This window comes from Cyprinodon tularosa, unplaced genomic scaffold (genome assembly GCF_016077235.1).
Source record: "Cyprinodon tularosa strain WSP-4 unplaced genomic scaffold, ASM1607723v1 ctg164, whole genome shotgun sequence".
NCBI lineage: Eukaryota > Metazoa > Chordata > Actinopteri > Cyprinodontiformes > Cyprinodontidae > Cyprinodon > Cyprinodon tularosa.
In genome coordinates, this window is record NW_024038475.1 from 21,449 (window position 1) to 165,627 (window position 144,179).

At 41.6% G+C, this 144,179-nt stretch overlaps 2 protein-coding genes across 8 annotated transcripts; both read right to left on the reverse strand.

Annotated features, from left to right (window-relative positions):
- Nucleotides 1-6,931: 6,931 nt before the first annotated feature.
- LOC119780656 (phosphodiesterase 4D interacting protein) lies at nt 6,932-116,435 on the reverse strand. 7 transcript variants are annotated; one of them, XM_038280765.1, is made up of 43 exons: nt 115,996-116,435; nt 109,549-109,601; nt 106,123-106,190; nt 69,151-69,261; nt 67,449-67,525; nt 58,420-58,543; nt 58,156-58,307; nt 57,217-57,331; nt 41,423-41,557; nt 41,230-41,349; nt 41,059-41,142; nt 40,763-40,972; nt 40,410-40,568; nt 38,230-38,325; nt 37,590-37,727; nt 37,332-37,511; nt 36,197-36,391; nt 35,869-36,123; nt 35,630-35,765; nt 33,801-33,886; nt 33,591-33,721; nt 33,229-33,466; nt 32,593-32,746; nt 32,334-32,450; nt 31,565-31,961; nt 29,960-30,195; nt 29,831-29,879; nt 21,005-21,264; nt 19,410-19,550; nt 19,140-19,310; nt 17,414-17,689; nt 17,199-17,330; nt 16,805-16,924; nt 16,531-16,720; nt 16,348-16,460; nt 12,907-13,038; nt 12,593-12,679; nt 12,333-12,505; nt 11,665-11,787; nt 11,437-11,575; nt 9,064-9,110; nt 8,166-8,258; nt 6,932-7,892 (listed from the first exon to the last, which is right to left on the reverse strand). In XM_038280765.1, exons 1-43 carry the CDS (start codon nt 116,019-116,021, stop codon nt 7,836-7,838), a joined length of 6,096 nt encoding a protein of 2,031 aa, XP_038136693.1. In that variant the 5' UTR covers nt 116,022-116,435; the 3' UTR covers nt 6,932-7,835. The 7 variants fall into 7 exon arrangements, with proteins under 7 accessions (XP_038136693.1, XP_038136692.1, XP_038136694.1 ...); XM_038280764.1 differs by having other exon boundaries at nt 41,423-41,560; nt 115,996-116,434; XM_038280766.1 differs by lacking the exon at nt 115,996-116,435 and adding an exon at nt 109,655-109,720 and having other exon boundaries at nt 41,423-41,560.
- A 15,938-nt stretch (nt 116,436-132,373) lies between these two features.
- On the reverse strand, nt 132,374-133,735 carry LOC119780649 (hydroxycarboxylic acid receptor 2-like). The gene has a single exon (XM_038280752.1). It carries the CDS (start codon nt 133,631-133,633, stop codon nt 132,668-132,670), a length of 966 nt encoding a protein of 321 aa, XP_038136680.1. The 5' UTR covers nt 133,634-133,735; the 3' UTR covers nt 132,374-132,667.
- Nucleotides 133,736-144,179: the final 10,444 nt, after the last annotated feature.

Genomic DNA, 144,179 nt, shown 5'->3' on the forward strand with positions numbered 1-144,179 from the left:
TTCTCAAATAAAATGCATAACGATATTACAGCTTTCATTGTTGTTTTTTTTCAAATTTGAAACATTGTCTAGCCTGTACGGTTAAAAAAAACAACAAACAATTATTTGAGTTGACTCGTATCGTGGTTTATTCTTGAGTATCGAAAATAATCGAATCGTTGGGTCAGGAAATTGATACTGAATGGAATCGCCATGAAGGTTGGATCTCTGCCAGGTTGCTCCTGGTCAGGAAGGCACTAAGCCTTGAGGGGCAGCAACTCACAAGGACGTGAACAGATGCACGGCTGGCTCGGAGGGAAACTAAAGAACCCAAAGAACAACTCAGAGGGATGCCGGTAAACGTCTCATCACGGTCCGTCCAAAAAAGATCCTCCACTGTTCTTCAGTTCGTATTAAATTAGGTTCTTTAACATGAAAAACTGATGAAGTTTTACATCAACAGAACCAGGTTTATGAAAAGAATCCATCTATGAGCAGCCAGAGAAGAATCTATTTAACATTCAAGGTCACGTCACCTCAGCAGCTTCATCCACTGAAGGATTTCTGACATAATTAACAGAAGCGGGCCGCACGCCGTCCAGGAGGAGAATCCCACATGTTTCCAGAACTAATCCCTCACTGGAGATATTCAACCGTAGAAATGAAGAACCTTTGGTTCCAGATTAAACCTGATACAACGTTAATAAGCGGATTAATTGGTGGTAAAAGAAAAAAAAAGAAAACCCAACATTATCTTAGAGCAGCGTCAGCTGGAAAGGTTCTGAAATAAATCTCTTCACTGCAGCCTAATCGACTCGAGCAGGCAGCAGCACTCCATCAGAACCTGCAGTGACTGAGCAGAATCTGTCCGCCTCAGACTCGGCTTCCTCTGGAGCTGCTGCAAAAAGATTCTGCACAACTTCTAAAAGCCTTCAGGTGTAGTCGAAGGGTCAAAATATTAAACATTCTCCTCAAAATCCCAAATTTTTGCATTAGAAATTAAACAAGAGATCTTCACCTAATATTTTGTTTGAATGTCATAAACCTTTTACTCTATTTAAAACACATCTAGGATATTCACCATCTACATCTAAGCAACACATTTCTGTATCAAACATCTGACTTAACCTTTAAAATAAAAAAATGTTTGATAAACAGTTAAGATGTCATTAATCCTTGTGGTTATAGATAAAAACTAACGTTTAAACTTTGGACTCTTAATTTCTCTATAATCTGCAGATGATCTAGAAACTTTGATTAAAAAAATAAGCTTTGATCTTCATTTCTTTTTGAAGCTTTCAGTTAGTTTCAGGTTATTCTAATTGAAGGATTCTGGGATTATAAATAAAAAAACTTAACTTAATTTCTCTGATTTAAGGTTTATTTTCCCTGTTAGCTTTATGAAAACATTTTGACCATTTTATGAAATTTGGATAAGAAAAATGTCTACCTTTGTTTTGTTTAAACTGTTTTGAACAAACTAACTAATCTGAGCGGAGATTTTTTAAATCTGATTGATGAAGAGAATCAAAAACTAAAGCAGATATTGACCCAGGTGGGAGTTTTTGCCCTGCACCCGGTCTGCCAGGCTCAGTTGGTGATTTTTGCCCTGCTCTCTGCCTGCCAGGCTCAGGTGGACCATCAGATAGAGCTGAGGAACATCTCACCTCCTCCTTCTGCTCCTCTCTGCTCCCCTGCTGATCCGAGCTGCTCAGCTTCCTCTTGTTTTTGTTTTCGGTCTTCTTCATTGTAAATCAGCCGGGTTTATAATCCAGGGTTCGCTTCAGGGTCTCCGAACTGCAGAATTCATGCTCATCTCTTCGGCTTCAGGCTGGACTCTCCTCGGAGCCAACATGTCCGTTCGGCAGACACATCGAACCCGGGCTGGGAGGAGCTGTAGCCGGTGTCTCCTTGAAGGCAACAGCCCCGGGAATGAACCGGTTCGGCTCACACGTGCATTCCGCCGTTTAGAACTTCATTCCCGCCATTAACCGAACCTCAGCCCCCGCAACCGTTCGAACCTGTTATCTGGTCGGTTCAGTCCGGTTGACCTCTGGTGTTTCCAGGGAAACCGAAGGAGCTGCTGACGTCTACCTGCCCAAAAGGACCGGAACCGGTCCGCTCCTACCGGGCAGCCAGCTTCAGGCCGGTTCTGCTCGGTTCGGCTGCTCGGTTCAGATGAACCCAAACTCCACGCGGGAAACCGGCAAGTCTCTCTGCATCGGTGAGGCTTGGTTCGGTTCCGTCGGTTTCCTGATTCTGACTCTGTCGGTCTGTGGGTCACAGCAGCGTCAAGCTAACAGCAGGGGAACGGAACTTCCGCTCTGGGCTCACCAAAATAAAAGACGTTCACAAATAAAAAAAATTAAAAATCTAAATTTTCAATTATTATTTTCATATCTATGGATGTAATATAGTTTAGAAGTATTTTTTTTACACCTCCCTGCTTCACTTTTAATATTGAAATATTATCAGATAACTTTTGGTGAAAAAGTTATCTGATAATACAATGGGATGCAGGAATTTCCTTTAGATGGATAATAAACTTTTATTGAAATAAAACAGTATTTTTGCAGTAGCTCTATTTTTCCAACTGGCATGATTTCTGTACAAACTGCCTAAATATTTGCCATATCTGATGTTTTGTTTTCTATTGATTTTTATTTTATAACTCAACCAGCTGCTGGGATCAAGATATTTAGGAGCAACTAAACTGTAGAGTAAACAGAAGAGAGCCTCTATCTCAGACCTTGGGGGAGTTTAAACATCTGAGATCAGAGATGAAAAACCAGATCAGAGTTTAATCTGCAGTAATGAATTTGGTTCTACCATGTGAGGAAGGAGATTTTCATCTATAGGAAGAAACATTTCCTTTAGGAAGAAGAACATCTTAAACCAGAAGGAAAAACAAACAGGAACTTCAGTGAGATAGATAGATAGATAGATAGATAGATAGATAGATAGATAGATAGATAGATAGATAGATAGATAGATAGATAGATAGATAGATAGATAGATAGACAGACAGACAGACAGACAGGCCCTTCTATGGAGCAAGTATTATCATTATTATCTATGTAACCTTTAAAAATGTGGTTTAATTATCTGAATGTGTCGGTCTAAACTCCAGAATCAGGTATTCTGTAATATTTTGGGTTTATTCAGCTTTAGAGAAAACTGATGAGGTTTAGCAGGAATGAAATACTTTTATTTTGGAGAGAATCTAATCTGCTTCCTCTCTGCTGCTCCTGTTCATGCAGACCTTAAATCTGAAGGGGGGTAAAAAATAAAATAAAATAAAAAAGCTTTAAACGGCATAACTTACTGGAAACCCAAAACAGCATTTATTAGATTTTTATCCAGCATTTATCTCACTGTGTTTTCTATCTCGGTGTTTTAACGTGTCCTGCTGATGCGCTCAGCGCGGTTTGTTGCAGACTGCTGCCCCCTGCTGGCGATTTGATATACAACCGTGAATTATTTTCACACATGGAGCAAATCCCCTTGGGTGTGTGAACTTTTGATGTTTGTTAATCTGAGGGCATGCCTGCAGCCCCTGATCCATATTTACATAACTAAGCAGGATTACTGTCAGTCACCTGTGGTCTGCTCAGAGCCATGTTTACAGACTGACCTGATCCAGGCGCAGCGGCGGGCTGGAATCTGGCAGGAATCTGAGATTAACTCAGCCACACACCCACTAACACAGTGATGGTGGGTCAGTGTTCAGCATCTATGCAGGTGGAATTGAAGTAGAGGGAACAAAGCAGCCCCTCCCTGATGAGAGGAGGTGGCATCATGATTGGGGCTCTTATCAGAACTTTAGCCCCTCTCCACCTCTGAAGCCTTAATAACTGCATATGCTGATAACATTTTTTCCAGAAATGAATGACACATTGTTTCTGGAAACAATGTGGGGTTAAGGGTCTTGCTCAGGGACCCAGAGTGGCAGTCCGTGGGAGTGGGGCTTCCACTCTAAACTCTCTGGGATCAAGCTCAATGCCCTCACCACTAGGCCGCCACTCTTTTATCCTTGCTCCATCTGATCCTCCAGCTTCTCTTGGGGGTTTTCACTTCCATTTTAAAGCTTCACAGCAATCAAACGTCCAGGCTTTGGGGTTCTTGGTGGTGTGCTGCTCACCACCCCTGAGATCTGACCTTCCAAACTCCTCTAACTGCACTTTTCAGATAGTTAACCTCATACCAGAACCTTCAATAACCAGTTTTTTGGGGTCTTTCTCTGCTGTTCTAATCAGAAGCTGTTGGTACTTATGGTCCTTAAGTATATCACTATATTCAGCATTTATAGTCAGACAGTCTTTAATATGATCCTGGAAAAATATTGGATTGGCTCTGAATCTAACTGATCATAAATCAGATTTATTGTTTTCTTATAAACTTGTGAGAAGCTCCGCCTCCAGCCTGAGGAGCTCTTTGCTCTGTGTGACTAAAGAACCTGGTTCTGATGTGAGATCTTCCCCAGAGCTGTTAGATACCGACTCAAACAGAGGAAGAGTCTAAAAGAGAATCAGAACACAAAGAGTTCTGCCCAATCAAACTGATCCATTTTATGAGAGGTTCTTCTACTGGTTTGTCCTCAGACACACCTGCTCCATTTCCTTAAAATGCTTATTTTTCTTTGTGCTCGGTTCAGTTCTGGATGGATCCAAAGCAGGAACCAGTGAATTGAGCCAGAGAAGCCAGCTGCCAACAGCAGAGTAAGTCAGAACTACTGTTAGTTGAGCCAAGAGAAAAGAAACTGTGGGATCAGAATCCAAAACAAAGTCTGAACACGTTCTTTATAAACTAAATACAGGCCCTAAAGGTAGGTTCTGTTCTGGTTAATTAATTAATAAGGTGGTTTCTGTGAGAACAAGCGAGGAAGCCAGGAGCTGGAAAAATTTCAACACCTTCTGCTTCAAATTTGAAAGAAGATATAATAAATGTAATATAAGTATTGCATCAGACGGGTTTCCTTGTGTTCCTTTAGGTCAGTTATGACTCTGGACCTCTGACCTCCTGGACTAATGCTGACAGGTCTGCTGGTTCCCCAAAGCCCTGGAATTGGTTCTGTGACCCGGTCCAGACTGACGGTTGTCAGTGACTCTGTTTCTCTAATGCCTTTCAATCAGGACACCATCTGTTGCTCTTTCAGAGTTCCAGCCTACTTCATGTTGTCAAACAGGTTCTATCTCTACGTTTCACAGGTCTGGTGGTAAACAGGTCTTAGGAAGGACAGTGAACACAACCCAAACACTGGCTGACTCAACATTTAATCAGGCTCCTGTTTAGGTCCAGGCCGCTCTGCACATAATCAGCGTTTGGAAGCTGCTCCTGTGTTTCAGGTCGTCTTCGTCTGGGTGATCTGAGACATTTTAGTTTTTAAAAAAGTGAGAAGCGAAGCACGTTTTCCAGTCTGTCCAGGTCAGACTGACAGATGATCTATAACTTCCCCTTGAGAAAGAAAAACAGCTGCGTGTAAAACGCACCGGAGCAGCAAACCAAGAGTCCACAGATTTTTTTATTGAAAATTTTTTTTCACAACATGCATAGAAATCCAGCAGGTCCAGGACAGTCTCTCCCATACAGCAACAAGAAGGTGTTTAGCCCCACTCCCACATCCAAAAGAAGGAATAGCGCTAAATTTGAGCCGATTAGCCATTACTCAGTAAAAACCGGGTCGTTTTGGACCCAACCTGCCAACATACAGGGTGTCCACTTTGGTTCAAATTATTGCTTTATAAATACCACAACCCAGCAGAGTCTGACTGCTGCATTTCAAAGTGATCCTCAAAGGAATAAAAATGTTGGCTTTGATCCAGAACCGGTTCTGTGATTCTTATTAATTTTTTTAACCAGACCAGATGTCAGGGAACACGGCTCTTATTGCACAGTGACCCATACTTTGCATATTTTAGATAAATGAGGAATTCATGCAAAAAAAAAACACAAAAGAAAATATAGAAAACTCTGATGTAAATAAAGAAGGTCAGCGTTGAAGATCTAATTCTATCCAGCTCCTACGGAGAACAACATAGATTCTTTATTTGAGACTAAACCTGAACTGAAAGACCCCTAAAAGGACTTTGTTCAAATGAAAGTGCTTGAATGAAGTGTCACCAATGTCACATCTTTCCACTGAGGGCTCCTTCACATTGGATGAACATTCTCTACACTCCAGCTGGAAATCTGTGACGACTTCCTCTGCTGTTTACCAGACGTTCTCCTGCTGTACAGATCTACGACATGCCTACAAACACAGTGGGACCACCTCTGGACCTGGAACTCTCTTAGACCTCTTCAGGAAGCAGAAACACACCACGGGGTCCGGATGGTTAGACTGAACCGTCACCAATTACATCACCTCCACACCACCACCTCTGTCTGATAAGCCGCTGCAGGGGAGGTTTAGAGGACAGCCTTCTTCCCTGTCAGCATCCTTTATCTGCACCTCAGCAGATGCTGGAGGTCAGTTCAGAAAGACAAGGAACAGTATCAGCACGGGCCTTCCCTGGGAACCCTGCCTGGGGACCTTTCCCAGTGAAAGAGTAGCATGTGAGGAAGAAAAACCTCCATCAAATCCACCTTTAATCCTTCATTGTCCAGTTGTCCAAAAGACCACTTCCAGCCAAACCCTACAAACCCTATCAAGACCTCAGAGACCCTACATAGACCACAGAGGCCCTTTCAAGGCCTCAGAGACCCTAAATAGACCCCAGAGACTCTACATAGGCCTCAGAGACCATAGCCAGACCTCAGAGACCCTAAATAGATCTCAGAGGCCGTACATAGACCTCAAGGACCCTATCGAGACATCATAGACTCTTTATAGACCCCAAAATACTCTACCAAGACCTAAGAGACCATATAAATACATTTGAGACCCTACATAGACTTCAGAGGAAACCCTAGAAATACCTAACTAAGACCTCACAAAGACCCACCACAGAGACCCTGCAAAGAACTCACATAAACTTTGAAAAGACGTCAACAGAACCCTCAAAAATGTGACAAAGACCCAGAACAAAAATTTGACTAAGACCTTGGAAAAACTTCACCAAGGCTGTATGAAGACTGTCCAGGTTCATCCAGTGTGAAGGAGCAAAACATGCTACAGATCAGCTTTTTATCCAACAATGGATTCTAGTGTTTCAGTAGAGAAAATTGTCAGATTTATACATATAAATATCTAGAAATAAAAATTCTATGTTGTAATATAAAAAAAAAATCTCTTCAAGCAAAGAAGGAAAAAAATGAGAGGGAGCAGCTAAATGTCCTTACTGGACATTTTAACAATGAATGATCTAACAGGTACTGGTGTTCTGAGTCTAACACAGAGTATGGCTTTGTTTCCACAAACTGCTGCCAATAAAAACACATTCTTCACCAAAACTAAAAACAGAGGCAGCCAGGAAGCACTTCTCAGCTTGTCTTCTTTCTTGTTTGTAATTAATGGCGGTTTTCCCTCCAGGAAACCTGCTAACGAGGACCTTTGGAGCTGCAGCTTTTGGTCGGTTCAGCAAACAGCCTCGTAATCCTGGATCAGTTTCTGGATCACAGATCCGAGTGTTCTGAGGGTCCAGCTTTGCTTCAGGTCTTACATTTTCTTAAATTAAAGCTCACATCTGGTTACATATAAGCAAGGAGGAATTCTTAACGGTAACAATAATTTACATCCATAAACCGTCATCGCTGAGGTAAAATCTAGTAGCACTCTGGTGAAGCTTGTGTTCAAAGAAGCTACATTTGTAGCATCTTCAGCTGGAGCCATGGAGTCAGGCTGCTCAGCTATAGGTAGACTGCCTGCTGGGGGTGCTGGGGCGTGGTCTGTCTCCAGGCAGCAGAGGATGAGGATGTCAGGACACGCCAATCAGCAGAGGAGGTAAGCTCGCTGAAGCCTCCTGGGTTTTCACCTGGAAGAACGAACATTGAACAGATTGCATCATCGAAAGCTGCAGAACGCAGAGAGACTGAACCTTGGTGTATGAAAACAGGCTCATAGGCCCTTCAGCTGTTAGTATCAGGTCAGATCATGAGAGCGAGGATGGTTTAGGATCAAGTTGATGAATGAGACTCAAAGCTAAAAGTTAATTTAGCAAACCAGATGTTATGAAAACACCATGCAGCCTAAAAGGAAACAGTTTCAGTTAGTCTGCAGCTCACAGATAAGCCAAGGTGGACCGTACCTCTAACAGGTGGGGGGTAGGAAAGAGGTGAAGGGGGGGGGGAGGAACAGGGACAGAAGCTCGGAGAAGGGAGGAGATCCTGAGTTTGTTCTCCTGAAGAAACTCAGCAGAAGAGGGAAAAGAAACAAGTGAGAAATCAGAATCATCTATTTCCATAGAGTTTTTGAAAGCAAACAAGGAATCCAGGTCCTCTGCACTCAACAGAGATATTCTACAAACAGATATAAAAAGAATAGAACAAAATAGAAAAGGGGAAATCATAACATTTATTATTTATACATACAGTGTTTTTTTTCAATAATTTGCTTTCCTGACTGTTAATGTTCAACCTGCAGGAAGAAACGGTCTCTGCAGCTACTGGTTTATGCACAGAGCTTCTCTAACATCAACCTGAAGTCACAGTCTAAACAGTATATGTCTAGGATGTAAGGGGTCTGCAGAGATGTTAGCTGCCATTTTCCCGACCCCAGACATAAACAAGACCTGGATGGAGGGAAGGTCGGTCCTGATGATCCTCTGCACGCTGAATTGATCGTTTTAGTTTGCGAATGCTGCTTTCAAAGGTGTGTTTTCAATATCTGAATAATTAATATACTGTCTGTATTTTTGAAAACCATTGAGGAGGTTTGCACTGTTAAAATCATTAGTAAGAATAATGAGAAGAGAAACTAGGTTTTATCTCCATGTCTGTTATCTGCTTTTCAGTCTCTGATGTGGTGGAATGTAAACACTGGCCAAAACATACGAGGAGACCTCTCCTGGGATTAAACAGGTTTAACGCTTTAAACTCCAGGAAACATTTTTGATGCTGTACGGTGAAGGTTAAAGATTAAAAAAGATTTTTAAGGAATGACAGGAAAGGAATCTGGGATAGGAAGCTTTGAACCAACCAACTCACCTGTAGGTTTCCCTTTGCTTTCTTCAGGACATCCCTTGTTCTTGATACTAGAAACAAAGAATATGTTTATTTAATTACCTCTCCCCCACATGTTGCTTGTCTACTGCTTTAGCTGGATACTATCCAGCTAATACTAATACTGTTAGTATGCAGCCAATAACTACAGTATCATAATGTCTGGGGAATACCTACTAAATCACACAAGGACTGAAATATTAGCATAACTTTGGTATTGATTATCTCATATAATGCTTCACCTCTGAAGTGACTGTTCTTTAGGTGGGAACTAGAATAGATAGAATAGAAATATGGATGCTAATGATTCAAATGTCTGGCCTAAAAAGCTGCTGGTCATCAGGAAAGTGTTTACTCGTTTAATGAAGGACAACAAATAAACAATAGCTGTTAGCTGTAGTGATTTCAAGCTTGAAAAAAGAAAAAAAACTCCCTAAAACGTGAGATGAGATTTATAATATTTTTATTGTTTTTGATGTTTTAAGATCTCTTTTGAAGCAACACATTAAGAGTTTGTGCTGTAAAACATTTTTGGTTCCATATGAATGGTCCCAGATTACTTTGCCTTGCCTCAATCCTGCTCTTTTCTCTGTTAACACAGAGAAATTGTGTATTAGCACTGATAATCCTAATCATTAGCTTCAATATGCCAGTAATTAACTGAAGTGGATCATTTATGGGCTGGACACCAGCATCATCTAGAGATGGCATTAGCTAGGCACATGATATAACCACTTAGGAAGAAGTTTAGCATGGATAGGAAAGCTAATATCATCTGATGCTAATAAACATCTTATCTTGGTTATGTTCTGTATTTAAGGGTTCCTTAAACTGAGTATGGAGGCTCTGTTTTTAATCATTAGTATGACAGTAATTAAATATGTGTGCTAATGTCCTGTTAGATTATGCTTCCTTTGCTCGTTATTAGCATAGATAGCTTTGCTATTAGCTTTGTTATGCTAGCAATCAGTGCTTTTACTGTCATTACTGGCTAATTCTTGGATATAACTTTACTTTGGATGATGGAACTATTAGGATTCCAGTTTGTGTGGGTTGTTTTTTGTGTTTTCCTCTCTCCACCACCAGGCGGTGCTCTGTCCTCGTTGGGCCTCCCTGCACACCTGCGGCTCGTTGGGTCATTACCAGAGGAGTACTTGAGCAGCGGGCTGTCACCAGTATTGGGTAATCTAGCCAAACTGAGATTAGCAGAGTCTAATCTCTGAGTCTGAACTTGTGTTTTGTCTTTGTTCTTGGGCAGGAAGACTTCCTGTGTTACTGGATAAGCCTGGACCTTCTACCCCTGGAAGGATTTACTGAGTCTCACTGAGCAAGGGGACAACCTCCACATGATCCGTTTATGTCCACCCTGGAAAACCAAGTGACAGTCCGCTCCTTTACTCCTCTGGGTCCAACGTATGTCTGCCTGTCCACTCTCCAACAAGTTCCCTCTTTTCTGGATTAAACCCCCACAAACTGGATCCAAGGATAAACCAAGAGCCCCCAAAAGTGAGTGCCTCACCAGCAATATTCAAGCCTCAGTCCATTTTCCCACTGTCCCTGAACTGATCACTGTGATCTCCGCTTCAGAGTTCCCGGTTCCGGTTTCATTCTCCATCAGTGTTTGCTATCCTACAATAAACCTGTTTGGCTTTTACCCTTGGTCACTGAGTGGTTCTTTGCATGTGGGTCAGATCAGATTAAAGACCATTATGACAAGAACATTAAATGAAGGGGTTTCAGATGTGTTTTTTTAATAGATAATAAAACAAGGCAATAATAAATTTTTAAACAAGGCTGTTTTTGTTGTTATGGGCTCTAGTTGATTTGTGTTGGAGCAGCATTCTTAACCTGTAGCCTGTTTGTCTTTAGGTTTTCTACTGGGTCTTATATAAAATCTTAAATGAAACAACGGGCCTCTAACATGGTGCACCAACAGGCTACAGCGTCAGTGCAGCTTTATTTTCACTTCTAAAGGATATCGCAGGGGTATTTTTAGAAAACAATGCTGTAAGTTGATCTAAACATCAATTCTCTTTTTAAGGAAAACAAACTGCAGATGTCCTGGGATCAGTTTTATGTTTTAGTTCCTTTAAGATTTTTGGAAATAGGTAAAACATTAAGCAGAGGGGTCATAAAAAAATACTTTCCTTCTCTAAGCTGGCAGATCATTTGGTTTTCTTTGTAAATTCAGTTCTGTATGATCTACTGTTCTTTATAATGTTTTTTTTTTTCTAATAAAGCTTTTTTTAAGACTATTTTCTATGAGAAATAAAGACAGGTGGTTTTGTGAGTTTATAGGAAAAGAATTAGAACAAAACTGATAGTAAGGGTTCTTATCAGAAACAACCAGAGACTTACGCTGGCTGACAATAAAATGCTCCATGCTATCCTTGGTGAGGTTGGAACTCTTCAGTCTCTCCATGGCGTCCTTTAGAGCCTTCTCCTGCTCTGAGAGCTTCAGACGGAGAGAGGCGACCTCGTCCTTTAGGGACTCATCCTAAATAAAAAACAGGAATGAACACAGTCTTTGTTTTGTTTGCAGTAATTTAACCGTAGGTGCATGATTTTGGAGATCTGGGCTCCTACCTGCGTGGAGTCAGACTGATCGGCTCTCCGGGACGCCTGCAGCACAGACTCAGCCTCCTGCAGGATCTGTTTCAGGGTTTTTGTGTCTGACAGCAGATTTCTGACACATCCTGGATCTAAAGGCTGGAAACCAAACAGCATAAAGGATCTTTGTTTACACATCCAGTAGGAGGCAGCAGGGTGCAATCTATCACTGCTCTTCAAATTACCAAGATATCAGTAACGTAACTACTGATGTATTTGTTTATCATTCATGAGTCCGTCTACATTTAGCTTCATTTCATTCATTCGTTGGTGACTGTTTATTCATTTGTATCCATTTATCTGCTTGTTCCAGATCGTTTATTCATTATTCATGGATTTTCCATTACCATATAATTTCTAGATAATTTACTGTATTTTTTTGTTTTCCTCTCATTTCCTGAAAAGAGTCTAACAGCAGCAGCTCAACCCTACATTTTAAACCCTTTAGACACTGAGCATTACACTGTGTTTCATTGTTTCCCTGAAATGGTCTCACAGTGAGCAAAGATCCACGTCGCTCCACCATCTGGCAAATGTCAAAACTCTGCTACAACTTGTGAGATAGAGACCAAGCTTAGTCTGTGCAGAAGTCTGGATCATTCTCCGGTCTCCTTGAAAACCAGCTGACCTCCTCGACCTCTCACCTTATGAAGCCTCTGTGAGGCGTTCAGGGAGCAGAGGGCAGCCTCCATCCGAATAACCAAGGACGCCCCTTCAACCAGCTGCTGCTGCAGGGCCGCAAAGTCTTGGACATGGCTGACGGTGGGGCGGCTAGAGAGGGAACCATCAGGAGCTTCGCTCTGCAGGCTGGAGGCAGCTGAGGGGGAAATGAGGGAGATGTTGGAGATCCAGGAAAGAAGTCTGTTCCACACCACTCTGAGGTATGCATCTGTCTGTGTCTCACCTGTTTCTCCTTCTCTCTGTATGGATCGTAGAGGAGATGAGGGATCAATGAGTCCAGTGTCTCTAACAGGCGGAGAGAGAACTTTATCTGCAGAACAAACATTCCTGTTAGAAGTTCAGAACATTTTAGAAATGTAAATAAACACAGAATGGATCTGATTCCTCTGAATGTCCATCAGAAACAGGTGGGGTCAGTTTAAACAGTGTGTGTCCAGGATGAGCGGGGTCTGCAGAGATACTTGCTGTCCTTTTTATCCAACCCTACATCTGGACACGCTCTAAACATGTTTAAATCTTAATGAAAGACAGACTGACCGCTGAAGAGTCGCCTCCTGGCTGCAGGACGGTCAGTCTGACCAATCAGCTGCTGCTCCAGCTGGATGTGAAGCTCTTTGGGGTCAAAGTTCACAGCCTGATGTCCTGGCTGAGCATCCTGAGCCACCTGATCTGCTCGGCAACACAAAGTGCAGGAAATCGGTCCCAACAAGGAAGCTGATGTTTTCCGTAAATAGATTATTTCATATGTTTTTGGAAAAAAAATCTTTAATAAAATTACCCTAAATATCAGCGGCGTAATTATCAATCTTCCATTTCTAACAGACCTTGTTTAAACCTGTTAATTTTTCAGTAAGATCAAAGCCAACTGCTGCTCCAACACCTTCTGTTAGTGACCAAAATCAGAGGGAATAACCGCAAGAAAATTCATAATAAACTATAAATAATAATAAAATCAGGCAGCTAAACCATCATTTGGAAGACAGACCCAGAATGCTGAGCTGTGGCTGATCTTTTTCTAGTTAAAGCGGGCCTATTATACTTCCTCTTAACACTTAGGATTGGTCTACGGCAAATACGGACATAAAATTTTCTTTTTTGGCTTTAAATCCCCCTTAGTTAATAAGATTTCACCCTCAGTTTCCCCTATTTGGAGCAACTTAACCCCTTGAACCCTACGGACCCACCGGCGGGTCCAGCTGCTACGTGACCTCGTAGTTTTACCAAACCCCCAGTATTGATGTAAAAAACACATTTGGCACAGTTTGGTGACATTTATGGATAAATGTGCCAAAATGGCCTCTCCGCCCAAGAAATTTCTCACTAATACCATTCTAAAATAAATATGATTCATCTGATTGAGTCCAAATTTTGTATATTTTTACACAACATTTAGATTTGAAAGTCTGTACTACTTTTTTGTGCTATAAATAATATTTTGGTAGTGTTTTGCAATGTTTATTTCAAAGAAAATTTTGGCGAGGTTCAAAAAATGCAAAATATTTAGTATTTTGTCCCTAATATTTCAGGCAGGGTCAAAGCTACAATGGTGCTGACAACAGAAAACCATTCTATGACATCTTACCTTTACAGACGTACCAAAAGTTTCTTCTTAAATCTAATAGCTTTGAGGCTATAAGTTATTTACTTTTGTGTGCTTTTGTCAGGCAGAAATTTATTTATACCCCCTTAGGGTGTAAGAGGTTAAGGATAAACTGTTTGCATGATGCTACATCCGCACATCTGGAGCCATTTAGGATGCAGTTAGCAGTTTCTGAATGGTTAGCAAGTCTTATTCCCAAAGGCTACCGTAGAGAAAATTCCAGATATTTGTTTAAAGCAAAATTCCTACAGAGTTCTTAAACTGTTCTGTTATTTCTTCAGCCTGTCATGATTTTACAAAGTGTTGGTTTGTCTGCGACGCTTCTAGGAGGCATTTTGGTTGTTTAAAAAGAAGGTAATATTAGCGCTAGCACCCCTATGGGAATTTTAATGTAAAGTAGCATCTACGCTAACAGTTACCTGCCTGTGTCTTTTCTGCTGTAGTTCAGTGTAAATAAATTAGTTGCTAACTTTTCTTCACATATTAAGCTCAGTGTTAGGAAATTTACTCGAATAATAATTATAACTTTATGTGAGATGTGATATAACAGGGAATGTGGCCAGATGGCCACCTATGCTGAGTCTGGTTCTGGTTCTGGTTCTGCTGGAGGTTTCTTCCTGTTCAAAGTCAACATTAACCAAAAATGAAGATCAAAGCCGAATGCAAAAATGAACGCAACAATAGATCATTTTTCTACTAAAATTACTTTTTCTTATCAAACTAACAATTGTCATAACAAGTTAATATCAAAGTTAATAAATGCAACCATAGAGATACACGTTCTCTAAGCCCAGCTTATTAGTTAACATTGCAGTTATGTGAGGAATTTTATGAAAGAGCACGATTGAAAAATCATTGTCATATTCAAAAATTAAAGATTTGTGTCAGAGTGTTTTATTTTAAAGAGCTAGTTCTAATAGTTCTTCATAATAACAAACCTTAAATGATTAGTTATTGCCAATAATAATAATTTCTGACTTAGAGCCGCTGGAAAGATGCAAACTTTTTCATCCTTTTTTTCTGAACCACAGTGATTTTTACTACACTAAACAAAAATAAAATGACATCTAAAAGACTTTTTCCAGCTGATATATATATATATATATATATATATATATATATATATATATGTATATATATTTGTCTCCATAACGGTGGACACCCCAAAGCTAACTGCTCCTAAACATGCATATCCTGATGTATAAACTATGTATAAACTATATACTATAGTTTTAATTGGTTTTAATTTCAGGGACAGGTTTTCATTGGACTTGTTCTGTGTTTTCTAGATCTTTTTTTTTTTGTTTCTTTTAGCTGCTTAGAGCTGAAATTTCTTAATTTCATTGGTGGATCTACTGAATCCCTCCCACCGGGTTAAATAAGAATTTAAACACTTATTAGGTTACAGTTTGATTTCATATTTCACCCAGAGGTAGAAGTACATCAAACACTGTGAATGTTTAGTAAACTAGAGGTCGTCCTGCTGAATCCTGGAGGAAAACAGAATTTAAACGATTCTGTGATCCCCCCCCCCCCTTTTCTTCCTACTGTTTATTCTTTTGTAAAGTAAATGCAGAAATTTTCTAAAGTGAGGACCTGTTTGGTGGTAAGACAGCATGTGTTTTCTCAGAAAAAGAAAGAGTTTTTGCTTTATTAAAGCCGTTGATCAAAGGCAGCAGTAATCAAAGAGGCAGATGCCATGCTGCTGCAATCATTCCCATCGTCATCATGAGAAACAACACTGGATTAAGTGTGAAATGGTGGTATATTCAGTACTTTTTATTTCTTCATGAAAATACACTTTTGAACCAGCCCTGATAAAACCGAAACCTGACCAAAACCTCAAGGCCGATAAAAACGGGTGAAAATCAAGACCTCCAATCTGACATAGGCTGAAAATGGAAAGTCCTGCATACACATGATAAATATGAAGGATTGCAGCAACTTTATTAACTTGATCTGTTCTGCTGAGTGAGTGTTGAACTAAAAAAGAAGCGGATTTTGCCTCTAGAGCAGAAAGACCAAGCCACACTTTAAGCCTGTTTTGGTATCATTGCTATTTATGCAAAGTTGAATTTTATTGCTTTTAATTGATCTAGAATGAATCTTTTTGACTGAATTGAAGAAACTTTATATCTCTATAAACTAGATCTCTCTGGACATCTTTAATTTCCTCATTCATCTGGGATGATTCACTCTGCTTTGTTTTACAATGACAAATATATTCTATAAATGTTTTAGTCAGGAAATATTTGGAAGAATCATTTTTCTTATCTGTTTGCTTTGACGTCCTAATCTGAGTAACTGGAACAGAATTCTTTATGATGTTCATAAATTCAGACTCTGATCTCCAGATGAGGACCTCTGCTGATTCCTACCTGGGTGTGTGTTTCTAGTGCACTTTGCCTCCTGCAGCTCCTTCTGCAAAGCCTGGATCAAACTGCGGCTCTGGTCCAGCTGCTGCTGTAGGACCCTGGCCTCATGCTGCAGCCTGAGGAACCAAACAGACCTTAAATTCCAGGTTTTCCACCATAAATCAAGAAAAACAGCAAACAAATCACCTGTTGATGGTTTCTTGGCTCCTCTGTCTTCCCTCTTTCAGCTGCTCCATTTCTTGGCAGCGGACTTGATCTTCTGCCTGCAGCCTCTTGCTTAGCTCCACCCACCTCTGTGTTTCTAGCTCCGCCTCTTTTAGCCTGGAGCGCTCCAGATGAAGCACCTCTTTCAGGTGCTCCGCCTCTCTGCTGCCATCTGGAGGCCGAACATGAAGAAAAGATTAAGCATTCTGCTTTAAATGTGTTTTTTTAAACTAATCCTGGCAGAGAGCATAAAGACCTCTGTTGATGAGCTTGAGTTGAGTCTGCAGACTGGCGTTCTCCTCCTTCAGGAGTCTGATCTCGCTGGAAAGTTGGCTGACTGAGTCCAGACCCTGGATGTAGATGTTGGTAGGAGCTCCTGTGGAGTAAATAATAAATCATTTCAAGACAAGTTTTGCTGAATTTTAGCTTAATGAGGCTTTTTAACTTCTTGTTGTTGATGAGGATTTTGTTCAGTACGTAGGATTAGAATGATGGAAGCATGATAAACCAACAAGGAACCATCAACAGACCATCAATAATCCAATGACTTTTACAGAACCTCAAACTTCTAAAGAACCTCTCATTTCTAAACAACCTCTAACTTCTAAGAACCAGAAGCAGGTTTGGGTATTTGGGCTCAAACAGAACACCTTTCTCCATGGCGGTCTGTGCCAGTTTTTCCTCCAGCTGCTGCCGTAGTCGGTCGTTGGTCTGGATGGAGTCCTCCAGTCTCTGTCTCAGACTCCTGATTTCCCTCAGATGTTCCTTCATCAGGTCTGAACCTTCAGTAAAAACACAACAAGAACTAAATCATCTGACCTTCATCCAGCAGAGAAACACTCCAAAGAGGGGAAAAAAGCTGCACCTGTGTGGCTGTTGCCTGACTGGTAACCCGAGGACCCAGACGACAGGTCCGCTCCAACCCTGGCGGGCCTGCTTCCATAGGACATTTCCCACAATGCACTTCTCTCTAGCAGACTGGCCCCAGCATTCATGGCCATGCTGGCGCCCAGGCTACTGCTGCTGAACGGAGAAGGCTGCAGTTCTTGGTAAGAGAGCGGCAGGGGGTTGGAGGGCTCTGCAGGATGCTGCTGGGCCAATGGGAAGCCATGAAGAGATCTGGACTGAGGAGTGGAATACCCTGCAGAGACGTAGAACCCATGAATAATGAGAGAACAAATCTGTAAACTGTTAGAAAGTGTTACCGTGTTAGCACAACCAAAACAGAGCTGAACCGCAAAGAAAACAAAGATCTATGGCAGAGCGCGATGCTCCACTCCACTCTCTCTGCTGGCCGATGGACTGCAAACCAAACGTCCTTCACATTCACCCTCAGCATTGGCGCTCCACAGGGCTGAGTGCTGAGCGCACTCATCCACACAAACTCATATCAAAACCCAACTGTGGCATTTTTGAATAAAAGAAGTTACATAAAAAAGGAGAAAGGAAAATGCCAAAAAAAAAAGCAGAAACAGATTTGAGGAAAACTAGGGGAACCGCTCACAATGAAAACAAGTGAAATCCATCAGAGTCAAGATGGAGAGGCAGCAGCTTAGAGTCTGAGAGCTAGCCCTCCGCTGTGTTAGCAGAGGTTCCTCAGAAGCTGCCGATGAGCTTCTCTGAACTCACCATAGAGAGCCGCCTAAAGCATCACATGCTGGCCTGCATGGATGATTGATGCTTTGAGCCAAAGCTGCAACCTAAAATACTGATTTCCAGAATGGTGAAATAATATCTAAAACCATCTGATATCGCAGCACTGATTTCTGGGGTTGGTAAGGAGCTGCTCAGTCATACTGTTAAAATAATTTAATACACATTGCTTATAAATTGTTTTAATCTCATTTAAATGTCTTTGATTAGACATGATTATCTGATTTTAGAGTGGAAGTCTAATCTTAGAATCATGAAATTAACTTTTATATTAACAGCCCTCTTTCTAACTTTAATAGCAGACTTAAACAACAAAATAAAAGTTGTTTCTTACAGTTCAGCTTTTAGTTTTAGTTTATTATTTATTTCTCCTGAGGCGGATCAGAAAACAAGCTTTTTTTTCTTGCATTCTGTCAGGGGATGGGTAATTAACTGTATCTGAAATATTCATAACAAAATGTCATTTTCAAATCACAGAGGCACTTAACTTGGTCACATTACATTTAACGGGAGTAAGACACTAAATTTCTCACTGCAGCTCTTTAGGTGGCGGTGATACATCTAAAGTGGGTTTCTCTCTTCACAGGAAGGTAGAGAAAGTTGCAGCTAGTATGCAGATCCATGCATGCAGTATAAGTAAGCACTTTTTCACTCAGTTACAGTAAAATCGTGCAACAATGAACTCTGGACAAGCAAGCTTTCAAGGTCATAAAAAACTGAAACCCTGAAATGAAAGTTCTGTGACCTTTTGGTTAGGAAAATCTAAATAAAATCGTGATATTGGTAAAAAATAATCGCAATTTTGATTTCTGGCAAAATCGTTATGCTGTAATTTTGAGTTAGTCTTTTGTATTATTTCTGAGTCAGTAAACAGGTTTAGTTTGTTAGATTTCTCCCTCGTTCCACACAGTCGTGCACACCGAGTCAGAGGGACCCACTCTGATTGGTTCCCAGCTGCTTCTGCAACATCTGGAGCTCCTGGCGGACCTCAGCCAGAGAGAAGCCCGCCCCTCCGCCCCTCTGAGGCTGCAGCTTCATCGGAGGAGCATGGAGAGGGGAGGGGATGCGCTGCTTCAGGAGGGAGGAAGAAGGGAGAGGGTGACAGGGAGCTGGGAGGAAAACAGTGTGAGGAAGACTCATGAGAGGAACAGGATGAAGGAGAGGGTGAGGAGACTAGAGAACAGGTTGCAATTTTAGCTCCGTCTCACCTGAGCGACTCTGCAGGTCTGCAGGTTTGTGTGGTGAGCCGGTCAGATGCATGCTGGGACAGCTGAGGCAGGACTGGGCGCCATGGGAGGAGATGGATGAAGGGACAGACAGGCGGCGTGGCAGGGCGCCGTCCTTAGAGGCTAAAACAGAACAGGGATGGCCGTCAAATGAAGACAAAGTGATAAATACAGGCTGCATGTCTGCTTTCTGAAGCAAAACATCGACTTTCAGGAACCATCTCAGTCCTTTCAACAAAAGCGCTCTGAGTTGTTCTTGAAGAGATGTGGTTCTCCTCGGTTCTGTCCCTGACCCGGACCTGACTGCTTTCAGTACGACTCTACAGCTGCTGCATGACGGCGCCACACAAAGGCAGCCCGGCATCATCAAACATGTTTACCTACAATATCCACCATTCATAAAGCTGCAGTGCTGCCATCAGAAGACTGCGGAGGCCTGCTGCTCAGAATTATAGATTAATATTTTATCAATATAATTAACCCCTAGAACCCTACGGACCCACCGGCGGGTCCAGCTGCTACGTGACCTCGTAATTTTACCAAACCCCCAGTATTGATGTAAAAAACACATTTGGCACAGTTTGGTGTCATTTATGGATAAATGTGCCAAAATGGCCTCTCCGCCTAAGAAATTTCTCACTAATACCATTCTAAAATAAATATGATTCCTCTGATTGAGTCCAAATTTGGTATATTTTTACACAACATTTAGATTTAAAAGTCTGTACTACTTTTTTGTGCTATAAATAATATTTTGGTAGTGTTTTGCAATGTTTATTTCAAAGAAAATTTTGGCAAGGTTCAAAAAATGCAAAATATTTTGTTTTTTGTCCCTAATATTTCAGGCAGGGTCAAAGCTACAATGGTGCTGACACCAGAAAACCATTCTATGACATCTTACCTTTACAGACGTACCAAAAGTTTCTTCTTAAATCTAATAGCTTTGAGGCTATAAGTGATTTACTTTTGTGTGTTTTTGTCAGGCAGAAATTTATTTATTCCCCCTTAGGGTGTAAGAGGTTAATATTTATAAATCTTAATATTATCATTTAAAGTTAGGATCATATTCCAGATAAACTGGACTTTCTCACTTAAAAACATCTTAAAACTAGCTTTTGTTTTCCCACTCATCAGAGGGAATAAAGCAAAGTCACTCTCTCTGTTGCATCTGCCACTGAACACAGACTGGAAACAAACACGTCTGAGCACTTTGATCGACATTTGTCTGGATTAAAAAGGATCCGAGGTGAGAAGCCGGACACGTTTTTGATGCGTAAAACGCATTTGATGTGAACGCAGCATTAGGGCTGTTCTTCTCCACTGTCACCTCATGTTTGCTCAGGGGAAAGGCGTTAAGGCAGTGACTCAGTGAAATCTGCTGCAATTCCTTCGTCACAAAGTCTTGTTAAAGGACGCGAAGATGACTCATTATTTCCTGTACTGAGTAAAAAACAAACTTAACCTTAAATCTGGAGCTGAATCGATGCTAACTGTCAGATAGTTGTGCCATGTTTTTTTTTTTGCAGCCTGTAGTTTTATTTTACTGTGTTCTGCTGCCCCCTGCTGGTTGAATTCACCTGTGCTGATCCTGATAGAATTCCTGGTTTCCTCCAGTCCAAGCTCACTGGCAGCACCTGGGTCAGAGCACAACTCCAGGTCGTCGTTGTTGGATCCGTGCTCGTCAGACACATAGGAGATGCGATCTGATTGGTCGGTGATGTCAGAGAGGGCGTGGCTGCTGCTGGGTGTGTCAGGGCGATGATGATACAGCTGCTGGTTGAGTTTGGCTCGTAGAGACTCGATGACTTTGTCCTTCTGTTGCAGTTCTTTACTGAGCCTGTCACACAAACACACAGACCCATAAGCCAGGCGGTTCCACAACTAGACTTTCACAACATTTCATGTACGTATCATTTGTCTATTATTTTTTTGATTAATCAAATAATAATTGGAGAGCCAAAGGTTCCTTAAAGAGGATTTTTTTATGAAATCAAATCAGGTGAAACTAAAACAAGGTTTGAATAGAGTATTTTGACAGACAAAAACATTTCATATTATCTTAAATACGTAAAATGTTTATATATATATATATATATATATATATATATATATATATATTTTTTTTTTTTTTTTTTTTACAATTTTGATATAATTGCTGCTCTAAATCAGTTACTCTGTCAGCTAAAGACATGTTTAAGAGTCTCTATACTCCAGTTAACGATTAATCGATTACTAAACTAGTTATTTCAATAATCGATAAATAAAGATTTAATCTGATTAATTGTTTCAGCCCTGGATTAACGTCAGGACCCACAATCTGATGGCTGTTCCTGCTCAGAGAAAGAATGATACAGAGAGCATGTGAGTAAACACTGATGTCCCCTCAGATTCAGCCCAACAGCAGGCGAGAAGCTCAGAGAAATTACCAAAAGAGCTGCGCCTCTGACTCTACAGGCCTTCCTTAACAGGCTAAAGGTCATTACAGGACGAGAAAAACACTGAGCAAGTATGGCCGATTGCACGATTATCAGGAATAAACAAACACGATCGAAACACGTCATAAAGCCAATATTTTCATAGAACTTAAAGGGCACTCTGGGAAAGTAGAGAAAGGAATATAAAGATCCTTCTCCTTTGTTTTTGGTCTTAGATAAGCCCAAAGAAGAAATGAGAGGGGGAATCAAAAGCATGGCACATCCCCTCAAACCCCTCCTACCGACCATCCAGCTTCCACGGTGGTGGAAGGCTGGGGAGTTCGGTTTGTTTTGCAGCCACCCTGCAGTGTCTGCTTAAAGTCTGCTTTATGCCAAATGTTAGGCCATTGGACTGAAAGCTGAAACCGGGTCCAAACCTGCCATCAACAGACCATTGATCCAAAACACGACGACTAATCTACCTTCAGAACGGCTAAAAACAGAGGAGTCCTAGTCACAGTCTGGGTCTCAATCTGATGGAAATACAAAAATGAGTTTGGGAAACATCAATGAACTATGAAACGTTGGAGAGAAGCCTAGATCAACATATGGTATCCATATTTTTTTTAAAAGGCTGAAATAAGTTAAGGTTCACAAGTAAAAAAGAATACATCTGTGAGCTTTATAAAGCTGAAAGCATCTGAGAGCTGCTGCCTTGTGACCTGGAGGATAAAGAGCATTAGCAGGAAGGCGAGTCACCTGCTGAGGCATCGTGCCGCTACAGGAAGCCTCTTAGTGACAGACGTGACTCTGCATCCAGCCTCACATGATCACAAGAACAATGGCTGAAAAATAAATAGCATGCGTGGAATCATCCCGCCGAACAGGCAGACTAGTTGTGTCTGAAGCGTGTCGCCTGCAGCTGATTTAATTACCAGTGACGTACTGGTATGGGCGATAAAGTCCCAGGAATCAATGCTACCGATGGCACACAAAGGCAGCAGCGATATCCAACACAAACATTTACTGGAACAATAACACATTCAGAGTATTTCCCAAAACAAACGATCAAAATCATTCCTAGAAATTGTCAGTAAAGCTCTACAGCTGTTCCATAGGTCGGTTAGGTAAGTTAGTCTGTCTAACTGACAGACTAACTTACCTAACCGACCTATGGAACAGCTGCTATTAGATCACTCCATCCAGATGTAAATAAACCCTCTATGAGAAATAATGTAAAGACCTTTACGGCTGCCCACTCAGAGTGGGCTCTGAGTGTCAGTGGATCAGGAAAGGACTGGGACGCTTCAGGGATTCTATGGGCAGATGATTGTTAAGGTCAACCATTAACCAAAGCAAAAATCGAAAACTGGTTCCTGTTGAGAATTGGTTCTGTTCGTTCCAGTTCCATGGCATCGTTTGGCAACTTGCTTGACGATTTTGTTAACGATTCCAGGCAGCGCCAGAGCCTAGGGCTCTGGGCAGTGGGCAGCATGACTTTGGTCATGTTTTTTACACAAGTTACGCACCCGGGATTTAGTAAGAAAAGCAAAACAAAAAAATGGCGTCCCATCGGGTAAAGCGATCCAAAGTTCATTTTAAGGAAGAGAAAAATGGCATGGGAGGAAATACACTACCGTTCAAAAGTTTGGGGTCACACTGAAATGTCCTTATTTTTGAAGGAAAAGCACTGTACTTTTCAATGAAGATAACTTTAAACTAGTCTGAACTTTAAAGAAATACACTCTATACATTGCTATTGTGGTAAATGACTATTCTAGCTGCAAATGTCTGGTTTTTGGTGCAATATCTACATAGGTGTATAGAGGCCCATTTCCAGCAACTATCACTCTAGTGTTCTAATGGTACAATGTGTTTGCTCATTGGCTCAGAAGGCTAATTGATGATTAGAAATCCCTTGCGCAATCATGTTGACACATGTGAAAACAGTTCAGCTCGTTACAGAAGCTACAAAACTGACCTTCCTTTGAGCAGATTGAGTTTCTGGAACATCACATTTGTGGGGTCAATTAAACGCTAAAATGGCTGAAACTCGATAGTCTATTCTTGTTCTTAGAAATGAAAGCTATTCCATGCGAGAAATTTCTAAAAAATTGAAGATTTCCTACAACGGTGTGTACTACTCCCTTCAGAGGAAAGCACAAACAGGCTACTGCGGGTTCTATTTAATGAAGATGCCAGTTGGGGACCTGTGAGGCGTCTGTTTCTCAAACTGGAGACTAATGTACCTATCTTCTTGCTCGGTTGTGCAACGCGGCCTCCCACTTCTTTTTCTACTCTGGTTAGAGCCTGTTTGTGCTGTCCTCTGAAGGGAGTAGTACACACCGTCATTTCTAAGAAAAAGAATAGACTGCCAACTGAGAGAAAGGTGACGCTCGTTTATTTAAATCAGGGAGAGATGAGTTTATTTCTCGAAATTGTACAGTAATGCTTTTTCATTAAACGGATGCCTTCTCCATTAGATTTAGAAGACTGACGAGAATCGATAAGGAATCCAATCGTTTCACAGAATCGATAAGGGAATCGGAATCGTTCGTTATCAAGTCCCAACCCTATCCAGGTTGTTGTCATAAAGTCCAACTGCTTCCCAGTGAAGGTTGGACTCAGTCATGAGGCCCCTGGATGAGGTCTGTTCTTAGAACTTTTAGTTTTTGTTTATTTGCAGATGATGTGGTTCTATTGGCGCCTTCAAGCAGTCAGCTCCAGCCTGAAACAGCGTAGAGGATGGACTGATCAGCTGGAGCAGCTTAGGCTCCTCTGGCTACGGCTTGGTTCCTTTTTGTCGGTCTGCCTCAAAAAGGAACTGAGCTGAAAAATGATCCTCTGGTTAAACTGAACCATCTGGGAACAACAGTAAATCGTCTTTAAACGGGTCGGGTCCATTCAATGGGAGGTTTCAGACCACAGCTGCTCCTCCTCCTCATGGAAAGGAGCTGGGATGGTTCTGGAACTTGATCAGGATGCGTCCAAGATGCCTCTCTTTGGAGGTTTAAAGAACAGATCCTAGAAGGACAAGCAGCAATTTCACCTAGAAGAGGTGGAGCATGCAGGAAAATAAAGGTTTGGACCTAAGTAGGAGCTGAAGAAGTGGAAGAAAATAAATGGATGAAATAACAACTTTGGTTGTTCGGTTTGTTGCTCTTAATGGGACACCTCTTCATCAGAACCACTGGTTCATCTGCAGAACCACATGGAGTTCAATTTGTGTTTGTAGCTCTGGTCTGATATGCAGTGACCGGTTGCACCCAGCTGGGATACCTTAGAAAATGTTTACCTATTATATTTTTTTTTTTCTACCAAAAGTTGATAGCTATGTTAATTTAAATGTGAATTAGTCTGATTTAATCTGTTTATGATAGAACTTTCCTGTAATCTATTGCTGTACAGTAACTGTCCAGAAGAATGTTCCTTTTGGTCCTGGTTCTCCAACCATCATGATTTGTTCATCGTTACACCTGTTCTCTAACAAATCAATTACCCCCTCTCTGTTTAATGCCCCCCACCCCCCCCCCCCCAAAAAGGTACCAAAATGATGAGAATAGATTTTTTATTGAGCTTCCAGAGGTCCTAATGCCTTATTGCCGTTTGCTGATCCTCAGGTCAGTTATTTGACCCCTGGACTTTAAGCAGGTGTGGATTCCCTGACAGTTAGATTATAAAAAAATCAGAAGGATGGAGCCTTTTGGGTCTGGGTCGGCCTTACTTTTCGAGCTGGGTTAGCATGGCCCTCCTCTCCTGGTCGGTGTGTTTCTTCAGCAGCAGCAGCTCCCTCTCCTGAGCTTTCCATTCCCACAGGGAGAAGGAGAACAGAGCATCTCTGTACAGCGGGCTGCTTCTCGACAGCATCGTCTTCCACAGAGGAGCCATCAGGAACCTTTAAATCTGTCCCCACCGGCTTACTGACCTGCCACGCCTGTCCATTCTGCTACCCGCACTGAGCCTTCACTGTCAGATGGTTCCTCGGTCTCCTGCGGTAACTGCCTCATTCGCTCAGAGTTCCAGGTTGTGACCCCAATGTTGGCGCCGCAGCAGGCAGATGGAGCAGGAGGAGGGATGAAGGGATGGAGAGAGCGACGAGGCCAGCAGGTGAAAAGCACAGCAAATCCTGATTAGGCCAGAGAGACCTTGGTGGCTACTCTCCAACGCACAGATGGAAGCTGGTTTGGTCCCAGAGCCAGGGGAACTGGAACTGCCAGAGGAATCCCACAGCTCTTTTGTTGCAGCTTGTCCTAATGTCCCATTTCCTCTTTTCATCGACTGCACTTCCACATTGAATCCTTTCTGAATCCTGCAACCATAGAGCAGCTCCTTAACACCCAACCCCCCACTGGGATGTAATGACAAACATAGAGAGGAAAGCGGATGCCCAGAGTCCAGAGGGCTTGTGCCTTCACGCTCCACCAGCCATCAGAGAAAGAGAGGAGCAGCGCTGAATGAAAGTGGCTTGTCCTCTTTCATCTAGTCCTCATCTGCCCATCCACAGAAACACGCCGGAGCCGATCCTCAGCTCCAAACACACCTTTATCTGCAGCTGGATCAGGAAAATCACTGCGTGTTTAAAGCAAAAAAGTTTCAGGTTGGTTCTCAAAAATTAAAAGATCTGATTCCAATATGAATCCAAGTGGACGTAAAGTAGAGAAAGTGATGATAATCCTGGGTTATGGAGAATAGGTCTTACATAATGATGAGAGGTCCGGCACCATGTGCAGCTCCTGATGCACTGAAGCAGAGCGAGCTCCATCCCTCACACTTTATCTCCCTCTCTTTGCTGCGTTTAGCTCCTCCTGACCTATTTCCCTCCCCAGTGGAGGCTGTAATAACTTAACCTGATTAGAGACCACGTTAACGACGGGCCCTATGCAGCATTAGTGCAGCTGCTCACAGACTGTGCAGCCTGCATGCATTTAAATATCAGGAGCGAGGTCTGCTCCCTGATGGTCTGCTCCCACGTTCCACGGCACTAAACTGATTTATGATGCAGATCATTTCCATACTAGAACCCAGCAGAACACAAGGCGAGCATCACTTCAGGAAAGATCCCTTTGCACCAAAAACACTCTTTGGATAGAATCTAATTTATGTTTGATGGAGTCAAACATTTAGGCCCCATGAAGAGATTCTAAAATGAAAGAAGAGATTTAATCTGATGATTAAAGATTAATTCTGTCCCTTTAAGAGACTCAAACCAATCCATCCATCCATCCATCCATCCATCCATCCATCCATCCATCCATCCATCCATCCATCCATCCATCCATCCATCCATCCATCCACTGATGGTTTTTCAGATTCAGAGCAGCATGGCTGCCATTAGGAGCTTCCTGGTCTGATCCTGACGGAGCGTCCATTTCCTTCAGAGGAAGCCGTTAGTTTTTATCCAGAGCTGATGAGCTCAAGTGATGAAACATGAACTTGGTGAAAATGAAGCTTCCTCCTTTGGCCTCATTTCCTTCTTTGTCACTCGTGTAATCGACCTCTCTGTCCCAGTCTCCAAACAATGTGCTAAACCGTCATAGTAGCTCAGTCCGAGGCCAATGGTGGCGGAGAAAATCTGCAAATGGATCAGTAACTGGATACTCTTCAGATCCATGGCTGGACCTGGACATCTAGCTGCTAAAGATTCTGAACAGAAGCAGAAACAAAGGAATGCCGGGTACTCAGAATTGATATTAGTGACGCAAGTTCTGCTTTGACTCTGGTTCCACAGGGAATCCATCACTGGGAATAAAAGGTCTGATGTTCTGGATGTCAGGGCAAAGAGACAAAGGCCAGAAGAAATATGAAGTTTGTTTAGCAGTTAGCAATCAGTCCCCCAGACCGGCTAAATAAATCTGAAGAGGAAAAGCTAGCTTCATGTTGGTTTTGTTTGTTCTGCTGACCTCAATCTTTCAGACTCACAGGTTGGAGGTTTGTGGAGGTCCACTTCCTGGTGCTTAAGCAGTTCTTTCAGGCACATATGAGGTTCATAGCAGGTAATGATGCTACAGGACAACTTCTCCTTTACATCTGATCAGCCATCTGTGCAGCGACACCCCAGGGTTAGATCTCTCTCTCTGTGTTTGATCATTTTTTCTGGGGGGTGATTTATTCCCTTTGCTTGTTAATCTGCAGACCCATCCTCTTTCTGCCCGGCAACAGCGACCAGGCTCCATCCAGGACTTATTAAATACACTCTGGGTCTGTAGCTCCGCTGATAGAAAACTGTTAAAAACTCAGAAATAAATTCTAATTTAATTTAAGTGGGATGAACAATATTATATAATATTTAACCTTTATTTGATCTAAGGAGATAAAACCAAATGATTTTATCAGATTTATCCCTAAATAACCCTTATAACACAAAAGTTGTGTTATAATGGATAGAAGATTGTCACATTAACCCGTTAGGCTTCTAGGAGAATAAACGCAACGTGACAGAGAAGCTGCACAGCGATCACTTTAATACCTGAAGTGGCAACAGAACAAAGCCGGTTCCTGTCCACAGTCACAGCTCTGACCGTAAGGCTGGAAACATCTCCAAAGTGTTTTATCTGGGGTTAAAAAGTGTCGCCATGACAACCAGTAGATTCTATATTCCTAATAACTGTTGGTTTGTCCGCTGTCACTTCTATTAGATCACATTCATATGGAGGACTGAAGGATGAATATGTGCAGGGAAAACCAAAACAGTTAAGCATGGTGGAGAACCTGTTATGCTGAGGGCCTGTTTCTCTTTCAAAGGAACCATAGACCGCAGGAGATCATGACCTGTACGGTACCATGGAGTTGAACAGAGCTTCTATCAGAACAGGAGGGGTTCGGCAGACACAAAATAAACCGTTTCCATGATTCTGTGTCATGAGCTGAGGGGAGAATCAGAGAGGACTGTTATGCCCCAATTATACCTCATGACATAACAGTCCTCCACCTATGTGCAAAAAGTGTTTGCTCTTTGCCCATGAACCTCCAGGGCAGGGAAGCCACATTGGGGAGGACTCTCTGAATGCTTTCCCAGTGTTTTCTGGGGTATTTCAAAACCATATTTCTCTCTGAGTTTACAGGAGTAAATTGGAGGTACGTGACTAACGATGAAGCATCTGAAAGGACAAAACTAGCCTTCTGAGGCCGTTCAAACTACAGATCCCAGCTAATCTTTTGTTAACTTTAGCAACGCCTCAGCTTTCCAGAGGCTACTGGTTTGGAAAAGCTAGAGAAACAGTTTCCGGCAAAATAACTTCTTATTTTCTGTTGATTTATAATCATTTATTGTGTTTTACTGTTGAGTAAAACAAGCTAACAAGAATGCTAACATGTTTTGAGCTTCTGTTAAGACCAACTATATTTCAATAAGTGTTTAAACATTAATATGATAATAATGTTTGTGTTTCCTGAAATGTTCATTACATTAAATAAGTCTTTTAAAACGAGTTCCCTGATGTCTGATAGTTATTAGCTCCAGGGTATTAAACAAAAAGGGACACAGCTTGATCATAACGAGTCTGCTTGTGTTGCAGAGGGTCCAGAGGTTCTAGTGTGGATGAAAACCCGTGCTCTGGGTTTCTATCTGGTACTGTCATTAATCCCACAGCTCTGGGATTAACCAGCCTGCGGGATCGTCACTCGTTGCAGAACCTGATCCGGGTCGTTTCCACCCTCAGGACCAAACATCAGCCCAATACGTTCCACTGAAATCCATCAATACCACACTGAAACAAAATCTAAATAAGTCATTTTGTTTTTGAAATAAGTGCTTTTGTTCTTGAATTGAGGCGGGAAGTGAGACACAAGAAAATTAACATTTAAGACAAGAAAAAACAACTGCATTTTCTTATTTCAAGCGCATATTATCTAATTATCTTATTTTAAGAGTAAAAATTATCATTCCGCTGGCAGATCATCTTATTTACCCCAGTAAATACACTTAATTTAGGATTTTTATATATAGATCTCGTTTTGCAGAAAAACACAAAGGAGGGAGGGAGTTCTGACCGGATGGCGAGCAGCTCCGTCTTCTCATCCGGATCCTCAGATTGGTCTCCTGTTGGTCAAACCAGACATTAATCTCCTCATTAAGTCTCCATTAACCTCTGAGCACATCAGGAATCCAGAGGGACTCACTTCCACTGATCCCGGCGCTGACCCGCTGGGCCAGAGCGCTGCTCTGAGCCAGCTGCTCCCTGAAGCTCTGGCCCATGTAGTAGTCGATGTCGTTGGCCCTCAGCAGCTCCTCAAAGGCCTTGGTGGTGTCCCCTAAGTGCTGGGTGAGCAGGCTGCAGACGCCCCGCCCTTCACGGAGCCGCTGGCGGAGGTGGGACAGCTCTCTGGCCTGGGATCTGATCAGCGAGTCGAATTTACTGGAAAGAAGCCAGGAGAGAACATCAGGACAGTCGGCTGGGTCAGAGCTTCTTCTCAGGATTCATGTCTGTGTGTTTGTGTTTCTGTGTTTGTCTCCCTTCCTCCACCAGGAGGCGCCTGGTTCTGGTCCGCCTCCTCACACACCTGCTGATGGTTTCCTCATTGACGGAGTGCTCTTAAGCTGCGGATTGCCACTACCTCGACGCCAGTGTGTTTGACAGTTTTGGGTACTCTAGCCAAGCTGAGTTTTGCTGAGTCTAACTGAGCTCTTGTCAATCTGAGTTTTAATCTTGTTTTTGTCTTTGCCTCTCAGCAGGAAGTCATCCTGCAAACTGGATGTTTCTGACCTTCTCTCCCAGGAAGGATCATCTGAGTTTCAAACTGAGTTGTGGATTCAAACAGGAGGTTTGAATCCACTTTCCCTCAAGAGATCATTTGAGCTTCACACTGAGTAAGGGATTCATCTCCACTACTACCCGTTCAAGTACCGCAGGAAATCTGGGTGGCAGTCAGCTTCTCCGTTCGCCTTCCAACAATCTAACAGAAAAACATTCTGGGTAAACCCTGTCCGCCCTCCACAGAATCAGACAAACACTTAAACTTCCGCACACAGACTGGAGTCTAAGAGTCAGCAACTTCTCTGGAAACGTGAGTTATCTACCACATTCTCCTCTTCAAGTTCGAGAATCAAAATTCCTACTGAGCCTGAACTAACCGCAGTGTCTTCCCCTCACTTTCAGTTCCGGTTGAACAGTGTTCAGAGCAACACTGGATTCTTCACAAACTCCTAAATAAACCTGTTAAACTTTCCCCTGGTCTCTCTGAATTGGTCTCTCTGCATGTGGGTCCGAGCTCTTGATAAAATCATGACACTTCTGACTCAGCTGAACAGATTTGATCCTGTTTTTATCAGGAGTTTTTCATTTTTTACCCTCGTTTCCTTCAGATTTTATCCCAATGTCATCCGGAATTCATCCCTGTATATCCAGATTTAATTGTTTTTGTAATTGATATTTTATGTTTGTTTTATTCATATTCACCTGTCCTGTTTTTTAAATCAGATTTCATCCTATTTTTATTTATGTGAGTTTATCTGTTTTCTTTTTTTCATAATTTCTAAGTCCCGTTCTATCCTGCTTTTCATTCAGATTTTACCCTCTATTTTATTCTTTATTTATCTTTTTGTTAAATTTATCTTTAATCCTGGTTCAATTTAGATTTGATCCTTTTTTTTATTGAGGTCTTCTCATGTTTTATTTAGAGTTTATCCTGATTTTTTCACAGATTTAATCTATTCTAATCTCTGTGGTGTTGGATTTTAATTTCCTGCTGGTTTCTGATTAACTCCTGTTCTGCTTTGGGACGTACCCCGGCCAGTTTGCAGAGCTTCCTTCCTCCTTCTTCTTGCCTCCTTTCCTCAGCTGGTCCTCCAGAGCGTCCACTCTGAATGTAAGCTCCTGGAGGTCCTTGTCTTGGTGGCGCTGTGAGGCCAGCCCTCCTCCATCAGAAGACTGCCAGCCCTCATCCTCCTCCGCTCCGCTCAGCGGGGTCTGTGGAGGGAAGTCGCTGGAGGTGGACATGGAGCGGAGGCGGCTCTGAAGCCCACGGATCACTGCCTGGGAGCGGGACAGCTGGGAGCGGAGGTCCTGGACCAGGCGCTGGAGGGACGACACGTCGTCTCCGTAGGCAGTGGATCCGCTGCTGCTGGCTGGCCACCACTGGGAGCCGCAGTCCAGAGACGTGCACATCTCCAGGTCATCGAACTCTGCAACATGAAACAGGAGGTGATCAGAACCAGAACCGGCCCATTTAAAAGGAGACTGTCTGTGCATTATCTGAAACCATTTAATTAAACCTGCTGGTTCTCTGGTTTCTGACGCAGATTAATCTTCATTTTTACTGTTATCTTAAAGCCAGTCTCTTCAGTGAGTCCGCTTTTGTTAAAGGGGGTTCTGTTTCAGACCACTAGATGGCGCAGCAGATCAAATGGATTTTGATCAATTGTCTCTGATTCATTAAACTCTGCAGTCAGAGACAAGGTGCTCTGCTGCCCCCTGCTGTGTGGTTTAGTTTACTACACCAGATGCTGGTGTAGTAAAGAGACTGAGGCTTCTGAAGGCTGGGTCAGGGGACTCACCTGGGCTGCTGGCTCCTTCTCTCTCTGCCTCGTTCTCGCTGCGGCCGCAGGTCTCGTAGCCCAGGTCCTGCAGGTCCACCTGGATCTGCTTACTGTCCTGCTGCACGGCTGTCTCTGCTGCAGGGAGACAAAGGATTCAGCTCACTGGTCCTGGACACAGGCTGGTCCTGGACACAGGCTAGTCCTGGACACAGGCTGGTCCTGGACACAGGCTGGTCCTGGACACAGGCTGGTCCTGCTGGACGGCGGCTCCACTCACTCAGAAGCTCTCTATAGTCCTTCAGCTGCTCGGCCTGGGCCTGCACCGTGGCCTCTGACACCATCAGCCGCTCCTGCAGCTCTCGGCTCCTGAGCTGAAGCAGAACCGTCTTCTGGCTGAGCGCTGAGGACGAAGCGTCCTGCTGTCCACCGGCCTGGATTCAAAGACAGAACCATCGGGTCCGTTTTACAGAGCTGTTGTTTCTCAGAGGAAAACCACAACCTAAGGCTAAGGGTCGCTGTGTGAGATCTGGAGGCTCCTGGACCTCCATCAGAACCTGCAGCTCTCTGTGAGACAACGGTTTCTGTAGGAGGCCCAGATGAACAGAAGTGACCCGGTTCAGTTCCAGTTTGGACTCACAAGGTCAAGGTTGTGTTAGAGTTTGGTTTAAATCAAAGGTTCTGGATATTTCAAACATGGAGAGAAAATCCTCCAACAGAATGAGGGACTGTAAGAACTGTAGAACCGATCTGCTGGAAAGTCCGGCTGAGCCTCAGAGCTTTAAACAGAACCACAGCTCGTCTTTGACCAGAACCTCATTAACGTCTGAGAGGACTTTGCTGCCGGTACCTGCAGTCAGGGCTCTGTTCAGGATCTGCTCGGTTCTAAAAAATGATTCAGAACCGGCCCTCCTACCTGTGAGGAGCAGGTCTTTGCTCTGTCCTCCATCTTCTGGTCCTCATGGTTCTGAATCCCAGCTTCAGATGTAGAAAGATCTCCATCCCAGATGTCCCACATCCCAGAGCTCTCCTCTTCCTCCTCCACTGTCACATCCAGCTTCTCCTCCTCGGCCCGCCTTCTGTCGGCCCGCGGTCCTTCAGCCAGCTGCAGCTTCAGATCTTCGTTCTCTGCTCGCAGGCTGAAGAAGGCTCTCCTTCGGGACACAGAGAGCAGAATTAGAACTGGGTGTTTCCCTGGATCAGGTCTGAAGCGGATCCTGTTCCTGGACAACCATGCAGCTGATGGATCAGCGTCCGCTGCTCCTGGATTCATCTCACCTCATCTGGGATAGTGAGGAGAAGCCAGCTTTCTCTAGCTGACCTCTCAGCTCCACCAGCTCTCTCTCCAGAACCCGTTTGTGCTCCACCAGCTGCTGGACCTCCATCAGACCCTCACCGTCCAGCCGGGCCTGTGGGAGAACAGAACATCTCAGTGGTTTCGAGTTTGAAGGGTCATGATGTAGGAGCAGACGGATGGATCATTTCTACCTCGGTACCAGACTCATCCTCAACACTCTCCGTGAACTCGCTCTTCAGATCTTCATCTGCCTCATCTTCATCACCACAGCTCAGCTCTGCAGGGAGCAGAACAGACTAAGGTAAATGGAGAACCCAGACTGTTTGGATCATCACTGTCTGACAGCGAGGGACCAAACCAGAACCATTTGGACCTTTGGTTTCTTCCAATACCTGATCTAAGCTAAATGGACATGAAGAGAAGGCCGCCCGTACAAACCATGCAGTTCAGAGGGTCCTAAGGAGCAGGACTCAAAAAGGTTTTTGTGGTTCATTATAAACTTTTTGTTAATTTTATTTTTGTGGCACTAAAGGCTTGTTTTTATGGACTGTAGGCTGACAGGAAAGGGGGTATGAGAGAGGGATGCAGGAAAGGACCACAGGCCAGATTCGAACCCAGGTCGCATCGAGGACTAAGGCTCCGTGAATGGTTTGTTTGGGCTGAGCCGCTAAAGCACGACCCGTTATAAACCTTTTGTGTTCCACAAGAAAGATTCAGTTAAAAATCTGCTCACTAACCCGAAGGCAGGAATCCTGCTGAGAGGGCGTCATCATTTAGGATGATTAGATTTAAATGACGTATATTCACATGCTATCCTTTTTCATTCAAGTTTATCCCATTTTTTATTTACATTCAGTTTTGTTTCAGATTCTATTCAGGATCAATTAGATATATTCCTGTTGTTATTCAGATATTAATTCTGGATTTATTCACTTTATCCCAATGTTAATCCGATTATATCCAGCCATTATTCTAGATGTATTCCCATTTTATCTTCTTTACTCATATTCTATTCATTAGTCAGGATTCAATCAGATCTAATCATGTTATTCAGATTTTATTCAGGCTAGTCTATCATCATTTATGATTATTAGATTTAAATTATGTATTTTCTACCATACAAAGCCTGCCTGAATACAGATAACTTGTGATTTATTACTGTGTGTAAAGCCAGATTTATTTGCAGTGCTGTAATTATAAAGGAGGAGGCGTCTGTGCTTGTGTCACTGTGGGAGAATCTCCTGCAACCATCAAGTTCTTCAAATTCACAAAAGGACAGTGCAAAAGCTTTATTGTTTATTAAGAGGTCAGACAAGAATGTCTGCACAGCGGCGTCTAAACATCAGTACTTACTGCGCTCCAGTGGGACATTCAGCAAAAACAGATAATAAATAAAGATAACAGACATAAATCACATTCACGGTTATAACAGCAAAGAATTTGATGTTTTTCTAACAGAGAAATAAGCTGTTAGTCAAACAAAACAGTCGCTATTTAAACAAATACGTTTACTGCTGCCGCCATAACTAAGCACAATTATTACTGTTTAAGCAGAAATACAATAAATATCATAAAACACCCAAAAAACAAGCATTTTTATTTATGATGAATTTTGGGTATGATTTAAAATCATTATAATTTAATGTTAATGATAATTATAAATTGACATATTCTGGTTCCTTCAGTTTCAGTGATTTAATTCATCAGATTAGTTTAAGTATATCGGATTGTGTGATGATGACTACCCAACCTTTCTTCATCTCAGCTGGAAAGAAACATCATGCTGTTAAAGAGTTAATGAATTAAATTATTTGACAAACATTGTTTAAATCCATTTCTGGTTTTAGAGGCGCTGGAGTCAGACGTCGGCTTTAAGGGGTTAGCACTTTCACCCAGAACAAGCAGATGACCGCCACCAAAGCTGCTGGTGCTCCTATTGGGCGCAGTCACCATGGTGACGGCGCCCTCCGGTGGTGAGGAGGGAACTACAGATACAGCCCCATGCTTCTCTGATGCCCACCTCCAAACTCAGGCAGCCTGTCGTCGGGCTGAGGGGTGTCCTGCTGGAGCAGCATCTCCCTCAGCTCCTGGACCTCCTGGGTGAGGCTCTCCACCAGAGGGCGGTCAGAAGGATCCACCAGCTGCCTCTGAACATCCTGCAGGTCACAGAAACCAACCAGCAGAACATAAACACACAGCAGCAGCAGCAGCAGCAGCAGCAGCAGCAGATGAATGAGGGTGAGGATGCAGAGGTCTCACCCTGACCATCTCCTCCTTCACAGTCAGACTCCTGCTCAGCGCGTCCAGCCGCCCAGCCTGGCTCCTCCTCTCCTCCTCGTTCTCCTTCTCCCTCATCAGAGCCAGACGCAGCTCCTCCTGTAAGGCTTGGACCTCCAAAGCCAGGTCTGGTGCCGCCTCAGGCTTTGATCCAGAACCTGAGCTCAGCTGCTGGCGTAGCTCCTGGACCCTGGATGCCTGCTCATTCAGAACCTCGCTGAGTCGGCCCGCTGAGTCCTGCATGGAGAGCGGACAGCCTGTCAGTGTAGAAATCCTTTCAACCATCTTTGTTTCTGCTCTTCTGCTCTACCTGAAGGTACTGGTCCCTGCTGCTCATGGTTCTGAGCAGGTCCTGGACCTGCTCCTCGTGCTCCCGGGCCTGACGGGTCCGGTCAGACATCACTTCCTGGAAGAGTTGGTCTTTCAGCTGTAGGCGGACCTTAAGCTCTTCCACAACGTGACCAGGAGCAGAATGAACCTGAGGCAGTAAGGAGCAGCGCAGATCCTGCAGGAGAAAAGGAGACAAATCTGATCTAATCACCACAGATTTAATCGGGAAAAATAAGTTTTTTTATCTACAACTAGAACTTTTCATTGTGTGTGATACATGTATGTACACTTGCACCTTAATCCTTATTTATCCTGATATACTGTATATACCTTGATATACTGTATATATATTGTTTATTCTTAATGCACCTTTTTCTTCCTTGTTTGCACCTTCTTTAATTACTATGCCAATATGTGACCAGAGAATTTCTCCACTGCGAGATCAATAAAGCTCATCTAATCTAATCTAATCTAATCTAAGAGGAAATGAACAACTGAAATACGTCGCATTATAGTCGAATTTCAGTTAAATTTTGCTACGCTTAATTTTAAAATTATGCTTAAAAAGGATCAGTTTCATGTTAAATAGCAAACTCTCTTTTAACTTGATTTGGTTAGCTTTCCCTAGCTAACAGAAGCTAAGCTAAGCTACCTTTAGCAGCCATTCATTTAGCAAAGCTTAGTTTTTCTTAGATTAGCCTTTTTTATTTTAAACTAACGTAGCTTAAGCTAACTAAACTCTCCAAAGTTTAAACTTTGCTAATCTAAAAATGGCTGAATTAGCTCTTTATTTTAGCTTCTCTTGTCTTAGCTAAGCTTTCTTTTAAAAAGAAATGGTTTTAAATCGAACCTTTAGGGTTTTTTTACCACTATTTTTTTTAAAAAGGTTGTGAGATTAGTAAAAAAATAATCCTAGCTCTGCTTAATTTCTATATTCCTTATTTAACCTAATGTAGCTTAGCTTTACAGAATTTAGTCTAGAGTCTCTTACTGCAGCTTTTATTTATTAGGCTGATTATTAAATCTGAACCAGAACTCCTTAATGAAAGCATGTTGCAGTGGGATGACAGAGCATTCCAGACATATTGCTGTTATTTCTGGGTTTGTCTTCAGACCTGAACCTCCTGTGTGCGAGCGAGCAGTGCCGCCTGCAGCTGATCAATGATGCCGTCTCTTTCTCTCAGGATTTGTCTCTGCATGTCCTCTGCATCCTGCTGCTGCGTCTGGACGTTTCTCCAAGCGTTGGACACCTGCTCCAGCTGCAGAGCCTTCCCTCTCAGCAGCGCCTCCAGGCTCTGAGACAAACACGGGGTCGTTGGTGAGCAGGCAGGAAGTAGAACAGCAGAGAGGAGCCGAGAGGAGCTTTTACTTACGGCGATGGTCTCCTGGTTGTTGTCCAGGACGGAGCGCTGCCTCTCCAAATCACGCTCCTTCTCTCGGAGCAGCAGCTGCAGTCGACGGGCCTCCTCCCCTCTTTCCTCCATGGAGCGAAACTTCTCGTCAACAGCTCGCTGGACAGGAGACAGAAAAACCATCAAGTCTTTTGGAATTTCTTCAGGTTTTGCAAACAAACTTGTAAAAGCTGGTTCTGTTTTTAAAGCTCTAACTAAAGATAAAGTGCAGAAAGGTTGAAATGTTTCTCCTTCTAAGCAGCTCTCCTTAAAAAACTAGCTGTTTCAGAACCATGTGCAGTGAGGTTCTGAATCCAGACATCCCCTAAACCATCAGGATGATTCAGGAACACTGAGGCTGGGAGGATATCCATGAAGATCTCTCACTATCCTGTCCAGAAACACCTCCTGCTACAGAAGGAACCACCTGCTGGAGCCACACAGGAAGCCCTGCTAATGGCTCAGTACTCAGTCCAGGCCGTATTTAATGAATAAACATCACACATTCACATTTTTCTGATCCAGAGGGAAGAAATGTGCAGCTGGTTGTTTAGAAACCCGTTAGGTTTTAATCAGGGTTGAAAAAAAAGCTCAGATCTGTTTCATGTCCCTCATGTTTCACCTCCAACGCTCGGTCTCTCTCTGTGATTCGCTGACGGAGCTTCTGAAGGACAGAGTCTCTGTTCTGCTTGGGTTCCTTCAGCATCTCTGCATATTCCTGTAGAACAGCAGATGCAGAAGCGTCAATGTGGGACAGAAGCACCAGGATGAACACTTAGCAGAGCAGCAAATGATGGTAAATCAGCTCTTTATTTAAGGTACGTTTGTGTTTGAGACACTTTTATGAAAAAAATGAAACCATTTCTGCTTTTTAAGGAGAGGTTTCTCTGCAGGTTATTTCTGTCTCCTATAAAGCTATGCTAGCAGCTAAACCGTGCCTAAATCCTAAAAGTGGAACCTTTCATAGTTGTTTTAAGATTTTTTAAGGATTATATCCACATGTTTTGAAATTATTTTGAAATAACTGACAATGTTATGAATATATTAACTAATTTTGTCTCGTTGTTGTTTGTAAACAGCTGCAATGTTGCTGACGCCTTAGCAGAGGATCACATTTAATTCAGCCATTTAAAAACAAACCTGTTCAGATTTAGGCTTAGCTTTAATATTTATTGTTTTTTATTTTACTGCTGCAGCATCAGAACATTTCTCAGACACACTTATAACTGACAGCAGCTCATTGCTCTTTGAAACGCTGTGAAAAGACCAGGGGCCTGTTTCAGAAAGGAGAAGTGAAAACTCTGAGTTTGTTAACCCTGAAATGAGGGAAACTCTGGGTTTTCTGTTTTAGAAAGGGAGGTAAGTTAAACCTGAGAAAGCAGAATAAGTCAAGCCCGTTTCTGAAAGAGAGGTAACTTATACTCAGAGTCAGTTACCATGGCAATTTACTCTGTGAACCTAACCTGGTCGGGAGCAGGTTTTCTTCAGAAAATCCAGAGTTTATTTTGGTCTCCTCCCCTTTTTTAAAGAGGAAGTGGTGTTTAAACACCTCATTGATTCTTTGGGGACATACAGTATTCATTGCACACATTTCAGTCACGTAGAGCGCATCAAAGGGAATGAAATGGCATGTCCTTTTATGGATGATCCTGTTTGTAAAGCCAGGTAGCTACTCTACTCCCATGATGTGCTCAAGGCTTACCTGCTTGAAGTATGTTTTTATATTTCATTTTCAGCTGCTGCCATGTTCTTTTGATGCCTGCAGGATTGCACCTATCCATGAAAACTAAATTAGGTTTAATAAAATACTGTTCTTCCAGTTTCACCTCTGATATTATAACAGTTGGGTAAGTTACTCTAAAATAGTTCTTAATTACTAACTACAAATTTTATCTTCAACAAGTCTAATTAGATTAATGTAATAATTACTGTCTCTAGAAAGTATTGGTCTACTTACTAATTTGTTTTACTTACTTATTAATTACTTTCTAAATCCCAAATCAACCTCAACCACTTGAACAATACAAGGAGAGACAAGAAACTGCACTTCTAATGCTTTCAAATAAACAATATTCAATTGCATGAATTAATCTTAAATTGACCAAAGTGTAACTAGAGGGAGAAAGTTCAAATCAAAATATACCTTTTAAAATTTGATATTAAATCGACTATTGTTTTATTGTCTTTAATTTAATTACAGTATTTATATGACTTAAGTAACTTAATTCATTACACCCAACACTGTGTAAAAGTAATTAAAATGTAAACTTACGCATTGACTCGAGCAGCTATTTTCACCCAAGCTAACTCTCTCTCCTTCGCCGCTGCAGCCTTGTTGCTTTTTTTTTTTTAAATACATGTTCAAATTCTGCATATGCTTGCATAAGCACATCCAGTTCTGCTGGTGAGAATTTTGCACACCTTTTTTTGTCTGACGCTGTTGCCATGGTGACTCGTAATATCTGTGCTCCATTGATAATGGCTTTTTATAGTTGTGGTGCACACGCTTAACTCAGAGTCAGTCAATTTAGAGTTGATTGAACTAACTCATTTCAGCTGTTCTGAAACCCAAAACTCAGAGTTTCCAATCTCAGGATAAGTCAACTCAGAGTTCAAGTTTTAACTCAGAGTTGGTTGAACTTCCTCATTGAAACAGGCCCCAGGACCTGAAACAGCTCCTTGAGGGACTCCACTTTAAAAACCTTAAAGGTTCCATGAGTTTAGCTCCTTCTGTTTATTAGCGTTTTTTATGGAGCTGATATATTTCCTGGTTCCAGGAAATATATCCTGAGAACATCTGACCTCCACCAGCTGTTCTTTGATCTGCAGGAAGGTCCTCAGCTCTCCAGCGGTCCGCTCCCTCTCCTCCTTTTCCCTCAGTCTCTCATGCTCGCTCTCTTTCAGCTGCTCGTCCTTCTCCTGCAGAGCTGAGCGAACCTTCTGCAGAGCCAGCTGCAGCTCCTGGGCATCAAACAAAAAGAAAGTCTGAGCCAGAGGACATATCAAAAGACGCTTGTTTTGCATTAATCTGTTTCTACAAATTGCTAAAGTTGTTAACATGTTTATTAGCACATCACTCCAAGCAAATAACCAACAGCACTTATGAGACAGCTATGACCCTGAACAATCATTTAATATATCTGCATTCTACCCACCTGGCTGTGTCTCTCTGTCTCCCTCCTGTGCTGCAGCGCCACCTGCAGGTCTCTCTCTAGCCTGTCTAGGGCTCGGTTCTGGTCCTCCTGGGTACGGGCCGCCTGCCGCTGGGCCCGTTGACCGGCCTGCAGCTCCAGCTGGGCCTGGAACAGGGACGCCTGAATAGCCAGGATCTCCGCCTGACCCGGAGCGGCTTGGGTACCGGACGGCTGGGGGTCAGAGAAGAGAGACAGGAGGTAAAGTCTGGATGCTGCCTGCAGGTTATGGTCTCAGATGATGGAGGAACATCCTGAACCTGCATGTGGCTGCGGTTGGCCAGCTCCCTGAGGGAACACAGCATCTTCTTCTGCTCCTCGATCACCAGGCCAAGTTCAGAAACCTGCAAACACAGACGAACATAATCGATTTACACATTTCCCTTCCCTCTATAACTTCTTCTGGTCATCTCCATGACGCATCCTCTCACCTCCGTCTCCTTGGAGTTCACGCTGTCAGTCAGGTTTTGGATGTTTCTCTCCTGTTGCCGGGCCAACTCCTGAGCGCAACGCAGCTGCAGCTCCATCTCAGCCAGACGCTCCTGCAGCTTCTACAGACGGAGGAAACCGTCGGTCAGACGCTGGCGAGAAGTTTTATGCTAGGCTAGGAGAATGTTCTGGTACCTGGTTCCGCGTCTCGCTCTCTTTGATCTTCACCTGCAGAGACCGGACCTTGTTCTGGGCCTGCTGCAGCTCTCCTACACACTGACCTGCTGCATTCTCGTACCGACTGAGCCGACCCTGCTGCTCATCAATCAGCCGCTGGAAAACACACATCAACCAGGTGAAAACATGCCCGACTGCTGCGAACGGGAGACAATCCTCCCCACAAGCTTCTGTTCTTCAGCCTCTCTTTGCAAACCAGAGACCTTCTCTTCTTTACACACATGGTTGGAAAAACAATACATCAAATATGGCCGCATCATAAGCACCAGGGGAGCAAAAAAAGGAGCCAAACTAAAGGACTATGGAGCGGGGCCCTGTTCTGAGTGCTGTATATATCTTCTAGGTTTAAGGCTTCACAGAATGGCGAGTGCTTTTAGTTTCTGAGTGAAACAATGAACAGAACCGTCCACCTTTCGGGAACTTTGTGCCACTTCTTCTGCTGATTCCTGAAAGATGAACTGAAAGTGAAAACTGATGTCATCTCAGTCAGATGACTTCCTCAGGAAGTGGTTTCTGTAACTTCCTGTATGCTTCACACAGTTAAATGTAGGGATGGGAATCGAAAACCATGGCTTATTAAAACCATGGATTCCATGGCATCGTTTGGCAGCTCGCTGAACGATTCTTTTTTCGATTCCCGCAGCACCAGAGCCTACAGCGCCGGCTCTGGGGAGCACGACTTACGTCACGTTTTTTACGTAAGTTACGCAACTTACGCAAGTTGGAAGAACAATTCGAGGAGGAAGACAACGAGCTGCGGTCACTTTGTGAATCAAAGCCCCGTCTTTCCTTAGCCCAGAGGGTAGATCAGGAAATCCAGCTCTGTAAAAGATTGCCCTCCATCCCCTGCAGGGATAGCGCCACACTGTGGTGGTGGAAGAAGCAAGATACGCTGCCCTTGCTATCTGGACTGGCTGAAAACTACCTCTGTGTGCAGGCTTCCTCCACCCCATCTGAGAGGGTGTTTTCCACGGCTGGAGACACCATAAGCCCTGAAAGATCCTGTATCCTTCCAGAAAAAGCAGATATGCTCATCTTTCTGCAAAAGAATTGTTAATTTTCCCTCACTGCAAAAACGATCTGAAATTAAGTAAAAATATCTTAAATCAAGTGTATTTACCCTTAATTTGAGCAGGTAAATAAGATAGTTTGCCAATGGAATGAGTATTTTTACATTTAAAATAAGATAATTAGATAATATGCACTTGAAATAAGACAATGCAATAGTTTTTTCTTATTTCAAATGTAAATTGTCTTGTTCCATTGGCAAAATGTCTCACTTACTTACTCAATTCAAGAAAAAATGAACTTATTTTAAGAACAAATGACTTATTTAGATTTACATTTTTTGCAGTGCTACTACTGTTTTATAATTAGTATTTTTTGTTATTTAAAATAGGTTATTATCCCATCATTTGTTATTAGTCATTGTTGGTTATATTAAGTTTGTTCTTGTATTCATTTTTCATTTAAACACAGATGTTACTCCAGTTTCACATTTCCTGTGGACATCTTGATCTTGTTGAGTTTGTAAGATTGTGCAATAGTTAAGTAAACAAAGTTGATTCTGATAATCAAACTGTTTGTTCTCCTTTTCCCCCCAAATTGGAATCGAAAAAAGAATCGATAAAGAATCGAATCGTTTCATAGAATCGAAAAGGGAATCGGAATCGTGAAAATCTTTTCAATTCCCAACCCTAGTTAAATGATATGCAATTAGACAGTTGTTTTAGTGTCAGACAGCTGGAGTTGGAAAAACCGACCAATGCCTGTTTTTGCAAAACAAAAATCAACCAATGTTTGAGTTCAAAATAATGGCTCACATATTACTACATGAAGATTTGGTTTCGTGATTGAAATCTACACAATAAAAATCCAATAAATTGTTTTATGAGGATACTTTTATACTTTTGTCTTGATTCACTCCAAACAAGCTGGATTGAATCCAAATGTTTGTCTGCGATTTTTCAGGGCTTGTTATGTCGACCAAAGGTTTGCTCTTACATTTTTTTGGTTCTTTCTATCTAAACCTTATAGAGATATTTTTGGACAACTTTGTCATAAGTGATGATTAACTAGATTGCTTATGGTGGAGCAATATCTTGGGGGCTTGTCCGGGATATTAACACAAAGCTTTAAGGTAAAAGAGGAGATTGTGAGCTGTACTTAGCAAAAACAAATCACCAGCAGAACACCAGGACGGTTTTTAATCACTATTGTTTTTGTGGTTTCTTCTTTGGGTTTGGAAGTTATCAGCTGTTTTTAAGTGTGGGGTGCTCCCATTTCCCACCCAGCAAGGAAGGGGTACACCAGTCCAAACGCCATTTAACTAGGCGCCAGTCGGCCTGAAATATCCATTTATCACAGTGAAAGATACCTACTTAAAACAAATATAAAGGAAAGCTGTGTAATAATCCAGACAATCAGTGGATTAGCTGCAGGTGTGAACAGTGGAAGCTTTTTGTCTTCTTACTCCATCAATACACAGACACAATGAAGCTCATATTATCTACAGTTGGACTGACCAGAAAATGATTTTTTCTCCATTGAGGAGATCACCTCCTTCCAGGATTATAATAGGTTAGGTGCTGAATCGACCCTTGCCACAGTGGCCTGCTCTCATCGCCTTTAGTTTCCTTGTTTTAGTCAGAGTATAAATAAATCAAATCAAACTAGCTTCCCAATGCCACGGTGTGTTCGTCTAACAGCCTGTGGACAGACTGAAGTAGTCTGCTCTGAGAGAACTTAATAAATCATAACTTGACATTTTAAAGGATGATCTGGTGATCAACCTGACGGAGGAATCCCTGAAGGATCTGCTGCCTACAGCGGTCTGAGGCTTCATTCCCAGCCTGGGAAACAGGGAGAGATGGAAGCACATCCACACTGATCCTCTAAATGACAAAGGGAGATATGTAGGCCGACAGACCGAGTGGAGACTGTTGCCAGAGCAACACAGAGGTGGCTAGGATACAGACATAGGAGGGGTCATAACTCTGAGGAGAGTCAGCGGGGAGGAGATGAGATTGAGGCTGAATCTGGATCCGTCTCTCTTCCTGCTCAGTCTGAGCTCTTTGCTGGGTTTTAATGTGGATTATACGGATGATGAGTCCCGGTTCCCCCAGAGTAAACCACCTGCCCATCAAGATTACAAACCTAGAGGGTTTGCATTTGCTCAGTGGTTCTAGTTTCTGCTCTACCTGCTGGAAGCGGAACGGGCCACACCGGATGTAGTCATCTAGCCACTGCTCCTCCATCTCTTCCAGCTCCACCTGCAGCTCCTGCTCTGGACAGAGGACCACCACCTCTGGGATAGCCGGATGGGGGTACGGCTCGCAGGGGCCTGCTCCTCCACCGCAAGGCGACCGCGCTGGGATGGACTGATTCTGCTCCAGTTTGGCTTTCACAAGCACTGGGAGCTTGCTGCCCTGGGGGGGTCTAAGCGGCTGATGTTGCCAGCCCCTCAGGAGGCTCAGAAGCATCTCCAGCCCAGCGGAGGAGCCCTCGCTTCTGGGTTTTCTTCTCATAGACGCCTCCTTGGATTCAGTTTCCTCCTGGATTTTGGGGATTTCTAGAGACTCCTCAGAAGAGGTGGGACTGGGGCTCCTTTTATCAGCCTCTGTCACAGCAGGAGGATCACACAGGACAGTTGCTGCCTCAGAGGCTGCAGCAGCTCTGGTCAGATCCTCCACCCCGACGCTGGCCCCTGAGTAGCGGGTAGACGGGCCACACGAGGTGCTTCTGCGTCCAATTCTCCTGGGCACCTTACAAACGGCCTCATAGTCAGAGTCTGCCACCCGGAGTGCGGCGCAGCCCCTGCATCTCCTGGGCTTCTGCCCAGCATCTGCTCCGGTGCACTGGTGGAGCTGCTGGTCCAGCGCAGGGTCCTCTTTATCTGCCCAGGACTCGTAGATGGAGAACACCAGATCCTCCTGGATCAGGTCTGAGTAGCTGACCTCATGCAGGGCTGACAGATCATCCACTGAGGTGTCCTCTGGACGGTCCATGCTGCTCTCCTCGGGGTTGTTCCTACGGTACAGACCGCCAATGCACTGCCGCAGCCGCTCCTTCTCCAACAACAGCTTGTGCAGGCGCTCCAGGGACAGCGCCTCCACCCGGGCGATCACAGTATCGAAGCGGTACATCCGCTCCAGCATGAAGGTGCACTTGGAGCAGGCGAACTCCCTGCGGCCATCTCGGCTCAGCTCGTGGCCCAGGACATGAGACAGCAGCACCTGCAGGCTGAGTTTGGCTCCAGGGTGGAAAATCCAGCGCCTCTGGTTCCCACAGAGCTCCCGGGCACAGATCCTGCAGGCCTCCTTCATCTTCACCACGTCCAGCATCACAGAAGGCTCAGGAGGGATGGATGGATGGATGGATGGATGGATGGATGGATGGATAGAGAAACTTTGGATGTGAATTATGAGATTGAAGAAGGTCTGATGTTTCTATCTAATCCATTGAGGAAACTTCAGTCTGCTTTAAATATGCTCAGATCCTCCCAGACTGATTGATGATGCAGATAAAACAGCTGATGTCCTTTTCCTGATGCAGGAAACCAAATCTCGCCGGTTCACGCAGACAGGACCGAAACAACGCGATCAGCATGATTTCATCACGCAGATCTCCCCGCGGGGCGGGTGTGAGGCTCTCATCATAGACTGTGATTCGCCCCTCCCTAACCAAATGTTCCACATATATATATTTTTTCCTCAGGATGAGTCCAGCTTCGCTCCGTCTCTGCCTCCTTAAATCTCCATCGCTTCTCCTCTCCCTCCTTCTGCCCGATATTTCCCCCGCAGCAGCGGATCCTGCTCTCTTCTCTACGCGGCTGGGATGGTAAAAAGTCCGGGTACCGGTCTGGTCTCCGGACGCGGTTAACGGCAGAACCAGCTGCGGCCGGAGAGGAAGAGCACTAAGATCCTCTATAACTATAAAGATGCATCACCCCGACGGAGAAAAAAAAAAAAAAAAGAGTATCTTCAATCGCGCAGCCTCTCCCTCCGAAGATCATATATTCAAAGAAGATGCACCACTCCAAAGCTAAAAATGAGCCCGGCGATAGAGATGACTCAGCGAAAAACGTCACCATAAACCTCATTTAGTAGCATGGGCGTAGGTTTGCATAGGGACCATAGGGACATGTCCCTACCAAAGTTTTGAACCGTCCTAATTGTCCCGACCAATAATTGGATGTGAGCAACATGTTTATAATTTACAGCAGTGGCTCTTTTCCTCTCGCAGCTCCTCTGCCTGGTCTCTCCTGTCCCTTTCACCTAGCAGCGCATTGAACTGTGCTGCGCTGTTTAACTCCACTCTCATTGGCTGTTCTGCCTTAGGTCCCGCCTTCTCTCTTTCTGATTGGCTGTTTTCTAGTCCGCTGTGCTTGGAGCACAACATTGAAAATTTATTCACACTAGAATGCAGCGGTTACTACAATTAATATTAGACTATGAAACTAGTCCCAATAAAAAAAATGAATATCATGTACACTACAAAACAAAAACCTTTTTTTTTCTTTTATAAAACGAAATATTCTGAGTCAGCCAGGAGTTCTGAAGACACAAAATGGGCAAATAAAGGCTGTAAGCCATCAACATTTCTGATTCTTAGCCACAGCCACCTAAAAAAAGAAAATGTGACGGTTTCCTTTTTACCAATATTTAGTTGCTGTTACTGGTTTCATTTTTTGATGACTCTGAGAAAGTTCAGGTATAATTATTAGCAGGTGTTATTTCTCTTATAGAGGAAAACAACAAGAAATGGCGGCTAAACATCTGCTGTATATCGTTTAAAAAGCATAATTAGGGTTCCAAATAATAATAATAATTTAATTGACTATTTATACTTCTAGAAATAGGATAAAGAGAAGAACAAACAGATGAAGAATATTAACATTGATTTTATCTTACATAGATTTCCACACAGTCTATAAGTAAATTAGTACAAACATTAATGTCTGGTAAAAATGCTGGAATCTGACTGTTTATTTTGGATATTATTAAATTACAGATAAGATAGTGTTATATTGTCTTTTATAATTGTTAAAAGTGATTTTATATTTTAATAAACTTAGGCTCATTCTCAGTGTTGTGTTTGTAGATGATGCCACTAAAAAGAAAATATACATAAGGAGCTATTTATACAGTCAGACAGTAGCAATATAGGACAATGATAAAAGGTTGTGTTACATTTAATCCTTTACTATTAAAAATGCACTTATACATTATATGATTATAGGAAACACAGATATCCAGTAATAATGATGCAGGGCAGCTTGTAGGTGAAGCAGCTGCCATTCAGTGCTTCAGGTGATGTCTAAATAAACCAGGTGAAACTAAAATATTTCCACATGAGGAGTTCTGGATGGAGAATTTTGATTATATATATGTATTGTAGTTTTACAATTTTGGTATAATTACTGATCTAAGTGGGTTGCTCTGTTGGAAAAAGACACATTTTACATTTATATTATGTTTTAGAGTCTTTATACTCCAGTTAATGATGAATCAATTATTAAATTAGTTGACGATTATTGAAATAATCAATTAATGCTTCAAACATTGATAAACAGCATCTAATGAGTGTAGTGTTTCTTTTATTTAATTTTTATTAATGTAGCAAAATTATGCTTTTCTCTTTTAACATTGAATTCCTCTTATCAGTACGGATGCTCACATCGAGCATAAAAAAGGGCGTGCATATTGCATAGCACCAATGACACCCGACCAATCGTGTCCCTACCAAAGTTAAAATCAAACCTACGCCCTTGTTTAGTAGGGTTCTTTCAAAAAATGGTATGCCCCCCCCCCCATCCCCCCACCAAACCAAAGTAAATGATCTTTTTTAGATACAGATAGTGTAGAGAGTTTCAGCATTGTAAGTTTGACCAACAGCATTTACATAGGGTGACCAAACGTCTGTATTTCCCGGGACATATCCGTATTTCACGTCCTGTCCCGGGCGTCCCGGGTTTTTTTTTTAGAAAGTGAGGAAATGTCCTGATTTCACTGCGCACAACGCTCCGTGTGACGTAATCCCTGAGCCGCGTCAGTGCGGGCGGCCCTGTTCTTAATCAGAGGCTCTGTTCGAAAACCTGGGCTGCATCCTCCAAGGACGCGGTCTACCTGGACTGGATCCTTCGAAGTCCTTGAAAATAAGGAGGCCGGAAGAGTTTTGGCTGTAAATTCGAACAGGTCTACCCTTCAGCAGGTTTTACCTCCGTATGCTCTGTTGCTTAGCCACCGTGAAAGTTGACACACAAAGCAGGAAAAGAATGAATACCGAGGTTTTCAAAACTGTTTATTTATTTATTTTTTAAAAAGTTAAAGTGAACAAAGACTACACTCACAAGAATCCAGAATGGAATAAATGTTCCAACCACCGGGAGCATGAACAGATAAAATCAAATGTAATGATAGAAACCTTAGTCAGTTAAATAACCTGCTGCTGTCATTCTGCACATCTCTGATGTTGCTGCTATTTTCAAATATCCATTACTGGAAAAATGTCTATAGCTGCATATTGGTTATTAATTCTCCAGTTTTATATTGTTAAAACACTTTACAGAATTTTATTTTTTATATTTTAACTCTTCCCTATTATGTTATTCTTATACATTTCTCTAAGGTCCTCATTTGTGTGACCATTTTCAATAATCTTTCTGCTGCTGTAATTTTGCCCATTGTGGGACAATAAAGGGATTTTCTATTCTATTCTATAAAAGGGTTAGAAATATATAAGTAAATCTAAACAATGTATCTACAAAATGTATCTGCAAAATCTCTAATATTCATGAACAAAAAATACTTAGTTAAGCATATTGTGCAAAACAACAATAAAAAAATTAAACTCCTATCAAATTTATAGTCCCCACTCTGCAGCTTTATTAGAATCTGTCCTTAAATTCAGGCCAAACCCATTAACACAGTAACAGATAAAAACCTTTAGATAAATCAAACATTACCGCCACATATCTGACTCTATAACCATTAAAACAACTTGTAACAAGTAACATTTCCTCTCATCACGGAGCAAATCCCGATGATGAGACATTTGTTCTTTCAATCAACCACCCCCACCCCCCGCTCCAAGGTGTCCTGGTTTTCCAAAATGAAAATATGGTCACCCTAATTTACAGACATCTCAAGTTCCAAAAACTGTTACCCACTTAAGGCCAGCAGCTTTTCAAAAACTGTTTATTAACTAACAGTAATTTCTTAGACATTAAACAGAAAAGTATTGGTCTTTTATTTTCAATACTTTCAATCTTGTAGCCTTGAACATCGGTTGTGCTTACATGCATACAGTGCACCTCGCCACTGTCATCATTCCTCACCATGGCCTGTGCTAGACAGGGGCCAGTGCCCCTGTAGATCATGTCCTGGCCTTTAGACTTGGGGTTTTCATTGAAACATGAGCAGGAAGAGGCTCTACGCTCATCCATTTTTAAGGACGTATTCGCCGTTTTACCAACAGGCTGTTTGTTTACACTCCCCCAACAGATTTCTGTTGCGCTTCCTACGTCACAGGCCAGACTAAATTACACATTTACTCTCTCATTTATTTTGGTTTATCAGCCTACTATGTTTAAGTATTGTCATCTAAATGAAAATAGCCTGTAGAAAATGAGGGAGAAGCAAAAACTGATGAAACGGTCCCCACTTTTACTACTTTATTCAACTTTTATGCCTGATCAATGAAGAGCCCTATAAAAGTCATCTAATGCAAGAGATGATGGAAAAATGAGATGACTGAAGTATTAAGAGGTAGTGATGGCCTTAGTATTTGCTCTGAGGCCAGATGTTTAATAGAGCACATAATAAAAAAAAAGAAAAGGCCATCATTCAGTATGAACAAAGAGATGCGAAGCAAAACAATGTCATATATTTAAGTTACGCTGTATGAACTGGAAGTAGAGTTAGCAAGCTAGCGCTGTGATGAATGAGCTTTTAATGAATGTGAAATATGGTTCTAATGCTGCATTCAGGATGCTGGCAGAGGAAACATCTGATTAATCATGTGAGCCATGCGCGTAATTTTTTGGGGGGACATGTACTTTTTCAAACGTCGGTTTTGGTCCCCTGCATGTTTTACTGTCCAAAAACAATGTTACAATACAGTACACAGATATTCGTTGAGCACTAGGACCAAGCGGAAAACCGCAGCTCAAGCTGAATGCCGCTTCCCTGAGTTTAGACCGCCCACAAGCTCCTGATTGGCCCACCGTCTTTTCAGTGATTGGCAGTCACCGCTGTCTTTCCTGAGAATCTCACTTTACAAACATCTGATGCCAAAAACCACCTCAATTGAGTGTAAAAACTTTTTGGCAAAACTTAGTAGACTAGATATTAATTTAGCTGTTTCCATCAAGCTAATGTGATGCGTTAAGAAATGTTGATGGAAACATGTCTAATATGGCGGAAACAAAAGTTTTTAGGTCACTTTTAAAGAGAAACAGTTAAAAAGTGATTCCAGGGACCAATCAGCGTCTGTTTCTGTGTCAGCATATATTATAGAAAGAAAACGGTACAGGGGCCATACCAGGGGCCAAGACCAGTTCTGCTGGGGCTCTGGGCCCCATAGGCCCCTGTCTCGAACTGCCCATGGGCCTGCCGTTCACCTCACTGTCTGCCCTGCAGTCCTTAGAAAACTTTGAACCAGTCTGGATCATCTGATTGGTCTGATGATCATCTGATTGGTCTGATGATCTGATTGGTCTGATGATCTTATTGGTCTGATTGGCCTGATGATCTGATTGGCCTGATGATCTGATTGGTCTGATGATCTTATTGGTCTGATGTTTTGATTGGCCTGATGATCTGATTGGTCTGATGATCTGATTAGCCTGATGATCTGATTGGTCTGATTGGCCTGATGATCTGATTGGCCTGATGATCTGATTGGCCTGATGATCTGATTGGTCTGATGATCTGATTGGCCTGATGATCTGATTGGTCTGATGATCTTATTGGTCTGATGATCTGATTGGCCTGATGATCTGATTGGTCTGATGATCTGATTGGTCTGATTGGCCTGATGATCTGATTGGTCTGATGATCTGATTGGTCTGATGATCTGATTGGCCTGATGATCTGATTGGTCTGATGATCTGATTGGTCTGATTGGCCTGATGATCTGATTGGTCTGATGATCTGATTGGCCTGATGATCTGATTGGCCTGATGATCTGATTGGTCTGATGATCTTATTGGTCTGATGTTCTGATTGGCCTGATGATCTGATTGGCCTGATGATCTGATTGGCCTGATGATCTGATTGGCCTGATGATCTGATTGGTCTGATTGGCCTGATGATCTGATTGGTCTGATTGATCTGATTGGCCTGATGATCTGATTGGTCTGATGATCTGATTGGCCTGATGATCTGATTAGTCTGATGATCTGATTGGCCTGATGATCTTATTGGTCTGATGATCTTATTGGTCTGATTGGCCTGATGATCTGATTGGCCTGATGATCTGATTGGTCTGATGATCTGATTGGCCTGATGATCTTATTGGTCTGATGATCTTATTGGTCTGATTGGCCTGATGATCTGATTGGCCTGATGATCTGATTGGTCTGATGATCTGATTGGCCTGATGATCTGATTGGCCTGATGATCTGATTGGCCTGATGATCTGATTGGCCTGATGATCTGATTAGTCTGATGATCGGATTGGCCTGATGATCTTATTGGTCTGATGATCTTATTGGTCTGATTGGCCTGATGATCTGATTGGCCTGATGATCTGATTGGTCTGATGATCTGATTGGCCTGATGATCTGATTGGCCTGATGATCTGATTAGTCTGATGATCTGATTGGCCTGATGATCTTTTTGGTCTGGTGATCTTATTGGTCTGATTGGCCTGATGATCTGATTGGCCTGATGATCTGATTGGTCTGATGATCTGATTGGCCTGATGATCTGATTGGTCTGATTGGCCTGATGATCTGATTGGCCTGATGATCTGATTGGTCTGATGATCTTATTGGTCTGATGTTCTGATTGGCCTGATGATCTGATTGGTCTGATGATCTGATTGGTCTGATTGGCCTGATGATCTGATTGGTCTGATGATCTGATTGGCCTGATGATCTGATTGGCCTGATGATCTGATTGGTCTGATGATCTTATTGGTCTGATGTTCTGATTGGCCTGATGATCTGATTGGCCTGATGATCTGATTGGCCTGATGATCTGATTGGCCTGATGATCTGATTGGTCTGATTGGCCTGATGATCTGATTGGTCTGATTGGCCTGATGATCTGATTGGTCTGATGATCTGATTGGCCTGATGATCTGATTAGTCTGATGATCTGATTGGCCTGATGATCTTATTGGTCTGATGATCTTATTGGTCTGATTGGCCTGATGATCTGATTGGCCTGATGATCTGATTAGTCTGATGATCTGATTGGCCTGATGATCTTATTGGTCTGATGATCTTATTGGTCTGATTGGCCTGATGATCTGATTGGCCTGATGATCTGATTGGTCTGATGATCTGATTGGTCTGATGATCTGATTGGCCTGATGATCTGATTGGTCTGATGATCTTATTGGTCTGATGTTCTGATTGGCCTGATGATCTGATTGGTCTGATGATCTGATTGGTCTGATTGGCCTGATGATCTGATTGGTCTGATGATCTGATTGGCCTGATGATCTGATTGGCCTGATGATCTGATTGGTCTGATGATCTTATTGGTCTGATGTTCTGATTGGCCTGATGATCAGATTGGCCTGATGATCTGATTGGCCTGATGATCTGATCGGCCTGATGATCTGATTGGTCTGATTGGCCTGATGATCTGATTGGTCTGATTGGTCTGATTGGCCTGATGATCTGATTGGTCTGATGATCTGATTGGCCTGATGATCTGATTAGTCTGATGATCTGATTGGCGTGATGATCTTATTGGTCTGATGATCTTATTGGTCTGATTGGCCTGATGATCTGATTGGCCTGATGATCTGATTGGTCTGATTGGCCTGATGATCTGATTGGTCTGATTGGTCTGATTGGCCTGATGATCTGATTGGTCTGATGATCTGATTGGTCTGATTGGTCTGATTGGCCTGATGATCTGATCGGCCTGATGATCTGATTGGTCTGATTGGCCTGATGATCTGATTGGTCTGATTGGTCTGATTGGTCTGATGATCTGATTGGCCTAATGATCTGATTAGTCTGATGATCTGATTGGCGTGATGATCTTATTGGTCTGATGATCTTATTGGTCTGATTGGCCTGATGATCTGATTGGCCTGATGATCTGATTGGTCTGATGATCTGATTGGCCTGATGATCTGATTGGCCTGATGATCTGATTAGTCTGATGATCATCTGATTAGTCTGATGATCTGATTGGCCTGATGATCTGATTGGCCTGATGATCTGATTAGTCTGATGATCTGATTGGCCTGATGATCTTATTGGTCTGATGATCTTATTGGTCTGATTGGCCTGATGATCTGATTGGCCTGATGATCTGATTGGTTTGATGATCTCAGTAATGTTATTGGTCAGATGATCTGTATGGTAAAGGCCCTTGGAGTGACCCGTGTTGTGAAACGGCTCTATAGAAACAAACTGAATTCAATAATTTTAACTTTATTGGATCTTTTAAGGTTTTAGATTCTCGTTGTTTTTTTATTTCATCCTATTAAGTTTTTTGACAGTTTTACATCTTGGTCTTCATCTAAAAGCTTTCTAACAGAGCAGAGGTTCAACCTCTATGAACTAATAGGACCTGAGCCATTGCTGACCCAATGAATCATTCCTCCTGGAACAGTCCACCTTTAGCCTAGAGCAGCCCGTCCTGTTTCCATAAAGCCTCATTTGTTTCAGTGTGAACGGAGCAAACAGGTTCTGGTTGTTTCCAAACCGTCCATCCACTCCCTGGTAGTCCAGAATGAGTTCATGCGTTTCCCGGGGCGACCTGTCAGCTCAGACCAAACCTACATGAATAACGGCTGATTTCACCGCCTCACGGAGAAATGAGACGTCCATCCGTCTTGTTTTATCACAGCCTGCAGGATGTATTGTTGATAAAACTGCTCCAAAGTGTGATTCGTTTTCCACCCCACCAAACACATGGACCACCACAGGACTCCCCCTGGATCCACATTTGTCACCTTCCCCAGCCTCTGTGGACTCTCCAGCAAACATCCATCGTCTGGAACGAGGCTCGCAATCAAAGATCAATTAATCCTAATCAGAGGAAAGTGCCAAACACAGCTGACTGACGGCAGCCAGAGTTTATTTTCCTCAGAGGAGCAGGAACACAACAGAGCGACAGCTGATGGAGACAGAGGAGGCGTCTCCACTGTTAAACATTTGACAGGGAGACAACGGCCTCCTTCTCCTGCTCAGAGAGCCCAACATTGTTCAGAGCAAAGCCTCACATGATAGTAATTAGAAACAAATAAACTGTGACCTGAATGGAAGAATGCATCAGCTTATTTTTTGTTGCAAACAAAGGTTTGTAATAAAGGACAAAGGTGTCTTTTATAATCAACAGATTAGAACACGTGTCAGCATGAAGAGACAGTAAAAAAAAAACAGATCAAATTGGATTATTTAGATGAAAATATACAAATAAACAGAGGAAGCTAATGAAAACAGTGTTTTATCCCGGTGTACCAGCAGGTGGCAGTATAACACTCTGAAATGCAGGAATTGGTTTAACCTCTTGGACACTAGGCCTGTTTTCGAGAAATCTGCTTGAAAATAACATGCCCAAAATGAATTGAATGTATCTCAAGAACAACAGAGTTTATTTTAATTGTTTTGGTATCAAAATAAAGGCAAGACCCCAGAGAATATGTTACAGGTCTAAAAACCATCTTGGGGCGAGTGCTGAGGACCCAAATTTGGGTCCTCATGTTATGAAAAGGTTAACAACAAAACACAAGGAAAAACCAGGGAGCGGCAGAATATGAACAAACGGGTCGTAGGAGGATTCAGCAGTTCTCATTCTGTAAAAGAAGTACATAATAAAACTGTTTCCCTATTAGCCTCTTAGCTTCCTGTTAGCCAAACAGCTTGGGGAGTATTGGCCTAGTGGTTAGAGCAGGGCTCTAGAGTAGGTTGCAAGTTCCTGGTGGATCCCCACAGCCTCCACTCTGGGTTCCTGAGCCCTTAACCCCACACTGCTCCCTGGGTGCCACACAATGGCAGCCCACTGCTCCACAAGGGGATGGTTGAAATCAGAGAGTGAATTTACCCCAAGATAGCCGGATGGAGTGTCAAGAACACCGGTGAGAACCATAAAAATATCAAAAAACACTCCTTGAAGTAAAGAGAACACCTAGCAGGAGGGATGAGGAACGTCTCGACCCAGAGAAACAGGATGGATCCAGATACCCCATTTACACTACCCTTGAAAAACCGATCCATGCCGAGACCGGTCCGAGCTCGGATAAGTTAACCAGGTCGAGCTCGGTTCTGACGACCGTTTACACATAACGCTATCTCGGTTCCTCGACTCCTCGCCTCCTAGTGACGATCTGCGGTATTACTGCCAGTATTAAAGGAGGAAATCAAGCAGTTGGTGGCGGTAATGCACCAAAAGTTGTTTGCAAACCGCCATGAAACACAAGAAGAAGAAGACGAAGAAGGAGGGAATCAAGCAAATCAAAATGGCGGCGCCCGTCACATTCAGAAAGTTATGCTTGATTATTATTGCTGTACTTTGGTGTTATTATTTAAAATGCCGTTATTTAAAATGTTGCGTGGAGAAGATTTCGATTGTTGTTTATAGTTGTTCTTCTTCTTCTGTTTTGTGTTGGTTGGCAAGCATTACGGAGGGGCATTACCGCCAACTACTGGAATGGAGTGTGAATTGGGATGTGCAGCCAGACGTAGAAGGGGCGTTCTGCTCATGCGCTCTTGTTATCAGAGAACCAAGCCAGGGAAAAACCAAGCCGAGCCCACCTCTGGAACTGGTCTGCAGTTAGCTCGGTTCGGTTGTGTCTAGCTCGGTTCAGTTCAGTTTGCTTTCCATTTACACACGATAAGTTATCTCAGTTACTGAGCTCGGACTGGTCTCGGCACAGTTTTTCAAGGGTAGTGTAAATGGTGTAAGAGAACCATCAGCCTAGGTGGCCTTAGAGGAGGGTCAGCTGTAGCACCTTTTCATACCCAGAGGTAAACCTCCAAATACAGACCTGTCTTCGGTCACAATCACAGGTTCTGCTAATTTACAGGCATTCTGTGTTTAACTTCCTACAGGAAGCTGGTTGGAGAAATCTGCTCCAGTCCTGATGATTGTTGGTAATTTATGATTAACATTTTTTTGAAGATGGCAGAAAATCATTTAAACCGAATCCAATCATTTCATTAAAAATAAAGAAAAGAGGTCCGAGGACTCGACCCTGAGTCATTCCATCATTAAATGACTGAAGCACAGTTTAATTAGATCCATAAATGATTGATGAAAGGTTTTGAACAAATCATTTAAAGAGGATATTTAGTTTAATCCAATAAAGAAATCTCCCACAAAACAGATAAAAACCGTCACAACTTTTGACCTGATCACAGTAAATGTTTTTAAAATCCATTTTCCTGACAGGCTTTGAAGCTAAAATAATTAACCCATCATTACAGATTATGAGGATAAATACTTTTGCTCTTATTTCTAATAAACTTTTTTTAGATGAGTTCAATAATTTCATCCAGATATTTGAAACCCTTTAGTCTGCGGTGAAAATGTGGTTGATTTGGTCTGGGCTTTAAATACCTCGGCGTCTCGCTCTCTGTCCTTCAGCGCGGAGGAAAGATCGTGGACTTTGACCTGGAGCTCCTCCACCTGGCGATCAAGTGACTGTTTCTGCTGCATCAAGTCCTCAACCAGCCTGAAAGAGACACCATGGGGGTGTTAGTGGAGCACAGATCTGCCTCAAGGCTGTTTGCATCAAACGTTTTCTAAAACGCTGGTTATCCTCCCACAGCAGTGTGTCGCAGTGAGCTGGTCGCAGATATTTTTGAATTATGCCCAATTTTGAAGCGTGGTCTGCGCTTTGTTATTCCACGCCACAACGCAGAAGGGACAATCAGGAACTAGCTGTAGGTCTAGATACGGCTGAGGCGGTGAGGAAGTGGGGGAGAGGTTGTGTGACAATAGAGGGACACGAGGGTGAAAAAGAGCGGGGATCCAGGTGGAAAAGGGTCCCAGCGTTCTAGCGCACCTCACTCTTCTAGCTGGTCCAAATTCACGAGTCGTTTGCCACAATGGCGGTCATACAAACAAAACAAGCCGGTAAGGTAGCAAACAGGAAATACGCATAGATTTGACCAGTCAGAGGCCTCCTGTCTGCGGCACTGTCTGCGGACACCTACAATTTTGGAGAGGTGCAGCAGAGTGTTGGTGGAAGGGGCGGGGCGTATTTGCGTTCACTGCGACACACGTGCAGACGACCTTGTTTAAACCAGTATAAACCAGCCTTAAGAAGGAAGACAGACTGAACCCCATGTCTGACCAGATCTAAGATGCGCCCTGACCTACAGTCTCATTTGTGTCATCATCATCATCACACCTTCTGTCCCTATATCTCTTCTAAGGTCCTTTAGGTCTATTGGACTCTGAGGACGTTTAGTATCCAGTCGTCTTTCAGGGAACCAACAGATACTTTCAGTTGATTTTAAAGAAAACATTTTTCCACCCATCAGGATAACTCACCTGTCTCCGTCAGTCTTTGCATGGAGTCGACCAGAGTCTCCTTCCTCCTCCATTCTCTCCACCATCTGCCTCTCCAGAGCAAGGCAGCGCCGCGCCTCGGAGTCCGCCAGAGAGGCCATCCGCTGGGCCTCGTCTCGAGCAACCTCTGCCTCCTGGAAACCACAGACACACATCTGAGTCATTTCATGTTATTGTGTTGATTTCTCAGATCTGATCCAATTCGATTATCGTCCACTCTGCGATCGATCCACCAGTAAACTGTACCTTCTGCAGCAGCTGGACTTTGGCTTCCAGGATCTCCTGCATGTGTTGGATCTCCTCCTGCCGCTCCCCCAGGCGGCGCTGGAGGTCTGCTTCATTCTGATTGGACAGGACCTCCACTGTGGAGCTGTGTGGTTGCAAAAACCAGAAGAGGAACTGTGGTTTAAATGACGATGTAGAAGTATGCGAACAGCAAACAGAATCACACCGCTCAACCCGACTCTGAGGCTTCAGGTTGGAGTTTAGTCTTTATTTGAGATTTGAGCAGAATGTTTGAGGAAGTTTTACAGCTGTCATTATGCTAAACCTCATGCATATTAAAATCTGTTGGGTGGGAGATAATTCAGTGGAGGATAATTCAAGCAACAACGTCAACTGTTTCCAACAATGGCATGAAATTCTGATGACAGATGACACGGTTAACGGTAAATAGACAGTTTCTGGAGTTAGAGTTCAACAAATTATCGCCTGGAGAGCCATAAAGACAGAAGCTGGATCTTCTGCATTCAGAGTCAAGATTAGTTATTTACATCGAAACGTGGGTTCAGCCAATCTGGAATTCAAAGCTCATACACCATGGAGGCTCTCAGTGAGGTATCCTGGAGCGCAGAGATAAATCACAGGAGGGCTATGGGGTAAGATAACTGTCATTTGTTCCCTCTTGTGAATATTCTGTGGAATATAAGTTTAGAAGTTATAAATGCAAGTTACAACTTGGCAAAAATAGAAGTACAAATCACCAATGTACAGATCTACAACCCTGGCAGTGATGCCACACAGTTAAATGACCCGGGATGGGGACATCCCTACTAAAAACCAAGAGAAAAAGAAGAACTTAAAGTATTTAAAGACAAAACTGACATTATTAAGGTTCCTTGGTTTGAATCTCTGTATGTTTCACTGGAGGTAAATAAACAGCAGAAAGCAGACGATGACAAAAACAAGCAACCCTAACAGGAGTGAATCTGAGGAAGAACTCAGCCTCCCGAAGTCGTCTGCAGGGTAGAAAGTGTTTAAATGATCAGCAGGCGGGAGGTCAGCGTTTCCTCCTGACATCCATCAGCTCAGTTCTAAACTGTGGCTGCAGAGTTTATTTATGAAGCAGTAGGGCTCCTCTCAGGACTCCAGGCTGCTTTTCCAACATTTCCTCTCCTCTGAGGTCGAACCGCCGACTGTTCCGATGAGCGACAGCGATAATAACAGCGTCCTCCATTAGCCAGGCCACGCCTCCAGGGAAGCATCTGTAGGTTTTGTTTCTATCAGAGGCTTCTTTTAACCCTCAGAGGTTCCTCCATTTTGTTGTTTAGATGAAGACTTCAGTCCTCACCTTTCTAACCATTAACAGGTCCTCTGAGGCTTTAACCCCACAGGTGCCAGTTAGTGGGGTGCTGCCATTTGAGTTCATTCCTTGGTGTTTAGTTTCGTTACATCATTTTTTCTGTTCTCTGTGAATTCTACTCCCCGTTTCCCTCAGCTGCTCCAGTTATCCTCACCTGCATCCAGCTCCATTACTCTTTGGTTGATCCTCCTGTTTCTGTTTACCTGTTTAACCGCCTGATTCTCTGTTTCTGCTTCATGTCCTCTTCTCCCTGTAGTTAATCTGTATGCCTCCATTTATTATCACTAAAACTGCTCATCAAACATTCCTGCCTGTGCCTCGGTCCAGCTCCCCTTCATCACATCACATTTATCAACTGAGCTTTAGAGTGTCAGAAACTTTTAGTGTTCAGAAGGTATAAAAACTGATTATTTCCCCTCATCTTGTTCATTAGTCGGATGATTTACTTGATAAAAAAAGACATGTCAAAAGGATTTAAACAAATAACTGTGATCAAACTTCAACATTAATGTGAAGAACAGAAGTAAAAACGAATGTTGAAAGGACACCAAAACCTATGCTCATCCATCTGGTTCATTCTTTGGTTTTTCTGTTTTAAAACAAGGTCGTAAATAGAAAATGGCAAATGGCCTGTCCTTATATAGTGCTTTTTAAGTGGGGAGACTTTACCAAAGGGTTTTACATTACATTCAGTGATTCACTCTCATGCTCTGGTGGCAAACTACATTATAGCCACAGCTGCCCTGGGGCTCGCTGACAGAAGCGAGGCTGCCGTACACTGGCGCGACCCCTCTGACCACCATCAGCAGGCAATGCACATGAAGTGTTTTCATGGAGGACACAACACGGAAAGCTTGAACCGACAACCCTCCGTTTGCAGAGCAAACTCCATCTGACGCCACTGTCAAAATAAATCTATTGTTTATTTATTTTCCTGTTTTTAAAATCTAAATGCAGAATTTTTAAATTAAAATAATAAAAAATCCTCTTTGTTTACTTTTTCTTCAAGTAATCTAAATCCAAAACAACTAAATATACGACTGTTATCTTATTGTCATGATGGGTTCACAGAAAGCGACCCAAGAATGCAGAACACCACTGACGGACACAAGGATAAAAGTTTAACAGTTTTATTGATGCACAAGCACACTGAAAATACGGGTTCTGGTTCGGGGCCTGGGTTCCGGTTCGCTGGAGTCTGCGTGAGAGACAGTTCAGTTAGCGTAGCCAACAGAGGTTTGATTTCCAGACGTTTACTGATTGTACCTTGAGGGTTCTTGAGATTTACTTTGGGAGAGTCACTGTTGGTTCTGGAGATGGGTTCATCAGCAGAGTCCGTAGCTGCTTCAGCGTCTCACGTCTAATTAGAACAGACCTTGGCTTTGGGTTTCCCAGCTCTAGTCCAGAGCTGCTTGGAGGTTCTCTGTGAATCTTCAGGTTTGGCTCAGAGGGTCGGCTCGGCAGGTTAGCTCTTCCAGAGCTTTCCCAGAGGAGGCACAGGTTTCCTGGAAAATAGACACAGGGGTTAGAATCCAACCGTGAAGGCCGGATGACCATCGACCTCCAGGGCGGGTGGTGGGGAGTCGGACGGTGGGCACAGAGGGCTCGAGGAGACAGGCTTGATCTGGGACACGTGGAAGGTGGGGTGGATCCGGAGGGACTGAGGTAGCTGGAGACGGACGGCTGAAGGGTTGATGACTCGAGTGATCCTGTAGGGACCGATGAATCTGGGGGAGAGCTTTCGAGACATCGAGCCATCCCCCCTTGAGGGGGATGTCTCGAGTGGACAGCCATACCTCCTGACCTACGGCATACTCGGGGGCGGGACGTCTCCGGGCGTCGGCGAAGCGCTTAGTTGCTTCTGACGATTGGTTGAGAGAGGCAATGGTTTCCCTCCAGATCCTTTGACAACGGCGGATGTGATGGTTGACGGACTGCACCGAAATCTCTCTCTCGTCTGCGGGAAAAAGAGGTGGTTGATAGCCGAGACTGACCTGAAATGGGGATTGTCCAGTGGATGCAGATTTGAGGGAGTTATGGGCGTATTCGATCCATGGCATAAATTGGCTCCAATCCACGGGGTTGTTTGACGTAAGGCAGCGAAGGGTGGTTTCCAATTGTTGATTCATGCGTTCAGTCTGACCATTCGATTGGGGCTGGTAACCAGAGGTGAGAGAGGGTTTGCAGCCGAGAGCGGAACAGAATGCCTTCCAGACCTGGGAGATGAACTGCGGGCCTCTGTCCGAGAGGATCTCTTGGGGAATGCCGTGTAACCGAAACACATGTTTAATAAGAAGCTGGGCAGTCTGGAAGGCCGTGGGAAGTTTTCTGAGGGGAATAAGATGGCAGGACTTCGAGAAGCGGTCAACAATGGTGAATATGGTGGACATACCTAGAGAGATAGGAAGACCGGTGACGAAATCGATGGCGATATGGGACCAGGGACGCGAGGGAACAGGAAGTGGTTGAAGCAGGCCAGAAGGAGGTTGGTGTGAGGCTTTGTTACGGGCACATGTGGGGCAAGCCAACACATACTCCCTCACGTCCCTGTGGAGAGTGGGCCACCAGAAGCGTCTGGAGATGAGGGCTACTGTTCGGCTGACTCCAGGATGAGCGGAGAATTTGGCGGCATGCATCCACTGGATAAGACGGGATCTGACAGAAGATGGGACATAAGATCGATTAGACGGGCCGTTACCTGGATCGGGTTCAGTGGCCAGGGCTGAGTTGATGAGGTCAGTTATCTCCCAGTTGACCACTCCAACTGTACATGAAGCCGGAAGGATTGGTTCAGGTGTCTCGGGATGATCGACGGAGTAGAGACGAGAGAGAGAATCAGGCTTCACGTTCTTGGATCCGGGTCTGTAGGAGATGATTAAGTTAAACCGAGAAAAGAAGATTGACCACCTGGATTGGCGAGGGTTAGCTTGTTTTGTAGACTGGATGTAAGCCAGGTTCTTGTGGTCTGTCCATACAAGAACCGGGTGCTCAGCTCCCTCCAGCCAATGCCTCCATTCCTCCAGTGCCAGTTTAATGGCCAGGAGTTCTCGGTCACCCACATCATAATTTTGCTCAGCGCTGGAAAGCCTACGAGAAAAGAAAGCACAGGGGTGTATTTTCTGATCTGAGTCTAATCTCTGGGAAAGGACTGCTCCAACACCGGAATCTGAAGCATCCACCTCTAGAATAAATTGTTTGGAAGGATCAGGTTGCATGAGGACTGGAGCTCTGGAAAACAATGACTTCAATTTATCAAATGCTGCTTGAGCCTCGGGAGTCCACTGAAAGCTGCGTTTGATAGATGTCAAAGAAGTTAAAGGAAGGGCGGTCTGGCTGTAGTTTCTGATAAACCGACGATAGAAGTTAGCAAAACCCAAAAACCTTTGGAGTTGTTTGCGGTTTTCAGGAACAGGCCAGTCTAAAACTGCCTTGATCTTGTCCTCAGATGGTTTAACCTGGTCGCCCTCGAGCACAAACCCCAGAAAGGTGACTGAAGGTTGATGAAATTCGCACTTCTCGGCTTTCACGAACAGCTTGTTCTCCAGTAGTCTCTGTAAAACAAGACGGACATGTCTTTTATGTTCGTCGAGGTCCTTGGAGTAAATGAGAATGTCATCTATGTACACAAAAACAAAAACGTTGAGAAAGTCTCTTAGAACATCGTTAACGAGGGCCTGGAAGCAGGCTGGAGCATTGGTTAGTCCAAAAGGCATAACCAGGTATTCGAATTGGCCCAAGGGTGTCTTGAAGGCAGTTTTCCACTCGTCGCCTTCACGGATCCTAAGGAGATGATAGGCGTTTCTTAAATCCAGTTTAGAAAAAACAGTAGCACCCTGTACGGGCTCAAAAGCAGAGGCGAGAAGAGGCAGTGGGTATTTGTTTTTAATAGTGATCTGGTTCAAACCTCGATAGTCAATACAGGGTCTCAGGGAACCATCCTTTTTTCCTACGAAGAAGAACCCGGCGCCCAATGGAGAAGATGAAGGGCGAATTATTCCAGCAGCTAATGATTCGTTGATGTACTTCTCCATAGTTTCCCTTTCGGGCTTGGAGATGTTATACAGTCTACTGCTAGGTAAGGGAGCACCAGGTAACAGTTCAATGGCGCAATCGTATGGTCTATGTGGAGGTAGGGACGTCGCACTGACCTTACTGAATACAGGGGCGAGATCATGGTACTCAGGAGGAACTGAAGAAAGGTCAGGAGAGTCCATCTCCCCCCCACCTCTAGGAGACCCCACCAAGGGGGCAGCTGAACGCAGGCATGTTTCGTGGCATGAGATGGACCATGATTCCAGGAGACGTTTGGCCCAGTTTATGTAAGGATTATGCTTCTCCAACCATTCGAAGCCGAGCACCAGCGGGGAACATGCAGAAGGAAAAACAAAAAATGAGATAGTTTCTCGGTGGTTACCTGACAGAAGTAGCTCGAGGGGCTGAGTCTGATGGGTAACTTGATGGAGTCTTCTTCCGTCAATAGCGGAAACTCTGAGAGGCTGAGTCAGAGGAATAGTTTCAATCTGGAGTTGCTGGACGAGGTTAGAATCGATTAGGTTACATTCACAGCCTGAGTCGATGAATGCAGAGAAGGAAAGACTCTGGTTAGCACAGAAAAATGTGGCAGGCAGCAACAGTCGAGGAGATTTCTTAGAGTTTATTTGGCCCGCCAGACTCCTCAGATCCTCTGGCGAGCCCTGGCTTTTGATTTAGCCGGGCAGGCAGCAATGAAGTGACCACTCTCACCAAAGTAGATACATAGCTTGCTTAACAAACGCCTTTGTCTCTCCTCTGGGGTGAGCCTGGTGTGTCCCACCTGCATGGGTTCTACATCTCCTTCGCCCGAATGAGAGGCTTGAACGGGCAACGGTAGAGACTCGGGCTTAGGCCTCTGTACGGGCAGCTGCTCTGTAGAGGGAGAACAAACAGTCACGTTATGAGAGGCAGAATAAAGTGTACTCTGCTTCCTAGAACTGTTTCTGGCTCGTATTCTATTATCTAATCTGATGGAGAGACGAATTAACTCTTCGAGGGTAGCAGGTTCGTCCAGGGTTGCGAGTTCATCTTTAATGTGCTCGTTTAATGCCATAAAAAAGGCTCCTTTCAAGGCACTTTGGTTCCATCCGGAAGCTGCCGCTTTAACCCGGAAGTTAATCGAGAATTCAGCCACCGAAGAGTTTCCCTGCTTAAGAGTGAAAAGAGCTCTCGAATCAATAGTTTGGTCAGTTTCTTGGTTGAAAACCTGGGTAAATTCAGAAATGAAGTCAGAGTAGTAACAATTTAGACTGTCGTCAGCAGCAAATCTCGCCTGAGCCCATTCCAGGGCTCTTCCTGTTAACTGAGAGAGAATGAACGTTATCTTCTTGAGATCCGTGGAAAAACAGCCAGGGGAGTTCTGAAAAATTAACCGACATTGAAATAAAAATCCCTTGCAATCTTTCATGTTGCCAGAAAATTTTTCTGGGAGACTAGGACGGAACTCTGATGACGTCACTGCTGGTGACCTCGGCGGAGGGACAGGGCCCGGAAACGGTTGTTGAACCGACGCAGCATTAGCGCTGCTCACGTAGTTAGCATAGCCCTGAATGGCTTGATTCTGTCTTTCAATGTGGGTGTTTAACTCACGTAGAGCCAGGCCGTGTCCATGAATTTGGGCAGCCTGTTCCTCTAGACGACGGATGTAGTGATCTGCTGGGCCTTGAGTTTGGCCGCAGTGTTCTGTCATGATGGGTTCACAGAAAGCGACCCAAGAATGCAGAACACCACTGACGGACACAAGGATAAAAGTTTAACAGTTTTATTGATGCACAAGCACACTGAAAATACGGGTTCTGGTTCGGGGCCTGGGTTCCGGTTCGCTGGAGTCTGCGTGAGAGACAGTTCAGTTAGCGTAGCCAACAGAGGTTTGATTTCCAGACGTTTACTGATTGTACCTTGAGGGTTCTTGAGGTTTACTTTGGGAGAGTCACTGTTGGTTCTGGAGATGGGTTCATCAGCAGAGTCCGTAGCTGCTTCAGCGTCTCACGTCTAATTAGAACAGACCTTGGGTTTGGGTTTCCCAACTCTAGTCCAGAGCTGCTTGGAGGTTCTCTGTGAATCTTCAGGTTTGGCTCAGAGGGTCGGCTCGGCAGGTTAGCTCTTCCAGAGCTTTCACAGAGGAGGCACAGGTTTCCTGGAAAATAGACACAGGGGTTAGAATCCAAGCTGGATTCATAAGTCATAGAATTACTCTGAGGATCTAGGCTTAAGCGCTGACCAACTGGAACAACACTGCGGCGTTGAGGCAAGGTCTGAAGACAGCTTAAGTAGTGGATCCTCTGATGATCTTGACGAGCTGCAGCTGTGCAGGAGGCTCCCTCAGAGGATCCACGGCGGACTCTGCTGGAGAAAGGTGGAATTTCTCCAGCTCCCAACACTTATTTTGTAAAAGTGCCATTGCTATTCCTGTTATTGATTTGCTCGATTGGCCATAAATCAAATATAGTTTTGTCTTTAAGTAAAAAAAAAAACACAGTCACTGGAAAAACAATCTAGAAATAAGTACAAATTTCTTAAATTAAGGGTATTTACCCTTAATTTGAGTAGGTAAATCAGATAGTTTGCCAACGGAATGAGTATTTTTACTCTTGAAATAAGATAATGCAATTGTGTTTTCTTATTTTAAATGTAAATAGTCTTGTTCTGTCGGCAAAATGTCTCTTTTACCTCGTTTATCCAACAACAAATGCACTTATTATAACAAAAAATTACTTATCTAGATTTTGATTTTTTTCCAGTGAAGTAATAGAGAAGATACAGAAGAAAATATATTTATGGTTATTATAACTAAGAAGGTTAGGAGTTTAAATATTTTTTTCTAAACGTAGGGTAAGTAAGAGTGAACATCAGTGGACTTTTCCCTTCCTGCTGCTCCAGCAGATCAGAGATCAGTGGCAGCAGTCTGACCCATTTCACCATGAAGAACCAAAATATTTCAGAGTGGAATCAGTGATAAGATGAACATCAGCTGTTAGGAGGGTTTAGCTTTCAGCACCAAGAAAAAGCCTGCTATGATGTTTAGAAGTACGCTCTTACTTTGAAGTCTAGATACAGAGGAAAGACAGGAAATGCTGAACGGTTGCAATGGTAACGGTAGCTGCAAATCAGAGAGGATTTTGACGTCTTAGCAGTGAATCAGTTTAATATTAAGATAAGATGAACTGTAGGACTTCTGATGAACCAGAAGCTCAGACCAGGATTCTTGGTTCTGCCAGTCAGAAAGGGTGCAGAACAAATATTTGATTATTATTCTTTTTTTTTATCTACATGCTTTGATTTTTTTAAGTGGATTATTGATGCTACGAGCCCCATAGAAAATATGCATAAAAGCAAAACAAAGAAATGTGATGCTGCCTGAAAGGTTTCATTAGGATGACATTTCTCGCTGCTGATGGAGCTGCAGGGTTCCTGTTCTCAGCACTAAGCTGCCACCAGTCCTTCTGCGCAGTAACGTCTGGTTAGATTTCATATAGATTTGGAAGGTCTAAAGAACCGACTCTCTGCCTGTTCAGTTGCTGGTCCTGTCAGCCCAGCTGTCTCACCAACAGGTGCTGCAGCTGAAATAGATCCAGCTCTGCAGCAGGAGCTGGTTTTAACCTCCTGGTTTCTGGCAGCTGCTCTACAGGTTCTGGAGATGTAAAGCGGGTCAGAGACTCACAGCGTTTGGTCCAGAAGCTCCTGCTTCTCTTGAAGGTCTTTCTTCAAACTCTCCACTTCAACCTTCAGCTCGATGTTCTGCAGGAGGAACATGAAGAACAATGAGAAGCTGCAGAACGGAGTTCCTCTGATCAATCCTGTACAGAGCAGTGATTATTATGGGATGTTAAAGGTTTTTCCCATGAAATTATTTCCAGGTGTTTTATTGCTTCATGTTTAATCTAAACTGACATACCTGAGATGATTCTCAGCTTTAAGGTTCGTTCTGAAGGGTCATAATTTTAGGATTAGATACAGTAAACTTTTTTCAAATTATCATAACAGACCAATAAACATAATTTTATAATAAGCACCCTTTATCTTGGCATATTAGCTCCAAAATAATCCATCCATCCATTTTTTTCCACCTATCCGGGGCCGTGTCGCGGAGGCAGCGGTCTAAGCAAAGATGCCCAGACTTCTCAATCTCCACACACCTCCTCCAGCTGCTCTGGGGGGAGCCTGAGGCGACACCAGGCGAGCTCAGAGACATAGAGACAAAGTCCCTCCAGCGTGTCCTGGGACTTTCACGAGGCCTCCTCCCAACTGGACATGCCTAGAACACCTCCTGAGGGAGGCGACCAGGAAGCATACTAAAATAATCAGGAAATGTTAGTCTCCTCTGTCTTTTAACCAACGTCTGGATTAGATCCAATCATCCAATCAGCAGGTTGGCCTCTACAGCAGAGGACAGGATCATTGCCCTGCTGGGTCCAAACCAGAGCTGCAGCTCCATCAGTTTGCATCAGAACAGGTTCAGTTCCTAGGTTTAAATGGTTCTGTTCAATGCAGCATCGCCACCAGTGCAGTGCTTGATTAATAGTGGCAGCAGGTGGTGGGAGAAAACCCTCAACAATCGACTGATTTTCTGCAGGATGCAGCAGAAAGGAGGGCAGTAGAACTGCTGCAGCAAAGAGTGGGATAGAGGTTTTCTCCTCTAACAGTTCAGGAACAGTTTGGTGCTGATCTGTTGATCTCTAGTGTGTTTGAGATCTGATAAAGATCAGAACCCAGGAACACATGGAGAATCCAACAGACTGAGGCCTAACGTTGTTTTTTCTTTATACTGCATCGCTCAGGGCCGAGCAAATGGATCTCAGACCCAAAAGATAAAACCAGAGCAGAGTCAACACCAGCTTCTCTTGCTCACGTTTCAGTTGGGTTTGTTGTTCTAAAGATAGGCTGAAGGGATCAGGCACCTGCTCCGCCTGGAACCGACAGCATCCAGCAGCACCTCCGCTTTTAGAATTTGGCTCCGTTTGCTGCAACAAACCCGACTGAACCGGTCCACTGCTCACGTGCAGGTCTGCTGCTGCAGAACCCGGATCTCCTTCATTGTCTGTCTGCAGATGGTTTCTGGCACGCACAGATAGGAGCACAGTGCTGCACCGTAAAACTGCTTAAAGAACAGAAATCATGCAGAGCGTGTAGCGGCCTGCTAGGCAGACAGAGCTGGTCTCTGGGCTGGAGACCTTAGAGGCCGTTCTACTGGACCAGAATCCACTGCGGCTGCCTTTCACAAACATGTCTAACAAGCTGCAGATTGGTTATTTTTATTGCTACAGTTTGCAGACACAGCCAGGATCATGCAGAATCCTTTAGAGATGCACTGAGGTCATGCAAACACTGATCTTCATCACTCCTGTCTAGTTTCCTCTACTCACCGTCTTGTGCACCTCATCGCTGCTCTCCTCAAACTTCTGTTGGATCTTCTCCTCCAGGAAGTAGATCCGCAGCTTCAGGCTGAAGTTCTCCTTCTTCAGGTCGTTCAGGTGCTGCGAGATGGTGCGATAACCCCGAAACCCAGAGTTAGACATGATGAGAGGGACTGCAGGGGGCTCTGCAGTCCCCATCTGAAGCAGCATGACACGTAAAGCAATCACAGTATCCTGATAAAACTCCTCTGAAAAGCGCTTCAGCTGAGCTAAATGAAGCAGACGTGAGCTTCCTCTGGGTGGGCTGTGGGAGTGGGGGGGTCAGGGTGGCACACAGGCAGGCGGGGGCTGGGAGGGGGCAACAACATGTTTCTTTTTTTACCAGTAGAGAGACATGCCAAGAATCTGAGACAGGAGAGGGTGCTGGAGACAAACACAAGAGCCGAGCTGCTGCAAAGCATCTGAATGTCCCACTAGACATTCACTTCAGGAACTTTATTTTTATCCTTATAAACCCATTAAACTATTTGGAATAAATTAAAACTGCAAAACTATAATAAAAAAACAAGTAAACAAACAGTCGACATCAAACAGATAAAGGCCCAGCTTCATTTTTATGAAAGTTTGGATAAAAAACATCTGAAAGGAGTCAGAGAGCTGACTGGAGTTTGGTTGATCCTGTAAATATACCAGCAGTGGGCGGCTGTAGAGCTACAATACCCAGAACCTGTGACCTTTCACCTTTTATCAGGGGTGTATGAAACATGTGGATCCATCAGTAGAAGCTCAGAACCACCAAAATGATCTGCATCCACTTCTACAGTCAATGGAAATGACTTGCAGCTGAGTTTTAATCAACACTTTTAAACACAAAATTTGAGCCACGATGATAGAAAGTTGCTTCCAAGCGGGAAAAAAAATCATCACAGCTTAACCCTTTATTGGGCACTCAGTGAAATCCTTTAAAAATCAACATTTCAAGCCAGTAGTGTTATTGGATTCCAGGACAAGACCTTATTACCTTTGTAACATTAAAAAAATACTGATATTTTGATGGCAAAAATGTATGTAATAACAAGAAACACCAACTTGCCCGAATATTTTAAGAAAAATAACAAAAGTGCTTCAATAAGAAATTCATGAAAAACATATTTTTGCATTAATGCTAATACTGGCACTGACATTTTTTAGTTTATACATCTAAATATAATTGTTAACTAGGCTTATAAACTTTATAACTTTACTTTTTAACTTTTCAATTAGCTTTTAAACTTTTTTTTCCTGGCGTTTTTTATTTCAACGTAATTATCAGTTGGCAATATATCATTCAAGGTCTCATGTAATTGGTCAAATGTCAAAATAAGATATAGAGCCATGTAGCAGTATCTTTGAATGGCTGGATATAGATCTTGTGCTTCTAGAACTCACTTCTAGAACTTGCCCTATAAAGGGTTAAAGCAAAGGAGAAAAGAAAGGCAGAATGGCTTGATTGGACCTTTTGAACCTGTGAATGAAGTCTTTGGCTCTGTTCGAAAACCTAGGACGCATCCTTAGAAGACCGGATTCGAAGGCCGATTACGTCATAGCGCGGCGCCGAGGTCTGGTCGGATTCCAAGAGTCCTCGTTATGCGGCCTTAAAATGCGTCCTTCTTTTTGCCCGATTTGAAGGACGGGTCCGATGTATCCTCGGTATTCTTGGATATCCCAGGATTCCTTGCGAGACCAAGCAAGCTGTGATCAGAGGAAAGGTTACTTGGCGCCGAACAGTGGTGAAAATTGGAAGTTCAGTTTAATATAATACAACTCTGTGAATAGTTCCGTCTGAAATGAATGAAAATAATTGTTTTAATTGTTATTGAGTCAGATATGTGGCGGTAATGTTTGGTTTATCTAAAGGTTTTAATCTGTTACTGTGTAAATGGGTTTGGCTGTAATTTAAGGACAGATACTAATATATTTGCAGGGTGGGGACTATAAATCTGATAGGATTTTTATCTTTTTATTGCTATTTTGCACAATATGCTTAACTTTGTATTTTTTGTTGTTGAATATTAGAGATTTTGCAGATATATTTTTTGTAAATATATTGTTTAGATTTACTTATATCTTTCTACCCCTTTTATAGAATAGAATAGAAAATCCCTTTATTTTCCCACAATGGGAAAATTTACAGCAGCAGAAAGATTATTGAAAGTGGTAACAAAAATGCGGACCTTAGAAAAATGTATAAGAATAACATAATAGGGAAGAGTTAAAATATAAACAATAAAATACTGTAAAGTGTTTTAACAATATAAAACTGGAGAATAAATAACCAATATGCAGCTATGGACATTTTTACAGTAATGGATATTTGAAAATAGCAGCAACATCAGAGATGTGCAGAATGACAGCAGCAGGTTATTTAACTGACTAAGGTTTCTATCATTACATTTGATTTTATTTGTTCCTGCTCCCGGTGGTTGGAACCTTTATTCCACTCTGGATTCTTGTGAGTGTAGTCTTTGTTCACCTCACAATAAAAAATAAATAAATAAACAGTTTTGAAAACTTCTGTATTCATTCTTTTCCTGCTATGTGTGTCAACGTTCACGGTTGCTAAGCAACAGAGCATACGGCGGTAAAACCCGCCAAAGGGTAGACCTGGTCGAATTCACAGCCAAAACTCTTCCGGTCTCCTTATTTTCAAGGACTTCGAAGGATCCAGTCTAGGTAGGCCGCGTCCTTGGAGGACCCGTCCTAGGTTTTCGAACAGAGCATTTGTTTCATGGTCTGCTATAAAACACATCCCTGTCCGGCCACAGAGAGGCGCTGCAGCTCCACTGGAGCTGGGATCTATTTAAAGAAGCTGCTGGTGTGCAGCTGTCACTGAGGAATGCTGATGTCTGACTGGTGGCTGATGGGCACCCAGACCCCAGCGACATGCCGCATGGAGGAGCCAACACTCATGAGCAGCAGAGAGAAGGTTAGCAGCTGACTGCAGACGCCTTCCCTTCAACCGCTGAGCAGCTGGATGCAGCTAGAAGCTTCACATCACTGCTGCAGCTTCTGCATCCCAGCAGGGCGAAAGACCAACAGAGTGGAAGCAACTCTTATAGGAGCGGAGCTAACCTCTGTTCTAAGTTCATCAGTGGAATATTTATACCACAAAGATGAGTTACTTTTATAAAGGGTGCAGTTTACTGCTCCTTCTGCCTGTTTTACAGACTACTTCCTGCAGTAGATTTTGGCCTGTTTTCTGGACGAAACGGTCGGTTTTGTTTCATGAGACGACTGTGGAGTCGCTCCTGCCTTCAGTCAAATGAGTAAATGAAGGATAATCAGCTGCCTTTACTCCTGACAGCTGGCACTGCTTTTCCTCTTCTGAAACAGCGCTGGTCTTTCCCAATGCTCTGCCTGCACCTCCCATGAATCTACATACAGGTGCTGGTCATAAAATTAGAATATCATGAAAAAGTAGATTGATTTCAGTAATTCCATTTAAAAAGTGAAACTTGTATATTATATTCATACATTACATACAAACTCATATATTTCAGATGTTTATTTTGTTTAATTTTGATGATTACAAATGACAACAAATGAAAATCTCAAATTCATCATATCAGAAAATTAGAATATTACTGAAGACCAATAAAAACAAAGGATTTATAGAAATGTTGGCCAACTGAAAAGTATGAACATGAAAAGTATGAGCATGTACAGCACTCAGTATTTAGTTGGGCCTCCTTTGGCCTGTATTACTGCAGCAATGCGGCGTGGCATGGAGTCGATCAGTCTGTGGCACTGCTCAGGTGTTATGATAGCCCAGGTTGCTCTAATAGTGGCTTTTAGCTCTTCTGAATTGTTGGGTCTGGTGTATTGCATCTTCTTCTTCACAATACCCCATAGATTTTCTATGGGGTTAAGGTCAGGAGAGTTTGCTGGCCAATTAAGAACAGGGATACCATGGTCCTTCAACCAGGTACTGGTAGCTTTGGCACTGTGTGCAGGTGCCAAGTCCTGTTGGAAAATGAAATCTGCATCTCCAAAAAGTTGGTCAGCTGCAGGAAGCATGAAGTGCTCTAAAACTTCCTGGTATGTGGCTGCGTTGACCCTGGACCTCAGAAAACACAATGGACCAACACCAGCAGATGACATGGCACCCCAAACCATCACTGACTGTGGAAACTTTACACTGGACTTCAAGCAACGTGGATGAAGTGCCTCTCTTCTTTTCCTCCAGACTCTGGGACCTTGATTTCCAAAGGAAATGCAAAATTTACTTTCATCAGAGAACATGACTTTGGACCACTCACCAGCAGTCCAGTCCTGTTTCTCTTTAGCCCAGGCAAGACGCTTCTGACGCTGTCTGTGGTTCAAGAGTGGCTTGACACAAGGAATGCGACAGCAGAAACCCATGTCTTTCATACGTCTGTGTGTGGTGGTTCTTGAAGCACTCACTCCAGCTGCAGTTCACTCTTTGTGAATCTCCCCCACATTTTTGAATGGGTTTTGTTTCACAATCCTCTCCAGGGTGCGGTTATCTCTCTTGCTTGTACACTTTTTTCGACCACATCTTTTCCTTCCCTTCGCCTCTCTATTAATGTGCTTGGACACTGAGCTCTGTGAACAGCCAGCCTCTTTAGCGATGACCTTTTGTGTCTTGCCCTCCTTGTGCAAGGTGTCGATGGTCGTCTTTTGGACAACTGTCAAGTCAGCAGTCTTCCCCATGATTGTGTAGCCTATAGAACTAGACTGAAAGACCATTTAAAGGCTTTTGCAGGTGGTTTGAGTTAATTAGCTGATTAGAGTGTGGCACCAGGGGCCATCAATTTTGAACCTTTTCACAATATTCTAATTTTCTGATATGATGAATTTGAGATTTTCATTTGTTGTCATTTGTAATCATCAAAATTAAACAAAATAAACATCTGAAATATATGAGTTTGTATGTAATGTATGAATATAATATACAAGTTTCACTTTTTAAATGGAATTACTGAAATCAATCTACTTTTTCATGATATTCTAATTTTATGACCAGCACCTGTAGAAACAGGAGGACCTCAGACTGCATCACCTTCATTGAGTTCAGACAGCAGCAGTCAGGTGGTCCTTCAAACCCCAGTTTGTCGACGACAACGATCAAAAGGAATAAACTGGTTCCCACAGATCAGAACCATAAAGATGAAGAACATCTCAGCCAGATGAGGTTTCCAGCTCCTCTCTTCTTGTCGGTTTTTGGGCCTTAGATGGTAGAAGTGCTGAGCAACTGAAGTGGAAACATCCACGCGTACGTCATTTTACAGCCGCAAAGATCCCGGACCGCAGCTGCCAGCAGCTGGAGGAGGAAACTGAGAGGCTGGTCCAGAGGTCAAAGCTGGAAGAATCAGGGAATTTATTACAACACGGCCGTGAAATGAAATCATCGTCATTCTGCTGGACCAGGAAGTTTCCAGGCGCTGCTTCTAACTCCCCTCCACTGGGCCTCGTGGTTCAGGGTCACTCTGAGGATCTTCATGGTCAGGATTCTCAGCGACCAGAGAGATCCCTCTGTTCCTCTCCCTCTCCACGGCCGTGCCACAGAGGGACTGCAGGGTGTGACTGGCACGGCGCTCAGACTTTTCCGCCTTTCTCAGTAACAGGAGCCCCTTGATGCCAGGCAGCCTGACATTTTCCAGCCCTGCTGCTGCGGCGCTGCAGGGCGACATGTCTGATTGTGTTTATTATTTCAGGTCCACACTCCACAGTTAGTCACGGTGAGTGGAGAAATTATCATCTGTAAACCTAATTAAATCATGAAGGGAGCCACTGAAAATATCTCCAGGAGCTCATTAGAATAAGGGGTAAGCCACCTGCTGCTCTCAGCCTCAGCTGAACGGACTAGTGTTGCAGTCAGACTGTCTCTAAAGGTCTCGGTACTCCTTGCTCTCGGTTGCCATGGCGTTGACTGCAGCTCTAGAACGGACCTTCAGACACCGATTTGGTTCCTGCCTCATTGAGAACCAGCTGCAGGAACTTTGAGAGACATGAAGAATCGGGTTTAAACTTGTTTTAATAAAACCAATTGGGAGCTTTGTTTACTGCTGAGCTGAACAAACTAAAAATCAAAACAAGTTTTATATTTTAATTTAAAAAACTCAACATTTTTAGCCCTCCTTGTTAAAGGTTTGAACAGCAGAGAAGAGTTGGATTTCCTTATTGAACCTGATTAAACAGGAGCTACTGTTGGAGGAGGATGATACCGAACTCTAACTTTACCTCCAGCTGTTATTGAAAAATAAATACAACTGGAAAAAGGAGCTGATGTTCAATTAGAACATTTAGGAAAATACTTTTTCTAACAGAAGTGACCAAAACAGAGTGACTGCGCTGCTCAGAGGAAGTGTATCCTGTCAGAATTTTTATTTATTGATATTTATTGTTCTCAGCAGTGGAGATAAAAGTAAACAGACTGATAATACATTCAGTTGGTGTTTTTTTTTTCAATCATCTATTTTCTGATAAATCAAACCTTTTAACAGACAACAGGATAAATGCAAACCAACTTCCTCACAATGGATCAGAGCAGTGACCTGAGTCTAGCTGCAGATCTTAACCCTTTAATCAGCCATAAACCAGCAGCAGGGGGCAGTAGAGGCTGCGGTCAACATTATCTGATTAGAAATCACAAACTGGTTCCCATCATATTAGATCCTTCATGTCAGCATCATCAAATCTGACCCATCATACAGTTCTGGTTCTGACCCGATCGGCTGTACATTAACACCGCACCCTTTACCAACACCCTCATTTACCCGGGAACAGACCGCCGCCCCGTTGGCGTTTTCAATCTAAATACACATCAGTATAAATACAAGTAACCATGGCAACGGAGCTACCAGGTCATCTCTCCTGAGACACTTTTATTACTGACTGACTTCAGTGACTCAATAAAAGAAAATTACAAGTCATAATTTATGATAAAGTAAAATAAAAAGGTGTTTATGTTTTTCTAATGTTTTCATATTCGAATTAAAATGATAAAAATGATTTTATCAACATGAGTAATTCACCTTTTTTTAATCTCATTATGAGGTATTTTTTCCTCAGCAGAATCACAGATGTTAGATGTGTGCAGATAAATGTAAAAACAAATCAGCCAAATATAAAACATAATGTGAGGTTTTATTCTTTTAATCTGCAAGAATTCCAGAAATCTAAAATAATGAGAGCAAAAACAGCAAACATTGTCTTTATTATGGATCAGCACTGTTTCCACACACAGTGTTTGAGCATCAATACTTTGGACTCTGTTGGTATCAAGTCCAAACGGTTCTATCTGCTGCATGGAGCTTAAATATTATAAAGTAACCAAGTTATTTTAATTCACATAAAATATGCCCCCTTCCTGTTAGGAGTACATTACTGAACACAGTGTAAGAATAATTAATGTTTCAAACGATTCAGGCCTTCAGGATCCATCCGTGACGCACAGAGCCTGCTTGGCGTGCTGCTCTGGGACACGTGGGGGCATAAAGCAGCTCAGCTTAAGAATGAAATATACCCTGGTTATTTAACATCCTTTACGTTATATTTGGAGGATATTTGAAGCTTAAAATGAATCAGTTTAATCATTTTAATTTGGTGAAAAGCCTTTAGTTTAATAAACTGAATGGCTTCAGATCTTAGGGGAGTTTTTCAGCTTTATAGTTTATTATTTCTCAGTTAAAAAGCTGAAAAGCTGGCTTGCATTAAAGCACATATTAAACACAATGTTACCCTCTGTACTTAAATTATTTAGCAGCATATTTATAGACATATACATTTTTATAGAGATTTTTTTTTAGTCTTTAGATTTTTGTTTCTATTCCATTGACGTTTGGCTCCATTAACTATAAAAACTATAAAAACATTTATTCTCATTAGAGGAACCAACAGGAGTTTATGAGCAGAAAAAAAATATCCACATTTTCTTTTGTTTGATCTATTTAACCAGGTTATCTGGTTAAATTAATCAGGTGAACCAGTTGAAAGAATCAGGTTTACAGGTTGAATTAATCAGGTAAACTAGTTAAATGAATCAACTAAACCAGTTATATGAATCAGGTGAAGCGTTAAGTAAATCAACTAAAATGGTTAAATAAATCAGGTAAACCAGTTGAATGAATAAGGTAAACTGGTTAAATTAATCTGCTAAACTGGTTAAATAAATCTGTTAAACTGGTTAAATAAATCAGCTAAACTATTTAAACTAATAATGTAAACTGGATAATAGATCAACATTCAATTTGGTGAAATAAATTAAACAGGTTTAATTAAGCAGGTAAACTACTTAAATTAATCAAGTACTAATTGAACCATTCTAACTGATTTATTGAACCAGATTACCTCATTAATCTGGTAAAGTTTTTAAATAGATAAAACAAATCTTTATTTTTAATAGAATTCACTCTTGTTGCAGTGTTCCCCTGCTGGGAAGCTTCCAGCCTTTTTCAAACCATAGTTGATGCTGTTTGTTTGCAGCTCTAAAAGCTGGAAACAAGGGTCATTAATCCCTGCGCTCTGACTGGAAGGCCATTTACTAGAAGGATCTTCCTATTATGACCAAAGCTGCTTTAAATCACACAGCAGAGCTCCAGGGAATCCTCTCATAACCAAAGCTGTACAGAGCCACTGGAGCAGAGAATTTAAAAAGCAGGAACTGCAGGAGGACTCTGATTGGATCAGGATCAGTGGTTTCCCTGCTGACCTGGCTGTCTGGGACACCTGAAACCCAGAAGTGTGGAGCTCAGAGCACAGTGATACTCCCAAAGAGCAGCGAAGGAGCACTGGGAGCGGGACCTGGACTCAGGCGGCTCCTGGGGCTAAGAAAGCTGCAACCATGGCCGACCTGCAGAAGAGGAAGTCCTGTCAACAAAGTACCACTGGGTCACTAGAACCAGGGCCTTCAGGCTATAATGTGTCCTAATATGCATAGAGAGCCGTGGTGTGCCGGGTGGGAGCGGCCCGCATGCTTTCCCTGCAGACACCCTGACATTTCCCCCACATGTGTTTATCGCAGCATTAATGGGGCTCTGCTCCGCCAGAACGACGCACGGCAGAAAAATCTGAAATCTGAGCCAGAAAACAGCTTTTTCTGGATGCTGATCTGATGTGTGCTCCTCCTTCATCCCTCCATCCTCCTCCACCCACAGGTGTGAGTGCTGAGAGCCAGCCAGACAGGAAATGACCTCATCCAGAGAGCAGAGGTCTGGAGGATAAGAGCGAGAGAGCTGAATCCACCCCAAACCAGAGAACGTGTTAAAAAACATCAGCTTCAGGATCAGACGTTTGGATCAACTTAAGTCCGACCCCTGAGACTTCCAGGGATCTCTGGCTCGTAGCTGATCAATCCATACTTCTTAAAACCCACTAACTTGAATCAAATTTGACTTTGAATTAAAAATAAACTCAGCAGGAAGCTTTGACTCTCTGCTTCTTCCTCAGGGAAACTTCTAGAACCCGCAGAGTTCCAAGGAAGGTTGCAGGAAGGCCTCTGTTGGTTCCTTGGAAATAAAAGCTGGGTGTGTTGATGTTTTTCTCAACGTGGGGAATGAGGTTGCTTGAGAACACAAAAGCACAGATAGGTTCTTGTAGGTTTAATGAAAAACTGAGGCAAACATCCAAAAATACAGAGAACCAAAAAAACAGAAAACATCAGACATCAACAAAGACAGACAGAACAAAGACTGGAGTAATCAGATGATATGGAGCAGGTGTGGATAGAAGTGACTAGAGGGCGATAGGGGATAGCAAACAGGGGGGCAACAGAAAATAACTAAAGACTGGCTTAAATGAAACACAAAGTGGAAAATAAACCAAAGATCAACAAAACAGAATTACTTAGATAACTGAAAACTAAAAACTCAAAGTCCAAGAGGGGAGAACCAGTACAATTTTTATAGTTTCCATTGTGATCTTTGTTCTGAAAGTCTTAAACTTTCCTCTGTAAAAATGAGGGCTGATAATGCTTTAAAACTTGATTTGATTCTGATTCTGATGATTTAAATAAATCTCTTTTCCATCTCGTCCTGTACAATTTTAAAATGATATCGCTGGAATAAAAATTTTTTTCATCAGCCAATTAATAAAGTGAAGGCAGCTGTAAGGATGAAGGGAACCATTTTATGAACCCGACTTTAGAAACTGATATAAGAATCGAGTCAGAATTGGAAAATAAACTATTTAAACAGAGCAGCTGGTTTACTGCAGGAACCCACCAGGGAAAGATCAGGAAAGTAACCTCTAGGATCTGGAAAGTTCCAGGAACTATTTTGAGGTTCTACCATTTAGTGACACCAGATGTAATCGCTCAGTTCTGAACTAGTTCTGGAGACACAGCCTTCAGATCTACAGGATTGTCTACCAAATGAACTGATTCTCATTGGTTAGGGAGACGGCTGCCTGATTCCAGCAGCACTCCAGTCCTGATGGCGCCGCTAAACCCCTGCTGCTGGGTCTGAACCCTACCAGCATGCTCACCTCCCTGAACAAACCTGTAATCAGAATCAGAACAAGGACCCTCTGATCCAGAGAGCTTCTCCAGGAATGAATCAAAGGTTTCCTTCAGCTGTTCATTAGATCTAAGCTCATAGCTCAGATAACAGGATGTCCTTATAAGGTAAAATCCTGAACTTAAGTCCTCATCATCCAACCCAGAGCTCCTCTGAGGCCCCAAAGACCTTTAAAAAGTGAGCAGTAAGCATGTCTGAGGCGATCCCTCAGAGCTGAGGTGTTATTTTCTCTCTCATTGAGTGTCTGTTTGTCTCCTGCAGACAGCTGGTGTCCACGGCGTCAAGCATCCTTTAAGGCTCCATATGTTTTGGCCTTCAGCGCGGAAACGCTTGATTTCTGCAGATCTGACAGGAAACCGTCCTGCTAAGTTAATCTCGCTCAAGCCTTCCTTTCTGCAGCGCTGCCAAAGCTAATCAGCGGACATCAACAGGCGACGAGCGCGCGCCAAGACAACCAGCTCTCTTCACCACGTGCCCAACTGGTCAGAGCGCAATATTTATGACAAACCATTTATCTTCAGACTAACGCACGCGCTGGACCTCAGAGGAAACCAGAGGGAGTCAGCACAATCTGCACGAGTAAACAGCAGAGAGTCAAACCTCTGCTGCACACGGCAAGGCCAAGCAAATACTTTCCATCAGTTTGTGTAAGCAATGATAAACACATTACATGTAATCATAAGAGCATGCGTTTCATTTGAGGGCCGCGGCGGATCGTTTGGAGCCAGAGCGCTGCAGCTTTCCCAGCGCCTCACTTCACAGAGAGCGGCTCTGCATCTCATTCCAACTGTTTATGGCAGATCTAAATTATGGGATCAAGTTCCCCCCAAACCGAACCGACTGTCATGGCTGACCCTCCCTCCCAGGCCTGGAAGCAGGGTAACTTTATCCCCCCATGAACTTCAGGCTCTGCGCTTGGATTCATTTCTGCTGTACAGGAAGAGAGAGAAAGAGCAGGTCCAGAAAACAAACCCAGACCTACAGAGCTAAGTTTAACCTTTTTTCCTTTCCTTAAATAGGAAGCAGTGAGGTCACATTTTAAAGTCATAAAAAAAATAACTGAGAAGATCTTCAAACCTTAAGATGAACCAATCCTGGAAAAACTGGAGCTCAGCACCGCATTTCAAAGCTGCTATCGATAGTATAACACTAGAGCTCCCGAAAACCGGGTCAGCATTTCAGGTCCAGAACTGGACTGGTTTAAATCCTCCAGAGACGGTTTAGTGTCAGTAGAGGACTTTACTTCAGAGACCAACTAAATCCCATGTGGCATTCTCCAAGGGTCCACTTTAGGGCCCCTGTTATTCAGTATCTCCATGCTCCTCCTAACTCAGATCTTCATAAACAACATCAGTTACCATAGCGACGCAAACAACACCCAGCTGTAAATCACCAGGTGACTATGAATCTATTCCATTTCTGGTTAAAAGCAGAGAAGAAATCAATGCATGAATGGACGAAATGTCCTTCAGCTGAATCCAACTAAACTAATAATAGTTTTTGGACCAAAGGAAGAGCGTTTCAAAGTTAGCACCCAGCTTCAGTTAATCCAGCCACAAACCAGCAATTAGGCTCTTAATCTGAGTGTAGTGATGGACTCAGACCTGAACCTTCAGAGGCTCATAAAGACAGAAAAAAGGTCAGCCCTCTATAACCTGAAGAGCATATTCATAATTAAAGGACTAATGTCTCAGCAGGACCATCTTTAGTAGAATTGATCCCTGCAGCGGTGTCTTCACAGGTCTGACTAAAAAGGGGATCAGAGAGCTGCAGGTGATCCAGAAAGCTGCTGCCTGTATCCTCACTAGAACTAAGAAAGTGGAGAACATCAGCCCAGTTCTAAAGTCCTTCCACTGGCTCCCTGTATCTCAGAGGATAGACTTTAAAACCCTTCTGTTAGTCTAGAAATCACTGAACGGTTTATGTTCAAAATACATCACAGACTGGCTGGCAGTGAATCAACAGAAAGACCTCTCAGATCTACTGGATCAGAACCAAACATGGAGAAGCAACTTTTGGTTCTTATGCTCCACTAATCTGGAATAAACTCCCAGAAAACTGTAAAAATTGTTTAAATAAAGATTAAAAACTGATTTTCAGTGTAGCCTTTGACTTGATTCAAACTCTTAAATGAAGAATGCTTTGATTTAGTTTGTAATCCACCTTGTCTTTCTCTGCTTCTAATGTACTAGTTTTTTATTTTTTATTTTTCATCATGTTAAACATTTGGTATTGCATCAATAAACTTTCTTTGCCTTAATTCTTGTTCTGGATCCAGATCTTCACCTTCAGAAAACATCTGTGTTCCTCCTCACCAGGTTCTCCTACATTTGTAATTCATATTTTGTCCATGAGATGGCGATGTTACAGCAGAGTGACCTACTCATGAAATCTGGTCATCATTCTGGTCTGGATAGAAAACTAAACTCAGGCAAGTATTATTGTTCTGTAATCATACACTACAGTCCAAATGGACAGAAATAGTCCTCTGCTATTTATAATTTCTTTGCAAGAAGCCAGACGTTCCTGTGATTTCCCAAAGTTTTCTTCACCAACATCTCTTCAGTCTCTCTGAAGCTTTAAATGTTTTTCCTTGGATAATTGCTTCATTTTCACATGTTTTTAGACCAATTTGAGCTAAAAGCCTGACATATAGGGAAACACAGAGAAGATCACCTGAGCAGCCAGGTTAGGATAAAGCAGTTTTTTTTTTATTTCCAACAACATTACAAACAGGTCTAGTAGAAAGGCTCCATCTGGATGAACCAGACAGATTAGTCTGAAGAAGACAACTGGGACTGAAATATGCAAAGAAAAACAGACGCAACATATCAGCAAAAAGACCTCCTATTAACTGTGAGGCACGGTAGTGGCAGCATGATTGTTTGGGCTTATTTTATAGCTACATCCTCTAAACCACTGGCTTTATACAAAGTATCAAAAGGGGCAAATATGGGGGCTGTCCTTCAACAGTACAGCGGTCTCAGACACACAGGGGTTCCTTTAGCGAGCTGGATTTCAAATCGCTTTGATGTGACCTTTGACAGTAATGGAGGGACATAAATATCATGAAGTACATAAAAGTATTTATTTAGTCGATAAATATTAAATACATTTAATATTTAATAACAGAGAGAGAGCTGCAGTGGCCTAGTCAAAGTCCAACGTTCAATGTGACAGAAAATGCAAAGGATGCAATGAAATGGGATGTACTGACTGACAAAGCATCCAAAACAGCATTACTGAAGATGTGTGTCTGATTAGCTGCTGCTCTCAGAGCCACGCACGGCTGCAGAGAGGAGCCAATCAAACGTCCAATTGGTCCAACTGATGCCTGCACCAGGCAGCAGTCCATGCCGCCAATGTAAATTATAAGCGTGCTTGTATGCGCATGCAGCCAGTGGTTTAGGAGACCTACATGTACTGTATGCTCTGAATGGGTGCCCTCCTTTCTGCTGTCTGTGGATGGAAATCAAAGCGTCGGGCAGCGCAGCCTGAGGGCCTCGCTGCACTGAACCATCAGCTGGCAGGATGAAAAGCCACGGCATAATGAGACAAAGAGGCGGTGTGGAGGACGGGGCGGGAAATGGGGTCAGAAAGCAGGAATGAGTCATGATGGAGGGAGGAGATGGATGTGGACAGAAGAGCAGAAAGGAACCAGGGCAAAGGTCAACACGGTTTCTTTTTGGTTGACTCCAGCCGGAGTTCTGACATGGCAGAGGAAAGATAGACGATTCTTTTTAAAAACCTTAACGACAAAGTAACCCTGACTCACTTCAACAAGTCGTCCTCCAGAGGAGAGATTCTGATAGAGTCTAGCTAACAGGGGCGATGGATAAACCATCAGCTGCAACAACTAGATGATCAGATTATTTAATCAAAGTCATTAACATTCAGGCTCACACTCATACAATCACCTCCTCTAATGTCTCCAAAATAGAGGAGAGGCTCATGTCGTGCTAAAGGTATGTTTACATGAATGATTGACAGGTTATTCCTATTTAAAGGCACCATTAGAAGTAAGTAAAATTCCTCAGTCTGAACGTTTCTGCCTTTTATCCCCAGTGAACCAATCAGAGACCGAATCTGATGTGAATAATGGAAAAATCGGAAAGGTACGGGGCCCTGGATAGGCCAAAGTTCTGCTCATTACAACAATCTTTCAGCTGCAGCTCCTGAGGCAGGTGGAGGTACTGGGCAAACTGGGAGGGCATCTGGAGGATCTGATGGGTTTGGATGATGGCGGGAAGCGAGCTGAGTGAAACATTGCGATGTTGTCCGCAAAAACTGTTTGCATTTAAGAGAAAAAAAAACATAGAAAGACTAACAGCTGGTGAACAGTCGCTCCACTAAGGGGATGGCCCCTAGGGGCGATTCATCATGGCGATTCGATTCAGTATCGATTTCCTGACCCAACGATTTGATTATTTTAGATATTCAAGAATACATCATCTTTTTTTTGTTAGCCATGTCTGTCTTGCCTACTGTTTACGCGACTGTGTGTGCATGTGGAAAGAGGGTAGTGGCTAAAGGAAGCGAGGTAGGAGGGCAAAATAGGTTTAGCGCCACCGCAGCACAGGAGTCAAAATTACGTCCAGGAGCAAATGGATAAAAATAGACTGGAGGGAAAAAAAACATGAATCGATGCTCTTTCGGACGTGTCGCAAATGGGGTCGGCTGTTGGATCGAAGCATCGATACAAAACGATCATTATTTACACCCCTAGTGGCCACCCCACTCGTCAGTGTAAATTGTAGTAGCATCAGTTTAGCATTTCATCCCACTATGCACAGCCAGCGACGTAACATTAAAATCAAGGTCCGAGCTACAGCGTTTCTATAAAAATAATTAATTTCGATATATATTACATCCACAGAACAGGAGCAATATAAAGTATAAATTAAACTGGAAAAAAAAAACATATAAATAATTGTTTTAAAAATGTTGAGGGGGTCCAAGTATATAAATATTTACTTCTGGTTACCATGGCAACATGAACCCAAGCAGATTCTGCTCCAGTAGAAATACTAGACTTAGACAGATGTATTTGGAACTTTTTGAATACACAAATGTAGACAAAAAGAAAGAACAGCTATATAGGCAATTTTTTTTAATACATAATGTTACAAAAATACATAAAAACAGTAATATAAACATATGACTATATTTACAGTTCTAACCTTTCAGTTTTCTTTTTTAATAATAAATATAATAAAATACAATAAAATAACTCATTTTACAAAACATTCAGCAGTCTAATGGCAGTGGGGAAGGAATAGGTTGAATTAATGTGACACAGATCCTAGCAGCTACTTGACACAGGTTAGAAATTGTTTCTTCTCTTGTTAAATTTCTCAGATTTAAGGAAATAAAAACAAAACAATGAAAATGCAGAAGGGATAATATCGGTGCAGCGTTGGGGCCGACTGAGGGGGGTAAAGGGGTTTAAAATGAACGGGTAAGTTACATGTTTACAGCTGATTGACCACAATACAGAGGTAAACTCACGAGTGCGCCACCTACAGGCCAGGAGGAGCTCTGCAGTTTATACACATAACAGGGATGCAGTTAAATGTCGACATCTAGCAGCTGGAGTTGTGCAAAGATAAAAAACTGGCTTTAAAACCTGCATTTATATGTAGCTTTTAAAGCAGAGATTTATGTGTAGCTTTTATGTGTACGGATTCTGGACAGTTTGGAGTTTATTCAGCTGCAGCTCCACTGAAAGTCATCTGCAGTCTGGTGACTGTTTGAACACTTCTCTTTGGAGGATCGGATAAAAGTCCAGCTCCAGTAAAGTGGAGAAGGAATACTTTTGTTTTATGTTTAGTGTTGGATGCTGGGTATGCCGTAAACATGACTCTTTAATATATGCAAGAAGATGCAATATTTCTCTAAGCTTAATATTGTTCTGTCACTGTTTTATGTGCTATAAGTGAGATAATGTAATGAAATGAAAAGCAGCTGAACATACTCTGCCCTGCTGACAGCTACCACAGTGTTAGCCTCTCGGTGCGAAGCAGCCAGGCCTTTAATTATGCTGAGGTCACTTTGGGATATCAGCTCAACACTTTGTGGATTTAGATTGTGTGAACATTTTCCATCTTCAGATTTAAAGCTTCTAAAACCGTTTGGGTTCAAATTTACATCAAGCGACGCGCCGGCCGCTCGTCTCCAAACATCGTATGTCAAGTTTTCAGGACCCTCGAGCTGAAATGAAACACATTTTTACATCAAACTGGCAAGCAGGGACCTTTTTCATTCACCCTTATTAGTTTGAACTTTCGCCAGTTGTATGAAATGAGCAAAAAAGTCCAAAAGATTTGGAGAAGCTCGTGGCGCTGCCAGGTGAATTAAGCTGCGCTTGGCGGTCCGGCCCTGGGCCTGGGCTGCACTTCATTAGCCGTCCTGCCTCTACCTTTCCCTGACAAATTCAATAAATGTTCATCTGGTACCAATTAGGCCCTCGTTAGCTGTAATTGGCTTGGTATTTACTCACAGCATTACTCAGTAAGGGTACACTCAGTCTCTCAGGCTTGTTAGTTACCTGCCAAGTGCTGCACCCTAAAGAAAGCTTTCAGATCCCCAAAGAGGTCGACTTTCCTCGACCTAAAAACACCAAAGACGACTTTTTCCACATGGCAACAAATGAAGGTCTGAAGAATTGCTTCTGTCTTGTGTACACGCACATCCTGGCAGCGCTGGATACTAAAGATAATTTATACTGAAGTTATGGGGCGAATGGGCCAAATACAACAGGACACATGGGTGATGATGGTACGATAAAAAAAAAGAATACTACAGTAGGTACTGCTGCCCTGCAGGTTTTCACTCAGTATAACCAACAGAATCATTAAAATCCATCTAAACATTCAGCCAGGCTGTTATAACTTCTGCTAAAGTCGAATCTACGTCTGCAGTAATGAAAGGTAACCTGGAAGCCTGAGGGTCGGAGCTGTAAACCTTTGTTTTAGAGAATAAAACGTTGCCTTTTAGTTGGCTGGTTCCTTTTACAGGGTTACAGAATAACTTGGGAGAAACTTTACTAGGCTGTTAAATAGGCGGCTAATTAACGTCTGGAATTTAGTGGCTAATTTTAAAGAATTATCTCTAGTCTGATATTTAAAGCTAAATCTTAAATAATTAGCAAATTGATTTCTTGGAGCACCAAGTTAATTCATAAGTAAAGCTAACTGATTAATACAATTTACAGGTTAACTTTAAATATTCATCTTAATCATTTCTGTGAATAAGCGGCAATTTTTAAGTAAAAATGAACATTACTTCTGGTAATTATTAGTTAATTATTTCAGAAACATACTTACTCAGTTATTATGTTACGTACTGTAACATAATAATCAAATTATTTTTTGTGGGATTTAGAGGATGGTTTTCCTGATATGATTCCTCAACTAACATATATATATATATATACAAACATATATATATATGTGTGTGTGTGTATTTATATATGTATGTATATATATATATACACACACACACACACACACACATATATATATATATATATCTATGTATGTATATATATATATATATATATATATATATATATATATATATATATATATATATATATATATACATATACATATATGTATATATATGTATATGTATATACATATATATGTATGTATATATATACATACATATATATGTACATATATATACATTTTTATATATATATATATATATATATATATATATATATATATATATATATATATATATATGTTTTTTTTAAATGCCATATTATCAGAATTATCAAATCAATTTCGGGGACCTGGAGGTTACTTTTAAATTTTAATTTGAATTAATTTCAGGGACCTCCAGGTATATTTGACACAATCAACTTTTAAGCCAAACACAGCTTACTTGCATGACAAGATAATCTCCTGGAAATTCAATTTTCTGAGAGTTGACCTTTAACTTTTTTATATGTCAGACAGAATTTTAAGTAAAACTAAAGCATTATTCAGTAAGGGTTCGCTAAATTCAATCAGGCTGTGATTGTTTTACAGAACTAAAATTAACTAGAATTATATTTTACTTTTTACATAAATTATGCCGGTAACTTGTTGGTAACTAGTAGTGAGAAAAACAGAAAAGTTTTGGCCATGTTTTTATTTATTAGGAGCCTTCAGAGGCTGATTAAACAGACAGGGATGTGTTTAATTTATTTAAAGTGTTTTACTGGAAACTGACGCAGTCATAATAAAACTCAGCCCATTCAGCTGCAGGTTCTGTTCCATTAAACTTGATGGTTCACTACCAACGTTTCTCTGGCAAAGAAAATATTTTTCCAGGATGGCCTGAGATGAGTGTAGAGGGAATGCGGCCGATCCGGACCCACGGAAAGAAAGAGATGAGCCTGTAGGAGGCCCAGCTTGTGTTTCTGCTGCCACATCAGTACCAGCATGGTATCTAATGTCAGAGGCACAGACATGGCTCAGCAGCGCTCTGTTTTTGAATGTAATCAGAACTGAAAACATGATTTCTGGACATCAATCTGGAGCTTCAATTGCTTCACTTAAATCAGAGCGTTTACCAAAAAGCACCTGTTCCTGAAACTCTGTGAAAACATCTCTGTTTCAGTGGCCTGTCCAGTTCCTGGAAACCCAGGCTGGAGATAAACGATGCCACGTGGGCATGCAGAGCAAGTCAGAGAAGTTCTTTTAAAACCTGTTTTTTCTTCCCATTTTTCTCTGCTGAGGAAAGAAGAAGGTCTGCTCTGCACATGTTCCTCTTTCACAATCTTTTATAAGTTATCCTAACAGGGGAAAAAACACAGAAGAAGAACAAGATATAAAACCTGAAGGAGGAAAGAAGAGATTCAGTCAAAGCAAAACCGTTGGAGATCATTAGAACCAAGCCCACCTTCACCTAAAACTAATCTAGAACTTGGTTTCACTGATTATGATCCGACTGCCCTGCAGACATTAAAAACTAAGTCTGACTTTGACTAGACCGTTTCATTATTATCCAGGTGATGACCCAGTTTGGACCAAACTATAGATGTTAAAGTGATGGAGTCACATTCGTCACATCTGCACACATCTTTAACCGCAGGCTGCCCCAGGCTGTAAAACAGCCAACACCATCACACCTCCACCACCTTACACTAGACTTACTAAGACTCAGACAACTTTTATTGAAGTTTTGTTTCATGTACACTAGGTTTGTCAAAAGTATCCATACTAAAACACTGTATTCGGATACAATACTCTTTTTTAAAAGTATCGATACCGCCATTAGCTACAATTCAAGGCTAACGTCACATTAATTATCATAAACAACGTAAATAAATAAATCAGGCACTTAGTATTGTATGTCCATATTACGTTAATTGACACAGTGTCAGCATACATAAGCATAGAGTTAATACAGAGTAACTCTAATTCAATGCTCTTTAAAGCTCTTTTAGTGCTCTTAGAAATAATTTTAATGCTATCAACAAGTACCAATGATTATATATATATATATATATATATAAAACACTGCAAAATCCTTCATCATCTTTACTGTCGACAGGATGCAGCCATGTCCCCAATTGCTCGTTTTCCAGCTTCTTTTCAGAGCAAACGGCTTTACAATCAACTCTGTGCAAGCATGGGGAGCCAATTATATCTGATATAATATATCTGCCGAAATTGTTTTTATAAACTTTTTTTTAAAATAAAGTACGGTATTTGAAATGCCACTGATAATCCCATTTAATGAATTTTAATGCCAGTTAAGGCCTTAATTTAAAAAGTATTCATTTAATGACTTTTAATGATTTTAATGGCCCGCGGAAACCCTGTAATACGTTAATAAATGTTAAAGTGTTATTGAAGTAAAGTGTTATTTTCTCTCTTGAGGTCACAGAATGAAGCAGAAAGAAGTAGACCTGCGTCCGAACACCGACTCTCTCATCCATGTTTGACCAACAATGGAAATATGATGCAAACAGAAGCTATGAAAATAAACACAATAAACAGCTATGAAAATAAAAGCAAATTCAGGCCAGTGCTACCACTAAACAGTCATTCATCTAGAGTGCAGAATAGAGGGAAACGCACTCTGAACACTGTGTGATTGAATAATTTTGTGCATTTTTTTCAGTTTCAGATATTTTTTTTTTGTAAAAGATGCAGCTGCTGAGAATACAGCATTAATTTTGATTTGTTAACTGGCTTAGCTAGTGTCATTGTTATGTGTGTAAAGCAAAGACAAGGAAGGAACACTTGAGTTAATTTTTTATTTTTTTTTTTTTATCAAGTTTGCTTAATATTGTGCACAGCATACAACCTCAAAATAATGTTCTCATTGTTTATTGTATTTATTTTTTTAAATTCTATTTATTAATTAAAATATTCCTGTTAAATTTTGGGGTCTTTGTTTTTTTTCTTCTGGTATCGAGTATCGGTATGGAGTTGAGAAAAGTATCGTGAAAACCCTAGTTTACACATAGAAATTTTGATTTTGTACAGCTTTCAGACAGTAAATGAGCAGCGGCTTGGCAGTGAAATGAAACTTTCCATTCCCTAAAATGCAGCAGTGATCAAATGTAAACAGTGTGGGAGAAAAAAATATGGTGCAAAAACACATTGATATGGAAGATTAGAGCGTTTCAAGACAAATAGATACGGTGGCAATATGCAGACCATAAGGTGGATGATGGAGCTGAACTTCACACCCTGCTGAGGAAAAAAATTGAACTTTTTTTATCAGATTTATTTCACCTTGTTCAGTAGTTTGTCGTCCTTTTCCGGAACAAGCTGCCATGACTTGTGGTTTCCGTCATGTGAATGTAATAAGTGCCATCTTGTATGCAGCTATTAAAGGCTGACATTACTGTCAGGGTAATTGTAGGATCTAAGAAACCACAAAGTAAAAGACTTTTTTCTATTGTATAAATGGTTCCATATGATTTATGGGCGCAGGAGGAGAGGACAAATGTTCAAAAGATCACATCCAGGCTTCCTTCATCGCAGCAGAAACACTTTTACTTCGTGAGGATGCAAACATCCGTAGAGAAGGGAGCTTTAAACTGGGAAGGAGCAGCAGAAACTCACAGAGGTGCTGAGGATAATTTGCTTTCATAAGTTCGAGGAAAGAAAAATAATTAGAGCCAGGGAGAAATGAAACACGTCCTGCCTGTCAGAGTAATATTCATACAAGCAGGAGCAGATTATTGGACACTAAAATCAACAATTATCATCCATGACCGACGCTGTGATCAAGTCAATATGTTGTCTCTGACCCGCTGAAGAGGGCTGCAAATTTACTGCTAACTCCTGGAAGCAATTAACAGCTCAGTAGACTTTCTGACCAGGTGGTGGCGCTAGCGCAGCTCAGTGCAGCCTTCCTGTCCGCACGCAGCCTTCAAGCCTCCACAGATGTGAGGAGTCAGAGTTGACCTTGTGTGGTTCTAAGAACAACACTTTTGGTTCAATTATCCATTCTGGAGATCTGGATTTAAGGCAAACTTTAGCTTTCTGCTGCTGCATCTATAAATACAGAATCTATAAAACTAAAAAATGAGCGAGCTCCAATCTGAGCTGACCTGAAACATGTTTGACACAAAGCTGCTGATGAAGAAACGGCGTCAGGGCTCAAATCAACTAAATACCATTGAAGACTGAAGAATCAAGTGGAAGAGATTAGCTCTGAAAGTCCTCAATAAAGGTAGAACAACCTGTTCTAGTTAATGAGCAAATTCCTGGTACTAAAGAAACATTTTAAACACCTGACTTTGAGTCACTTTAGTTTTATAACCTTCTTTTCTCTCCTTGTTCTGATCCAGATCTCTTATTTATTTTCCTTCAGTCTGAGTTTTTATTACATTCTTGATCAGTTGTTTTCTAGACTTTTTAAAGGTCCTTTTAAAATTAATAATCGGCAAAAAGTCGAAAGATGCTTAATACATCAAATAAACTCTTGGTTCTATCTGGACCATCAGAAATCATCAATTTAGAATGAAAATAATATTTCATGGCATTTAAACTGTTAAATTTTGGATCAATTAGAATAAAACTGGACTGTAGTGTTTTTTTTTTTTATTGAATGCTAATGATAAAAACAAAACAGCACAAAGATCGAGCTGATTTGAATTTGACCTTTTAGCTTTAATGTTGAGCATAAATACGGGTCATGTTGTAGACTGATTATATCTATGTTCAACATCTGGCCAGAAGAGGGATTTTCCCTGCAGGGTCAAAAATAAAGTGATTCTGATTCTTTTATTCTGAATTTAAAATTAGTGCTAAGTCAAAGAAAACTAAGATAAAACAGGGCTGCCAACTTTTCACCAAACCTTGGAGTGAGATTTTAAAAGAATTTGGACCTGCAACCCTTGTCAGGGTTACAGTAGATGAGGATAGGTGCAGCTATAGGTTGGAGGTTTTCAGAGGATTTAACTGAAACAAAGTTTTAAAATGTTTACCTTTTATTGCACAGTAAATGTTACTGAATAATAATCAGTGATCTGTAGTTATGTGGAAAATGTTTCACATAATATACATTATTTTCTATATTCTGGTGATTTTCAGAGAACTGGAGTAAAGCAGAATGGGCCCTACTAAAATACTAAGAATTTCACAACTGTGTTTTTTAATTATTCTATGCAGTTCAAGTAACATAACCAAGGGGGAACTAACAAGTTATTATTGGATTACTGACACTAATAAAGGAAATAAAGGAACCACTGAGATCGAATCCTGTGCAAACTACACTACGTATGAATATTAAAAATCTTAAGTTATTGTTGTTGTTTTTTTTACAACTGACAAAACAGCTAAACAATTTAGACCTTCTAGGAGGCTGTAGATTGAATAAAAACTCACCATGAGACAAGACATCACTTCAGTGGATGTTTGATTTTGGTAGATGTGATGTAAATTAAGTTTTTAAACATATTTACTGGACCAAAAAAGAATAAATGAATAAGATAAGTAATAATAAATTGAGACCATCCCTCTGGTTCCTCTTATATCAATCCTGGATAACTGAGTTGTTCTCCACATCCTCTCTGAATCTGGTTGGTCTTTTCTTGGGTGGCTGATCTTTTGAAAAATAAAAAGCAATGGTTCTTTTTCTTTTTGCGGGCTTCCTATGAGGCAAACCTGAAAGCTTTAAGAATTTAGTTTAGTTTATTGTTGGTTTAATTAGAACTAAAATTCAACAGAGATTATTAAACTAAACTGAGCAATAATGATTTAAGTTGTGAGCAAAACATAGACTAAAACTGGGACTAAATCAGTTGGCTAAACTAGAGCAAACCAGCAGTAAAGCTCACTAAAAAAAGCACTAGATGTAGAGAAAACAAACTTTTTGATGTGATCATACACTGAATCTCCACAGTTATAATTTAGGCTAAATGCTGTATATTTTATTCATATTTACTCAAGTGCTAGACTGCCTAAAATCTTCATTAATTTACAATGTGAATGATATTAGTCCAAAAAAAATAAGATAAAATTAAAATAACATAGCTCATAATAACTGCTCAGCACAGTGAATAGGTGGATATAAACCTGGCATGTTATTATCTGTTAGCACTAAGGTTGTCTTGAAAACACGTACCGGGTTTTGATTAGCAGGGTATTCTTATATATAAATTAGTGGAATGGAGTTGTGTTTTAATGTCTGTCATTTTTTAGCGTGAAAAACCGTGGATCTGGAGTGTGAAGACAGTGAGATGTGGGAGTCTCACACCTAATGGGTGCGAGTTGACAGCCCTGATAAAATGAAATAAACCAAAACAAAGCTGAACTATGCAAACTAAACTAGACCAAACTAGGTTTAACAAGGTAAGCTAAGTTAAGCTAAATAAAGTTAAACTTAGCTGTTGCAAATACATAAATAAAAAATGCTGGTGTGAGTTTTACAGCCTTGGGAGGAGAAACTAGAGCTAAACTAATTTAGGTCAAAATAAGCTCAACTACTGAAGGGGTAATTTAATTTATGTCAAATTAAGGAAGTGAAGCTGACCAAGCCAGGCTAAACTAAGCTAAGCTAAAATAAACCAATTTAAACAAAGCTGAACTAAACTAGTACAGTATGTTAAAGTTTAAGTATGTTAAGTAAATATTTAGTTTCTCATTTACTTCTTGACAAAAAACAAGCAACACATAATTTATTCTGTAAAATTGGTAAACCTAGTAGAACCCAATTAAACGAATGCTTCTGTTGACATTTTGTATGCTACGTTTTTAGCTAACAGCTCTGTAGGCATCACTATGTTGGAGCTGTGGCCATAACTCTTGACATGTATAATTATGCTTTTATTATTAGCTTGGTGTTATGATCAGGCCTTGGCTTTAGGAGCCTTTTCCTATCAGAATGATTCATAGGTTTTAAGTGAAGTCTGAAAATGTTCAGGTACTGTACTGAACAAGCAGTGAACGTCTGAAGAATGACCTTTGACCTCAGGGTTGGAGCAGGAGTTGTGCATAACTAAAACATGTGGACCTTCAAAGATAATCAAATAATGAATTCTCAGAGGGCTGAGTAGTTTGTTTTAGGGCTGATTACAGCGACTGAGGATCGATGCAGGCTGGGATTCAGGTCACCAGATGGTAAAACATCTCCAGCGGACCTTTTATGTGATTCATAACTAAAGTATTTAAAGCTGCAAAGTTGTGACTAATGAACGCAGCAAAGGTTCTAGAGTAAATGGGATGTAAAACAGCAACGGCGAACTCCTCGCAGGTCAAAGTCAGCAGAACGTTTCTGGGTGTGGGTGTTTCAGATCTGCCGGCTGGCTGACTGAAAGCTGAGCCGCTGTGTATCGATCGGCGGCCCGTCTGAGTGCTGCAGCGCTGAAAGCAGATCCGTCTGCTGTCAGGGCTCCATTAACGCTCATCCGCCGGATACACAGCTAAAAAACAGACCTACAATCCGGTTCTGCTGGGATTAGGAGATAATCTGATATTTATTTAAAAACGGGGATGAAAAATATCTAGACTCTAAATGATTGTTAAGAAGATGTCCCTGTTTTAACAATGTTTCATCAAATCAACTCTCCTGCTCTGTTTTTAATCATCAGCCTGCATCACACCAGAGACTTCAGACAAAATAAAATTGTTCTGAACACATCTGAGAGAGAGACCTAAAATATGGAAATGATAACTAGTCCACAGTAGAACTATTGGAGTTTTACACACATTCTGACATCCTATAACTGACTGACTAATTTAATGAGCTAATAAAAACATTCCTTCTTTCTGGATGAACTCAAACGCAGGTTCAGTCGAGGCAGATTTTCTTTTTACAGTGTAGCTCAGACGGTGCTGAAGGGTTGGCGTCATTATCCGTTGGACTGTAGCATAATTCAATTGTTTGGGTCTAGATTACACACCGACTCCTTTATGAGACCCAGTGAAGCTCAGCAGGACTATTATTAGGTTTGCTTTTAGGGGGTTTAGGGTTCATTAAGGGATTTAGGGGAATAAATGCTCTTTCTGTATTTTTAATACTTTTATATTAAACAGTAAATCTGCTCTTTCTACAGAGTCACATGCACTATTTTTAGTTTTCATTTTTCTTTTTACCTGTGTGTGTATCTGGAGGCTTCTGCTTGTGTTTTGCTTTGCTGCTAGAAAGCATGAATTAAATTCAATTCAATTCTATTCCTAAGCCTTTTTTCATTAGCTTATCATTAAAGGAGGAACCACAATTTTGAGTAAATAATTTACTGCAAACGTTAAACGACGTTTATGGGGCAGCAAATATTAAAACTTAATTTTAAATTTAGTGTGGTTTTTTTTAAACATTTTCTGACCCACACTAAATATAAATGTATATCAATATGTTTAAATCTATTTCTAAATGCTATATATTATATAAAAGTTATCATTAAATTGTAAATCTATATTTTGCATCTAAATATTATAGCTAAATAAAAGTAAACGTATTAAAAGGACACGGTTCATTAGCAAATCTACAGATTTTAAATCAGAGATTTAGGCAGAGGTTGGTAGTAATTAGTTACATTTGCTTGAGTAACTGTTTGAAAAAAAAAAGTAGAATTAGAAGTAGGTTTCCTTTTCTGTACTTCTTACTTTTACTTGAGTTATATTCTTGTAAGACAATGCTGCTCCTACTTGAGTAAAATCTTTGACTCATTACCTTATCCTAACATATATACGGTTCTCATTATACGGATTGGTTTTCTAAGTTTTATATAGAAACAAAAATGTGGTAAAAGTATTTCATCTGCATGAATTTGTTCTTTTATATTTATGAAATTTATTTGCATTCTTTAGACATTTGAGTCTTTAAAATGGCAGAACGTGCACAGAAAGCCTGTTAAAGCATCATTTCTAAACATTAAATCTGATGTTAGTGTCCAACAGTTAATCAAGTAGAATTTCTACCAAATAATTTTATACTTTTAATTGAGTAAAAAAATGTTAAAGTAGTGCTACTCTTACTTGAGTACAATTTTTGGGTACTCTACCCTACCTCTGGATTTAGTATAAAATAGATTTACAATAGATATTTAGAATTAGATTTCACTTTTAGATATAAGATTTAAGATATAAGTTAAAATTTAAGATTTGGATTCACAGTAAGACACAGATATAGATATAAGATGTAGATACAAATATAGGAGGTTTAAATGGATTTAACATTTATATTTCCTGTTGTAAAGAAAATGTAAAGTACATTCTAAGCCCATAGAATGAGAGGGGATTAATACCTCCAGTATTTTTCCAGGTTTTTGATTCCTGAAGGTTCAGTTTAGTAAAAACATTGTTGTTTTTTCTGCCTTGTGTTTAATCAGAATCTAGTTTAAGTGAATTAAATTCCAGCGCGGTCCTGCCTGGCTGAAGCTCTGCTCTCTGTGAGCTAACTGGATGTTTGCTTGTTGCTGCTATAAATCCAGCGTCAGGCTCTCTGTGTTTTACTGCTTTTTAATTCAGCAGCAGCAGATCAGGACCAGCAGCTTCAGGGCTGAATTCAAACAGCGCTGCAATATTCTGACCTATTTTCAAACAGCGCAACACAAATGAGGAGCGCAGAGGAAGCTCAGAGGAGATAAAAACCTCTGCAGACTGAAGGAGGTGAAGGAAATCTGCAGGATGCGGAGATTGGCCTTTTGTTTTCGTCTCGTTCAGACCCAGAAAACGCTCCATTACTGCCACTCTAGAAACGGTAATCCATCTCTGACAGACGCTTCAAACCATGTGAGGCTTTTCAGAAGTCGGCTCCGACACTGAGGGCAGAATAACAGATTAGCAACCCTAATTTGTCCTGAGGTTTTAATGGCTAAAATTATATGCAGTCCTCCCTCATCTTCCATCAATCTGAGTGTTTCCGTGGTGGGTTTGATTTCACGTTTATAGGCAGCCATGTGCTTCCAATTTCTGCTGAGGACTAATAAAGACCATTTGAGAGAAAAGGCGTTTGGGTGATTTTTCTTTTTTCAGTTTTAAAAACCTCCGGACGTCGAGCCTGTGGATGTCTGACAGCTACAAAAGCAGCTCAGAGCGGTTCACGTTTCACCCGAGGAGCCGATCCCTTAAACCGACCCAAATGTGGACGGAGGACAAACAGAGACACGTAACCTGGATCCAATAAGTCCCATTAAGATGAGAGGAGCAACGCACGCTGCCACTGTCAGGAGAAGTTAACGTGAAGAAAGGTCGACAGGTTTAATGAGATCCTTCAGAGCGCTGCAGCTTGATGTCCACGTCTCTGCTTCCTGTCAGAAATCAGTTTGGCTGTTGGTTACAGTTTGAGAGGCTAACCTGTAAACAACACGGCAAACTGACGGATATCAGACCCATTTCAACACGCTAAAGGTTCAGATGATTTGTTTCAGAAAGCAGGAAGAAGCTGTTAGATGAACATAAACCCCAAACAGCTGAGCTGATGGGAGATTTCCTCCAATCAAGACAATCCTAACGTCTAAATACAGTAGGTGTTGTTTTTTAGTTACTCCCAGTGAATCAATAAACGTGTACAGACTAGAACAAATGAGTTAAAAAAAAATGTACAAGCAGCCAGTGCGTAATTGTAATAACAAAACATGATGCTGAAGATTATAAAAAGAAAAGTAATTGTAGTCTCCTAATCCGGAACATAATCTATAGATTAGTCAACTATTAAATGTAATATTAAGTAATCATTAGTTGCAGTACTAATCCTACTGCTATTTTAAAGCTGTTTAAACTATAAAGGACTCAGTATGAGGATCTCAGGTACAGATGACTCTGTGGTGCAAACATGCTGCAAACATAAACGATGTTAAAGGGGAACACCATTTTTTTTTACATTGGGCCCTTGATTTTACGTTATTACATCATGTTCTACTCACCCATATGAGTTTGTGTCATTTGAAGATGTTCTGAAGATATTCCATTAGGTTATATCTAAGTAACGTCTTCCTTTGGGCGATCGACTTGAAGGCACAAACTAAACTGTTCATAATTTATTCTTTATGGTACACCAGCATTTATAACATGTAGGCGAATCACTGTCCCCCAGACATCCATGGTTATATTTTTTATATTTGTATGTTTTAAAAACATAGCGGCGCGTGTATGACATCATCCGCGTGCGCCGGCTACCGTTCATTCATCCTGTCCGCTGAACTGCTGCTAGTTTTACTCACATGCCTGGAAGATGTCTAGTGCTACTACTACAGATGATCTCGTTCTTGAAATGGAATTGAACGATTCAGATTAGCTCGCTGAATGAATACAAGGGGTAGAGTGTAGCCGCCTGTGGCCCGGGCTGCCTGCTACGACTCCAAAAAATGCTGCATTTAGCAAAAACAGCTGCTAGTTAAAAGAAGCTTCACACTAACTCCATACAAGAAGTGCTCCAGACCACTACTTATACAGCCGGGGGCTCGACCAAGAGCTTTAATCTACATTTAGTTATTCACCCATTCAGACACACACTCCCACACTGAAGGTGGCAAGCTATATTTTAGCCATAGCTGCCCTGGGGCTCAATGACAGAAGCGAGGCTGCTGTACACTAGCGCCACTGAGCCCTCCATTCACCATGAACCAGAACCCTTGGTAAAAACTTAAACAGGAACCAAACCTAGAGGACACTAGGAGGGAATGAAGAAAAGCTACAGTAAGGTGTCTTCTGAATCATTTTTTGACCTTAAAGGAATAGTACACCCAAAACATGATTAGCCTTCATTTTCTACTCACCCCCATGCTGAACAACACTCTGGAGTACTTTTTTGATATCTCAAATGCATCTGGAGATCTGGGAGGCTTCTTGCTGTCTACTGACATTCAAATAATGGAGGTCTATGGCGCCCGAGACAGAAAGGTCCATAAAAGTCAACAGAAAACGTGTCAATATTCCTCCATACTGCTCGTCCAATGTATTCCAAGTGTCCTGAGTGGGTAGCGTCCATAATTTACTCGAAACAAAGTCATTTAGAATGTTTTTAGAGCATAAACAGTAATGTATAGGATTTCCTAAAAGCGCGTTCACGACGCTACGGAAACCGCGGCAGATCAAACCAGATGAAAGTGCGCATTCAGCGTCTGCTCTGCCGATAATGCAAGCGTAGAAGAAATGTGCTGTTTACCTGTGCAAAGAAAGAAACAACGAAAGAAAAATGTCTGAGGACTTCAGTGTTGAGGAAGAGCATGAGTTCTTTGCCGAGATGAATGCACACTTTCATCTGTTTTGGTCTGCTGCGGTTTCCGTAGACTCATGAACACGCTTTTAGGAAATCCTATACCTATAAATCGTAGGTCAGGACAGGTGTCCTGCCTGTTCTCTACCTGTTCTAGCTCTCTTACAGACAGAGAGGATTGAAAGAAGTGGTTTTTCAGAAGTCAGAGGATTAGTGGATGACCTTAGTACGCAAAGATTGACCAGATCTTGTTACCTAGCCTACATGAGCAGAGCTATCTAGCATGGTTGCCATTAGAGCATCCCTCTGTGAGCCTTAATACAGCAAACTAGCTGATGAACTGGTTTGATGACTGATTTCCTCTGGAACTAATTTCTCCCAGCATCCAGAAGAGTTTGGAGATGACCTGCAGATCTCCATGCCACACAGCTGAAGTGATCTTAAGTGGTTAAGAAATCCAAACACTGAAAGTTGAACCTGTGGTTAGGAAACCCCTTAGAACCAGTGGTGGGTTCACTGAAAGCAGATGGCGGATAGGATGACCTTGAGGGGTCACCTTCATCCATGATTGAGCCCAGAAGTTAACATCTGGTATTTAGGAGAGATTCCCAGGCATCAGGAAGAAGAAGGACCAACTCTGGGAATATTGGCTCCTCACAGGGAGTTGATCTGCTAATAAAAGCCTTTAAAACCTGTTTGTTTAACAGAAACACATAAAGTGGATCTAGGTAAACAACTTCTATGTTTCTGCCAAAACATTTTGGCCCGTTACGGCAGGAAACCATCCAAAACACATAAAAGCCTTTGTGGGCTCGATCCAAAGACTTTCTGAGTTCTGCAGCAGATCGGCTGTGGTTCAGACACAGCATCAGGACTCCGGCCCAGTTTCCCCCATCTTTCAGTACCGACCCATATTTAGGATGCCTCCCAGTGTGTTTGTATTAAAGTGTGACTCATCCCTTCAACCCCACCGGGACCTTCAGAGCCAAACTTCAAAGAAACATAATTGCAACCAGTCAGAACTTCTGGGTTCTGCTCCGAGCTTCAGAGCGAACGCGTCTGCATCCTAAACGCTCTGAGCCGGGTGTGCTTCAGATGCGCTAACCCGAACCCAACCCTCTGATATCTCCTCAGAACCATCTGATGCTATGTGAGTTAAATCAGCAGAAAACATCCAGATGGTTCTTAAAGAACCCAGACAGCTAAGTCGGTATTCACATCCCACGACCCGTTCACATCAAAAACCAAAGAACCCAGCAATCAGAAAGGAGGTTTCGGTTTAATTTACAGCTGGTGAGAGTCCAGAACAACTCCAACAGCTCTGATCCATCCATCATCTGGACATGAAGAAGGGACTGATCAGGTAACAGGACCAACCATCAGCAGGAAGAAAGTAGGAAGAAGCCCTAGCAAACATGGAGACACACCGAGCAAACCAGGAAGAAGGAGTCAGATGTAAAAAAAAAATACTCTGACAGTATAACACGGCAGGGGCAGTGTCATGCTGTGGGACAGGGCAGCTGGTCAGGGCCGATGGGTGTCTCATCCTAGTAGGAGCCCAATCTGACGCTGCATAGTACCAGAAGCTGGGATGGACAGGAGAACATCCAGAAGGAGCAGCAGTGGATGGCTTCAGTCAGAGGATAGAACGGCCTAGTTAAAGTCCGGATCTGTTAGAAGCCTGCAGCCAGAGGAGGTTCTGCTGAGGATTAAATTCAGAACCTTTCAGAGTTTTAATGATAAAAATGTTTGAATCTTTTTTTCTCCTTCTCTAATGTTCTACATTACATTGATCTGTCAGAACATCAGAGGAGATACTCTGGGTTCTAGTGGGTTCTAATGTGATGAAATGAGGCAAAGTTAGAGGAGAATGAAGCTCTGTAGATCCTCCTGGAGACTTTAGACAGATTTCCCTCATGTTTAACGTCCTGCAGAGGAGGTGAAGCCGGAACCACAACAGCATTTTGTTTGGCTCCAAATTCTGCTGCAGCTTCACATCATTTGATCTTCCTCTCAAGTGCGCTCCAGACTTTTCTGGACTAATTTCAGATTATCAGAACCAGTTCCCCATCATCGTTTTCTTAACGCAGCGAGTTATGTCAGAGCCAGAACCCCCCTGGCAGAGCTCCCAGAACCCATTATCCTGGTAAAGAAAGCAGAACCATAGCGGACCGGACCCAGAGACCTGGAACATTCAGGAACACTTGATCCTGACCTCCTCAAACTACAACGTCTCATTTTACCTTCGACTCCGTCTGCGCTGATGGAAAACAGCGGAAGCCCCTAAGATGTTTGAAATCGGCATGACGGAAGAGATGATCAGACATGAGGTCAGAGTGGAAAGACGAGGCAATCAGAAAAAAACAGGCAACATGTCACCAGGATAAAAAAGATGTTTGAATTCATCATCTGTTATATTTGTGCTGTTTTGTTCCTTAATGTGAGAAATGTCTAAGGGTTAGAAAAGGAAGAAAAAATACACATTTTTATGTAAAGGAAAAAAAAGGTGGTTGCTACGGTGATTCTGAGGTTCATGGAAGGGGAGGAGCCTACAGAAGAGAGAAAAAAAACAAACAAAACTGTTTCCCTCAAACAAACTAAAAACTGAGCTGAATGACTGATTGAGAACCTTCTGAGGGAAACGTGTTTATTTCTGCATTTCCACTGTGTTTAATGGTGGAGATCTGGGAGCTTAAACAGAGCCTTCAGCTCCAGTTTGGAGGGAAAAGTTCAGCTGAAATCTGCTGGGAGTGAAGGAACGTTTGGGCGTTTCTCAGAACTCTGGGCTGATTGGACAGAAAACTGAAAGTCCTGCAGCAGCAGGAGACACACAGGCTGAAAGGAGACAGAAACCCTGTCGTCTGGATGCACAGACGTAGAGAGGAAACAATGGGCATCTTTAAAGCAAAAAGCTTCTAAAGAATCTAGCCAGAATCTAGAGTCAGACCTTCTAAAAGAAATCATCGATTTCAATAATACCAGCTCAGTCAGATATAGGCTGACTTTCTGGGAGACGTCTAACGACTGGTGGTTCAGCTTTGGAGATCCAAACTGGGCTGGGTTTTCTCCAAACACTAAAGCTCAGGAGAACCGACAAAAAGACTTTCTACAGTTTTTATAAAAACATGAAATGTGTTCACGGCTAAAGGCTTTTTTATTACTGCTCATAGCACATGGTTCTAGAGCTTTCTCCAACCTCAACCGATAACAAAACCAGGAGAACAGGAAGCACAAATGGCAAAATAAAAATAAACTTCTTTTCTTTCTAAACTTTAATAGAAACTGGGAAAATTTTTTAGGTGAGATGCAGAAATGTCCTATATCCTTGTCAGAGCCCTTCAACACATCGGGTCACAGTCTCTCTAATAACAGTATAAACTAATGCTCCAGCAAATAACAGGAGATCTATGAACCTACAAACTGCAAAAACTGTCTGCAGTGCTAACAAGCTCGACTCGCCGCCGTGACATCAGTCAGTGATAATAATGGTTGTTTAGATATCTGCATGTTGCTGTGGTTCCTCAGCATCCTGTTCACATCTAAATTTGTTTCACCTGATTTTACAAAAATGCTTAAAGGCTTCCTGGATTCATCAGATGAGATGCCAGCAGGTGAGTCATGGATTTAGTACGGCTTCATGATCAACAACCACAGCTGTTACTTTGGGCATTTCTCAATTCACGAGAATGCGAGTACGTACTCGCGTTCTCGTCAAGTCCGTTCTTGGCGAGAACGCAGGAAGATCGGACTTGACGAGAACGCGAGCACGCAAGCACGTATGTGTATTGGAGCAGAAGCATACTCGTGACGTCATCACAGGCAACGTTCTTTAGCATTTCTTTAACAGTCAAAACTATTTATTCCCTACACAAAACATTTTGAAAACAATATTTTTATTTTCTAAAGCTTAAAAAACATTTTAAAAAATTACCGAACCACAAAAAACCGCCATCAGAACGAGCGGTAGTTCACACATAACTAGACCGAGAGAAGTGCACTACAGACGGGGTAAATTTAGCCCTGGCTGCGGTTACCCTCGGAGGTCTGCTGGTCACTCTGGTCCGCTCAACGTCGGACTTTTTTTTTTTATTTCGCACTAACTCTGTAAACAGACCACATAGGGAGGCTTAAATGTATAATGTTATCGCCTCAAACGATTTCAAAACGTACTTTTGAAGAACAACAGCAGCAGAAAAGGGAATGTTTAACTTAACACTGTGAGCGCTGTCTGGAATCAAGCTGTGGCCGCGGGGCATTCTGGGGAAGCGGTCAGTCTGAAGAACGCACAAGTCTGCTCTGATGCATGCTCGATAAAGAGGGCGGGGTGAGAACAACATCCGGGGATTTAATGCGTTCTCGATCTGGCGTTCTCGAGAATTGGAACGGTACTCGGGCTGAGGCTGATGACGTGTCACGAGTACACAAGCACACGAGAACGCTCAAGAACGCATATTGAGAAACGCCCTTTATTAAAGTTGACAAAGTCTAAATATAATCAAAAACCCACCTGATTGCAGGCCTTCCAACACAGTGTATGGCTCTACAACTCCTGTTTAGCAAAGTATTAAGCTAGATAATTAGCTATTTGTTCAGCTTACTACTAACTTTAATAGTTATTTAAATAATTAGCAATTTTCTAGCTAATTATATGGCAAAACTATTAGTTAATTACGTAGCTAAATGATATTAGCTACGTAAGTATTTAGCTAAATTATTAGTTGATTAAAAGCTTAACAAAATATTAAGTAAAATATTTTGCTACAAATAACTATATAATTAGTTAAATAACTAGCTCATAATAATAAAATGATTAGCTAAGAATTTAGCACAATATTTAGCTAATTTGAGATTCACTACATAAGGACATAATTATTAGCCCCTTAATTAACTGATTATTGATCAGCTAGACAATAAATTAAATAATAACTAAATTATTAGCTAATTAATACGATAATTATTGATAAGATAATCAATTACCGGTAGTTGAATAATAGTAAAATGGTTATCAAATTATCAATTTTCTTGATAATTAGTTAACTGTTTTGCTAATTGTTTAGCTAAAAAAATTGCTCTTTATTTAGCTACATACTTAGCTAAATGATTAGCTAATCATTTAATGAAACGTGCTGGAATTGGCTTCTTTTGTTAGCCTGCAGTGTGTCTGAAAGAGGGGTCATTAAGGGGAATTGTTGGCCTGGCAGAGTAGGCGAGGTCCTCCGCTCAGCTGTACAGCAGCTGGGGCTGCGATGATAGCGGGAAGGGATTAACTCAGCTGCTGCACTTTAGGTTTTTGAACGCTGAAATCTGAGTCCAACCCCTCTGTTTAAGGTTGGTTTTTCTTTCCTAATATAGATGGTTTCCTTCAAGCCCCTCTCAAACCACCTATTTTCTTTGTCCAAAATGTGAACATTGTGTTCACATTTTCTTCGCTCTCCTGTACAGGAGAGCGGAGGACCTCACCTATTCAGCCAGATCAATAATTCTCTTTAATGACCCCCCCTTTCAGACACTTAGACGGGTACGGGGAATTCCAGTCTAACAAAAGCCAAACGCCCCCCATTCAAAAGAGGTGAACCCCTTCGTCCGTTCCAGTTTGCATGTTTTCAAAACAAAAACAAGGCTTAGTTGGGCTACTGAATAAAACGTCAAACTCAACGCTAATCCAGACATTTTGAATTGAAAAAGCTTCCTGGATGGGAAGCGAAACATCTTCAAACTTGAAAACAAAGTCCAGTTGATTGTTTTTAATTTTCTTTTTTTTTTTGTTTTTGGAACATTTAATTAAATGATTCACTAAATAATTAGCTAAACAAGTAGATAAATAATTTATAAAATTATTGGCTCATCATTTAGCTAACTATTTAGCTAAGTACTTAGCTAAATGATGACTAGCTAAATCATTTATTAATTAAATGGTTAGATAAATTATTTGCTCAATAATTTGCTCAATAAAAATCGAAATTCCAAGCTATTAATTTAGTTAATCATTTAGATAAATAGATCAAAAAATGATTAGCCACATAATCAAGTTAAATGATTGGCTCAAATGGCTAGCTAACGATTTTATTGAACTCAATAGTTATGTAAATGATGAGCAAAATTATGAGCTTAATAATTGACTGAATATTTTGCTAAACTATGAAGTTATCATTTAACTATAATTTTATATATTTGATAAATACTAATAAGCTACATAAAATATCACAATTACCACAGTTTTAACTCAAACAGAATGCCATCATTTGTTCCTATATGGATCACATGGCTCACTGACCAAGGCTCCAGTTCATAATAGGTCCTAAAACAAATATTTTTTTCCAATGATTAATTGCATATGCAGAAAATGAAGGGGCGGAGCTCTATTTTCTCAATATAATCAGTCTTAGATGATGGTCATAAACAACTAACAGCTAATAACAATAAAAGTGACAGCTGTGAAATTCAAGGCCAAATTAAAGATGAATTTTGGTCATTTTAAAGGAATGTGTTGATATTTTAGTCGTATGCTGCTTTGGTGTTTGGAGCAGCTCAGGCTCAGACAGGCATTGCTGCTGAGTCAGACAATCAGTGCAGTTGCTGGAAATGTGTTTGTCTCCACTTTGGAGGTAAAAACAAAAAAACAGAAACAGTGACAACATTAAGTAGGAAAAAACAGCTGAGACTGTGCAGAGGGACCGTTTAGACTCATACGTTGTTCCAGATGCCACATCATCTCTCCAAACACACCTAACTAGTAATTAAGAGCGAGTAGAGACAAGCCTGGATGCCTCTGACACATGAACCCAACCCTTTTTCCAGAGCATGCGCCTCCTCTTCTCAATAAAGGCACCAATAAAACATTTCCTACCTGTTCAAACTCTCTGAGGCTGTGCATCTGGACCGGGGTGCCTTTTCCTGTTTCGTCACATGAGAAATCTGAGGCAAAGACAAAAAAAATAATAATAATTTTAATAGCTGTAAAATTATGAAGACTCTGTCAGTTTCAGAGTTTGATGGTTTGATTTGTCTCTGTGGTTCCAGAGGGAAAACTTTTAAAGTTAACATCACACTTTGAAAACAGATTTGACCAACATTGTTGTCATTTATCTAAACATGAAACATATTTTCAGAAATCAAGTTTTTATTCATTCTAGAAACTAATGATTACCTTGATAGGTTTAAATACACTGAATTAGTTTTTTTTTTTTTTTAGAAATGTCAATTTTTCACCAAGAAGACATAAAACCTCCAATCCAACAAAGACTGTTGGATGTTGTATTAGGTTTATTCTTTATACATCATTAGCATTGTTATTCTGTTAGCAAGATTAGACAGAATTGAAGGCCTTCCTTCACATGGTGGATGTAGGTACGGAGGTCTTCTAACCAGGAAAGCCTTCGTGTCTCTAAAAATACACAGGATATGGGCACATCTTGGAGCCGGACTGATAAAGGAGAGCTATGTGTAATCCTGGGGTAAAGAGGTAGGATGCATAAAGGTCAAAGCATGGATGGCGTGTCAGTTTCTGATACAGACAGCTAAACATCCACCAGATGCAACACATGGATTCATGAGGTATAAGAAGGAGGAGATGACTTTGTTCGGGGCTTAATCTTTGCCGGACACTCGCTGATGCTTTTTGAGCCCACAGCTGTGCCGACCCTAAGCAATTTCTCTGTCCTGTAACGACCTGACCTGGAATAAACACTGTTACTTTTTTACTCCTGTTTTATAGTCCTTTTTTATATGGGTTTACCCAGTTTGGGTTAAAGGAGAATTCCGGTTTTTAACACTTTTAGCCCATTTTCTGTAGTGTCCAGGATGAAATCGAATGATCGACACCAAAAGTTTGACAATTGCTCCTGTCTCTGCTTTTTGGCTCATTTAGAATCACCCCCTGGCTGCTTTAGAATGGCTTGCATAGAGCATGTCCGATAATGTCCTTAAAACAACCTTAAACATTCTTTTTTTTAAATATGCTACTCACCGGGTCGTCAGCGCTGTTCAATGGCGTTCCAAAAAAAGTTTCGTAAAGAAAAAACGTTCCTGTAGTGTTTTATTTAGCATTTTGTAAATCCCATTGAGTTCTGTAGGAATAGTCAATATTCCGCTGCCACCGGAAACGGAAATGGGGCCTGTTTACACAGTTGTAGTCTTTTCGCTTCACTCTGTGTACTCCGACGTCGAGAATCAAGAATCCACCTTTCGTATTCCATTTTCAGAGTTTTTTAAAGTGTTTAACAGAGACGTTAGCACCTCGACGTCGGAGTACACAGAGTGAAGCGAAAAGACTACAACTGTGTAAACAGGCCCCATTTCCGTTTCCGGTGGCAGCGGAATATTGACTATTCCTACAGAACTCAATGGGATTTACAAAATGCTAAATAAAACACTACAGGAACGTTTTTTCTTTACGAAACTTTTTTTGGAACGTCATTGAACAGCGCTGATGACCCGGTGAGTAGCATATTTTAAAAAAAGAACGTTTAAGGTTGTTTTAAGGACATTATCGGACATGCACTATGTAAGCCATTCTGAAGCAGCCAGGGGTGGATTCTAAATGAGCCAAAAAGCAGAGACAGGACCAATTGTCAAAATTTTGGTGTCGATCATTCGATTTCATCCTGGACACTACAGAAAATGGGCTAAAAGTGTTAAAAAACGTAATTCTCCTTTAAGAGTAGTAAATAACTTGCTCCCAGGAAAAGAACCGGTAGGGAAGTTCTGAGGCGCAGCTGCCTTCAGAGGGACATAACTTCCATATTTAACAGTTGTAAGAAATGTTCGCAGAAGGATTGAGACAAAATCATTCCTGGACATCTTCATGTCTTGGTGTCCTTAATGCCAGAAACGTAAAGAATGAAGAGGAAGCATCAAACGTCCACCAAAGCTTTGAACACAACAAGCAGAACCTGTCAGTCTGTCTGTGATCAACGACCCGAAGCACACGGCTAAACCAACACTCCACAGGTCTAAATGGACACTTTGAATGTGACGGGACGGCCTAGTCAAAGTCCAGACCTCAATCAAATGAAGATGCTGTGGTTAGACTAGAACCAAAGCCATTCCAACACAAAGAAGCTTAGGCGGTTCATCCTGGAAGGATGCGCTGCATAGAAACTGACACAAATCTTATCAGTTCATCAAGAACAGGTTCTAAAAAGTGTCTGTTTGCTTCACAATAAATGAACAATCAATCCTCAGAAGGTCTTATACTAGTCTAGTTTACTAGTTTCATGTTTTCAGTATTAATTTAAATGTCTCTGATCTACAGAGGGCCATAAAATGACATACAGGCTGAGATCTAAGGCTTTATCCATCCTAAAACCTATCTGGGTTTCTGTTTTTGGGTCATTATTCTGTAGAACTTCACAACTAAAGCCAACATTCAACCTTCTAGTTAGTAATTTGAAGTAAATATGAGGAATTTGCAGGCTCAACCAGTAGAAAGATATTGCTGAGGAGGATTTTCCGCCACCGCTATGCTGTCCTCAGGTTTGTAAGACTAAATGTGATTCCTAAAAACAGAACTCTTGATTGTTTTGGCTTTTGTGTGTTTCTGGTCCGTCATTAAATAGTTGCTTCAGCATGGAAAGCAGCAGCTTCCAGTTCAAAGCAGGATCCTGAATCCTCTCCTTTGAAAGGAACGATACCAAACAGAACGGAAATACAGAAAGGAAATACCAGCTGCACCAGATCAGAATCACCAACCAGAATCTAACAGCTGAGCTACAAGGAGTTCAAGAACCTCCAGCCTTCCTTTTAAAATGTTCCGCTGAGTTTAAGCCTGTATGTATAATTATGACCCGGTGCCGATCAGACCAAATCTGTTCAAACACATCGCTGTTGATGAGTGGAGCAAAACTTCCGACTGTGAGTAAAGAAATGAAGATGAGTTCAGTTTATTTATAAATGAATGAAAGGATTTACTGAATGAACGAATGAATCATTAATGAGAGGAAACAAAGTTTATTAATCATTTCAGCAAAGAAACTCAGGGATCCATTCATTGTCGAGCTGGAAAACTGGCATGAAAACCTGACAAACCAGAAAAATAAATAGATCTACTTCCCCTTAAAATAAAGAAAACTATTTTGAGAATATTTCCACAGCAGAAAAAAACTAGAGCCATAATTTCTCTCCTTAAGAATCAGAACCAAAATACACCATGGGAAAATTCCCCAGTCCCCTACAGAGGCGTGGCTGTTTCCAGCACCAACATCATACTTATTTATGGTAGCAACACACTGAGGGGGGGCGGCTGCAGAGATGAGGTGATGTTTAAGGTGCTTACCCATCATAGGTCCGACGCTCCTCGGCCGGGCCCGTTTCTCTGCAGCTCCGTGCCTGAAAGCAGAGACATCAATCAGTCAAACCGCTTCCTTCAGCTGTTCCACCACCTTCTTGCCTGTTGTTCCTGAATCCCTGCAGCACCAGAAAGCTGAAGGAGGGAGAACTGACTCTGACCCGACTCACACGCTGGTGTGAGTCAGCGCATGCTTCAGGTCACACCGCCATCACTCACCAATGAAGACACAGTAAACAAAGACAGCAGAGGGAGGAGGCTCGTCCTCACAGGAGTTTTCCCAAACTGACTGGATCATGTTGATCCTGAGGAGACTTCAAGACCCAGAGTGGTTCTGTAGAACCTCCATAGTGGCTCTGAGTAACTTTAAATGAACAATAAGGTATAGTTTCGCAGTTCTTCTATCTGATGGGATGGATCTCCCATTGTCCATAAATGAAGAGAGAACTTTTACCGATCTGTGGATGTAAAGGTGAAATGATTTTACTCTGGCTGCCCACCTCACCCTGAGCTTTGACTCATCAACCTCTTCCACACCAACCATCTCCATGTCCTCCTTCACTGAGTCCATGTATTTTTTCTAAGCTCTTCCTCTTTTCTTCCCTCTGGTTGCTCCATCTCTGTATCTCTTCTAGGAACCGGTCATAATGATTCCCTCTGCAGCCATCTTCATTTCTGGTGTTCCTCTGGGTGCTGTTCTAGGAATCTTTCTATTTCTGGTTTAAGTGCTCCTCCGTCAGCACATTTTAAAAGCACTTTAACAGGTGGATCCTGTATCCGCTATGCAGATGATATTCCTTTATTCTTTAGTTACTTTTGCTTTAAGTCTAATGAGGTTTGCAAATGTCCTTAGACTGTGTAAAACGATGGATTAGTCCTCAAAGTATTTCAAGATTGAACTTGAATTTTCTTCCAGAAAACCGTCAAAATCTAGAAAGGAAAATTATTGAATCAGGAAATTTAGTCTGAAGAGATCATGCAGGGGAAAATGAAAAACAGAGAAACTAGAAACACATTTAGAATGAGAATAAAAAACGGTTCTGTTTCTACTTCTGGATGATTCTACCAAACACTAAAACTGGAACGTTTTTCTTCCTCTGTTCCTCTGTGCTACCCACACACATGAAGATGTTTCACTCCAGGGTTTCAATGACCTTCAAAGCTTTCTACTCCTGCATTGTCACAGGAATTTACTGTTGCTGTTGAGCAGAAATGGCTTAATTTAAGTTGCATGTATGCATCTGCTGCTAACTTCCCCTCTGCGTACCCTTCTGTGTGAAAAAAAGAAAAAACTTTAATCCTATTAGTGCCACCTTAAAGGCTGTAGTGAGAAAGTTACTATCTTACTCTCATTGAATTTAATACAAAAATTTTAGGTCTCTGCATTTTGAAATTTTTATTTTGTTAACTTGTGATCATATTATAGATAAAGTTAATTTCCCAGGCACTAAATGATACTTAACAGCATATCAAATGTTCCTCTGCTGGTACTGGGGGAGCAGATACTGTATTCGAAGGGAACCAGTCTTTGCTGTAATTTGATGTTGGGTTTAAAAGTCACTGGGGCTTAATTTTTTAGAAAATAATGGCCTCAGTTTCTCTGGAATTCACCAACACAAGGAATGACGACTGGTCTGGGTCAGAGTTTTCGTTCCTACTTTTCACCTGAGGCCCCCTGCCAGTCAACAGGTAAAAAGGAGGAACCAAAACCCTGACCCAGAGCAGTAGTCATTCTGTGTGTTGGTGAGTAATATGGTTTATGCTTTGAATTTCCAGGACTGGAACAAGTTCTACTAAGCAGCCGCTGGCCGAAACGATGACCCAGCAGAGAAGAGCAACATCATCAGGCCAAGATCAGCGGTTTCCACTCATCTGGATAGGTCCATCTGCCCCCCTATTCCAATGCCCTCTGGGAACAACCAGTGGTTATCAGAGCACTAACCATCGAACGTTAGGCTGTTGGTCCTCGTTTGCATGAGAGCAACCGGTTTGGATGTCATCATAAACGGGTTAATCCACTATGCAAAGGCTTCTAAGGCTGAATTTACCTGGATCTCCTCAGACTGAAGAGGTTTCTTGGAGAAGAGACAAAATGCTGCACTATAGAAGAGCCGTCCAGAAGCCTGAATCCACTTTTTTAAGGGTTTTGTTCATATCTGTCTTATTACGTTGTGCATTTGGGTTGGATTGAAAAGAGTTAAAAAAAAAAAACGGTTTTTTTTTTTATTTCTGAGACATAAGGAATATAACTGAATATCATCAACATATAAGGAAAAGGTTTGGGTTAACTTTTCTTTATAACCGTTTGTCGTATTTAACCAAGTTTAATAAACTGATTAATAAAGAATTTAAATCCAACTGCCTCTAAACGAAGACTGACAGGGTGAAAACCTAAGTTAAGAAGTTAAGAAGAGTTTAAGGTTTTATTAAACCTGATTAAACAAAGATAGCCCAGCTTAGAATGACTCTTTTCTTTGGTGAACCAACAAATAAAACCTGAAGAAAAATAAAACTAACTAACTATTCACTTTCTGTGTATAATATATCTTTGCAGACAGCGGATGCTCTCTGTTTCCAGCAGGGTTCACCACGTCAGTCCATCTTAGAAACACAAAGATACGCCACAGAGAGCTGAGATCTCTAGTCAGCTCTATTCATGGCTCTGGACTGTGGGAGGAAGCTGGAGTACCCAGGGAAAATCCACTCATGCAAGCGGAGAACACCCAGATAATTTTATGCGGTTCATTTTATAGCTAGGACCATGTTGTTGTAACAGTTCTAACTAGGGCTGCAACAACGAATCGATAAAATCGATAAAAATCGACTTTTAAAAGCGTTGGCAACGAATTTAATCATCGATTAGTTGTGTCGCGCGATTAATGCGTCATCCGCCGCCGCCGTCAACCGGGGGAAGAAAAAAAAATATGGCGGAGCGAGTCAGCGCCGCAGTTGCAGTGTTGCCAACTCAGCGACTTTTCAGACCCCTCCAGCGACTATTTTTCAAAAAAGCGACTAGCGACAAATCTGGCGACTTTTTACGGTGTCACTGGCGGCTTTTGCCTGCCTTGGGGCGCCTCCCCCATCCCAACGCCTTTTTCCCTCTCCCACAGGAATCCCTCTCAGTCAGAGCCGCAGGATTTTAGTGAGGAGTTTACCCTCAGCGTCCAGACTGCAAATGAAGCGCGCATGCGCCGGGATTGACGGCGCAAATTGATCACAATAATTAAAATAGCCGGCGCTTTGTAAAGTGAAAAAAGTCGTAACATGCAACTTTTGTAAAAACAAATGAACATGGCACGGAAGCACCACTGTTATGACGCAGCACCTGAAAAGAAAACACGTTGGAGCCTTCAATGGCAGTGAAGAGAGCTGATCAGCAGGATGAGTAACCATGTTTGTTTCATTTTAAAGTGGGGAAACGTAACGTTAGTTTCTCAGGTAGCTCATCTGATGCTTTCCTTACCTTGTTAGTAGGTTACAGACAGTGATAAGGTTGGCTACTTATTTTACTTTTAATTTCATTTAAATTTGTTTAAGCAGCGTTTATATTTTCTTTATAAATAAATTAACTTGCAAATTATGAGGGCAAGGCTTTTAAAGTTTAAATCTTCTGGCAAAGATAAAGAAAAGAAGATCCTGCAATTTATGGAAGTAAAGCAGAACAAAATCCAGCAAGATCAGTAATATGTCAATTAATTATCTGCCACATTCCCATGTAAATATCTGTCTTTGGAGGATGTGTCATTTTTATTCCAAATACAATTTATAATTTGAATCACAGGGCTATTTTTATCTCTATGGTTCAGTATTTTCTCAAGCAGCAACTTTAACTGCTATACTTTCCTGTCTTAAAAGGCAGAACTCTTCTAGTCTAAAAAAACTCATTTGTTGAAATGGGGGGACCTATTGTTTGAACCCCTTAGGGGCTTTAAAAAACAAAAATGCCTGTCTCTTTTTGCGCTTTATGAAACAAAGTAGCCTATATTTTGTGGATGTACAGCTACATTTCTCATGTAAGTTTGCGTAGTTTTTACACAAACATTTATTTTTCATATTGCACCAGTACAGTTAATGAGCAACCTGTACTTGTGGGCTTGTTTGTTCTGTCTAAAATGTTTATTTTGGAATAAAGAGGTTAATATAAAAAAATTTTTTTGTCCGATTCATCGATTAATCGAAAAAATAATCGGCCGATTCCTCGATTTTTAAAATAATCGTTAGTTGCAGCCCTAGTTCTAACCATGGTCCCACTATCAGAGATGGGAAGTAACGAAGTACAAATACTTCGCTACTGTACTCAAGTAGATTTTTCTGATATTTTTACTTTACTTTACTACTTATTTTTATGGCGACTTTTTACTTCTACTCCTTACATTTTTCCACAAATACAGTATCTGTACTTTCTACTCCTTACATTTTAAAGAATTGGCTCGTTACTTTAGTTTTGAATCATTTCAATGGAGTTACCGTTATTTTTCACGTCATCAATACCAAATTCAATCTAATTGGATGGGAATCTACGTTGCATTTGACGCACCATTACAAGATGAATCGACAGATTCGGCGGTATTCATTCGCTGCAAATCATTGCAGCTTGGTGGCGGTGGCGTTAGCATAGTAGTATGGACGACGAGATGATTGAAAATGAACACAACGGAGATCTAGTCCTATTGGCAGACATCCATTTAAAATGTAGGCAACGGCATGAAAAAAGTGGTTTCTACTTTTACTTATATACTTTAAGTAAATTTACAAGCCTGTACTTTGTTACTTTTACTTGAGTAAAGAACTTTAATCAGTACTTCCACTTTTACCAGAGTATTTTTTAACACATGTATCTGTACTTTTACTCAAGTACGGAAAGTGAGTACTTTTGCCATCTCTGCCCACTATGCAGCCAGACAAGGTCCATTTAAAACAGAATCAAGGTCAGATAACTAGGGCCCAATAAAATCAGTTTTATTTTTTCCCAAATTCCATCTTATTTTTTCCCAAATTCAATTTTTTCCATTTTAATTTTTGAAAATTCAGGGTTTTTTTTACCCTTTACTGTTATTTCAGTCATAAAAAGAATGTGCTTTAAATGTTAATGATTAAAATGTACACAATAAAATAGGAATTACCTTAAATTTATTGAGGTAAAAAAACACATTTACTCAGTACTTTTACTGCATGATGCAACATAACACTGCACTCTAAGTACTAACAAAATATTAATGGTTATGAACCAATGGCTATAAATAAAAGAGCTTCATTAGCTTTTTCGAGAAAAAGAAAATAGGACCTCTTAATTTCAGAATTATAAAGTATTTCATAAAGAACCATATTTTCCATACAGTACATATAGTGCATAAAAAACAAGGCAAAATACAGCAAGTATGTACCGGTAAGCAAGTGTTTCTAAAGCGGAGCTGTGGAGAGCCGCTTCGCCATTTTTTCAATGTTTTGATGGAGAGGGTGAGCGGAAATGACGGAGCGGGAGGGGTTGTGTCGCCCAGATTTGCATCCCCTGGTGTGCATTTCCCGCCGACATATGTTCTTCTCCCACACAAAAACAGAATTTCATATCAAATGTAGAAATTCCGCGTTTACACTAGATTCCGCGTTAATCTGCCAATTCCGCGATTCCGTGATTGCAGAAATTATAGGGCCCTAGATAACAAAACAAAAAACTGAAAAACAGACATAGAAATTTGCTCTATAGTCCAAGCATTTCCCAACCAAATCGCCGACCTTTAACCCATAGGTAGAGTTGTTAACGGTGAGGTGAGTCTGCTTTCTTTCCATACCATATAGACTGAATCAACCAGCCAATAATGCTGTGTCAAGAGACTTAAAGGGAAATGCATCATATTCCCCCTTCTTAATATTCCAAGGATTCTTATGGACATTTTCTGGAGAACAGAAGAAACAGAATCCAGAGCATGACTTTAAATAAAGGTCATGGTCTACTCCTGCTGGATTTTTTCCTCTGGATGCCGTTAGTTATTTGAAGAATCCCAGTAACAACAGTAAGCCTTTCAATTGAAGAATTTCGGCCTTATACATATAATTTTTTTGACCTATAGAAAGGAAGTTGGTTTATTTACCAGTAGAGATAAAGGAAATGATTGTCTGTTTATTATGTGTAAATATCTGGTTTTAGCCTTAAAATTAAAGTGAGATTATCCTGCTGTTGGTTATAAACTCAGAGTATGAAAACCTTTATATCAAGAATATTTCTTTAAAGTTGGGAGAATCAGATTGGCTGCCTGAGTCTGCTCCCTGTTTGCTGACCTAAAGGGGTAAAATGTCAGCGGCGAACAGGGATCAGGCAGCTGTTTGCTTTGGAGCGAACTGCTCCGAGCCGTGTTACATAACCTGGACCCTGGGTTCACTGCAGAGAAAATAATTCTAGATTTCAGGCTAAATAAGTTGTTGCAGAAGCATCCTTACCGTCCCCTGTAGAGGTATCCACTCATGTTTTAGCTGAACGCCCCCACAGGACTGCAGACCCTCCCCACTGATCCCAGCCCTCAGAGAGCAGCCGACCCTCTTCAAGAATCTCCTCAGGAGGACAGAAGTCTTCAGTCTCTCCTACTGATTCCTGCTAACATCCCATCTGCTTCGAATGGAACGGGACGGCGACTCCTGACCAGGACCAGGGTGACCACAGGCTCCCAGAGGAGCGAGCTGGGCGCCCAGGCAGAGGCTCCCTCTGACGTGGCAGGCAGAGCAGCAGGGAGAGGAGGTGGACGGCACCGGGGAGCAAAGGTACAGAGACTGCCTGGTTCAGCATGAAAGAGCGATCTGTTGGAGCACGCTGCCAGACAGCCGCCTCACTGGGAGAGTGTGTGTCAACATGTGCACAAACCACACTAACGTCTTTCCACCAAAACAGACACTGAAGAGACAGTCAAAGTATTTGCCTGTGGTTCATTTCTATGCAGGGTGGAGATCCCCCCACCACAGCATGCACCTATATGACTAACCCCCCACCCCCACCCCCAACAGGTGTGTAAGCGACCTGTCTGAGCAGGTAAACCCAGGAATGCCTCTAATCTCCTCTGAGCTGTTTCATGTTTTCTTTCGCTGCCAGTCATGCAGGAGGACAAAAACTCAAACACAGTTCATTGTCCTCATCCTGGACAAGCGGTCCAGAGCAGCTGTTCCTACTGGGTTCAAACCGTCAGGATCAAAGACTGCTCTGGATCAACGCTCATGGAAAATCTTCCTCAGAGCTTCCACAAACAGGAAGGCGTGGCTCCCCACATCTGAGCCGTGGGTTTACCTGGAAAACTGCTCACATAACAGAACCCTCAAAGCAAAGAACACATGATGCTGCATTTTATGCATGCATGACTCAGCGAATATACATCAAACCATGAGTGTTCACTGGGGAGCTGCAGCTGCTCCTCACTTTTCCTTTGTTTGCAGGAAACCGTTTTAGTTCGAGAAAGATCCCAGAACCTCCAGTAAACCAGACTGGGTCCAGATCTTTCCTCGGAAACTGATTGGATTCTCTATCAGGGTGGGATTTACACCAAGATCACCTCCATCGAGATCACAATGAACCCTATCAGCTCACAGGAAGAGAATCTAACAGAAACTCAGAACCAGAGCGACCCACGGGGGGGTCATCAGTTCTATATCCATCATTAGAGACATGGTCCAATAACTTGACCTGTTTGGTTCTTCATCATTTTATCCCACTTCCTGTTCAGCTTCTAGAAGAATGTAGATAATAAAAGGAAAAAACAAATTCTTTCTATATTTTTGAAGGGAATAGATAAGCTTTACCATTCGGGTGATTATTAACCAAAATGAACTTGAATTGTTCAGCTTTTTTTTTTATTCATTTGAAACTAAATATTAATGTTTTCTAACAAGTTGTAGGTTACAACAAAAAATGGTACATCTTCACACTAAACACATTAATAACTAAATAAACAATGTAAAATGTAAAGAATTAGATGTGTAAGTATAGTTTTGGACCAGGTAGGGATCTGTAGAGAAAAGATCACTGCTGGCACTGAAGTTAGCATCTGATTCAAAGTCTCCAGCTCAACGGTTCCATCATGGAGCTGCTTCATCCAGCCGCATATCCAAGCATATGCTAACTTAGGAACAGCAGGAGCTACTAGCTAGCGTTAAGCTAACCCGAAAACTGAAAAGAAATCTGTTAAAAATGTTCGTAATAAACCTCAGACAACAGGTTAACAATTCTCCTCTTACTCTGGGTCAGCTGAGAGTGATGCAGCAACATGGCGGCAGGTGGGCGGAGGCGGGAAGGTTACTGGAGCCATCGGTGCAGCGGCTTCACAGATGGTGGTCCAGTTTGGGGGGGCTAGAAATCCTTATTAAAGAGTCATACCCACTTATTTATGTTCTACCTATTTTAAATCCAAGTATTTTTATATAAAACGGTTTATATACCAGAATTTTATCTCATATATGTTTTATTGGAATTCAAGCACACACTATTCCTTAATAACAACTTTTAAGCTTGTATTAAACATCCATCCATGTGTAACCATACTCATTTTAGTATCGACCAGAGTGCAGGTGAATACAGGGGAGATGTAGATGATTTATCACTATAACAATATTAATATATTTATTAATATTAGGATTAATATTAGGTTTAACTGTTAGTTTAATATATCATCAAACTTCTGAAATGTAAATGTAAATTTTTTTCTTACATAATTACAATGCAAAACCTTTTTTACCTACAAAGCTGATAAACTACAATAGAGAAAAAATGAAATTAAAACTTAAATATTTTGTCGATTTTATAAATATAAAAAATAATATATCAAACTACCACAACTATTGGCTTTATAATAAAACAGCAGCAGTGCATAGAGTGAATCTGGAACTAAAGTATGGATCCAATACTGGTACCAGCTTGGTGTCGATAGTATAGATATTTTGGATCAATCTGCCTAAGGTGAGGTACACCCTGACCCAGCCAATCACAGAGCAACACACATACAGCAACCACGAACACACACACCCACACAGAGAGATGCATATCGTCCTAACAATCCTGTTATTAGACAGCAGGAGAACCCAGAGAGAACCCACACATGCACTGGGAGAACAAGCTAACCCCATTCACAAAGACCCAATGCAGCATTTGGAGGTTGCTGCAAAGCAGCAGTGCTACAAACGAATCCACCATCAGCACAGGATACTAAAAAATGTGTTTTTATCAAACTAATGTGATATTCAAATCCTAAAAATCCTGTTTACTTTAACTGTAGGTAGAAATTATTAAAATGAAGAGAAAAAGAGGCTTAAAAACATTTGTTTGTGCTTCACTAATCTATACATACTGATTCTGACCACTGCAAGCAACATCAGGCTCTGTAACAAAAACAATCCTCACCCCTAGGATCAAACTGACCTTTTAAAACTGTATGTTGCTAAATTTAAAGGCTGGTAGTCTTGTTTCATTTAAAAATATTGAAACTGCCCGAAAAACAAAACTTAGAAATTCAATATTTTCAGAATGCATCTGTGATTTATAATGCAACCTGAGAAACAGGAAACACTGTGGGAAGTGCTGTCAAGTTATTTTCAAAGAAATGACCTGAACTGTGCAGAAATCAATAGATAACTAAATGTTAAGGATGAATGTTCCTTCTGTGTTCCTCCTGGAGCTCCAGAGACACTCAGCAGCTGGAGCTGGATGAGAAGAAGTCAAACCTGTAAACACATTCCAGATTCAGCACCACATGTTCAGTCCGTATCGCACGGGCCGTATCCCCCGCCTGCCTCTGGAGCGACTCACATACCTGCTCCACATTCCTCACATGCAGCCGCCTCACTGAGGAATGACCAGTGGGACAGAAGGAGCTCAGTCTGCAGCTCTGACCAATCCAGCAGAAACATCAGGCGTCCCGTTCATGTGATCATCCATAAGAACAAGCCGTCATTCACAGCAAACTGCAGCTTTTGAGAACAGAGAGAAGAGAAGTTACTGAGCAGACATGATCTCTGAGGTCAGGCTGGTGTGGAGCCCCGAGGAACAGCTGAATCTTCATCCAGCATTATAGGTAAATATTCCCTCATTGTGAGGAGCATGAAGCGTTCATTGAACCTGAACAGAACCTGGATTCTACTGCATCTCTAAAACATCAGATCTGAACTTCCCAATGCAGAAAATGCTTCTGTTTATTCTTGGAGTTAAATGTTTCTATAATCACAAACATAGCTCCTCTACTGAAGATGGTGAAAAACCATCATGCTGCAGCATCATGGCTTTGACTTTGACTCTGCTGTGAAGTACGTCTGACCGAAATAAACCAGACGCCTGAGAGGATTTCTCTCCTTACTGAATGAAACTCTGGACACCGTTGTCTGTTCTGTAGATTTTATGCCTCAGCGCTAAAGAGCCTGTTGAATTAATTAGCATTTTCCCCTCCTGTGGTTAAAAGCCTAGTTTCTCCATCAGATTCTTTTTAATTAGGTTTTTCCTACTTTTTTGTTTGTCTGAACAACTGGGAGCCAAACTGATGCTTCACTCTGTTTAGGGTGAAGCAAAATGGAGCCATGAAACATTTATGTCCTGCTGGTTTTCCAACACGTGCTCTGATAAGGTGACTGTTCCTCCTGAAGTGACCCCTCTGGCTGAGGAGAGCTGAGGAAACCATGAAGGAGGAGCAGAATGAGGAGTAGGAGCCGCTCAAAGGAGAGCTACACCCTGTAATTATCCCAATCACACCTTCTCCTCTGCTGTCTTCTGTTATTGTTTTATCCTCTTCGCTTGTTGAACCCAGCTGCCACATGAGCAGCTCTGAAACACATGCTGAGCCCAAACATGCAGGTGTTTCAGTTTTACATAAATATTTAAAAGACGAAAAAAGTATGGAAATAAGATGACATTTCAAGACAAGGAAGTTTAATATCAGACTAAGATCATCTAATTTCAAATTAATGTGAGCAAAAATATTTTCTCTAACCACAAACGATCTATCAACCAGGTTGTTGGTTAAGTTTCAGTAAGTTAATCCAGGCCCTGTTCACATAGACCTGTACAATCAGAAAGAGACTTAAATAAAACCCTGTCTGACAATGTGAAGGAGGCCAAGAGGTCTAGGAAACAATTCCTCAAATCAGACCAGAAGAATTTCAACGAGCACTGATGTCTGATGTCAGACTTTCGGACACCACAGAACCAGAATTACAAGGACAGGGAAGAAACTTCCCAGTTGAGGCCGACCTGCAATATTACTCCAGGAGAGCATCAAAGTCTCATCCAGGAGGTTCCAGAAGAACAGAACATCTAAATCCCTGCAGGTCCTAGTGAAACCTCAGGTCAGAGGTCAAGAATAGGACAGAATGGGGAGAGATCCAAGGTCGGAACCTCTGCTGACCCGAAAGAACACAAAGGTCTAAACCAAAACATCTAGATGGTCTTCAGGACTTGTAGGAAAATATTCATTCTGGAAGATGTGAGCTCCGTTAGATCAGGCATGCCCAAAGTCAGTCTGCAGGTTTTAGAGGTTTCCCTGCTCCAGCACAGCTGATTTACATTTATTGCTGATTAACAGGCTTTCGCTGAACTGCAATCATCAGTTGTGCTAAAGAAGGGAAACATGTAAAACCTGCAGGACAGCGCCCCTAAAGGACCTGCCTTAGATCATAAAGCTAACAGCATTTCACAGGAGAACAGTCAAACATGGTGGTGGTGATATGATGATCTGGGGCTGCTTGGCCGCTTCTGGTTGTGGTCGACTTGCCGCTATTTGGAAAACCAATAATCCAGATTTCTTGCAGGTGGTTCTGAAGTGTCTGGACATCAGTTTGTGACCTTAATGTCTCTGCAGCAGAACAGTCAACCAAAACTTAGCTGCTAGTCCATCTCTGACTGTCACAAAAAGAGTGCTATACAACGGCCTAGTCAAAGTCTGGACGTCTACTTCACTTAGTTTTTATGATTGACTCTAAATGGGCTATTTTTGTTTCAAATCCTTCCAATGAGTCAGTATAAACACAGCACATTAACATTCAGCATTCATGCTTCTATTCTCCTGTAGAATAATCTCCCTGACCCTCATGTTCCAGATTTTAATCAGTACTCCTATGTCTCTCTGTATGTGATGACTAAATTATGCAGTACTTTTTAATGTAGGTTTCCTCGATGTAGGTTTCCATGATAGCAGCATTATTCAAGTAACCAAGAGAGAAACTGCAAAGTCAACATGAATATGACAACTTATTGAGATTGTTGGGAACAGTGATGGTTATAGAGTCTTACAGCTGTTTCACCTCATGAAGAACCGTCCTAACCACGCTCCACTACTCATCAACAGCTCAGCTGTAGAAGTGGCCAGCAGCATAAAAATTCCTGGGGATGCACATCACAGACACCCTCACCTGAACTGTAAACACCCCCTCACTGGTCAAAAGGGCACAAAAGCGCTTGTACTTCCTGCGGAGGATGAGGAGAGCCCACCTGCCCCCACCCATCCTCACCACCTTCTACAGAAGCACCATAGAGAGCGTTCTGATCAGCTGTCTCACTGTGTGGTGTGGAGGCTGCAGCGCCTCAGACTGGAAGAGGAGTGGTAGAACAGGGGAGAAGATCATCTGGGCTCCTCTTCCCTCCATAAATAACATTTCTTTCCAGTGCTGTGTGTCCTGAGCCCGTAACATCATCAGTGACCCCTCACACCCCCACCATAGACTCTTTTCCCTGCTGCCCTCTAGGAAGAGGCTTCAAAGCATCAGATGCAGGTCCAGCAGATTCTGCGACAGCTTCTTCTCCACTGCTATCAGACTGCTGAACTGTTGAGAAAACTCTAAATCACGTCACAGACTCTGCATCAAACTGATCACACCAAACCAAAAATACTGCACATTTGCATCATACATATTTAATGCCCTGAACTTCCATATCAATGCGTTTTTGCACCATGTTTTTTTCTCCCACACTGTTTACATTTGATCACTGCTGCACGTTAAGGAATGGAAATGTCATTAAAGCTGTACAAAATGAAATTTCATTTTATATACACTCAAATGACGATAAAAGTTGTCTAAGTCTAAATGTGATGATGGCTGCAGCTTTTCTTTAGAGGCATCAGATGTTAAATCGAGAAACAAAGAAGTGCTGATTAGACAGGGATCACAGCACAGCTTCACCTGCTCTCATGTGCTGACAGGACGTTAGTCAAGTTTGTCTAGTTTGAAACCCTTCAGTACTTTTTTTTTTTTATTCTGGTCAGAATGTAGGATAATAAAACTCATTGCATGTAATTACCCTGATCTCTCTTCCCCTGCAGTGAAGGGTTTGTGCAACCGTTTAATTCTCCTCCAGGAAACATCAAACTTCAGTAACCTTAAGCCCAATGACATCATTGTCAAAGTCTCCATCTTTAAAATGCATCTGAATTCAAATCCAGAAAGCTTGGTTCAGTGGGAGCATGTGGCCTGCATTACTGAGCTGCATGTGTTTTCACTCTCAGCAGCGCGGCAGTCTGATGCATGTATTATTAATAAGCGTCATGGAGACCCCCGTCCAAGGATCAGGTTACTAAAGAGCACTTTTTGCAAATAATCAATAACTCAGAGTGAAGTTTTGGTTCAGATTACATGAATCTAACCTCTGGTGTGTTTTTCAGACAGGAAAAGAAGGAAGAAATGCAGCAATATGAATAGATTTTATTGAAAGGAAAACTGCTGCATCTAAAAAAGTGAAATAGAGAGGTCTGCTTTAGTCCTTTTGCCTTTTGTTAAATGAAAACAGAACAAAAGATTAAAGGTTAAACATATGGAAGATGTTCATGTATTTGAATTGAAACAGTTACTGATAAAAATGAGTTTCATTCTTAAATATGTAGAGAAGAAAAACTATCAAAAAACGTGAAAATGAGTTAAAGCTTTGGCAACATATGGAATTGTTGCAGATAAAATGATGGACTGGTTCATGGTCCTGACAGTAACAAAAACCTCCTTCCAGCAGGGATGTTTGGTTCCACAGAAAAAGGTCCTAGTGGAACACACCAGATCTGCTCAGGGCCCTGCCCCTGCTGATGACATCACAATATGGCAACGCCACTCAGAAAAACTGCACTGCATCCCTTTCATAAGAATCCAATCTTCTCTGAGGTCTCTATTTATCATTACCTATAGAGTTGTGCTTGAAAGTTTACATAACCTTCCATTAAAGGCAGAAAAAAACAGATGCCAGGAAAATAAAGGGAAATTGACAAAAGAAATAACAAATTAAAAAATGAAAATCATGATATATATATTTATACTGTTCAGAGTTAGTTATGACCTGTTTGAGGTCACAATTAGGTCATAGAAATTCATGTGAATTGAATAGAATTCAATGAAAACCTCTTGCAAGAATTCTTTTTAAAACTGGAAATGACTTTTTTTTACATGATGTTTAAGAAGTCTGTTTTTATGTGATAACAATTAAAGCTGTAATATCTACAAAGGAAGTGTGTTTGAGTTTTAAATAAATTACAAGCGAAATCAACCGCAACGTTTCTGAATAACAGAAGTGTGAAGATGTGGCATGAGTGAAGTCTGAGGCAATCATTCCTACAGCTGCAGTCTTCCACACAGTCAAGGTAATAGAACGTATTTAAATGGTTAAAAGTTGTATTCATACGCAGAAGTAAGATTATTTTTGCACAAGCCTTCCCTTCTCCATCCTGCTTCTGTGGCATCATTGAGCCGGCCTGTCTTCCTAGGAGGGCCTACAGAAGCCTGCAGGTTCAAGATATTTTCATTATTGCTGCCCCTCTGACATCATCAGTCTGTTAGAGGCTGCAAGTTGGTCTTTGTTTTGCTAAACATAGAAGCAGATGAGATTAACAGATAAGGCTAATAATATGTGAATAACCGAACATTGTTTCTGCCTTTTACTGACTACTTAGCCTCTTAACATCCACTTCATTTTGGGTAATTCTCACCTATTTTGCATACCCAAATGGAAAAGCAAATAACTTAGGAACTATAAGCCCAAATTACATGTTTAATACATGCTTACATTGACCTGCTGCTATTGTTAATTGTGCTTTGGTGCTTGCTATGTCCATAAAATGAACTTGGGGTTGAATTGTAGAGAATCTAAGCTTTCCGATGTGTAATATGTCTTTGTTGGTAAACATTTTACCAGTATAATTTTCATGCATCTGATTAAAGAAAACTATAAAACATCACAAAATGAACAATAGTTGCACTCAAAGTGTGTTCCATTGTACTGAGGTCCAACCAGAACGGAAAGCTTTGTGGTTCTTCTCTGAATGCAGCAGAACATGCTCTGTAGTCCAAACAAATGGTGCTGTTTAAATAAAGCAACCTGAGGTTTTTGCTGGTTTCTCTGGGAACAAGAGAGTCAATAAGGAAAAGTGTTCTGCGTGTGCAGCCCAGACCACCAAACAGACACCTCCTTAAGATTCTGAATTCACAATTAGGAAATATCTAGCTCTGATTCAAATGCATAAATACAAACATAATCACCAAAAACCAGAGAACCAGTCAAAAATCTGAGCAATAAAACTGGCATCAAAACTCTAAAAATTACGAAATGGGTTAAATCTGCCCGGAAGGCAGGAGGTGAAGCAAGCAGAGAGGAACTGAGGTCAGAAAGAAGGTGGCAGGAAACCACAACAGAGCACCTACAGGAAACCTGTGGTTCAGTAAATCAACAGTGAATAAAAGAAATAAACAATCATTTTATGGCAATAAGGAAAGAAAACCCAAGATCAAAGTAAATGGAAAGCAAGATATAAATCAAGAAAACAAACAATAAACACCTAAACGCCCGGAACTCGCCCACCACAGAGTAATTCCCAATGCTGAGACCCAGTTTAGTGATACTGTGGGGCCAACTGAAAACCACAGCTCCCACATCAATAAGTCAATGCTGAACAGGAAGCAGCGAGATGCAGTCAGACAGGATGATAGGACAGCTGTGAGTCTCTGCTGCTGCTTGTTTGTCAATGCAAACAAAAATGATGTGCAGGAAACAGGGACTATTTATAGAGCATATGTCACACATTCCTCTTCCCCTCTCTATGAATCAGCTGCTGTTTTAACATCAATGCTGCAGAATTACCTTTCAGTTAACCCACGCGCCCCGTGCTGCATCATCAGTCCGTTTCCATCACCGCCAAAATCATCCATCCGTCTTCCTGATCCGGCTCCAGGGGTCTGGACCCGTCCCTAAGCATCACCTCCGTGTGGAGGCAGAGGGATGCTGCTGCTGCTCAGAATCCACCGCCGGTGCTCCGCTTTCAGCTCATTGGCTGGTTGACATGAAGGGGAACCCCCTCCTCCTCCTCCTCTTCTTTATCCTCTCCCTCCACGATGTAAAACAGGACAGAGCAGATTTTCATGCATGAGATGAGCAGCCTGCCTCCCAGTGGTACCCTGCACCCACATATCAGAGGAAAGACCTACGGGTTTTTGCTCAAAACAAAATAAATAAATAAATAAATAGGACTGAAGAGAAAGCAGAGTGGATGTTGTTGGCTCAGTTCTGATCCGTCTGACCTTAGTCTGCAATCCCACTATGGTCCACTACTGATGAAGCCCGGAGGAGCTGTCCCCATGACATCAGCCTACTTTTTAGCACAAAAATGGCTGGATATTAAGGATGCAACAATATGAGTATTTGTCTGATACAGATATTTGCAACAAGGCAGGCTGAGTTCATGCAAAAAGAAAATTTTTTTAAACAATATCCAGTATGGTTTCAGAACAAATCATTCGACTGCACTGATAACAATGGAATTAACAAAAAAAAAAAAAATGCAAAAGAAACTGATAATAATTATTATTTTGTAAGTATTTCATAGGTTAATGAAACTAATAACATTTGATCTAATGAATCATTTCAGGTTACTTTGAAAACTCAAAAAATATGGAATTAGAGGGATCCAGTATTGATAACTGATCTGATAATATGTTTATATAAATTATGCAAAATCAGATCTGTGTGACAGAGAATGGGGGTAAATACATGGAACAATATTATTCATATTATCTATCAGATGTAATTCTTTTTTTTTCTCCTGTTTTTTTGGGATATTTTACTTTTTATTACAGGTCAACAGTCCCAAACTATCAGTCATTGTTCAGGAAAGTATAAAGACTTATTTAACCCCATATAACCTAAGCATGGCTTAAAAACTTGGTCCATGTGAAGATATCAGCTACCAAAATATAAAGCAGACTGCTGAAGGTCCATTCTTAGGGTCATTGCTAGGTTATTCTAATTTTCTTGTTTACAAGTAGTGGTGAATGAGGTGTTGCCTTTGAACAAGTTTGCATGTTTTCCTTTATTTAACTGTAATGTTGTGAATCACAAGCATTCATCATAAGGAAGTTACCATCTGGACTTTGCTTAATTGCTTATAAGCAAACAAATCTCACAGTAAATATCTAAGACAAGCAAATAAAAAAGGCTCTGTTTGCCATTTTTCTGAAGGTGAAGTCATTTTTTAAACCCTAAGTGAACTTAAACAGTTTTTTCTGGTTTAATTTCTGGTTCATGTGCTATTTTATCCAGAGTAAATAGATATCTGGTTTCAGCTAAACACATTTTGCCCTGAATGTTCGATTTTAATATCGTCCCCGTCTGTAAAAATAACAGCTGAACTACATCATTAAAAGCTACTAATAAGTACGGTAAAGCTTTACATTTGATGACTGCATCTGAATCTGACTGGATCTGGATTGCAGAAAAAAATAAGAATAAAGAGAAAAAGTTTTGCTAATAGGACCAGGAGGCAAAAAAATTACAAAAGACATTTTGTAGTTCCGTATAAGGAATTCAATTCCTCTTAAATCAATCCATTCATTATCCATTAATCCCATACATGCAAATATGGAACTTATTTTTGTTCAGGTTACCGGCCTTGAATCAGAAGCTGTAACTCTGTGGTCTGCAGTAGAGACTGACATTTTTTCGGGAATCCTACGGGTCAAGGGATTCCCGTGGGATTCCCGTGGGATGGGAGTCAGTATTAGTAACGATCACGTGATTGTTACGGTACAGGATTAAACATTAACGGGAGCAGACGGGAGCGGGAGCAAACCAATAGTAACTAAAAAAAAAAAAACTAGGATCGATGTCATAAAATAAAATAGAAAGAAAAAAAATTCAGTACTGGCGCCGCCATTTTGTAGTTTTTTTCCTTGAAGCCTACACTATAATGCGGGTCAAAAAAAACTACACGACCCAAAAACCAACAGTGCTTCCGCTCTGAGTTTTTCATCTGCGCTCAAAACAAATTCAGATTCAGTGTATTGGCAGAAATCTTATTGAAGACAACAAGAATGGGAGTGGTGCAAGAGTGGGAGTCATTCTGAATGGGAGCGAGATGGGAGCTGGAGTAATTTCACCAGAAGTGGGACGGGACAGGATTTAGATTTCTACTCTGCCCGGGATCGGGACGGGACACAATTTTTTTCTGTGGGAGTGGGACGGGACAGGAGTGAAAATCCACTCCCGTGTCAGTCTCTAGTCTGCAGTGATGCCAGAGATGCTAGCTTGCCTCGCTATGATGTGGAGGTCATTACTTTTTCACCTCTAAATGCAGACATGTGTTCAAAGTGTCAGTTGTCACATGAAAAAGTTGTGATATTCACATGGCAATCAACATCTCACATTCAAAAGCAACCACAGCCAGCACATGGTGGACTTACATCCAGAAACACACACCTGACAGGCAAAGATCAAAACCGATTATAGCAATAACACAAGATGCAGGAAACTTAGAGAGGCACCAAAATTTCAAGGCTAACAATGTTCTTTCTTTGACAAATTATTCTTAGCAAAGACACAATACTGCACACTTAAATATTAAATCTTAAAAATAAACTAACCTCTCTATTTTTTTAACATCTATTATATTTTCTTTCTATAATAAAAAAAGATACTCACACAGACATAAAGTATACAATATATCTCAGAAAAAAGCTCTGAACACTAAGGTCTCCGTGTAATTCCAAAAGTCAAAACAATATACATAATACTTGTTCATTAAATAGAGTTAAAAAATGAACTTTTTTTGTGTTAGTATAAACATGCACAGAAATTAAAATCGATACCATTACTAGCAACATGTTAGAATATAATATAAAAATAGAGTCATTAGAGTTTTTTTCAAGCTCACAGACGTATGTTGTCAGATGCAATTCAGCTTTTGTTTATTCACAGATTATTCAACAGCATTTAATTCAGTAAAAAAAAAAGGTTTAATCGAAACAAATGAGCTCAATATAGAAAATCATAGAACATTTTATGGAAATACTGCGTCAAAGAAACAAGATTTCCTCAGTTATCATAGATGAGGACCTTAGTTGGAAATCACATGTAATAGGCTCTATGCACAGCTCCACTACTTCCTGAATTTAAGGTAGCTCCTTTGTTTCCTGTCTTTCATTACTGGACGAACTGATTAATCCAGGTGTGTCTGGCCAGTTACTTAGGTCATACACACTTGAAATAATCAGCGCATCCAATCATGAAAGACAGGAAGCAAAGGAGCCTCCTGAAGTTCAGGAAGTAGTGGAGTTGTGCATAGAGCCTATTTATACAAAATGAAAAACGGCTAAATACATAGCCGTGTTACAAAAGTTAAAATCCATCCAAGCCACTCAGCTTTTCCCAGTACAGCACAGGGATCCTGTCATACTTCACCTACTGTGTGCAGGCTTTGAGATTTACAGGCTTAACTTATATTCAGTCTTTATTTCTATTTCAAAAAAAGTTCCCAGAAAACGATTACTAATAAGACTCATAAAGATCATTTAAAACATTTTGCTTGATTGTAAATTAAGTGTTATTAAAATTTTACGGTAAGTAGATCATAACATTCTCCAGGTTTTGTATAAAGCTAATATTGCCCGTTTGGAAATTGTAGTTATTTTCAAATAAACAAATAATTCGGAAGTGAAACATATTCGATTTACCAATATTATGTAATTTACCCATTTCCCTACACTTATGACACAGAGAAAAACCAACTAACATTGTTTCTCCGCTTCCTGCCCCCACCAGCATGACCAACCCCTCCCCTCTGGGATCAAAATAAACACGGTGGAAATCATCATCAGGCTCGGCCCAGTACCATCGGACTGGTACTGAGGTGTTAAACATTGCAAACATTGTATGGTTTTGATGTTAAGATGATGTTTTCAGACTGTAAACCAGAGAAGGAGCTTTCTAGAACATCCTGGACCCCCTGTGGATCCTCCCTCAAAAACTCTTGTTCCAAACATAAAAATGTCTTCAGCCGTGAACCGCTCCAGAGACTCTATATACACTATATTGCCAAAAGTATTTGCTCACCTGCCTTGACTCACATATGAGCTTAAGTGACATCCCGTTCCTAATCCATAGGGTTCAATATGACGTCGGTCCACCCTTTGCAGCTAGAACAGCTTCAACTCTTCTGGGAAGGCTGTCCACAAGGTTTAGGAGTGTGTTTATGGGAATTTTTGACCATTCTTCCAGAAGCGCATTTGTGAGGTCGCACACTGATGTTGGACGAGAAGGCCTGGCTCTCAGTCTCCGCTCTAATTCATCCCAAAGGTGTTCTATCGGGTTGAGGTCAGGACTCTGTGCAGGCCAGTCAAGTTCATCCACACCAGACTCTGTCATCCATGTCTTTATGGACCTTGCTTTGTGCACTGGTGCACAGTCATGTTGGAAGAGGAAGGGGCCAGCTCCAAACTGTTCCCACAAAGTTGGGAGCATGGAATTGTCCAAAATGTCTTGGTATGCTGAAGCATTCAGAGTTCCTTTCACTGGAACTAAGGGGCCAAGCCCAGCTCCTGAAAAACAACCCCACACCATAATCCCCCCTCCACCAAACTTTACACTTGGCACAATGCAGTCAGACAAGTACCGTTCTCCTGGCAACCGCCAAACCCAGACCCGTCCATCAGATTGCCAGATGGAGAAGCGCGATTCGTCACTCCAGAGAACGCGTCTCCACTGCTCTAGAGTCCAGTGGCGGCGTGCTTTACACCACCGCATCCGACGCTTTGCATTGCACTTGGTGATGTATGGCTTGGATGCAGCTGCTCGACCATGGAAACCCATTCCATGAAGCTCTCTGCGCACTGTTCTTGAGCTAATCTGAAGGCCACATGAAGTTTGGAGGTCTGTAGTGATTGACTCTGCAGAAAGTTGGCGACCTCTTCGCACTATGCGCGTCAGCATCCGCTGACCCCGCTCCGTCAGTTTACGTGGCCTACCACTTCGTGGCTGAGTTGCTGTCGTTCCCAAACACTTCCATTTTCTTATAATACAGCTGACAGTTGACTGTGGAATATTTAGGAGCGAGGAAATTTCACGACTGGATTTGTTGCACAGGTGGCATCCTATCACAGTTCCACGCTGGAATTCACTGAGCTCCTGAGAGCGACCCATTCTTTCACAAATGTTTGTAAAAACAGTCTGCATGCCTAGGTGCTTGAATTTATACACCTGTGGCCATGGAAGTGATTGGAACACCTGATTCCAATAATTTGGATGGGTGAGCAAATACTTTTGGCAATATAGTGTATATATATATATATGGAAGGTTGACTAATTCAGGTTCCTGACTTCTCAATCTCTTAAAGCAGCAAAGTACAGTCAGCAACAACTTCCTTCTATGTAATTATTGCCACATGATTTCTGTGCATTACAGAGTCATGGCAGACTTCCTTCTTCATAGGAAGAGGGGCTTATGATAGGGAAGAACTCACCTTGATGCATGAAAAAACTTCATCATTATGTGTGTCAAAGGTTAGCAGATTCAGCAATGCATCTCTCCGTTATACATGCATCTATACCACAGCTTTATGCTAAATCTGAAGGCGGATGAGGAAGGAAAGAAATTATAACATCTCAAATTTATCTGCAGCATCAGGTGTGATAATAAAGCAACATTTAAAGTTGAGGAAAGGAGGTAAAATGATGCATGAAAAGTCCCTTAAAATACTTCCTGTTAAAATGTGTTGATAATCATGTCAGGTTGATTGGATGCTGAAGCAGGATTAAAATAAAGAAACAAGAAACATCCGTTGGAGGGATTTTAATAACATCATCAAGTTTTTAAAATTGTATTCACATATGCATACAATGTTGAAAAAAAACCCAAAAAACATTAAATATCAATCCATTATATATCAATACATCTATTTATGATTAAAATATAATAAAATACACAGGAGACATTTTAATAGATATCTGCTTTTATATAAACATTATATCAAATGTATAGGTTACATCCAGAGGTTATCCTAAAAACGATGACAAGAACTTAAAGGTTGTTTCAAAATGTTTTGAAATATTTACAAAAGTTTTTATTTTCTTTGCTTTTTTTATTTTTTATTTTCCAGAGACAGTGAGAAACGGTTCCTCTAAAGATTTTCCAGTTTCTCTGGTTTGGTTTATTTTCATTTATTTTAAGTCTGTTATTTTGTGAACTATATTTACTTGCATGAAGTAAAAAAAAAAAAAAAAAAAATCCCTTGTAATAAAACACAAACACAATAGTACACCATGAAAAAAACACAATAGTAAAAGCTAAAGTGCAAAGTCTAAAGAATATAACAAACATGATAAAAGTAAAAAAATACAAGCAAACTTTGTTGAAGGATCTTATAATTTGCTATAAAAATTATAAATATTGCATTTAATTTAATTGTTTTATACTGTCTGATTTAGAACCCTATTTCTAAGAAATTTCAAAAAGAAAATAAAAAATGATGTTGATGAAGCAATATAACAAATAATAACACAAGACTATTTTATTATAATTGTGAAAAACTTTTCATTTCTAATCTTTTTTCACTCCTTCTGTTTTTTCTTTCTTCGTCTTTTCACAGATGAAACATAATTAGCTTAAATGATTCCTGTTAACCTCACATTAAGAAGTCGTTCATATGACGTGCAGCATGAAAACTAAATGAGGAAGCCTGAAGAGTCCAGCCCTGCAGCATCGTGTTCTTATCAGTGCCACATTCAGTCATCTGGACCAAAAAATAAAAATAAACAAAGCAGGATATCGAAAAGGCTTTCCTGGACCGGACCCCTCCAGCAGAACCGAAGCATGCTCCATGGCGAGGCAGACTCCAGATGAAGGGTCCTGGTGTTTTAAAGCTGACTGAGCGACTGGGAACCGGTCTCCCTCGTTTTCTTCTCGGCTCCGTCTGTGTTTTCATCTGGAGACAAACGAAGAACTTTCCTGCAGATGTTCTTGAAGACCGGACTGGAGAAGTAGTAGACCAAAGGATCCAGGGCGCTGTTTAGGTAGGTGAGGGTGATGACGACGTAGAAGGTGATGGCCAGCTCCTCTGATGCACGACACACCTGGGTGGCAGAGGAGGCCTTTTTGGACCTGATCCAGATGATCAGTAGTGTGATGTTGCTGGGAAGGAAGCAAATGAAGAAGATAACCACAACAACGGTGATGAAGTACAGAGCTTTGCGGATCTTTGCGTTCTGAGCCAGCTGTCTCCTCCTCAGCTGGACCACGATGTGGACTGTGCAATAAAGGATTACCAGCAACGGGATGAAGAAGGAGCACAGGAACATAAACTCATGCCAGGTCAGACCGTGTTGGGGGTCCACATCCGTGTTGAAGCTCTCACAGTAGGTGGTGTTTCTGTGCTGCAAAGCAAAGATGGGAGCATCCACCAAGATGGTGATGAACCATATTCCCAGTGCTCCTACAGAAGCCTTCTTCACGCTCAGAGAGTTGAAGGGATGATGAGGATGCACCACATGCATGTACCTGTCCACAGCGATGATCATCAGGAAGAAGGTGCTTCCACTGCGGTTCATAGCCAGCATGAAGAGGCAGGCGTTGCAGCCCGTCAGGCCAAACTTCCAGTTCAGACCAGAGAAATAGTAGCTGGCACGCAGCGGCAGAGCCACGTTGAGCAGGAAATCAGCCATGGCCAAGTTGAAGAGGAAGACCGTGCTGCTTTTCCAGGGCCTCAGGTGGAAGCAGAAGATCCACAGAGCCAGCCCATTCCCCACGAATCCAAAAGCAAACTCTGTGAGGATCACAGGAGGCAGCACACTGATCAGAATGGTTCCGTTCACGTTGCAGAGCATGTTGAGAGAGAACTCACCATCTGCAGAAACAACCCAGAAAAGTCCCTTTAAAGAGCGCCTGCAGTCACACCTCTAGAAAAAGGGTTGATCTGCGGTTTTAGTTTTCAGGAAGCTGCAAACTTCTTCCTTTTCAGTGTAACCAAAACACATCCTATATCTCATCCTGAAACCTTTAAGAGATTTCCTCCTTGATCAGCACAGCTAGCCTTTTCATTACAGAACCATGTTTGCACCGCTTCACAGCTTTAGGGAAGAATAAACCTGCCTCTGTCTAAGAAAAGCATCATGGACAGATACAGAAGGATCGCAGCAGCGAACCAAACACATAACCGCAAAGAGGAAGAACACCAGCAATAATCCTAGAAGCAACTGTTGCTCCTGTCAATCTGGAAGGAGTTACTTAATTTCAATTCAAAACTACTTTATTAAATTAAATGCTGCAGTAACTCATAGTTTTTTTTTTTTTTTTTTTTTTTATGCGTTTTACACTCTAAAAACAAGGTCATAACTGAAGCCAAACTGGGTTATTTCCAGCCAAGCCACAACCCTATTGTAGCACCGGCCTAGCAGTAATTGATCTGACCAAGAAAAATGAGCTGGTCTTTTATAACCCAATAAATGGCTATAATACTCTACTCAAATTCTGGGTCAAATTAACAGATAAATTGGACAAATTCAATCACACATATGTGTTATTTCCTCTGCTTAACACCTGGTTCAAACTAATATTACTTCTAGGTTATTTGGACTTCATAATTAGTTTTTTTTTTCCCTCTACCCAAATCCTTAGTCAAATTAAACACAGTTATTGGTTGTTTCACCAGCTACATATGTTTAGCAATCTTTCTAAATGCTTCATAAATTGTCCAATACCAAAGATTAGTTCTAACATATTACAGTACAATCATAAGGAAAAGAAATCACTAGACTACTAGTATCTATAATACAAATTAGGCTAGAATATATGCTAGATTTTTGCTTGCAAAGCAGAAATTATGCAATAAACAGGATACTGGAATCCTGACAAGCAACCATCGTGAAATCTATTAATATCCACAATACAAAAAGGAAGCAGGCAAGTTAATTATAGAACAGTTTAAATTAGGGTCATTAAAAAAACTGCCAGTTGATCATTTCACAGTGTCAGAGCGTAGTGGTGAGGTCTGGATCCCTGAGGACCAAATGACTGTTTTGAGATAAAGACCAGTAACATGAGCTAAAGAGACACTTTAATTTAAACCATTTGAAAGAAAGGAAATTGTAAGGAAGGGGAACCTTAAAATAAACCAGATCACACACCCATGCAAATTATTAATCATTTTAATTTGATAATTCAGTTACACCCACATGATAGAACAGAAAACTTTGTTTCGTTAGCCCAACCGACCAACTAGCCTTGACAATAAAGCACATTATTATAATTTAAACAACACAGACACTTTTAATTAGATGGTGTGCACAAGCCTTATAATGATAACTTTCCTCAAAGATGGTCATTGAGGTGCTCTAAATGCTAATGGTGGATAGAGCATGCAGCCTGGATCAGTCATGGGCGTGGTGTGTTTCCATTAGGGATGGGACGATTTATGAAAACCGTCAGAACTGTTCGGTTCGACTGTCTCGGTTCGGTTCGCGTGTGTTTCGTTCGGTTCATGCGCTGCTCCTTTTTCTCATAGGCGTAGCGATTACACTCCAGAGCACAAGGTGGCGGTACTGCGACCAAAGCCAACTACCAGTAGTAAACAAGAAGAAGAAGAAGCGAAGCAGCTTAGCCGGGTGTAGCAGGGAAAAAAATCAGTTGTTGCGGAGAATTGTGTCGGAATGGCGAGTTGGAAAGAACAGGAGTTGGAAGACGCGCCAGCAGCACTTTATAGGTCTGCTGTATGGGAGCGCTTTGCATTTAGAGTGACCTACGATGACGGCGGAAAGAAAGTTGTGGATAAAAGTGCAACAGTGTGCGAGCATTGTGCAACACGTTTTGTTTACGCTAACAGCAACATGACCAACATGTCATGCTAACCCCAAAATCCCTCATACTCCGTCAGCAACTCCCGCTCCGCCCCGCTGCGCTCCAGACCGGCTGCTCAAAGCAAATCATACAGCCCCCACTGTAGCTCCCTCCGTCTGCTCCGCTCTGAGTTCCTTGGAGATGGTAGAGCGCATGCGCGAGATGATTAAATTCAAAGCAGCAAAACATATGAAATGATCAAGGGTTTCCGCGGATCATTTAAAATAATTACAATCCATTATTTTTTGGGGGATTTTTTCATTCCATAAATTTTTATGGGATTTCGGTGTAACAATCAACATGTATCGAACCGAACCGAAAACCGTGACCAGAAACCGTGAATCGAACTGAACCGTGGATTTTGTGAACCGTTCCACCCCTAGTTTCCATGTAGAGCAACCAGGTGCTGGGTCATCCAATGGATGTTGCATTGGTGCATTTTGACCCAGACCATGGACTGCACAAAAAAAACACCCCAATCCCATGAAAAAATCTGTCAGGATTCTGTCCTCTGCTTGCTTTTATTTTAGGTTTCTTAGTGTTATGTGTCTTTGTAGTTCTACCAGTACTGACTTCTTTAGTTTTTGTGCTGCTCTCTGTTGCCCTCTTGTGTTAATTTGCTTCTTCCCTGGTCACTTCTTGTTACTCCACTCACACCTGCTCCCTATCTGCTGATTTGTTTGTCTAGGTTTGGTCTCCCAATATATACCTCAGCTCTGCAGTCACTAAGGCTACGTTCACACTGCAGGCCTTGATGCTCAATTCCGATTTTTTTGTGAAATACGATTTTTTTTTGCGTTGCCGTTCACATTTCTATGACTTCTATGTGATCTCCTGTGTGAACTGCAGTCATACAACCCCAGTGTCTCGCATGCGCAGTAGAGGACGCGATGACATCACAGGCCAGTGTGCTCCATGTTTACGGAAGTGTAGTGCCGGCGCGCATCTAGTGGTCTTTGCCAACCATAAAAACACAATCTTTTCAATATGTTTAAACATAAATACTGCTCTCCGCATCATCATCTGCTATGGTTGTTGTTTTTCTTGCCGCTTCTGCATAGCACTATGCAAAATAGTGACCTTTGTCGGGTATTAATGACGTTCAGGTTGGATGAATGCGACCTGGCCGTTCAGACACAGGTGGCATTTGAAAAGATCAGATTCAGGACCACATAGCCAAGTGGCCTGGGTCGGATTGGAAAAAATCGGATCTGTGTTGTTCAGACTGCCATGAAAAGATCAGATCCAAGTCGCATATGGGCACAAAAATCGGATTTGGGTCACTTCAGGCTGCAGTGTGAACGTAGCCTTAGTGCTGGTTTGTTGTGTTTTGTTGTTTCTCTGGTCTCTTGCTGCCTATGTGAGTTTTCCCAGATGTTTTTGTTTTCTTTGGGTTCTTTGTATTTTTGCTTCTGTGGATTTTTCCTCAGTCGCTCCATTAAATCTACAAAATTCACCACTGCCTCCCTGCCTCTGCATTTGGTTCCTCAAAAACTCAACCCAACCGTGACAATAACCCAACTTACCTAAATATAACTCCTAATGGGTGAAGGATTTCATAACACAGCGTTTGGTCAGATAAAGTAACGCAGCATTCTTTTGAGTGCTGTAGGAAGGAAAGATCTTCTGTAGCAGTCTGTCTTCCACCAGTTCTGGGAATGCCTCTGACTGAAGACAATGTTGGCGTTTAACCCTTTAAAGGCCGATCCAAGAATAAAACAAAACAGAAAATTACTTTTTTTTTGGTTTGAAGTCCTTATTTGGCCTTTTAACAAAATATGTAAAAAGAAAAAACAGAAATACATTTTTGATATTAATAATTTATTACTATGCGATAAGTCAAGATTATTTTTTGTGTAGTCTTCTGCCCTCTGTTATCAGGTATATCTGATTGTGTACAATAGGATTTTGAGCAAAGTTTTTATCATTAAAATATGCAAAAGGTGTCAGACGCAAAACATTTCAGAAACCATATGCATCAAATATGATACATTTGGCATTAAGGGGGTTAAAAGTCAAGACAGTCGCAAACATTCAGGGTTTTCATTTCTGCTATTTCCAACTCCTAGTGATACGACACATAGCAAACTGCATTGATACTGAGTGGATACTGTGTCACTCAATACTGACACCTACAGGAACTTTCAAATCCCTACATGCAGCCTACTTGACAGACTAAACCAGAGGTCACGGATTAGCGGACCGCGGTCCGATTCCAGATGTATCTGCTGGCGAATCCAGACCCAACCTGATTTAAAACATTTATAAATTACCGCATGTTGTCCGATGACAATGTCTAACTTCACTTTCGCCGCTTCTCCTGTTAAATATGGTAAAGCCCTCCTGTGTGCGACTAGGCTGCACGTGATACAAATTAGCCAATGAGCTGTTAGTCTGAGTTGCTGCTGCTGCTACTTTTAGACACAGCAGGCAAACCTGTGGCAAGCCGGGTGATTGGAAAAAAAGAAGAAGATGATGAGAAAAAGAGAGCAGAGAAAGTGTGGACTGCTGGAAGAACCGCGGTGAACTGGTGAAAGAAAAGTAAACTGGTGTGCTCAGAGATCAACCTGCACATTTTAGGTATGTTTGGCTCAACCTGCTGCTGTGAAGCTGGATTCTCCACCATGAACATAATAAAAAATAAATATGCATCCAGGCTCACGAATGAGCACCTTGATATGTGCTTGAGAATGGCTTTGTCGGCATTTTGCAGGGCAGCATAAAGCCCACTTCTCTTATTAAGCCAATAAAAAGAAAACAAAACAGTTCAGGTGGCTCATGAAAGATGTGAATCAGGAAACTGTCTATATGACAAACTGATCAATGGTTGTTCTCTACTTCAAAAAACACTATAGATTTTAAAAAGGAAAAGTTTTCTATTTTTTTAACTATATTTTTAAAATAAAAATTCAGTGTATAACATGGATGCATGAAAAACTCATTGTATTTCAGTGTTAAATTCTTTTTAAAGTAACAGAATATAATAAAAGTGTCTCCGGACCTTTACTGGGTGTTCATTTTCTTTATTCGGACCACGCTGATTTTTAATTGGTTACCCCTGGACTACCGTAAACTGACATTGATTTGATGACCTAGAACAGGGGTCTGCAACCTACGGCTCCGGAGCCACATATGGCTCTTTGGACCCTCTCTAGCGGCTCTTAATAGCGGCTAAATTGTATATAAGGAGCTAAATAATTTACTATAATATATACCTGTATCAATAGCTTTAGCATTTTTTATAAGATGGAAAAGAATGAGATTAAAAGAACCAGAAACATGTTTTAAGAAACATTTTTCTATTAATTAGCTTGAAAATTACACGTTTTAACATTAAGAATATATGAATTGATTGTTTGAGATGGCAACAACTAATTTCCTATACAAGATTTAAAAAAATAATATGTATTTTGCGGCTCTAAACAACTTTTATTTGGTCGTACTCTGGGCAAAACGGCTCTTAGGATATGAAAGGTTGCAGACCCCTGACCTAGAACAATGATATAATTTAAGTCATTGTATGTTATCTTGTATTATTTTATATCTTTGTTTAAACAGAAAATATCTTTAATGTTTTTAGATGAAGTCTATAAATAATGTGAACATATATCATAATGTAGAAATTTAGGTGAATATTTGAATGAGGATGCTTTTGGACTAGGATTTAGAAAAATATTGAACACAATAAGAACAGTAAAAACAGTAAACTATGAGTCGGTTTGAATGTCATTTCAATTAGGTTGAGTGATAACAAAAGAACAGCCTGACACAACAAGAAAATTAAAACATTTCAAGGTCAGAATGGTCCCACAACGCATATTATCTCTTCGAAGCTGCTCCAAATTTCTTAATGAATGAATTTGATAATGAACCGCAAAAGAGAGATTCTTTTAGTACGTGCATCCTGCTCATAGATATGCTTATAAACACAGTTTAGTGTGTCAGTCAGTTTGAAACTGGGACTTTATCGGTCAAGTGACTTTCTTGAAATATGTCCTCCAGACATGCTAAAACAGTTGAACTTGAAAGTTTCTCTTCTTCTTTCTGGTCTATTTATTTACAGGGAAGACTAACCATGCAACATTTCACAGCCCTGTTTGAAGCAGCCATCGTAACTTACTGGTAGGGCCCGGTGTAATGAAAGAGAGGGGAGCAGGCAGTCCGATCAGAACGATTCAGAGATCCAGGGATCCGGAGGCAGAGGAGAGAGAATCAGACAGGGGTCAGGCAGGCAGATGGGGTCAAAACGGCTAAAGTCAAGGCCAAAAGTTTTGAGAATGATTCAAATGTTAATATATACAAAGTCTGCTGCTTCAGTTTTTATAACGGCAATTTGCATATACTCCAGAATGTTATAAAGAGTGATCAGTGTAACAGCAATTAATTGCAAAGTCAATATTTGCCTAGAAAATAACTTTATTCTCCAAAACCCATTTCAACGTCATTGAATTCCTGCCTTAAAGGACCAGCTAACAACGTTTCAGTGATTGCTCCATTAAAACAGGTGTGGGTGGTGATGAGGACAGGGCTGGAGATCAATCTGTCATGATTAAGTAAGAATGACACAACTGGGCACTTTAAAAAGTGGCTGGTGCTTGGCATCATTGTTTCTCTTCTGTGAACCAAGGTTATCTCTAAAGAAACATGTGCAGTCATCATTGCACTGCACAAAAATGGCCTAACAGCAAAGAGAATAGCAGCTAGAAAGATTCCACCTCAGTCAACAATCCATTGTTGCCAAGAAAGACAAGCAAGGGCCAGGACCGTCTCTTAAAAGTGTTTCAGCTGCAGGATCGGGCTACCAGCAGTGCAGAGCTTGCTCAGGAATGACAGCAGGCAGGTGTGAGTGCATCTACACGCACTGTGAGGTGGAGACTCTTGTAGCAAGGCCTGGTCTTAAGCAGGGCAGCGAAAAAGTAACTTCTTTCCAGGAAAAACATCAGTGACAGACTGATATTCTGCAAAAGGTACAGGGACTGGACTGCTGAGGACTGGGGTAAAGTCATTTTCTCTGATCAATCCCCTTTCCGATTGTTTGGGACATCTGGACAACAGCTTGTTCGGAGAAGACGAGGTGAGCACCAGTCTTGTCTCATGCCAACTGTAAAGCATCCTGAAACCATTCATGTGTGGGGTTGCTTCTCAGCCAAGGGAGTTGGCTCTCTCACAGTCTTACCTAAAAACACAGCCATAAATAAACAATGGTACCAGAATGTCCTCCGAGAGCAACTTCTCCCAACCGTCCAAGAGCAGTTTGGTGATAAACAATGCCTTTTCCAGCATGATGGAGCACCTTGCCATAAAGCAAAGTTGATAGCTAACTGGCTCAGGGAACAAAACATAGAGATTTTGGGTCCATGGCCTGGAAACTCCCCTGATATTAATCCCACTGAAAACTTGTGGTCAATCATCAAGAGACGGGTGGACAAACAAAAACCTAGGAATTCTGACAAAATGCAAGCATTGATTTTGCAAGAATGGACTTCTATCAGTCAGGATTTGGTCCAGAAGTTGATTGAGAGCATGCTAGGGAGAATTGCAGAGGTCCTAAAGAAGAGGGGTCAACACTGCAAATATTGACTTGCTGCATCAACTCATTCTGTCATTAAAAGCTTTTGTTACTCATAATATGATTGCAATTGTATTTCTGTATGTGATGACAACATCTGACATACACACATGAAAACCAGAGGGCAGCAGATCATGTGAAAATATAATATTTGTGTCATTCTCAATACTTTTGACCATGACTGTGGACAACAGAGATTTCTTGAGATGCTGGACTATTCTTAGAGGGTTGGCACAAGATAATATGGCACGGAGGACTGGTCTGATGGGGTTTATATACTGGTGGCAACAGGTGATTGTGGTCAGAGCTGATTCCGAACGGGTGGAGCAGAGCAGGTGTATGGACTGAGGGATCAGGCCAGAATCAGTGCAGAGACCATTACACCCTGATGTTATTTCCTATATCTTCTCATCTGAGTTCACAGAATAAATTGTGGTCTAAAAACAGATGAAAGTTGAAAACGGGTCTTGGACTTAAATCTTCACGGGTCGGGGTCCAGCAGGCTCGGACTGGTAATCTGTTATACCAGGCATTTGCCTGGTGGGCCGGTCCTAATTTCAGCGTGCGAGGACCGGCCCGCTTTAAATCCTACCAGCCCCAACATTTACTCTCCAGCTGAAGCACCTACCTGTGACAGTAAAACCTCAAGGAGCTCAACAAGTAATACAATGTTACCTACCTGTTGCATGCATTGTATATACACTCACCGGCCACTTTATTAGGTACCCCATGCTAGTAACAGGTTGGACCCCCTTTTGCCTTCAGAACTGCCTCAATTCTTCGTGGCAAAGATTCAACAAGGTGCTGGAAGCATTCCTCAGGGGGTTTGGTCCATATTGACATCATGGCATCACACAGTTGCCGCAGATTTGTCGGCTGCACATCCATGATGCAAATCTCCCGTTCCACCACATCCCAAAGATGCTCTATTGGATTGAGATCTGGTGACTGTGGAGGCCATTTGAGTACAGTGAACTCATTGTCATGTTCAAGAAACCAGTCAGAGATGATTACAGCTTTATGACATGGCGCATTATCCTGCTGAAAGTAGCCATCAGAAGTTTGGTACATTGTGGTCATAAAGGGATGGACATGGTCAGCAACAATACTCAGGTAGGCTGTGGCGTTGCAACGATGCTCAATTGGTACCAAGGGGCCCAAAGAGTGCCAAGTAAATATTCCCCACACCATGACACCACCACCACCAGGCTGAACCATTGATGCAAGGCAGGATGGATCCATGCTTTCATGTTGTAGACGCCAAATTCTGACCCTACCATCCGAATGTCGCAGCAGAAATCGAGACTCATCAGACCAGGCAACGTTTTTCCAATCTTCTATTGTCCAATTTCGATGAGCAGTTTCCTGTTCTTAGCTGAAAGGAGTGGCACCCGGTGTGGTCTTCTGCTGCTGTAGCCCATCTGCCTCAAATTTCGATGTACTGTGCGTTCAGAGATGCTCTTCTGCCCACCTTGGTTGTAACGGGTGGTTATTTGAGTCACTGTTGCCCTTCTATCAGCTCGAAGCAGTCTGGCCATTCTCCTCTGACCTCTGGCATCAACAAGGCATTTCCGCCCACAGAACTGCAGCTCACTGGATGTTTTTTTCTTTTTCGGACCATTCTCTGTAAACCCTAGAGATGGTTGTGCGTGAAAATCCCAGTAGATCAGCAGTTTCTGAAATACTCAGACCAGCCCTTCTGGCACCAACAATCATGCCACGTTCAAAGTCCATCAAATCACCTTTCTTCCCCATACTGATGCTCGGTTTGAACTGCAGGAGATTGTCTTGACCTTGTCTACATGCCTAAATGCACCGAGTTGCCGCCATGTGATTGGCTGCTTAGAAATTAAGTGTTAACAAGCAGTTGGAAAGGTGTACCTAATAAAGTGGCCGGTGAGTGTATAGCCCTTCCTTGTCATGCACATCCTTGTAACGGTCGGCATAGGGTGTAATTTTCTATTTCTTGAAACTGTAAAATCCTTGCAACAAACTGAATTATAATTAAACTAAAATATTTTCTTTAAACCAAACTACGATGTTCCTATTGTATTTGGCGAATTTATGCTAGAATATTTTGCAAAAATATGTTGCGGTACTTGATGCGGTTTGGCATCTGTTTACATAATTCCATTTCATTGCCCAGATGCCACCTAGACTCGCAGTGAATGCTAACACACCGCTGAGCTTTCATGGATTCATTCTTGAAGAACTGCCTGTCTGCCTCTATTTTGTTTTGTTTTATGTTGGAGTTCGGAGCGACCGGACCCGACCCGGTGGTGGAATGCTACCACCCACCTGCCTTACCGTGCTTCCCCCCGCCTTCCCCCACTTGCCCGGTACGGCTTGGTTCTTCTGCACTGTAGTCGACCAAATCCCGGGACAATTCTGAAATTCACCCTAGACATTTTTTTAGGTATGAAAAATACCATAAATCCTCTAATATAGGACGGGGCCTTTATTTCACTCAGGTACATCTTGGTCCAGGCCATTATTGGAAGGAGGCCAGAAGTAGAGGCAGGCCTCTATTTTTATTGATCAAAACAGACTACCACTGGAATAAACAAGAGATTTTGTGTCTCTTTGAAACTATAAAATACTAGGTTCATTTATTGAAAAAGTACAGTTACCATAATGGTATGCAGAAACATATTCAGACATCTTCCAGTAGCTGCAATTTTTCTGCACAGCAATACAAAAAAAAAAAGACAGAATGGAATCTTGTCCAAACTGACTTGCGGAAGAAAGTTTTAAAAAAAATTAATGGATACTGTTCTGCCATCACATCAAAATTTTATTTAAGGCAGGCTAAGTGGAAGTAGGCTACCAGTATCATATATTTCAAGGGAAATTCAGAACAAAGAAGTACCTCTGGTTTACAATGTTACATATAAACATCCATCCCTTAAACCTTCGTCTCTCTAGCAGTGGCTAAATGGTTTCTCCAGTTGTTTGTTTCCATTATTTTT

Coding starts and splice junctions, on each gene's coding strand:
- LOC119780656 (XM_038280759.1), bottom strand. CDS start 45,807: ATGCTGGACGTGGTGAAGATGAAGGAGGCCTGCAGGATCTGTGCCCGG. Junction 41,561..44,664: donor GCCCGTTCCGCTTCCAGCAG/GTAGAGCAGAAA, acceptor TGTGTTTTCCAG/CGGCTGATTGATGAGCAGCA. Junction 41,143..41,229: donor TGAACTCCAAGGAGACGGAG/GTGAGAGGATGC, acceptor CTGTGTTTGCAG/GTTTCTGAACTTGGCCTGGT.
- LOC119780649 (XM_038280752.1), bottom strand. CDS start 133,633: ATGCTCTGCAACGTGAACGGAACCATTCTGATCAGTGTGCTGCCTCCT.